At 35.0% G+C, this 144179-nt stretch overlaps 1 protein-coding gene and 1 long non-coding RNA gene across 14 annotated transcripts; one reads left to right on the top strand and one right to left on the bottom strand.

Moving 5' to 3' along the window:
• Window positions 1-6439: 6439 nt before the first annotated feature.
• On the bottom strand, window positions 6440-83868 carry TANK (TRAF family member associated NFKB activator). 13 transcript variants are annotated; one of them, XM_074215853.1, is made up of 10 exons: window positions 72561-72575; window positions 69809-69979; window positions 69434-69554; window positions 49627-49776; window positions 35869-35980; window positions 34196-34326; window positions 17882-17955; window positions 17109-17224; window positions 10943-11532; window positions 6441-7334 (listed from the first exon to the last, which is right to left on the bottom strand). In XM_074215853.1, exons 3-10 carry the CDS (start codon window positions 69437-69439, stop codon window positions 7155-7157), a joined length of 1359 nt encoding a protein of 452 aa, XP_074071954.1. In that variant the 5' UTR covers window positions 69440-69554; window positions 69809-69979; window positions 72561-72575; the 3' UTR covers window positions 6441-7154. The 13 variants fall into 13 exon arrangements, with proteins under 13 accessions (XP_074071965.1, XP_074071966.1, XP_074071960.1 ...); XM_074215864.1 differs by lacking the exon at window positions 72561-72575 and having other exon boundaries at window positions 6440-7334; window positions 49627-49747; window positions 69809-72520; XM_074215854.1 differs by lacking the exons at window positions 69809-69979; window positions 72561-72575 and adding an exon at window positions 83725-83868.
• Window positions 83869-101052: 17184 nt separating this feature from the next.
• Window positions 101053-121024, top strand: LOC141523473 (uncharacterized). Its single transcript, XR_012478496.1, has 3 exons — window positions 101053-101233; window positions 104496-104599; window positions 120677-121024. It is a non-coding gene; the product is annotated as an uncharacterized LOC141523473 (long non-coding RNA).
• Window positions 121025-144179: the final 23155 nt, after the last annotated feature.

A 144179-nucleotide genomic window follows, 5' to 3' on the forward strand; every position in this document is an offset into this window, starting at 1 on the left:
AGACACATATTTTAACAAGCCTTTCCCCCTTTTTACCATTTGAGCATTTACATTTTTTTCAAAGTACTGCAATTTTCCCCTTAAGTCTTAAGCTGGCACTGCACACTTTCAGCAAATGAGACAAACATCACTCTTTATATACCGAGAGAGAAATAATTGTAATTCAGTTGGTTCCAAATGCACAATCTTTTGCAAAAGAGCTTAGGCAGTCACTTTTAGAATGAATTAACCAATTCAATTCAGTCACCACAAAGCCTAAAGGAAATAGTTGTTTCTAGGACAGTGTTAGTTAAATACCAATTCTGATTGATTTCAGTTTGTGGCTTGTTCCCAGATTCATGAAATATACAAATGCCATAGGTATGTTTGAGTTTGCAAAATTTGTTATTAAGAGATATGCCCCAAGTGTAGCTTTCTTCAAAGTCCAAATTCTTTCTTTATAAGTGGTGTCAAAGTGATGTATATATTAAAAAATCTTGGAATATTATCTCAGAAGGAAGTAACAGCCCAATGAACCATATGTTCAGGGAACCTAACAGGTTTCCACTAGGGACTAAATTTCACTTCACCTTTTTGTCCTTATGTGCAAATAAAAACTCATCTGTAAATATGCCATTAAAACAACCATGCAAATTAGTAAAGTCCATAGGCCTGAAGGAAATTAGGTTAGACCCCAAAGAAACCAGGCTGTTGGAAGAACGAAATATGAATAAATATTAGATGGACATTAAACAACATTAGTATAGTACCTAGGCTTTTTCAAACACCACATTCTCAGATATATATCCATATATATTACTGATGAATAAAAGGCTGATGAAAATTATTCATGCCCCTGAAATCTAAGACTGACAGTTTCTGAATCCTCCTCTGGGCCTGGTACAAGGTTAAATTCTAAGCTTTAGGTAAATTGTTATTTTAATACACAGGAACAAGGGGATTTGTCAAATAACCCAGCTCATGCATGTACTTGCACAGTACACTCATACAAATACACACAATATTTAACAGAGCAAAGAAGGACAGGTCAATTAGTTTTTCTAAAATGCAACCCCCCCAAAAAAAGCCTGAAATTCTTATTAATATACACTTAGGTAAAAAATATTCCTGTGGAGACATCTCAAATTTAAAGATAATCATATTCTGTATTTTTTAGAAGATTTTACACATTTTTGCAGCCTTCTACTAGTTTTGTAATTCTCATGTATGTGTGTAAAATATGTAGATTATATTTAAATGTTAAGAATTCACTCATCCTGTAACTTTTCACCTATTAAAGATTTATTAATGTCAAGTTTCTCAGGCTAAATTTTATTGACATTGATTGAGATAGGTAAAGAGGTCAGCAGAAGAAAAATTGCTGTTTGTTTCTATGTTCAGGCTTGGCATGGGGTTGAAGGATAGTGTTGGGAAAGGGGAAAGGAGGGGAAAAGATAGTTTTGTTATGTTAATTTGGACACCTGCCTACCTAAATACCATCTGACTGTTTAATCTGAAATTGATTTGTTCAGGCTACGGGGTACTAAGAATAGATTTGTACAAGGAATTTGGAATGTCATTTTTTTGCTCTACAAACTTTATGGCCTGAACTTGTTCTGCTACTCAGTTCAGAAAATCCATTTAAGTCACAACAGAGCCAATAAATTATTTTCTTAACATAAAAACAGTTTATGTAAATTTACAACAATAAATAATATTTAAACATTAAAGGGAAAAGTGTATATAAGCAAAAGCTTTAGAGGCAGTAATGGGATAATAACTGAGAAACATTTGACAGCAAACAGCCCAGAGCTCTACTTCCTGCCTCACAAGAGGAACATGTAAAATTACTGAGGTGAAAGATGAGGACTTTTGGTTAAATTCCTTTTTGAAGGTTAGAAGATTTGAAGGTTTGGTAGTTGAAGGCCCCTGTCTTTGACCTGTATCTTTGGGGCTAGAGGAGGTAGAGAAACAGTCTGGCAGGGCAACTCTCCACATTCTTGAAGGTGTTTTATATTGTTTTCGGCAAAAGCTATTGAGCAAGTGAATGAATCTGGAAGGATGAAGGGACAACTGTACTTCTTTAAATTTCTTTTATTTCACAATTACATTATCATTGCCTATTTCTGTGGTTCAAACTGAACTGGTGAGATTGGGTCTTGAAAAACAAAATCTCTATAAAGCAACCCCTTAAGGCAATGCCCTGTTAGAAGATATAAAAGAGCCCTTGAGATTTTTCCCAGAGATGACCAAAAGGGGAGAGTGTGTGTGTGTTACTGGGAGGCTTTCTCAGGCTTGGGAATGTAGGGGGATAGACTGAGGATGTCTGGGTCCTGGAAGGAAGATATCTCTCATTCATCATATTACTTATATTTTTGGTTGTCCTATAGCTATTTCTGAAAGGTAGCTAGTACAATAAGTAGAGTATAGGGTCTTGTTTCAAAACACTACATAGGATCCATATTATGCTTCATCCCCACCCAACTCCTAAATATTCTCCCTACACCAAGATGAGAGACCACCAAAGTCTAAGTGTAGTGGATAGGGTGGAATCTTTTCATAAAGATTCAGAAGAGAGGCTAGGATTGCTCAGTAATGAATCTGAGGATGATGCCCTTTCTTGTAGAAACGACCACGGGACCAGTTCAGTTCTTGTCTTTCAAACACTTGCTTACCCTAATCCAAATTCTTTCATGAACCCATTCTACCCAACACATAGGAGGAAAAAAAAGAAACTTTAGCTTTTTTTTTCTCCAGGTTACCAAAGTCCTCCACCTGACCAATATCTTTTTCTCCCTTCATCCCCACCAAGAAAACCTCAGAACAAAATAAACAAAAACGAATGCAGGTTTTGCAAGGAGAAACAGTGAAGGAGCCCCCCCCCCCCTTTCAAATCCGCGGGGTCCGCTGGCGCCTTTCTCCTTCCAGGCTGTTTGTGAGCGGAACTCCGGCTCTAGGTGGCTGGGAGGCACAGCGGTGGTGCCAATATGTGGGGTGTGCTAGAAGAGTGTAACAGCGACTCTCTGTGTGTGTGTGTGTGTGTGTGTGTGTGTGTGTGTGTGTGTGTGTGCGCGCGCGCACGCGCGTGTATTTTGGCCAAGGAGATGGGGGATAGTGGTGCTTGGGATCGGCTTTGCCAGCCGCTGGAGGGAAGGATGGAGAAGGGGAGGGGAGATGGAGAAAGAAGAGGGTGACAGTGGGGAGGACGCGGGAAAGTAGGGAATACCGCAGGCGGAGAGAGGAGAGGGAGGGAGGGAGGGAGAGAGAGAGAAAAGAGGAGAGAGAGAGAGAGAGAGAGAGAGAGAGAGAGAGAGAGAGAGAGAAGAGAGACAGACAGACAAAGACAGAGAGACAGAAGGGGACAGAAAGAGACACAGAGAGACGGGCAGAGACAGGTAGAGAGATAGAGACAAAGACAGAGAGACGGGGAGAGAGAGACAGAGAGACAGAGAGAGAGAAGAGAGAGAGAGAGAGACAGAGGCAGACAGACACACACACAGAGACAGAAGGGGACAGAAAGAGACAGAGAGACAGAGACAGGCAGAGAGACAGAGACAAAGACAGAGAGGCGGGGGGAGAGAGAGACAGAGACAGAGAGACACACACAGAGACAGAGAAAGGCAGAGAGACAAAGAGACAGAGACAAGAGAGAGACGAGAGAGAGAGAGAGAGAGAGAGAGAGAGAGAGAGAGAGAGAGAGAACAGAGAGAGACAGAGACAGGCAGAGAGAGAAAAAGAGGAGGGAGGGAGGGAGAGAGAGAGATTGAAAAGAGGAGAGAGACAGAGAAACAGGCAGGGAGACAGAGAGACAGAAGCAGAAAGCAGAGAGAGAGAGAGAGAGAGAGAGAGAGAGAGAGAGAGAGAGAGAGAGAGAGAGAAGGGAGAGAGCGAGCGAGCGAGGAGAAGGAGGGAGCGCGGCAGGCAGGCGGAGGGAGGGCTGATTAGCATGCAGCAGCGCTCGCAAGCCCGGCTCCATTGTTTTAACACCTCCCCTCTCCTCCGCGCCAATCTGTCACCGTTCAGCAGGCGAACGCTGCTGCCTCAAATGCTGCTCTTCTCAAATGAGACGGATAATTAGTTGCCCCGCACGAATGCCGCACTCTTCTCACCCCTGATTGCTATCACCTTCTTGCTCCTGGCAGTTTTGACACCTCGTAATCAGCCTGCTGCTTTTCTCTTTTCTTTCCCGACTTCTGTTTCCCTCCCCCCTTTTCCTCCTTAGATTTTTTTCTTTATTATTTATTATTCTCTTAAATGCGATCCGAGCTCCCATGTGGTCGGAGCCTCGGCTGAGTTAACCTTCCCGTCTATATTTATTTATCTGTGTATGTATGGAGAATGCACAGAGGAGACAGAGAATGGGGCGCTGGGTGTGCAGTGCGCGGGGCGAGGCTGGGGCCGGGGCCGGGGCCGGGGCCGGGGGGGAAGAGCTTGCTTTGCCGGGGAGAACGCGCCTCCTCTGGCGCCCGGCAGAGTTGGGGGGGGGCAGCAGCGGAGGAGGGCCGGGGGAGACCTCAATTAAAGCTTTAGAGCTCCTCAGAAATCACCGAACTGGGGAGTCTCGGAATCTGTCAGCGCGCGGCCCGCTCCTCTAACGAGCGCTGACAGCCTAATTACCGCGGCTCCGAGCAGCTGGCGAGGCGGCGGCCGGGAGAAGGCGCCACGGGCCGCGCCCGGGCCCGCCGCCGGCCCTCTGCGCCCGGCCCGGCCCGGCCGGACTCGGGGTGGACCAAAGAGGGGCCGGACGGGGCGGGCAGCCGCGGAGACCACCGAGGCGGACCTGGCCTGGCCTGGCCTGGCCGGCTTTAGGCTTTCTTTTTTTTTCCTTTATAGACAGTCCTCACCTTGAAGGTTAAATAGAAGAAAAGAGGAGAGGCGTGGGGGTGGGAAACGCTCCCGAGCCCTCCCCGCCGCCCGCCCCCACCCCCGGGCGCTGAAGTCACCGCCCAGCCCGGCTGAGGGGGCGGGGGAGCCGGGCTCTGGTGTGAGAAAGCAGATGTCCCCGCTGGCAGCAGCCTCGGGCTCCGGGAGAGCTGCCGGGGGAGGGGCGCCTCGGAGGAGCCGCCTCCACGGCTCCGGCGTCCCGCGCCCGGCGCCGCGCGGGGGCGGCTGCCAGGCTCGGCGGGCCGAGGCCGCTGCTTACCTGGCGGGGCTGGGGGCGGCCGCGCGCGGCGTTGGCACGACGGAGGCACGACTCCGCGGGGGGCCTGCCCGGCCCGGGCTGCTCTTGCTGCTGCCGCCGCTGCCCCCGCCCCCTCCGCCCCAGGCCAGCGGGGGGCGGCACCCCGGGGGGGGGGCAGCGCCGCACTCGCAGGGCCCCACCACAAGAGTCTGTCCAAGGTGGCCCCGGGCCCGCTCCCCACTCCTGTACTGGAGGGCCGGACGGGCCAAGAAGGGGCGGCTGGGGCTCGGGGCCTACGGGATGGCCCCTAAAAGGGCAGATACTCTGATTTGGTTATTAAACCCTCCAAGTCTTGGCTCCTCTGAGGAAAAGGCAGGTATGTGTGTAGGGGCCGCCGGGCCTGAGGAGGGCCGTTCCCTCCTGGAGCCCTTCTGGACCAGGCGGCCCAGGAGCAGACACTTCAGATCGCCCTAGCTGGGAAGACAAGCTAGGAGAGCGGGCAGAGTCAGGGAAAGCGGGAAAGTGGCCCACAGTAACCGGCCCGGCCTTCTGCTCATTTCCTTTGGCAACGAAGGCTTTTAAATAAAACCCTTCTAATAAGCACCCCGAGCTGATGGAGGTGAGGCACCTCTCAGTAGGAAGGGGGGCTCTCTCTGTATCTCTCTCTCTCTCTCTCTCTCTCTCTCTCTCTCATTCTTTCACTCAGATGAGACTCTACTTCTATTCATAGCACCAGGCTGAGATTCCTCATAAGCAAAATCAAAGAATTAGAATATTTTCTTAAGATGTCACAAGGTAGCCAAAGAAACTCCCTATTCTTAAGTGATGCAAAACTATAGTTTCACTTCATAAAATGGGGGAAGTAACCTTAAAACAATAGAGGTGAGGGTAAGTTTTAAAAAGCCAATGTGGTAGAGAAGGCAAACTTAGGGGAAGTTTCATTTTAAAGTGCTGTATTGCAGTTTACCTTAAAAGTCTCAAAACCTTGGCCACTGGCATAGAATCAGGCTGCCAGATCCATATAGAGAGGATGCTTCAATTAGAATATGTAATATTCCCAATTAAAATACTGAAAGCTATGGCAGTCCTCTTTAGAATTAACCAAACTAAATTAAAATAGTTCAAGTTTTTTTAGCATGAATGCAACCTCTAAAATGTAAAGTAATAAACAGTAATAAAATGCAATGGATAACAATGGATCATACTTTTCCCAGAATCATCATTATCCTTTCAATGGATTAATGGAAAGGAAACAGTCTTGAGAACTTCAGGAATAAAACTAAAATCTTTCATTGCAAATAGTGTCTCCTAGAGTAGAAATAGAATATATACATTTTTCTTTAATATGGATCACAGTACAAGTAATAAATTTAATATTTAATAACACATTACTATCAAGTATATATGTATCATACAATTAAGACTATACAGATTATCAAAATAAAGTCAATTAAGTCATTACTTCTATTATATATATATAAAACAAATAATTGTCCAAGTACACCAAAGTAAAATTTTTACTATCAGTCAACAAATGTCTTAAAGTTGACTTTTTACTCTGGATTTTTATAATGCCTATTTTGTCTACTGTAGGTCTATCTGAAAAGGACATTCTATACAGCATAAACATTGTAGCTATTTTAACAAAAAAGAATCTTATAAATATCTGGCACTTTCAAACTGAAAATATCTACTAGTAATCCAAGCAATATGCTTAGATATTTGAGGTTACATTTAATTATTATTATTATACTGTTCTCCAAATTACACAGGTAATACTGACATTCAGTCAATATTTAAAAAAATCTCACTTTAAATATGAAAATGCTAAATTATAGGACTTTTTAAATGAGATGATCTTTTAAATGATAATAACAAGTTTAAAATTAGGTTTATAAAACAATTTAAACACCTAGAGCAATAAATTGTATTATAAACATCCATTCTAAAAACTTTATGTGAATATTTAAATTTACAATCAAGTATCTATAGGATTACAAACCAAAAATCATTGCATAAAATCCCACATCCATGTGTGTGTCTTCAAAATGTCTTAAGACTCTCCATTAAAGTGTGAATTAAGATGCCGAAGGAAATCCCCTGTGGATGTAATTGATGGTGGGAAAGCTGCTTGACAGAATTCACATACTTGAGGTATGTGCAGTTCTGAGTCTGTACTACTGTACTGTGCCAATAAGTCATTCTCTTGGTTAGGGTAAGGTTTCCAGAGGGGCTGTAAAGGGGGAGAAAAAAAAAAGCTTACTTTACTTATATTTAAAAATTAATCTGACGTTTTTGAATATTAAGCTATCCATATATTAAATTAGTATCATATAATTATTAAGCAAATTATTTGGGGATTAAAATAGATATAAGGATTAAATCTGAACCTATATTTTTCTTTTTAAAAATCAGTTAAATATTGACAAGAACATTTAAGAAATATATATTTATTTTCATCTTTACATATTTAAAAATATTCCAGATTCAATAATTATCCTTTTAAAAATACCCATATTTTTTGACTAAAGATGCTAATCTCTGATGTTTTGGCATTTTCTAGAAACTTCACATTTCATATTTGATTACTGAAACCTTAAGCTACATTTCTTTTAGTACTATTTGGATTAAATTGACATTTTTCTAGGTCATCAAAGGCAATTTGCAAATCAAATTTGTCTTTAATATAAATCAAATAGCAAATTTACAAAGAGTCTAAAAAAATCTTATCTAGCCTCCCTGCCCCCAAATCTCATTAGTCAATGGTTTTTCATTTTTTAATACAAAATATTTAAATCGTTCAACAAAGATTCATATGCAATATATAAAAGTAAATTCCTGCCACTCTTCACTTAGATTTGGTTTGCTTTTGTTTAATACAATGTTTCTCTATTTCCTTACTTATATACAAGCTTACGTGCTCTTTCACTTTTATTTGGTCAATAATAAAATTTAAAGCTTTTCTTTGATTCACTCTCTAATTGAAGACATGCAAGTAATAACATTTTCAAAATGACTATTTTGACCATAATCACACCCACAAATAACTGCACGGATCCTTTTTGCAGCTAGGAGGGCAAGAAATACTATACAGTGACTATTTTTGTAAAGGTAACAAAATTTCTCTATTTTCCTGAATGTGTCTTGGGTTTTCAACTTATTTTTTTTTCTTTTATCTCTGTCATTGGATGAGGCTTATTATTCCTAAATTCATGTACTTTGATGAGAGAATCTTGTGTTTTTCATCAAGCTGCTAGGATAGTTGATTTAAAGATCATTTATATGTTATTGTCAACCTTTGTTTAGAGTGTCAAAAGGCCTCAACTGATTTATAGTCACAGTTCTCTCACTCTGGTCAACAATCTATCCACATAATTATGTTCTATGTTATTAATTGATAATTTTATGTATGGCTGCATCCTCTTTGCTAACAATTCGTGTAAGTGACTGGAGTCTGTCTAGGAAGTGAGGTACACATTTCTAAGTTAATATGTAGCTATCTAGATCAAATATTTTTTTTAAATAAACTTTTCTGTGAGAAAAGTTGTTATAATTATGGGACAGACAAGTGAGAAACTTGGTTAATTCTATTTGACAAAATCTATATATTTTCAGTATTATGCAAGTTTAATTGAAAATAACTGGTTAAAACGTTTAAAAGTAAAATACGTGGATTTAGAAGGTTTATTTATACAAGTTTTGTGTGTATTCAGAGCTCTGAAAAAAAAATGATGGTCTTAGAAATGTCAGCAATATAGACGCTAAATGCCTAGAATGAAGACTCTCTTGCTTTTGAAGTTATGTTATTTATTAGTGCCTAGCACAATGTCTGGCACATAGTAGGCAATTAATAAATTGTTTGATTGACTTGTTAAAACAAGCTTGGACTTCCCCTTTCTCTCAAAGTGCCCATTTGGTGTGGTACTCTTAAGCCAGGGAAGTTACAAGTAGACTTCATCTTTCCATTAAACTCAGTTGGGAAGCTATATTTTTGACTCACTAGAAATAAGATAAAGAAAACAAATTCATCTACTGGAACAATATGTATAAATATTTGGTAGTCTGTTATACACAGTACTCAGTCAATACAAATGCCTATTTTGGATTACACTGTTTAGTGTAAAATGAACTTTTGAAAAGATTTTAAACAAATATCTCTTGGAATTCTACCTAAATAAAAAAGTATGATTTAAACAGGCCAGTATTATTTCCCTGTGTACAAATGCAATAGTTATTTTTAAGGTATATATATATATAATATATATATATGATAAAATATTACTTTATTCAAATATTCTAATGTGGCCCCCAAAAGAAAATAATTTCCTTACTTACTTTCCTGCCAAAATATCAATTATCTAACCTTATGCCCCATGTCTTGTGACAGCTCAACACCAATTCTCCTACATTTTTTTTTAAGCTGCATACTTCTCCATCAACTTGTAATCACATACCAGCTGTTTCACTTGCTGTAGTATAGAAAGCAAATGCACAATGCAGGGTGCCATCTACTGAAAAAATGAATGCACAGACTAACTAGTAAAAGAACAAGCAGATGAGATAATGGAGAAAAAGAGAAAAGTAACAAGGATTAGAATGGATGTACTTCACAGCTCCACAGGAAATCCACTAGTAATAAATGGAATTGTTTAATTTATTTCACTCAGTCACAACTAATACTGAGAATCTGATTTAAAATATGGTACAAGTGGAGAACTAAAGTGAGAGTGTAATTAGTATAAGTCAACTAAGTGCAATATTCTTGTATAAGTAAAATACATCACAACTTTCTGAATATTTTACATTACCATAATCTAATTTATATACTAATGTTAAAGTCCTGTAAAGCCAGGGGTTTATTCATTAGCCAAGCTTTTCTGAAAATAAATTTCTGGAGGCAGAAAACAGAAACTAGGCTCCATTTTACTAAACAAATGCCTGCATTCTAAAAGAGATTCACATCAATCTGTATTTTCATGAGCTTCTGTTTATTATTATTTTTGAAATTATAGATTGTCATAGCCTCCAGGCAGTTTTAGAATATTTTTTTTTAAAAAAAGAAACATTCTGTGACTGAACCTAAATTTGAAAGGGAGGGTGAAAAGGGTTTAAGTAGTATGTATGCAGGCTTTTTAAAATATTTAAATGAAACATGAGATTAAAATCTCAAACGTGCAGGGACTACTTAAAATGAATGAAAATACATAGTTAATGGTTAAGTCTGAATGTGAAGTGATGCTCCCTTACCACTCCTTAGTCTCTCATATCCCACAATGCTATAATGCCTAGCACTGTCTACCTGAGAGGTGGCATAACTAAAATATATAGATTTTTAGTATTATGATAAATATATGCAAGTATATAATGACTACATATATAAGACTTATAATTAATGAATGGGGTAAATATACTGAATTTTGTTTGTTTTAACTTTTTTAAAAATGCCATAAACTTTAATATCTAGAATTTTAGATTTGGGATTCTCAAGATCATTTGGTTTAAACCCCTCATTTTACAGATAAGGAAGGTTAGGCTCAAAAGTGCAGTGACATATCCAAGGTCATACCTGTTATTGAAACACAACCTAAACAGTACCTAATAATGTAATAATCACAATTTGGACTTTTAGATTATAACAAGTGATAGCTGCTACAGAGATTAATATATATACAAATGTAAAGATATGTGAGATATTTTTAAAATATTAATTATGTACCATTGTAGAAATAATTGTATTTATTTGCACCAAGTCTTATTTTTGGTTAATTACTCATTTAACAATAGAAAGTATGCCAGAATAGTATATGTCAAAACATACTGTAACACTAATAAAACAATTACCTGCTGGGGTCCTCGGACAGCTCTTCCTGGGGAATCAGGTGATGTAAACAGTGCCTCTGGGGAGTCTGGACCATGAAAGAACTTATTTACATATATGATATCATGGTCTCCAGCTGGCAAGCACGTTGCTTTATCCAGAGTTGTCTTCATACATGTATTGATAGGGTTTGACGGTTTTGTCTTGTCAGAAGTTGTAATGCTTTGCATCGCTGAAGTTAAGAGGTCAATTCTATTCTTTTCAAATCCAGTACCTTCTGATTTCCCAAAGTTCATCGAATTGTCCCTAAGTTCCCTGTCAAATTTATCCTGACCCACAGACTCAGTTCTGGCCAGACCCATACCTTGGGGTTTATCTGGGGTGCTATGTAAAAAAGTAGAGTCATTATCTGTAGGTGGAAACTTGACATTAAATTTGGAAAGTGATTCCAAAGAGTTGTCTTCTTCTCCTTGGCCCAGTCCTCTTGGTGTGACAGATGTGATGCATGAAGACCCTCGATTTATAACATCCTTAACTTGAGGTTTAAAAGGTTCTTCTGTTTGTTGTTCATCAGTTTTATCAGTACATTGTATTGGCATAGAGAACTCTATTTCTGCAGGGTGAAAATCATACTATCACAAAAGGATCATATTTATGTTCAGTTCATTTTTTAAAAAAATTTGTTTAGTCAAATAAGATCCTAAGCTCTCTCAATGTTTTAGTCATTTTTAAAGATGGTTGGACATGATTATGATTTTAATGTTTGTAGTTACTAATAATGTCATTACTCAGTCCAACTCAGTTCTGGAAAGTGAATTAAAAGGCAGTCCTTCATTTCTATTGAACAATTTTATCATTCCTTAAATTTTTCACCTATGTTTATTCAATAAACATTAATCAAACACCTACTATTTGCAGAAGCATTAGTCACAATTTTGTCCAGTTATGTTGCTTCACACAATTATAAAACACTTACCTGAATCACATTAAATTTTTTGTCAGAAAGCAAAGCAGCAACTATTAACATATTTACTAAAAAAAAAATCTGTTAGGAGAAAACACAAAAAGAGCACATATAGGTCAAAGAGCTATATTTACTAGATGGCCTATCTCCAGGTGTTAACTAAGTCACAAAGCATAGCACCCACAATTTCAATGGCAGTCAACTCTCAATTATTCACGTTAACTGATGGTTATACATACAGTAATAATCCAAAATAGATGTTTAAAATTTAGGATTGCTAATACTTCTTTTTTTAAATATTACATGGGAATATGGATATGTTCCATTTTGGAATTCACATGACAAAATAAAAAATTTGATCCTATGAAGACCTGACTTAGGGGGATTTAGGAAAGTTTCCAGTCTCCTTAATTATGCTTCAAAAATGTCAGACAACTTAAAATAAACTGCCCCATATATGAATTGTATTTATGACAATTTCCCTGAATTAAAGGAAGTAATTAAGTATATTTATTTAAATGGTCTCCGACTAAGATTCAGTTTCCACAATGGAATAAAACTACAGAAGATTCAGAAATGTGAACTATACTACTATTTAAAACTGTTTATGTTGATTGAGTTGAATCAGAAAGTAAGATTTAACATGGATAACAACACAGTTATTGTGGATTAACCTACAAGTTTCAAGATTTAAAAAAAATTAAAAATAAATCCAGTTATTTAGTCGAAAATATTGCCAAATATACTTAGAAAGCAGTATTTCATCTAAAAATACTTTAACAAACATTTGTTTAGTGTCTGCTGGGCACTCCATTAATACTGAGGGAAATACAAAATTCAGATCTTTAAATTTGGTAATAAAAGCTTCACTTATGTTACTTATTCCATCACGTCAGCTATCTTGAAGCCCGTTGAAAGCCTAAAAGGGGGTAACGTCTCTGAGTCAATAAAACAAGTGCCATAGTCTATGAACTAAATTTAATTAAAAAAATACAAAAAGAGTCTTTCAAACTCCCATTTTCTTTTATTATTTTAGGCAAAATTATTAACAAATTTGATCTTTCTGATTTCCAGGCTAAAGACAATTAAAATCAGAAATTTATAAGAGGGGCATGGGGAGGTTGATAGAAGCAGAAATCCTGATAGCATTAAAAAGTGTCAACTGAGAGAAAAGATAGCAAACTTTAAAAATCAGAAATAAGACTTCAAAGTCTTATATTTTTAGATAATTCCACACAGAGCCAAATAGTCCTATACATTTCAATGGACTTCTATGGAAATTACTTCATTACAAAGCATTATAGAATAAATGATATCCATAATTATGACACTACTTCTCCCTATGCCTCATTAAAAAAGAATTAAATTGTGTTGAATAGGCTTTAATATAGCAGAGGTATTATTCCTTTTAGATAGGCTTCCATAAAAAATAGTTAATATTAAAAAAATTGACACTTCAGGGGGTTTTGGAAATCTTGAGATTCCCACAAACATAGAATCCTCATTCCCTGAAAATCTTGGACAAATGAAGCTTTATGGTACTCTTGTTTTTATTCTCTTATGCCACCACAAAGTAGAGTTCACACTTGTACTTTTCAACCCACAGAAATTTCTATTTATAGATAGCTAGAAGATTAAATTTTAAAAGGAGGTATTTGGTTTGAAATTCCTCATTTCTTTCAAAAGCTCAGCAGTCATAGATCACTTCCTACAGGAAGTCATTCCTAATTCTAGTTCTTTCTCACACCTCAGATTATTATGCAAATATTTATTTTTTTTATAGTTTTCATTCTCCTAGCAGAATGTAAGTTCTGTAAGGGCATTTACATTTTTCCCTCTATAATACCTAGCATATCGCACATTTTGGTTAATATTTATTTGCTGGATCTGGTTGAAATTGATTTCATAATTTGAGGAATAAAAGCAAGCTTGGAAATTTCTTCAACAGTCTTCTTAATGACAAGAATTATGTCTTCTCTTTTGTTAGTAGAATGCACAGCATAGATATTCTATATGCTAGCTAATAGAGTCAAATTATTTTTGTCATATACTACATTTTTTTGCTTAACTTTTCAGAACTTTTAAGCTCCCACAGGCCACTAATCTTCAAGCATGTTAGCTTCTTTTCTGGCACTTGGATATGACAATGGCAAAGAATGGTAGCAAAATTGCCAAGTAGGGGAATCTAAGTTCAAATCCTTGTTCTTCCATTTAGGTCACTTGTGTGACATAACAAGTAATTTAACCATGCTGGAGCTTCAATTTCTTTATTGATCAAATGCAGAGGGTTAGACTAAATGACTTCCAATATATCTCTTCTGATTTTAAGTCCATGGGTATGAAAAGATGACTAAGGTCTGATGAATCAGAAGGAAGAAAATGTTGTCAAATGTCTTTTATAAAAACAGACTTCAGATGGGAAGAAATCACTAAAGGGAAATGTGCTGATTTTTACATGCAAAGCAGTATTACAGACCCATGTGGTCATCAGGGCAGGTGTGCTCTGAGTTTCTCCAGTCACCAGAGGATTACATTTTTTTTTTTTTGCTTAATTCCCTCTGTTAAAAGTGGGCAGAGGAATTTGCCAAGTAGTTCTTGGTTAGGAGACAAAGCTGAAAGATCTTCCATGAATAGCATAGCCTGAGTTATATGGTCTACATGAAAAAAATCATGTTTTCCAGAGTGGAATTTTAATTCAAGACATCAGTAGGGACAGCAAGAACTCCAAGCTAAGTAAAAGATAAGGAAACAAACTTGATCCATTCAGTCAGCAAAATTGCTTTCTGGTTCATTATCCTCTAAGATTGACTTTTGGAAAGCAAGAAAAAGAACAATGAGCAAATATTTTTGAACTTTAGAACAAACTTTGGGAAAAGGTGAAAGTTAAGGTTACTTCTAATTTTAGCTCCCTTTTATATCTAAAAAAGCAAAAATAAACCTTCAAAATTTACATGCCATTGAACCTTAGCTAGGCCTCTTTCCCTTCTCTTATAAAACTGGACCCTACTTTATTAAGGCAGATATCACTGTCATATTGACTTACATGTCCATGTTCCCTTAAATGACAACACACTTGGGGAAAAGAGAAAGGTGAAGTCCTGCAATAATGAAAAGGGGAGAGAACACAAATGGTTCTAGAGATAGCAAGGCAAAGTGGGCAGAGATTTAATTTTCTGGCTTAGGTCATAAGGTCCCAAGGTCATAAACTCCCAAGCTTGTGACCTCTTCTTCTGTTAGTGGACATGGTATTGGCAGGAAGTTCTGAGAATGGGTAACTTCATTACAGTTCTACAATTGGAATACCTGGCTCAAGTTCTCCCTATGCATGCAATTGCGCACATGTACACACATACACCCACACACAATGAGCTCTGGCACTCTGCTCATGAGCAAGTCACTTAATCTTTTAGCTCTCCAAGGAATTTCTAGTTATAGATGGGTTCGTGATCTGCATTGGTGGAGGGAGTTTCCACATTTGGAATTCTCCATCCTGAAGAAATCACAGGTGTGGAAACAAAAATTTAGCAATCTACAAATTATTCCTGGACAACTACTAATTTGACTGAAAATAACAAAATGTTAAAGTTTATATAGCATGACAATCAAGAAGTACTGGTAAAATTTTCATGTTAAGTATACTCTTTTTTGAGATTCTTTAGATAAAATGTACAATATTTCCAAGAGAAGTTTATGGAATGTAATATGTATGATTAGAAGGCTTGACTAGATAAATGTTAGATACCTATCTCAAAATTTCTAGAAGATTTCTTTTCACATAATCCATTAGTGTTAGGAGCATAATATTCAATACTTCAGTGTGTTGCTCACACTCTACAAACTCCCACTATAGTCTGTATGTAGCACAGCAGTTAATAAACAGCTAAAAAAAAAGTTTGTGGCTTATGGCAGTTAGTATACTGTAAGAAACTAACATTTAAAAAGCAGTTTTGTGGGCAAAAATAAAGTTAAACACTCAGAAATCCTAGTTGACAGAAGTATACTCAGATTTAGATTCAAGTAATTTTTAAGTGGTCAAAGTATTAAGCCACTGATAATGGTGTAAGATCTCTGTGTAACAGAATATTACACCTTTACAATGTTTTGATAGGATACTGATGCTTGGGAAAGAATGTGGATACGGGGTACCACATATTTGCAACTATTGAATTCTAAATGAATATATTTCTAGTTCAGAAGTACCTAGCACCATCACTAAACACAAAAAAGATTAACTCTCCAACATTATCTAATAAAGATTTAGCTAGATAAAATTGTTTTTGGAAATACCAACAATTATCAAACCTGCTTTTCTCATCAATACCACATCTACAACTTTGTTTTAGAAAATAAAATAATTAAAACTATTAAGTGAAGTCTTAGTTTGTAATCATTTAAATGATCAGGATATAAAATTTAGAATTGTCAAGTAAACTTAAATTATGTAATTTATTATATAAAAAATTGCAAGAGAACACTGCTTTAGTATTTTTCCAAAAGGAGATAAGATCACATCTTTTGGAATCATACTTTGAAATATTCAAATCTTAGAGGTAGAAGTAGCATTTAGCATACTAATTACTATCAAATTATCTTCCTTTGATCCCCTGTGGTTCTTCAGTACCACTTCTATTCCCTATACTTTGTTATAAGGACCAGTAGAGGAGACTTGAGAATTGAACTTTCAGAAGGGATGGGACTTTTTTGATCATATTGCAACAGCTATACAAAGTAGATGCTTTCTTTGAATTCTTTAATATTAAATAAATTCTTCTTTATCTCAGATCTTGAGCAGTAACTCAACAAATTTTTAGGGAGAAGTACAAAATTCATGTACTAGATATTTTTCCCATTTATTATATGATAGATGGAATTTCACTGCAGTTTAGTGGTCCATTTAAGTTAGTTATTTATACTATACCAAATACAGCAAATTGTAATTTAAGATGATAGTATACTTACATTTTTTAGTGACTAGCAAGCTTTCACTAAGTATGCAACTAAATTCTATGTATATACATAGTGTCTATCATATATAAGGAGATGGAATCAAAATAGTAAAATAAACCATTCTTGTAATAGTGCTTTGTAAATTTAGATTATCTAAATGAGAAACTACTTTATAGGGAAGGTTATTTGACTGGTAGACAGGAATATTTACATACAGTAAGAAAAAAAATTTCAAACCCTGAAACATTAATATTGTCATAAAATAAATTTAACCTTACCAGGTATAGATTCTTGAATGTTAAGTCTGTTTAAGTGGTCTCTTTGTGCCCTTGCTAACACACGTATTCTATGGAATTCTTCTTTCATTTCATAGAAATTCTTCTCTATTTCTTCCCTGGAAGTGCAATGTGTTGAATTTAATCTATTATTTGCTCTTTTATCACATCACATTTAACAAAACATTTCCAATATGTACTCCATGTTTTCATGTATCACAAAAATGACCAAGATCTTTTTTTAAAGTTAGTTAAAGAAATAGTGTCAAAGCAGGCATTTAATTAAAAGTTCTCATTTAAATTTAATTTCAGCTTTGCATTGAGACTGTAGACTGCCAATCTCTCTCTCTTACTTGTACAGAATATTAAAGTTGTTAGACCTATTCTTATCTGTCTGTTAGGGAAAGCCTAAATGCATATATATTTTTTCTTTCCCCAAAATTTTTGTAAAAGAATAAATTCATGTCCTTATTCAACATGTTAGCAAAATTAGTATTTTCATTTCCCACAGAATAGCACTGCTATACTATTTGCCAGGGGAATAGTTTAAGATGAGAAATTATTTTTAATCTCAGTTTGGGATTTCACTATCCCTGTCATATAAAACAAATAACCAAATCTTTTTCTGGGTCTTGGGTTTCTCATCTTTAAAAATAACAGGGTAATGATAGATGTTATAGAACTTATAAAGTTCTGCAACATTTTATTGCTCTATGATTCAATTTCCTGGAAACTATAAATACAAGGGGGTAAATATAAAAATAATGCAGAGGTACCTGTTATTGAATAAAGGAAAGTCAGGATTCCCTGGAGAATTTTCCTGTCTAGGTGAAGTGTCTGGTCTTTTTACCTTAAAGAAGACACAAGAGAATGGTGATTTCACTTTAACATACTTCTAATTTCTAATAAGAGGAAGCTCTATATTAACAATTTTAGCTAACTACTCTTTCCATGACTTTGATAATTCAAGGAGTCATTAAGCTTGAATTGTGACCCCTTATGGATCAAGATTCCAATTTTGATTGTCCAAGTTACTGAAATGAACTAGACATCTTGCCTAATGCTGGATGAAACATGTAAATCAATTCCTTAGAGTATTAAGTTACAACTTCTTTATTGAAGAATGCAGCTGTGAAAGGGGAGAGGGGAAAATCCACAAAACCAAGCAGCTGATTCTTAGCATTTAACAAGCATTTTAAAGATTTGTAAAAAATAGCCCCATTCTATTTAAACTACTTCCATACCAGTTCTTACCTTTCACTACCACCTTGTGGTTTATATTGGTATTACACAGACTTTGAACATGATTACTGAAATTTGAATATGTTCTCTAATGATCAATTAGTTGAAAACTTTTTCTATGAACTAGGACAATCGCATGCTGTAACATAGAAATCTGGGGTAGACAGTGTACGTTTAGTACTATTCAAATAAAATTTAATATACAAAGCCAATAATTATAAAAATCAAACATGTTTTCAAATGCACAACTAATACTTAAAGACCTCTTCGGCAGACTAATCATCATTTAGATACTTTATGGGTGTTATTAAGTAGGAAACTTTAATTCATTTTTTATCTTATTATCATATGTACACACACATATATAATTTTGCTTTTTGTTAAATATGATTTTTAAGATTCTTATTTCTTTCTAAAGGTAGGAATTGACTCAAGTTCCTCTTTCTTTAGTAACTTCCTTCAGTTTGTTTTAATTTACTGCTTCCATTTTCCAACTGTTCCTAAAATAACATAGGAATTGTTGAACATTTCTAAATGAGGAGGAAAATCATTATGCAAACGTTGTGGATAGGTTGAATTAAATCTTGGCAGCTTAAGTGATTTCAACTTTATATAGTACATTATCATCAACTGGAGGTGAAATAAAAACCATGTGCTCTTCAGTGCTGTCTGCCTGACACACATTTATCTTAGTAAAACATATTTATCGAGATTATCTGCTTATAGACAATTACTCAAAAGCTTCAGTTGAGTATATTAACAAAAAAAAGTCAGACTACAAAATATTTTCTTTTTATCTGTTTGCTTCTAACAGTGGAAGACATTGTTTTTCTTGGTTATATACAATGATCATCAAATAGATTTTAGGGTGAATTAGGAGAGAAAGTTTCTTGAATAGAAAGAACACAACCAAGTTTGCAAAGATTTTTATCTTGGAAATCAATTAAAGCCAAGTAATTTAGAAATTGTAGCTATCTTTAAAAGTAAGCTACAACAAATGAACTTTAATTGGAAATCCTAACAGGATTTCTTTAATTTTTAAATTGAGTAAACAGGGATCAGAAGAATGAATTATTAAGAAAAAAAGAAAGCATTTAGAAGTTTGGCACTATAAATAAAACAGAATAAATTGTTATAATTTCTCCCTTTGCTTTTAAAAATAGAACTATGTTATAAATAACTATGTTATTTCATTGTTAAAAAATATTATGTGGGTGGCTAAGTGGTGCAGTGAATAGAGCACCAGCGTTGGAGTCAGGAGTACCTGGGTTCAAATCCGACCTTAGACACTTAATAATTACCTAGCCGTGTGGCCCTGGGGCAAGCTGCCTTGAAAATATATATACATATATATATATATATGAAATACTATGCAAAAGAACCAAAAAACAGTAGTCTCTCAACTATTTTGAAATAATAGTCAAGATAATCACTGAAAGGGACAAATAAGATGTTCAAAATTTTTGGCCTTATTTTTGAAATACACTAGTTTTCTTTTACTTTTGAAGTTCAACAAATCTACACAATTTTGTCTGGTTATTTTAAGCTAAGCTAATGGGCACATTCAAGCAATTTAAAATTTCATGCAGAAAACTGCACAAAGACTTTGGGGCACCCTATATTTTCTAAATCTTTTCATTCTTGTTATATATCTAGCAGTGCATAATATGACTTTGAATTACTTCAGGAGGGTAATCAAAATTTGATTTGGGGGGCAGGAAGTTTATATGTTTGTTGGTGGATCAGGAGGGAAAATATGTCTTTGAAAGATGTTTCCTCAAGATAAATGAGTGAATGACAGGAAGGAATCCAAAATGTGTTAGAGAATGTAAGAAAAAAAAGTAGAAAGGAGGATGAAAATGATGAAAATCTATTCTACTCACCTTGGTCAATAATTTTACAAGGCTTTCCCATTAACTGGTTGTAACTAATGTGGGCATCCTTTTGGGAGTGACTATAGGAAAAAAGGTGAAATAAGAAAAATATTGTGCTATTACTATAGAATTGTTCTTTGTAAAGGTCCAAACAGGGTTATCTAATTTTTTTCTTTAAAATACTAAGCTTACTACTAGCAACAGTAACATTAATGTCCATTTCTAGGAACTAAGGTTTAATAAATAACAAGCAAAACACTGACCCTGTAAACACAAGGTCATTTCAGTTGGGATAGTACATTGACAATAGTGGTCATCTTGGGGCAGACAAAAAAGGATTCCGATGGATAACAAATGAGCTTTAAGGTTTTAAAAGACCAAGATGAAGAAGGAGACAATCTGGAGATGGTGTAAAGTAGAGGCTTAGAGAGGGGAGATAACATGCTGAATTCTGGCAATAGCCAGAGATCAGTTTGACTGGTGAGTGAATTGCATAAAAAAGAATTCATCTGAAAAAAAAGTACTGAAAGGTTTTACACAAAGAGTGTGTTGTGTGTGTGTGTGTGTGCGCGCGCGCATGTTAAAAATGGAATGGGAAAAACATAGAAAATAGCTGTGAAATGGTTACTCAATAGTGCTGGGTAGATGACAGAAAAATGGTGATAGACAAAATTAGAAATCTGGATTCCTTAATCAATTAGATTCTTGACATGTAAGGGTAAAAAGCAAGAAAAAGAACTAAGTTTGACTATATCCTTAACCAGCTTTAGATAGGATGAGACCAAAGACATTATGGTGCAGACAGAAAATGGAAAAGGTTGTATTGGGGCCAAAGTATGGAAAGGGCTGCCACATTGAAAAGAATAAAGTAGAAGAAAGCATGATTGGAAAAATTACAGAGAGTTTGATAAGAGTAAACATAAAGATGAAGCAAAGCAAAAGAGTAAAGAACAGAAGGCTGAATAAAAAAGTTACTAAGAAGCTATATTTAATCTATAGGAATTTCAGACCATATACAATCTGTAGGTCTCATTACAGGCTCCTTGCTATTCCTGAAAATCTAGCAAAGCAAGAGGAACACAAATCACAGGAGCAGTGCCTCAAAGCAGTGTGCTAGGCAAACCTACTGTCAGTGTGGGAACAGCTCCAGGACAAAATGGGATATCTCCCAGAGTTCTGAAGGAAGTGGCAAGAAAATAAACAATAAGGAAATAAAATTAAACACCCCAATTACTTCCAAGTTTACAGAGGGCTGATTTGACTTTAAAAAAAATGTCTTTATTAGTACAATGCTAAAATTAAAAATTAAAGTTACAAATGATTTTCTAAGCCTTCCACAGTTAATCAAATTTTAGTGTTTATCACTTTCTAGTCTGTGTTTGTAAGAACATTAGCTTTTGAATGCAATACTTTACAGCAAGGATTATTTGGTATGCATTTTCCTGGATTTGATTTTTTAAGACGCCTTTTCATACAAAATGAAATCTGGTAACTTATATACCCAATTTAACAGTAACATCTTGCTCTTTGGCAACAACTTCAATGAAATCACTTTGAGAAAAGATTTTTAATTCCCTTTAAGGTTATTTGGGTATGATTTCAATAGAGAATTCGATACAGTAGACAGTGACCCTTAGAGCTGCTAAAAGGGGTTGATCTGCACATAGAGGGAGTTTCTACAATAGTAATTCTTTAAACTGTTGAAATCTTAAGCCTTTCCTCCCCTGCCCCAAAACAAAATAAAGCAAAATATTAATAAGGATAGCCAGGAGCAAATTTGTGACTATATGCACACTAACTCCATAGGGGAGAAAGTCACAAAAGGGACAAAATTTATGGAACATACCAGTGAACATTAACTTTAAAATTTCCATTGTCTAAAATATTCCTCTCTACTACTGAAACTGAAAAAATGGTTATTTAAAACAAGATAAGAATTAGTGATCAATCCAAAGCTTGATATTTACTGGCTTCTTACTATTTGCTAAAATTCAAGCTGGAAATTTAACGATAACAAAATAACTTCTTTAGATCTTATTCATATTCTGTTGAAATTAGCTCAATGTTGACACCACCTGTATCTGAAAATTCAACCATAGGGCAACATTCAGAATTCTGACAATTTAAAAACAATATTTGTGAATAAATGGTGTATACAAGCTGTGCCTACTTCCTTATCATCTATTCAATATTGATATTCCTATGACCTGACTTTTTACTATATCACTACTGAAAATGTTGAGGGTTTTGCAAGGCAATTGGGGTTAAGTGACTTGCCCAAGGTCACACAGGTAATTATTAAGTGTCTGAGACTGAATTTGAACTCTGGTCCTCCTGATGCCAGGGCCAGTACTCTATTCACTGTGCCACCTAGCTGCCCCTGAAAATGTGCTCTTCATAAATAAATACAGCATTCTCTTTGACCTCTCCATCACACCTGACACTGCCCATCAATATCTCCTTGAAACACTTCTTTCTTGGCATCTATAACACACAAAAACATTCTGCTCTTCTTCCTTGATGAACATGTCTCTTTCTTTTGTACCATTGGTTATCAGAAAGAGAATAGGACTTGAAAACAGGAGAGAACCAGGATTTAATCCCACTTCCAACATTAACTTTATGTGTGACTAAGTGCACATAACTTAAGTTCTACAAGTTTCAGTTTTTTCATCATTAAAAATAGGATAATAATTCTTATCCCATTTCTCATGGGATTATTGTGAGCATCAAATGTGATACAAACACTTATTTGTTAACCTCAAATTGCTATGTAAATACCAGTAATATTATCAGTTTCACTCCTAATACATAGGCATTGTTCATGTTCTCTCTACATAATCTTCATCTGTCAGAGATTTTATTTATTATCACAACTTTAACTATCACTCCTATTATGTAGAAATCTCACAAATTCCTTTTTTCTTGAACTTCAGACTAGTCCCTTCCAACTAACTTGCTTGATATGATTTTACTTCAACTTCAAAAACGTCAAAACCAGAAGTCATGCCTCCTCCACGTTGGTTAATTAAATGTTACTAATATCATTCTTCCATTTGCCTAGACTTGAAACTGCTGACACCACCATAGTTTTCCCCCCTCAATTTGGTGGTGTTTCCTCCTGATACAACTCTAATTCAGGTTTTCATCCCTTTACCATTGTCTACTCATATCACCCTCCAACTGTTCTTTTTTTTTTTTTTTAAGGTGATCAGGGTCAAGTAACTTGCCCAGGGTCACATAGTTAGATTTGAGGTTATATTTGACCTCAGATTCTCCTGACTACAGGGCTGGTGATCTATCCACTGCACCACCTAGTGACCCTTCTCTTACTATTCTTGTCCAATCAGTATAGGTTATCATCCTGCACACAATCAGATTAAATTCTTCAAATATGGTATTCAAGATGTCACTCTTTCATGAAACCACTCCCATATCTCTACTGTCTTTTCAAGTTGCTTCATCAAGAGCTTATGATGTGCCTGGCACTAATATTAGCAGTTATCTAAAAACTAACTAAAAGACCAAATTCAAACAAGTAAGCCTAGGATTAGAGGTCTTCTAGAATGTTTCCAAAATAGGCTTTGTGATCAACCAATAAGATGTCAGAAATATGGGTTCCATTCTATTCTACCCTCCCAGTGATAATCCAACTAGGGGGCCTCCCTCTCTCCCTTCCTCCCTCCTTCCCTCCCTCTCTCTCCCCTCTTTGTCTTAAATTTAAATTTCATTTTTAAAAATTGTTAAACTGTTAAGCATTAATTTCTTCCCCTATTTTCTAATCCTCCACTGAAGAAAGAAAAATAGAAGTCCTGTAATAAATATGTATAGTGAAACAAAACAAATTCCCATATTTGTAATTTCCAGGAATGTATGTTTCATTTTGCATACTGAGTTCAACACCTCTCTCTCTTTCTCTCTCTCTCTTTCTCTCTCTCTCTCTCTCTCTCTCTCTCTCTCTCGGTAGGTAAATGGTCTGCATTATCAATAATAGAAGCAACCATATGATGAAGAAGACAATTCTGGGAGTAAGGATAAAATGCTTATGTAGCACCTCACATATGCTATGTGATACTGGGCAAGTCATTTAACCTTTGTCTGTCTCCATTTCCTCATCTGTAAAATGATCTTTCTAGCTACAAGAATGCACATGACCATTGTCTTTAGACACAGTCTATAGTATTCATCATCCCAGATAGGATTTTGACAACTTTTTGGGCTACTTTTCACTTAACTTAAAACAACCTCATTGAGCCTCATCTGCAGTTTTTCTAGTCAGGCAGCTAACTTTAGAAGATCTTGATACTTAATTAACTGTAAGAACATAGCATTATTTAAAACCTTAGAAGTTTCAACTGTGTATTAAACTTAAATATCATAATTTATTTATCATGTTACTGTTTTTCAGTTGTGTGTCTGTCTCTTCCAGACCTTCAAAGATCATTTGAGGTTTCTTTAGCAGAGATCTGGAATGGTTTAACATTTCCTCTTATAGCTCATTTTGCAGATGAAGAAACTGAGGCAAACAGGGTTATGTGACTTGCCCAGGATCACACAACTAGTACATGTCTAAGGTCAGATTTGTACTCAGGAAGATGTCTTCCTGAGAACTCCAGACCCCATACTCTATCCATTGCAACACCTAGCCCCATTATTTTACCATTGTACCACCCAGCTGTCCTAGTGTTTCACATTCATGCATGCATACATATATATACATACATACATACAAATATTACTTTGTATTCATATTCTTTTTTATTCATGTCAACAAGGCAAAAAAGCATATACTGAACAGTTACTCTGTTATAGTTCCTCTGACAGTACATTATTCCTTTCCACAAAGAATTTGCAATCTTCTTAGGAAGACAAAATTTTTAAGAAATGAAATGAATTCAAAATACTATACATGACAAATACTTTACTATCAATAATATGCACACAAGCTTTTAAAGTAAGATTTGGGTCATTTAGAAGTCCTATGGTCTTCCAAAAGTTTGTGTTTACTTAAGTATTCAATTATTCTACCTGTTATAACAGATTCTACCAGCTTCTGCTATGTGGAACTGAATTCCAAACAGCAATACTCTGATTTCCCTCTTGAATCTTTCATACAATAATTTACCAGTAGTCTCAGGTAAATAATGACCATGTGTTCTATATTTTGACTCTTCAGTTCTTTCAAAACTTTTATGTGGATACTATTCATTCCCCTTAATTTATCCACTTGATTTACTACATTCAAGAATATTCACTTCAAAAACCACTATTTTGATCAAGCACCTTCACTCTTCCTCTTTGGAAGACAGTTTAATTGTCAGTTAACAAGCATTTATTAAGTTTTACTCAGAATCAGGAACTATACTAACTACTGGGAATCCAAATAAAGATTTCAGGGGTTGCAATCTTCAGACTTTAAAAAAATGCACATGCCTGTCATTAAAAAAAACCCACCCCAGTATGCATATATTTATCTACTTATAAATCTTATATGTATACAATATACATGTTATACTGTACCAATAATTAGGTTATAAAACCTATGCCAAAAGAACCTTAGTTTAAAAGGATGAGGTAAAAGAAAATTTTTGATCCTAGAATTTATGAAGTTCCTGTTGTTATAGGAAGGTGACATGGACCTGTATTATGACATTTGTTTAAAGGATTGTATTGGGGAAGTACACATACTTTCAACAGTACATGTGAGTTATGGTGAGGGCCTAAACTAAAGTGGTGTCTGTGTAAGTAGAGAGAAGGGGAAAGGTCTAAGATATGTTGTGAATGTAGAAATGATGCCTTAGATAGTCAAAGATGATCGGGACTGGAAGGATATGGTATCTTCAGCAGACACAGAGAAATTCAGAAGAAAAAGAGGTTTAGGGAGAAAGATCATGAAGTGTGATCTTGTCACAATATACTTATGCTTGCTTGTTGTAGTGAAGCTCACTCAGTTCTGTCCAAAGTGAAAAATAAGGATGGGAGGATGGGGAGAGAGCTCTCACCCATTAGGCAGTACCCTGGACACTTCCTGTGGAAGGGCAGCCACTAGGTGATATGGGTACAGGACCTATGACTGCTATACTAGTGGGGTTGGGGGAAGTTCCAATGGTACCTGTGACTAGGTAACAGGTTATAACTCTGCTGATGGGATAAATATTCCTTCAAAATTCAGTCAATGGCTATCTCTCCTTTTCTATCCCTCCCCCCACTTCACTTAAAAAAACTAATACAACATGTTGACTTTAGGAAGAAAGCAGAGGGAGATTAAAAAAAGAGAAAAGATGTGAACTAAAGGGAAAACAAGAAATTTTTTTTATCTTTAAGATTATTGGTTTAAACTAAACAACCTGTAACTAACTCTAGCTGTAACTAACTCTAATGTTCAATGACTCTATAGGTATTCAAGAATGTACATGAAAATGAAATCTCTGCTATTTTAAATAGCACTATCTTCTTCCATAAGGAGAAAGTGGAATTAAGGCCACAAATTAGTGCTACCATATCAAATGCTGTTTAAAGAAAAATTACAAGGCAAAAGATTAAAAATAATATCAAGATGATACTAGAAGCAGATCCACAGTAGAAAAATGCTCCAAGTATAAAAGGGAATTGATTGAAAAGCAAAATCATCACAAAGTTTTCACTATATTAAAATAGTAATAGCTAACGTTTATATGGTGTTTTAAGGTTTGCAAAATGTTTTACATATATTATCTCATTTGATCCTCACCACCACCCTGGGAGATAGGGGCTACCCCTATTTTAGATGTGAGAAATCAGGGGATAAGAGAACGTAATCATGCCTGTTGCAAATATCTGAAATAGGATTTGAACTCTGGTTTTTCAGACCCAAAATAAATCCAACATTCTATCTACTTCACTACAGAATGAAGGGAACTGCTAGAATTAGAGCAACAAATTTAACCTTAGATACTGGGCAAGGTCAAGAGGACACAACAATGGGTCCAGATCTCACATGCAAAGCTGAAGTTTTGGATGTCCATTGTAGTGAGCTGTGTTCCTACTGATAGTGCCACTATTACTATAATGGACATTTGCAGACTGTCTAACTCTTTTCCTTTAGCAACTCAACTATATATTTGCATACAGATTCTTTCTATTTTTAGGATTTTAGTAAAAATAAATAGTAAAGTTTGAGCGGACAAAATGGATATAGAAGAAATTCAAGAAATTCTAGGCAAATCAAAAAAAAGGAAAATGCTATATTGTATTAATCTAATAAAAGCTTTTTTGAATGATGTTAAAGGTAGTAGAATATTTATTTAGTATCAGTTATTTCACTTCTTTATAGTATTCAAAAAATAACTTTGCTAATTTTCATTGGCTTTACCCATACTTATGAATCCTATTATCTTAGCCTCCACTATTCACTATCTTCTTTTTTTATATTTTGTTTCTTTCCAACTATATGTGATGGCAATTTTTGCCAATCAATTTTTTTTGAGTTTTGAGTTTTTTCCCTCCCTTTAATATAGGCTCTACTTTTATAACCATGCTAACATAGATACATATTGATCATGGTATATTCACTATCTTCTTTTATGATTACCCCAAATTATTGATTCTTAAATATTTTCCTGGATTGAATACAGTGGGCATGATTTGGGCTTCATTTTCCACAATGCCAGGGACAAGAGCACAATGCTAATGGGAAGAAACTATCTGGATTACATCTCTCAGAAAGCTCTATGTCCAGTGTCACAGTGTCAACAGATGTGTTTACCAGTAGTCTCAGGTAAATAATGACCATGTGTTCTATATTTTGACTCTTCAGTTCTTTCAAAACTTTTATGTGGATACTATTCATTCCCCTTAATTTATCCACTTGATTTACTACATTCAAGAACATTCACTTTAAAAACCACTATTTTGATCAAGTACCTTCACTCTTCCTCTTTGGAAGACAGTTTAATTGTCAGACTACAAGGCAGGGGGTTTAAAGAGCAGGGCTTCCAGGGCTGTAGGGGTCACCCTGAATCCTAAAGGCAAGCAGGAAGAGTGGGAGCTGAGAGAAAAACAGAAGGGGAGTATGGAAGGAATTGCAGCTGCATCCTGTAACTCCAGGGCAAAGCAAGAGGCTTGAGAGGTTCTCATCTGCCCCTAGGAGACTTCTGGGGGGAAAAACACGAAAAAACTCAAAACTTTAGAAGCCCTAAGTGTTTATTGTTCCATGGTGGGTTCTGAAGTGACTGTGTCCTCTTTCTATGCTTGCTGGGAATTCTCTGGTGAACAAGGATGAAATACTAACTCCCTTGGAGTTGTAGCAAATGGAATCCATTTGAATTATGAAGATAGATAATGATTTACCACTTCATTTTCTTTCCCTGCTGCTTTGTGTCTTAATTAAATGTTTTTGCTGTTGGATTTATGTGGGTTTTTTTGATAGCAATAGAGAATGAATTTGAAAAGGGATTTGAGCCATGAATCTCTAAGTCAGCTAGGTGGCAGAATGGAGTCAGAAAGGACTGAGTTTAAATCCAACCTAAGAAACTTTGTAGTTGTTTTGACAGTGAGCAAGCCACTTAACTTCTACCTATCTCATTTCTTCAGCTGTACAATGAAGAAAATAATAACATCTACCTAATCTACAGATCAAATGAGATACCTGTAAAGTTTTTTGCAAATCTTAAAGCATTATACAAATGCTGGCTGCTATTACTATTTTTATTTTAGTCTAAAAGAGTCTAGGAAAGTGAGTAATAAGATATGCCATACAAATATATTTAAGATATCCTATATAAACACAGGGTCTCATAAAAATGTCATCTTTAGGTCTATATGAACATACATACATACATATATATATATATATATGTGTGTGTGTGTATGTGTATATATATATATTTCACTTAGGTTCAAAGCATAAAAGCTGGTGTTAAATATAAATGGTTGAATTTATTCTGATATAAAGTATTTACTGTAATTCTTATTTTATTTTAGAGCTCATACTAGTTATTTTCATAGGATAGGCAAAAAGTTTTTTTTTTAAATGTGAATTCTACAATGCAGTTTGGGATATAGATTTAAATATAAGCAAGTATACCTAATATATGCACCCCACAAATGAAATGAAGGGGAAACAATCTAAATTATTTTATCATTATTAATGATTATTTATTAAGTTTCTACATTCATTTTTTGATGACTAGTACATATTCTCAGATTTGATGCTTTCTTACAGAGTTTACATTCCTAAATCTGTTTCTGAGATAGTGATCATTTTTGGAAAGCAAGTTCCAAACTGAGAGAAGATAACACCTAGAAGTTAGGGCTCTAGTAGGGTCTGGTTCTTCTCATTCAATAATCCTAATCTTTATGGAAAGTGAAGCAGTCATTCTTCCATGCCAGTCTTTTCACTAGTCTCTCAAATTCTAGCTCCTCACAAAGAAAAATTTTCTTGGGGGCAGCTAGGTAGTTCAGTGGATAGAGCACCAGCCTTGGAGTCAGGAGGACCTGAGTTCAAATTTGACCCTCAGACACTTAATAATTACCTAGCTGTGTGACCTTGGGCAAATCACTTAACTCCATTGCTTTGCAAAAAGCAAAAAGCAAAGAAACACTTTATAAAATACTAGGTTAGTTAAGAAAAATGTATAACCAAACTAGAACAAAATAGTGAAAGCTATGATTTCTGGACTAAGGCCTTTATCATGTCTTCAGTAATCTTAAGAGTGAGGTAAGGAATCCTTTATTTTGTATTTTTTCAAAGAACAGCATATGATGGGAGAAGCATTATTTTTCCTGCATTTCTTTAAGATTTCTTCTTCAGGCACCCCCAAGTATCCCATGATGACTTTGGCCCTCACCTATTCTACTCTCTAACCCTCATAAGCCAAGAGGACAAAGCTAAGTGCTCAAAATACTTCCTTTTACTTGCTAATTCAACTCCAATTCTTTGATGGAAAGATATTTCTCTAAAGTTAATCTAATATTTTTGTCTAGTTCTCACCTAGGTGAATAAATCAGTTTTTGGATTATCCAGTCAAATGCTGCTGTTTCCTTTTCCACCCTGTCCTTTGAGTCTTTCACTTCCCATCATAATCACCAGAGTATAAAAGGTAAAGAGAGAGAATCTGAAACCAAATTGATCTTGTTTTTTTGTTAGTGATTTTGGTGAAAGCTTTGGTTGGGAAGAAGGTTTGAGCTATTAACATTTTGTACAAGGATTATTTGGTATATCAAAGATACTCCTTTTTTTTTTCAAATTAGGAAAGAAGAATGGGAAGGAAGGTAAATTGGAAAAATTTTGTCTTTTCCTAAACTTTTTTCGTGGACATTCCTACTTATGGTTAGGATTTATAAAATATCTTTAATTTGGAAATCTACTTATAATTACCTTTCAATTAATATTATTCTCAGTCTGGGGGTGCTGGCATTGATTTTGAAGTCAAAGTTAAAAGAAAATATTATTATATAAACATAGTAAATAGTATTTAAATATATATATGTATGTATATATATATATATATATATATATATATAAAATAGGAGATTTCTACAACACTGTATATGTATCCTTTTAAATACTTACTCAAAGAAAAATAAACCAGTAAGTTTGCAGTGTAACATTAAAAAACTATATAAACCTGTTTTTCCTAATCAAGTTGAGCTAGTGAAGGTAACATAGAACATTTAGGGGGACTCCTCATTGAATGTATATCTTCTTTGGTTCTAAGTCAAATTCTCCTTTCCTCAAATGCTCCTTGACACCTCAAATTGGCTGAATATTTTCCCCTTACCTGAGGAGTTTCAATTGTCTTCAAAAAGATACTATAACTAAGGAAAGAAAGAGAATTTTGCCTATTGCTATCTAATAATAAATAATAGCACCTATAATTATTCAGATAACATAGGAATAGTTTTGCTATTGTTTAGTCATTCAGTCATATCCAATTCTATTTGACCCTGTGTGGGGCTTTCCTGGCAAAGATATTGAAATGGTTTGCCATTTCCTTCTCTAGTGGATTAAGGCAAATAGAGGTTAAGTTAACTGCCCAGAGTTATACAATTCTAGTGTCTGAGGCCACATTTAAATTCAGGTCTTCCTGACTCCACCACCTATGTGCCTCTGGGGAAAAAAATGTCCTTGGGTTTTCTTGGAGACCCTAGAGTGGTTTGCCATGTCCTTTTCCAGTTCATTTTCCAGATGAAGAACTGAGGCAAACAGAGTTGATGGACTTGCCCAGAGTCACACAGCTATTAAATGTCTGAAGTCAGATATGAACTCATGAAGTTATATCATCCAGACTCCAACCATGACATTCTATCCACTGTACCACCTATCTGCTATGGGGATGGTACTCTGTCTCAATATCTAATTTTCCCCCTTTATGTATTTAGTTAAGGAACAAATTTATGAAAGTGATATTCTACAGGTATCATCATAAGGTGAAAGAATCATTGCTGTTGAATTTTTTTATAAAAATTAATTTAATAAGAGCTGGAAGGGACTTCAGAAGCCATATAACCCAACCCTCTCATTTTAAAAATGAGAGTGAGATAAAGAGAAATTAGGTGATCTCTGCAGTCATACTTGGAAACCAAGTTCTATGAGTGCAGAAGCAGTATTCTTTCCTTAGTGTCACACCACTGCTCAATATTTTGCACTGATATTATTTCTAGTAGTTAGTTACTAGAGCTTTATTTGTAGCAGCTAGGTGGTACAGTGGACAGAGGATTGGGCCTACAATCAGGACTCAAATCCTTATTCCTGCATCAGTTACTTAATAACTCTTGTGACTGTGGATAAGCCACTTACACTACTTTCAGTTTGGTTTCTTCTCTGTAATATGGAAATAATAATACCATCTACCTTACAGAGTTGTTATGAAAATCAAATGAGATCATATTTGTAAAGTGTTTTGCAAATACTTCACTATTATTAATGGAAGAGAAACTAGGTGATATAGTGGATAGAGTGTCAGGCCTAATTAGGAAGACTAATCTTTCTGAATTCAAATTTGACCTCAGACATTTAACTAACTATTATAATGGCCCTGGGCAAGTCACTTAACAGTGTTTGCCTCAGTTTCCTCATCTATAAAATGAGCTGGAGAAGGAAATGGCAAATCAGTCCAGTATCTTTGCCAAGAAAACCTCAAATCCCCAAAAGAGTCATGAAGAATCAGACACAACTGAAAAAACAATTATTAAAGGAAACTTGTTGGGAAAGGGTTGCAATGAATGTTTTATTGGGGTGGGGGATCAGATTGAGAATACCAAGGGGTTCTTTCATCTTAAATTTTCTCTTATATAAATAAATAAATTATAAATGTGTATAGAAAATTTAAAACTTAAAATGGGATTTCTTCAAGGTAATTAGTATTTGTCACTAATCTAGTAAAATAATTTTCAAATTAACACTTCTGGATATAATGTACTTAGTTCACAGAAATGTAAAGACAATTGTACTCATGGTTTATATTTAGTAATAATTGAATAAATACAGTAATTAAAGGTCTTTGGGTTTTTTGGTTTTTGTTTTGGGGTTTGGGGTTTTGCAAGGCAATGGGGTTAAGTGATTTGTCCAAGGTCACAGAACTAAGTATGTATTAAGTGTCTGAGGCCAGATTTGAACTCAGGTCCCCCTGACTCCAGGACTGGTGCTCCTATCATTGTACCACCTAGCTGCCCCAGGAATTAAATTTTTAAAATTATTAACTTTTGTGGTTTATTAAAACTTAAATGTCAATATCTCTGATGCATTATGTCTTATCACAGAATTAATGAAAAAACTCATTATTCAATTATCTAAAATAACATTTATCCCTTAATCCTTTCCATCTATTTAGGCTCTGCTTCTACCATTTAAAGTTCTAAGTGACAGGGGCCTTATAAATTCATAAACAGTTTCTTTTAATAAGTTAATTCTTAAGTTATGGTTCTCTGCTGCCTCTCTAAATTCTCCCACTGGCTTTAACAAGAGAAAAATGGCATTTAGGCAAAAATTTAAGGAATTGCACCTTTACTTTCATTTCATTTAGAAGGGCAGTAGCTCAGAGATTCTTGTCTCAAGTGATAGTATTGGTGCTTATTTCTGGCTTCTTTATTTTTGATCATATTCAATCCATTCAATCCTTTTCTTATCCTCTGGACAAACCTAAGGAAAGTTTCTCCCCAAATCAGTCCAGAGGAAGATATTTCAAACTAGATGGATAGAATCATAGATATAACCTTTCCATTCTTTTAAAAAAAATTTTACATTGGCTTAACCTTAACTAAATGAAAATGAAACCTTTAATAAACAGATGGTGATTTTGTAACTAGTACCTTAATATGGGGAATTTGAAGATATGAAAAGATATGTTTAAGCTTATAAAAAATAATAAAATATATTTAATCTCAGGTTTGCTAAAACTATAACTAATTTACCTCTGAAAAATAATTAAAAATAAAAAAGTCAAGGCAATTGTAGGGAAAAAAAGCTAGAACAACTCTTTTTTTTAAACAGTGAAATGATCATTTGTAACATGCGAACATTTTGCTATCTGTTATTTAATCACATTAATCTGATCTTGACTCCATTTTTACCTTCTCTGATGTAGCTTCTAATATATACTCCTAGATAAATGATAGTGAGGAGACTAGTTGTGGGATATGAAATGTCAGCCCTAACAATAATAGTTTAGTTTGAAAGTTTTAGAAAAATAGAATGTAGTCTCCATAAGAACATACAAATAAGATGAAAATTCATGCACAAATCTTCTACTCAGTATTCTTGGTAGAGAATCGTGAAAAAATACACTGCCTTATACTTATTACACAGCTGTACTTGACTTTCAGCTTTTGCTGAAGCAATTTGGAGAATGAAAGAAATTCTAAATTGAGACATAAGGGTTTCTTTTGTTGTTTCTTTTTTTTAAGTGAACCATTCTAGAAGACTGTCAAACTTGACTTCTCTTGTAAGATTCCTGTTAGGAACCTGGAATTCCACATGAAGACAGGGAAGACTACCTTGGAATGTTTTTCTCTTGGTGTTCCTGATTTCACTTTGTCAGAAGGCTGATCAAAAGTTACATTAAGAGGCATATCATTTTTCCTTTTTTCATTCTCTTCCAGCAGAGGAACATAGCCATGGAAATTATCTGAAAAACAAAAATAGCCTCTCAGATTTTAGACTTGGGGGGAAAAAAGGGTAAAATCCCCAAACCAAAGAAATCAAAATAATTCTACTAAATTCTTTATAATTGTAAGAAATTTATAAAACATACTTAAATAAAATACATGTTGAAAATTCTTATTTTTATGGAAATAATTAAAATAACTTAGCCATGCTTAGACCCAGGTATGTAATTTAATCACTCAAAGACCCAGGTTTGTAGAGTCAACTCTATCCAACAAGCATTTGTTTACTATCTTAAAGACTACTATATGCAAAGCCTTCTGCTAGGTGCTAGGGAGTACAAAGACAAAATGAAGTCTAGTCTTTGCCCTCAGAAACTTATACTGGAGGGGAAGTGGAGAGAGTGGAATGATACATTTACACATAAAAGTAAAGGCAAGATAATTTGAAGATAGAGAACACTAACAACAAGGAGGATAAAAAAGGCCCTATGCCATAAAAAGTGGCTCCTGAGCTGAGAGTTGAACAAAGTTAAAGGAGAAAGCAGAGAAAGAGTGAATTTCTAGTATGAGGGACAGCTTGGGCTAAAGGCTCAGAGGCAGGAGATGAAATAATGAATTATGAATTTGGGGAACAGCAAAAAGACTGTCTGTCTGGCATAATAAATCCGATGTTAGGCCAGAATTAGATATGAAAGGCACATACACACATATATACATATGTATATGTATAACATATATTATATATAAAATACATATATACATATTTATTTAATATCTTTTACTTAATATATACATATAAAACCTATTAAAAATATATATACATTATATTAAGGATAATCATTTACTTTCAACTCATTTAGAAGGGCAGCAGCAAAGGTTCATGTCTTCATGTATACATATCTACATATGTGTGTCTTTATATCCACATATATATGCATAAACATGTGCTCTCAAATACACACAATTATACACACACACACACACACACACACACACACACACATTCACCCACAAATACACCTACATACCACAAACATATACAAGCACACTTAGGATTTATCTGCAAACAGATAAATTATTGAGAGGGTGTATTAAGGAAAAAGAAGGGAGATTGTGGAACATGGATGATGATTCACTAAGAAAGACTGGGAAATTCAGTTAAACAGGTAAAAGAAGATCAGTTTTCAAAATACAAAGAAGACAGAGAATATGATACATATGTATATCAGATTTAAATATATATATATTCACACACACACACACACATATCCAAATGTGTGTGTGTGTGTGTGTGTGTGTGTGTGTGTGTGTGTGTGTGTACACTTTTGAAAATTCCAGAGCACTAAGAGAGCGCAAGGGTAAAAATCTAATTTTTAGAGAACCCATGACATCTATGAGGGTTTCAAGTGTTTTTCCTTAAAAGTCAGTAATAAAAATGTAAAGATTTTGTACTAGTGAATAAAATTTCAAAACTTTGTAGCAAACTAGGAGAAAGAATCACAACTTCCATCTTTCTTTTCTCTAAAGAGCTCAAGAAAGATTAAAAAAAACAATTAACATACCTCTGCTGGAATTCACAAGAAGTAACTGTGATTTTAGCTTGTCAATAATACTTTGTTGAAGTGACAGCTGTTCCTGTTGTTCACGTATTCTCTGTTCATAGTTTTCAGTCTGCTGACATTAAAAAAAAGTTAGTCTGATATTTACTGACAGCTAAATAATATATATAGATATATAGATATAGATATATCATGGTTTAGATCAAATCAATTTTAATTGGTTATGGTCTACCTTCTTGAATTTTATTTTCCTAGCATTTTATTTAGTATATCTAGATAGCACTTGATTTCTGAGGAACATCTCTAAAATCATCACCCGTAACTGTGACTAAATTATTGCAAGTCACTCACATTTAAAAGAATGAAAATGTTTCAAATATGTTTAACCATAATGAGTTCAAAATATGGTTCCTTGATCCTTTAAAGTTGGTATTGAACAGTACGAAATACCTAGGTTCATTCTTTAGTGATAATAATCTACATACAAAGCCTTTACTTACTTCAAGGATCCTTGTTTTCATTAGTGTGAGAACACTTCATCAAATCAGATTTCCATCTTTCCCTTCCTTAGCAGATACTTTTTTGTGAGTTGCTAGCCATTCTTTTCCTCTCTCACCGCCCTGCCCAAACCCTTAGAATTTCATGGAACCAGATCCTTGATTTAGAACTGGAAGTTCATTCATTCATTCTTTCACTTACTCATCAAGCATTTATCAAGCACAAACTGCTTGTCAGGTACTGTGCTAGGCAATCTGATGATGGACCAAAAATGAAGAAATCTTTGTTTTCACAGAGCTTCTGTTCTTTTGTGGGGAAACAATATGCATGTAGAAAATTAAATATAAACTAGACACAAAGTAATTTGAGGAAAAGGAGAGGATTACATTAGTTTAATCACTATCCCAGTCCAAGAGAGCAGAAATGAGAAATGCCAAGTTCTGCTGATAGTTCCTAGAGAAGGGGTGTGGCATAAGGGGAGGAATGTGGGGCTAGAGTGGGCAATCAGAGGATCTGCACTCACACCTGCTTGGTCCTATCTAGTTCTAAATCTATCTTCCTCAATTTCCATCACCAAGGGTGTCATCTAGTTCAATCCCTAGTTCACCACTGAGGTCATCTAGTTCAATCTCTCTTAATTTTGTAGATGAGGAATGGAGAATCCAGGGTGGCAGGACCAGGCATTGAATTAACTCCAGATCCAACATACATTTTATTAACAGTACATATATTTATATCTTCTTCATCAGTTTTCTATTTACATCTTTCCTTCCATTTAAAGTCATGAATTATCAAATTAGAAATAATTTCTAATAATTTTCTAATAGTGTCCTTTAAATATGAGTTAATTTTGAAAAAACTATTATAATAAAAGCCCTTGTCTATTTACTTGGCACAAAATAAAAATATAGAGAAAGGTTTCAAATAGAAGAGTCACAATTTTTGGACCTATGGAAAAGCAATTTAACAAAGTACATATTGATTTTAACAGACTTATTTTCTAAAGGAATTGAAATTTCAAGAGAAAGTCAGAAAAGTCACTGCTAGTCTCTGCTGTTCTATTTACTTTATTTTTCATATGGTGTTTCTATAATATTCCCCCCTTTATTTTTACTTTAATTAAACATGTTGTCTTTTAATGGCAATAGAAAATTGAACAATATGTAGTTATTGCTTTTATTACAGGACAGATATTGAAATCTACCCCCCCCCAAATTGCATTAGTGTCATCAATTTTGAACAATATCTTAAAATCTAATTGGGAAAGTACCACTGGCAAACCCAAATTACATATTAACATGCTGCTGACTTTTGGTAAGAACACACACTATTGGGTGAAAATAATCTAATTCTAGAAGAAAAAAATCTTTATCTGTAAACAAAATATAAGTAAGATAGTGGAAGTGAAGAAACTGTTAGTGATGAGAATTAGCCACACAAGGTTCAAGTGGTCACCTGGGTTGTCAGTGAACTCCTGGTTTGCATTTTAGAACCTGGTTGAATGACAGAATATGACATCATCATGGAATCTGCTTCAACAGGAAAATTGTCACCATTGTGAATATGTACTTTTGACCACTGCCCATTCTAATTGTAATTAGAGGCAGTAAAAGTAACTTCTAATTAAGTTCTTACCTGAGTGAAGCTTTAATATTCTCAAAGACCCATTAGCCTGGGATTCTGTATATATTTATACTGATATGAATTTTATATTGGTGGCATATCACTTTAGGAATATAATCATAGATTGTGTCATACATCTTTATTTTCTTCAAAGTGCCTTGCATAGTGTCTTATATGTAGAAGGCATTGAATAAATATTTGTTAAATGCATGAAAGGGCACAAAAACATTAGAACAGTTTTCATTCTGGTGAATACTGGAATGAAATTCATGAGACAATTTGGTTTGTTCAACAGCTTGTATTCTCCAAGTCTAAACCTCAGAATGATCTAGTCAAACTCAAGGCCAAATTATTTAATGATACCTGGAGTCATATCACATTAGAACAGGTAGTGTGAGTTCTGAACTAGAGGAAAGAACTTGAAAGCCCTGAGGATATGTGGGGACACTGTCATCTAGGAAATCAGCAGCTTATATCTTCAACATCTTCAACATCTATTCCTGCTTAAAGAATAGAATGTTCCACATGGAATGTGCACCAGTTAGGATTAAGGTGGCAAAGTTTAATATGAAGAAAGACCTGGATTAAAATCCTGGATCTGCTATTCACTACCATTGAGGTCTCAACTTCTTTTGTACAATAAAGGACTGTCTAGATCATCTTAAGGAGTCTATACAATTCTAAATCTCTCTCTCTCTCTCTCTCTCTCTCTCTCTCTCTCTCTCACACACACACACACACACACACACACACACACACTTAACTTTATGAGAATAGGGATTGTTTCATATTTTGTATCTGTACCCCTAGCTCCTTCATGTAATTTCTGGCATATAGTATTCATTTCAATAAATGCTTTTTTATTGAATGATTCCTAATGTTTATAGTGGTTGAGTAATTTGTTAAAACAATCCTTTAGTTTAGTTAATAATAAAGGACAGGACAAGAGTCAAAATTTTTCAAATCTTGGCAAATTCTAAATCCACTACCTCTTGTTAAAACTTCTCATTGTCAACATCAGTCTACCAAAATAGGGAAAATAATCACTATCAATGTTAATTTTCTTTCATTAATCAAGCATAAAATTAAGCTTTTGTCAAATAATTTTAGTCTTCTGTCCTTTGATACAAAACACTCTTTAGGATGTCAGTATATAACAGCCAAATATAAATGAATTATGTTTGTATGGGGTATTTAAGTTAAAGAGGTTAGTGAGGGATATAAGATGAAGAATTTTACTATTTTATTCTGGGGGTCTGAATAAACATAAATAAAACTTGAAACAATGTTCTTCTTGCTATATTTTTAAAATGCAAAGGATCCATAACAGATGAAGTCAAAACATGCCAACATATATGGTTGAATGTAAAAGGCATTGAGTTAAATATCTATTAAATATATGAAAGGGTACAAAAACATTCAAGCAGTTTTCATTTTCAAAAGTAATCTGAGAAAAAAGTAAAAGTAAAGTCCATTTACTAAGAGGAAGCAGAAAAAAGTTAGCTCACAAGGTGATAGGTGAATGAAAATTAAGTTTGAGGAAATAAGGATTGAAATATAAATGATATTATTAAGTATTCTGAAGAAGAAAATGAGATGCTCAAGAGAAAGCAGGAAGATTCAGGGGAAAAAAAGAGCAAGATGACTGAAGACATGAATTTGGGAGGGGGAGAGGCCACAAAAATATATTACACCTAAATGGAAAATTATCAGTAGAAATTAGCTCTTCTGCTACATTTGGAAACAGTGAAACAGAAATGATCTGAAGGAAAACAACAAAGATTGTCATTTATATGAGTATGTCAATTATATGGATAAAAAAAACCAAAGCCTGAAAAATGTTACTCAGGTCATATAATTGTTGCACTGTCAGTACATATTTTTAAAATTGCAATCCCAGAGTAAGTATACTCCAGCAACTATCAAAGACCCCATGAAGCAGAAAAATCACTAAACCAAATTGAAAATGTACAACAGCAATGTCTTGTCAACACTTCTGTACAGAGCACAGACATGACAGCTAAAACAGACAGAAGAGAAGATGCTTTTGACAGCCAGGGTGTGTGAATGATTCTTTGAGTCAGATGGCAGCAACAAGTTACCAACTAGGAGATCTGCATGACAACTAACCATCCATCTGTATCAAACACCATCTGGCCAAGATGACTCCGGCTTCTGTGTGTTTGACACGCCTCCCAATGCTGAAGACTAGCAAAACAAGTGGTCCACCCACAGCTGAAGAAGTAAACAGGTATTACATAGTCCTGGTAGAAAATGGATCTGGGTGACTGAACAAACTGTGGCACAGCAGTGTGATAGAAAATTTTACTGCACCATTCAAAATGACAAGCTTGAGGAATATAAAGAAATATGGAAAGATATGAAATTATGCAAAAAGGAAGAAAACAGAAGTAGAAGAATAGCATATACATTTACTACGATTATAGAAAGTGGCAGAGTAAAAACTTTTGATGCATGCAGATGTAGAAGAGATCTGAAACAATAAGTTGCTGCTATTGGTTTGTTAAAGTAGCTTATAAAGCAAGTAATTCTTATGTGGTTATGAGTTTCCCTCTTTGTTTCTGTTTATATTATGTTTAAATTGTCAATAAAAATTGCTCTTTTTAAAGAGAGAATGGATTTGTATGAATTCTGCACTGAATACAAAGTTCAGGGGTTATTCTCAATGATCAAGGACAGTGGACATCTCAAATTCCATAATAAAGTATTCTACAGATATACTAAGTTTTCCTAAATGAAACAAAAATCATATTTTGATAATAACATCCACTTAACTTCATTAATCTCCAAGATTCTAGAATAGCACACTCCAAACTGCCACATAATTTTGGACACACAGCTGTACAAGCATTGATGAATACAAATAAAATTAAAATGATGACATGTTCTACAAATTAAAAATTTCCCTTATTAGGGACATTGAACCAGCTTTCATTTTTTATCCTCTCTAAAGTAAAAACTTTAAAAATTTATATTTTAAAATGTTCATGACAAAGATTAAAGCTCTTCAATATTACAAATGAAACCATATCATTGGTACAAGTCAAACGATTTCTTTCATCATTTCTCCATCTCCAAAAGTGATTTTTAAATTTCAGAATCCTTTAAATTATTAGAAAATTGGTCACTCATTAACAAAAGGAGCTGAATCTTCATCATAAGATTTGCTATAGATATCTACAATATAAAGCTCGATGGTTCATGAAGGAACATAATTAAACAGTAATTATCTTATTGCATAGCATGTTAGAGATATCAACTAATTAACTAACTGTCTTATCTTGACACTTCAGTGAGCTAAGCATCATGTTCAATTTTACAGATGAGCTAACTGAAGAAAAGAAAAATGGTAAGAGATCATCCAAACCAGAATTACCACTCTAGTGCTTCTGGCTATATGGGTCTATAGTAGATCATTATTTTCAGCTTCTTACTCCTCCTTCCCCAATCCTATTAATATATCAAAATTAGTTTTTCAGTCATCTGACTATTTGTGACCCCATTAGAGGTTCTCTTGGCAAAGATACTGAAATGGTTTGTGAAATCTTTTTCTAGACCATTTTTCAAAAGAGGAAACTGAGGCAAATGGAGTTAAGGGAGTTGCCCAGGATTACAAAGCTAGTTAAGAATCTGAGGCCTGATTTGAACTCAGGAAGATGAGTTTTACTGACTCCAGATGGATTCTCCATCTACTACACTCCAATATATCAAATAAGAATTTTAAATGCCTTCTATATGACATAAAAGAGGAAGTATTTTATAATAGATCATGAGCTGGGTTCAGAATTAGGAAAAATTATTTTCAAGTACTACCTCTGATAGTGACTGGCAGTGTGACCTGGTAACTCACTTAACCTCTCTCAATCTATCAGGCAACTACTTCTATACTACTAAATTGCAAAGCTGATGCTGTTTTTCCATTGGTAGAGATAATTTCTTCAGTGGGAGCTCCCCATACCAATACAATCACAAATCTGCTTTTAAAAAAGTGCCAGGTGCTGTGGATAAAATGCTAAAATTAAAAACGAAATAGTCTGTTCTAAAAAATTTATCAGAGGAGTGAACATCTATGTTTATACACACACACACACACACACACACACATATATGTATACACACAATAAGCATAAGGCACTTTTTTGGAGGGGGACACACTAGCATCTGAGGGAATCAAGGTTTCACGTAGAAAATAGCTCTTGAGCTGAACTCTGAGGTAAAATAAAGATTTGGAAAAGCAGAGGGAAGGAAAGAAAGTATTCTAAGCATGGGAGATAGGCATTCAAAGGCACGGGGATAAAAGATGGCATAATATTTTGGCTCTATTATAGAGAATGTGAAGGACAGTATACAGTTGGAAAAGGAGGCTGGAGTGAGGTTAAGAAGGGTTCATATTTGATTCTAGCAGTAACTAGGAATCACCAAAATTTTTTGAGCAGGGGAATAACAAAGTCAGCACTGTACTTTAGAAAACTCCCTTTGGAATTTGTATGGAAGACAGATAGGGGAATTGCATGAGAAAATACCTTAAAATTTGATCACAAACATTGATATCTTCATCTTACAAATCATTTGCTAATTCATTCTTGTTTCAATATAATTTACTTAGTTTCAATTGATTTCTTTTTTTAATTTAAGGCAATGGGGTTAAGCGACTTGCCCAAGGTCACACAGCCAGGCAATTATTATGTTTGAGGCCGGATTTGAACTTAGGTCTTCCTGACTCCAGGGCCAGTGCGCTATCCACTGTGCCACCTAGCTGCCCCCTTGCTTTGATTAATTTCAATATTTTCTTTTAATAATTTTACTATTCATATGGCATCAGCTATCATGTCAACTCTAGATTGCAAATACTATGAGTCTTCAACAAAAGTTGATGACTGCCACTGTACACATTCTGAATGTCCTCATTTTTCTTAGGCACCTCTCTCTTAGTGAAATCTGAGATCCAGAAAACTTTACTTTAAAGGGTCTAAAGGTTTAATCAAGGGTGTTCCATCAAAGAAATATGGATGTTCAAAACTTGGAGGAGTTAAATATGATTGAGGATTGAATAAATTAAATATGGCTGATTTAAGTTATGCTAGCAAATTAGATGATGGAACTTAGTTCTTTGGTTTTATCTTTATTGTAAGGAAGGTCAGTATCTCTCCTTAAATTGTCAAACCTTTCTTTTTCTTTTAAAATTAAACCTTTTTGCTTTATCAAACAATTTATGTTTTGGGTAGAAGTGAACCTCTAAAATGCTTACTGTATCCTTTAGAAACATTATTTGAGAATCTGAGGGGTTTTTCTATTTTGGGTCCCTGATTCCATTGTCAAAAAGACATAAAGAAAAGGTAGTATCCGAATTCTGATTTTCCCCAAATTAATGATCAAGATGGTGTGTGTGTGTGGGGGGGAGGCCCCAGAATTCTTATATTACATTATTGAACTCTGTTTACTATCTCCTCTTTTATCCTCTCAGAGGAAGAAGTGACCCTTCTTGCCAAGGCAAATTACTTTACAATCACATTCTATCCTTTCTTCTCCATCAAATTTCTCTCAGCCCCATTCCCTAGTCTTCAATTTTTCAATTTCTCCTTAACAGCTACTTCCCTGTTGCTAACAGATAAGTTTATGTTTCCCCCATCATTAAAAAAAATCTCACTTGATCTATCCACCATATCTTTTATTTTTCCTCCCATTCTCTGATTACCTACTTGAGAAAGTCATTTATACTTACTGCCTCTACTTTTTCTCCTTTTGCTTGCTCCTAAATCTGGCTTCTGTTATCATTCAAATGAAACTGCTCTCTCCAAAGCTACCAACCAACTTTTTAATGTCAAATCTGATGGCTAATTCTTAATCAGAATTCCCTACAGTCTTTGGCCCTCTTGATCACCATCTTCTGGATACTTTTGTCTCTAGGGTTTCATAACATTTCTCTCTCCTGGTTCTCCTCCTACCTTCCTGACACCAATTTTTCCTCCTCATTCTCCTTTGCATCTCTCTCTCTCTCTCTCTCTCTCTCTCTCTCTCTCTCTCTCTCCCACCCACAATAATTATTCCAAGGTGCTATCCTGGATTCTTTTCTCTTCTTCCTCTATACCCTCTTACTTGATCTTATCAGCTGCACAGATTCAGTTGTCTCAATGCTGATGATTCTCAGATCTACTTAAAGAACCTGATCTTTTTCCTGAACTATAGGTTTGTATTTCCAAATGTTTTGGGGGCTTCTTAAAAATGGATATCCCATAGATATTTTAAACTCAAAATGCCCAAAACAGAATCTGTTATCTTTTCACTCAAACCAACCCTTCTACCTTTCTTCTTTATTACTGTTGTCCATAAATTGGAAGTAATTTCAAAGGGAAGGCACTAGGATTGAGGACCAAGAGAATTTTAGATTTGATTCTGGAAGTACTTGGGTATTTTTTTTTTTGCCTGAGGTGATATGGTCAGACCTGCACTTTAGGCAGATTAGTTTTACAGCTGAATGGAAGATGAATTGAAGTAGGAGAGACTGGGAAAGGGGTGGGGGTAGAAGGAAGGGAGAGACAGAGATTGATTATTGCAACATTCCAGGCATGAGGTAAAGAGGGATTGCACCCTAGTGGTAGTAGTGTCAGAAGAAAGAAGAATATGAAATACATTAGGAAGGTAGAAATGGCAGGACATGACAAGTCACTGGATATGGAGAAGGATGAGAAATGAGAAATCAAGGGTGATACTAAGGCTGTGAGCTTGGGCAACTGGGAAGATAGAAGTACTCTCAAGAAGAATAATAGGGAAGTCTGGAAGATGATGAATTTAGTTTGGGATTTCAAATCCTATTTCCCATCCAATAAATCATGTTACAGGATAATAATTCAACCAAAAAAAAAAAAACTAGTGGAATCTTAGGATGTATTTTGAGAGGCAATGTGTTCAGAAAGAGGGAAACATTAATTGTGCTGTATTTTGTCCTAATCAGATCACATCTGAGGCATCATGTCCAAGTTTGGGCAATACATTTTAGGAAAGACATTGACAAGTTGAAGAATCTCCAGAGGAGTTAATGAAGGGTCTTAACAATCAAGCCATAAGATTGGTTAAAGGAACAAGAGTTTTGTTTTTTTTTTTTTTTATATCCTGAAGAGATCTGGGAGGGGACATACAATCATAGGACCACAGATTTAGAACTAAAAGGGACTCAAAGATCATGCAGTCCAATTCTTTCATTTTACAAATGAGGAAATTGAAGCCTGGAGAAGGTAAAGTGATTTGTCTGCTAAATTGTTCTTTTTAATTTGTGGTATCATCAAATGAAGTTCAGAATCAATCCTTTTGGCAATACTTTAGACAACTCTAAGCCTGGTTCAGTGAGGAGTATACTTACTCCTATTTTTATTAATTCATACTTACTGGTGCAACAAAATAAAGAACAGGGATCACAGTATCAAAGATTTAGAGCTGAAAAGGACTGCCTTATTATTTATTTTGATCTTTGATAAACACTAGTCCACCAAAATGACCTTCTAGCTTTTTTTAATTTAAAGATTTTATTTATTTTGAGTTTTACAATTTTTCCCCTAATCTTACTTCCCTCTCCCCCCCTCCTCAGAAGTCAATGTTTCCATCTTTTTTATACAGGATACTCCATCTTTCATGTTTGTGACTTTATAGAAGATATATCCCTTTATAGAAGCTATACACCTTACCCCTGCCTCTTAGAATTATGGCCTAATCCACTTTCTACAGGAGGCCTTTCCCTAATGTCTTCAAGTTGATAGTGTATCCCCTCCAGAATTAGTTTAGATTTATTTTATATTTATATATTCCTCCACCCCTACATTTATGTGTAAAGTTGCCTATGTCCAACAGAATATAAATTCTTTGAGGGTAAAGATTATTTCATTTTTAATTTGTATCCTCAGTTCTTAGCATAGTATTCATTATATAGTAGATATTTTAATAAATACTAGTTAACTGATTTAGTCCAACCTTTTTATTTGGCAAGGGATGAAAATGAGTTTCTCAGGTACATTCAGTGGACAGGACCATTTATTGAGAAGACTTTTCAACAAAATTGCACACAGATGTAGAAATCACTATTAGATAACAATCAATTATTATTAACAATTTACATTTATAAGGTTCCCTACATTTGCAAAGTGCTTTCCCTACCACAACTAGGTGTGATAGGTGTGGTACCTCCATTTGACAGAAAAGGAAACTAAAATTCAGGTTCTGGGGTTATTGTTATCAAATTTTTGGAGGTTAGATTGAACTTGGATCACCTGATTTAGATTTAGTTTAGTATACTTTTCACTACAATCACCTTACTTTCTGTAAGGTATTTCAGCATCACCTTTAGCATAGAGAGCCAACCCATGACTTTGTTCAATAACCAATAACTGAGGCAGATATTAGTGGGGATGCTTAACCTGGGCTCCATGGACTCCCAATGAATTATAATACACTTGTAAAAAAATTTTATTTAAGGCTATGGGGCTAAGTGACTTGCCCAACGTCAAACAGCTAGGTAATTATTAATCTGAGGCTGGATTTCAACTCAGGTCCTCTGGACTCCAGGGCCAGTGCTCTATCCACTGCACCACCTAGCTGCCCTTCCCAATGGGTTAAATAGATTTCAGTGGGTCTGTGAATTGTTTTTAAAAAAATATTTTGATAACTGTATTTCAATATATGCTTCTCCTGCAATTCTATAAATTGCATATGATACATTCAAAAATATTCTGAAAAGAGTTTCAAGGCATTCAGCTAACATCTAAAAGGGTCCAGTCACAAAAAAAGGCTAAGAATTGGTACATTAAATAAGCTTGTTTATGTTTCTTTCTTTCCTACTCAAACCTGAAGCAGAAGAAACTAGACCTAAGGACTATATCATTATAAACTTTTAAAAATTAAGTCTCAGAGACAGAAATAACTTTTCAAAGCAAGGAAAAAAAAGAAAACAGAATAATGTCCTCTGAATTTTTTTTCAAATTTATATAATTTTTTAAAAGAAACCACCTTTAAAAATGAGTATATCTCAAGAGAGGGATAAAAAGAACATGCTTAGAGCCTTTTTTTATCTCTCTCTAAGGATTTGCTCTCTAAGGGAAAAGCCTGAGTTATACCTTTCTTGTATTACTTAAAGTATCAATCATAATCCCTTATATATTGTAAAATCTTAATAATCTACATGAAGTGACTGACTACAAAAAGCATACTCTGATGTATGGCACTATTTTTAATGCAAAATACCTTTAAAACAGGTGTTCTTATTTACCACTAAACATAATTCAAAACAGAAAGTAGACGTTTTAAGTACCTACAAATTTGAGTTACTGTACATTCCCCTCTATCCTATCCGTTTTTGAAAAAAAAATTTTAAGGGGTTTTTTTTTTGCAAGGCAAATGGGGTTAAGTGGCTTGCCCAAGGCCACACAGCTAGGTAATTATTAAGTATCTGAGGCCGGACTTGAACTCAGGTACTCCTGACTCCAGGGCCGGTGCTCTATCCACTGTGCTACCTAGCTGCCCATATCCTAGCTGTTTCAAAAAAGATAATTGTAGTGAAAGAAATATTGACCTTACTTTTTCTCAGTCAACACTTTGTTTTTTGAAGTTTGATGAAAACTCAGTCATAATTATTTGGTAACTTCAATTCTATTATTGCTACAATAGACCTATATTGATTAAAATCAACATCTAAGGATAACAAAAAAGAGACCTTAAGCAATCTTTTCCTTTCATAACATAAAAACAAAAAATTCCATGGGAATGCCTTAAGACTGTGTATTATATAACAACATAAAACATGAAAAGCAATGATGGAAATGTTATTACATGAAAACGACTGAAAAGTAGTATGTAGAATAGAAATAACAACATTTTTATCCAAGTGTGTTAGCCAGTGTTTTTAATGTTAGGACTACAGGGTAATAAAAATAATGAATAATATTAAATTTACTTGTATTTTTCTTTATTACATATGTGAATATTTAATACTATCCCAACTTTCAGAGGAGAATCAGAAAAAATTTTTTGCAATTATTTTATCTTCCTTTTTTCCTTCTTTTGAAACAGCAACTACTGAGAGCAACTTATTTTTATTGTTAAAGGCTTATGAAACACAAATTACTTTTAAGATCACTTTGAGATGACAGGTAATGAAAATATTTCTATTTCAAATATGAGGAATTACATTCAAAGATGTTAAATGATTTATTGGTGGTCACATAAGTTATAAATGCTGGTTAGTATTCAAATAGTTTAAATAGAGTCTTTTAATACTAAAGTATATCATTGATGATACTGGAGGCATTTTTCAAGGTTGATAAGGGGATAAATTAAAGAAATAGAATCTAGTTGTTTACCACTGTCTAGAAGGGGAGGAATATTAAGAAAACAAACTTTTCTTCCCTGATCTAACTTTACCTTCTTTTCTCATTGTGTGTGTGTGTGTGTGTGTATGTATGAGAGAGAGAGAGAGAGAGAGAGAGAGAGATATTATTAGTACTCAAGATTTTCATCCTCAGGACCAAAATTGATTAAAATCCAAATTTAAAATATGAACTCTACATCGGCTTTAATCATTTAACAAATAATCTCCTCTCTTCTTTCTCTTAGAACCCACATTTTAGAACTCTAAATACATGATACCTAAGAATGAGGGAAATTGTTAAGAGACTGACAAAATGTTAGGAGATAGTAATTTTGTGACTGACTGTTCTTTTCTAAATGGGAATGAGTAATTTAAGATTATTAACTAGTGATAAGTAGCAGACTAGGATACCTGAATAACTCTCCATTAGGAGTGAAACTATCAGGAGAAAGGAATATTCATCAGAGCCTGAAGGAACAGTCTTGATCTAGTCCAATCCTTCACATGATAGAAAAACTGAGATCCAGGGAGGTGAGTTGGTCTTTGTTACCCCCCCCCAAAAAAAATTTTGTTAAAAAAGTTTAGGCTGGAACCCAGGTCTTCTAGCCCTATAGTTTAGAGCTCCTTCCATGGCAACACAATGCCTTTTTCGTAAAATGTGTTAAAGAATGTGATTTCTCAAACTCTTAATCAGAATACTTGAGAGAAACCAAAATACCTAAACTTCCATTAAGTATTCAAGAGTCCCCTTAAGCAGTTTACACTTATTATATTTGCATTGGGATAGGACTTGTTGGAAAGTAATTGTCTATCTTTCTATAAACAGTAGCTATAAAACAGATACATGTTATTTTAAGGTTTGTATGGTCTTTCTGCCAAGCAAACAACAATGTAAACAAATAAAAAAAAGTCTGTTAAGTGAGGCATTAATACTTTTTGCCTTTCTCTTTAAAAAAATATTGTTTTACATTTCATCTATGTTTGCATATATGTTAGAAACACATTTCCATTGCTAGATTTAAGAGATACAATACTTTAGGTTGTTTATAAACATATATCCCTTAAATAACCCACAAACTTTCCACAAGATTCAATTTTTTTAATAGACACTGCAAAAATATGTCAAATTTTATGTTTTGATTAATGTGCCTCTTTGATAGATCAAAAATCACTGTTCTTCCCAGTGATTTTCCCTTGTATCAAAAATTCAGTAGCAAATAGTGTATCATGATTTTCAAGAGGTAAGTTTCCAAACCAGCAACACATACCTTTTGTTGTAGTTCTTTTACAGCAGAATCTCTGTCCATGCATGCTTGACGGAAGGCTTCATAGGCTTTATTGAGCTGCTCTCCCATGTTTTTATCCATTCCTCTCTGTCCTGTAGCATCACTGAAAAGGATAGAGTCAATGACAGAGATCTGGAAAGGGGGAATCAAGAGAATTGCATCATTATTAAATAAATACAATTTTATTGTGCACTTTATAGCTCTCTCTAATAAGACTTATTGAGTATTCTGTATCATGTAGTAGTTATGATCTAGAAATCTGGCCAACAGTATTTGAGAAATCATACACTTCCATAATTTCATGATAATAGTCTTCACAAACGGACAAGAAACAAGGGACATTGGAATTCACTAAGATCTGACTTTTTAAAATGGTTAACTGACCAGGCTATCTGAACCTAAAGAATTGTGTTGGGCTATTTTATTCACATTACTCTACACAGTGCTTTCCAATAGGAGGGGGAAAAAAAGCACAACTGCAGTAGCAATGTGGGGAGGGGTATCTTTTACTAAACGGACAGTTACTTCCACTTACAAGGTGAATTCTTGCTACATTGAAATTGGAGCAAAATTAAATAGATAATAAATGTTTGTAGATGGAGTTCATACTGTTGTTATCTCAGAGCAATTAAAATGTGTGAAAATGCTCTTATTTTAGCACAAAACCTAGGGAGGGCTGTTGTCAGATAGTACATTAAAAGCACACACACACACACACACACACACACACACACACACACACCACATCCTTTCAGTCCTCTTCCCATACTAGCTCTCTAACCTCCCTGCTGCTTCTAAACTCCAGGTTATATGGTTGAAAGAGGTAATTTGTATTTTGTACAACCAGTTTGTATAATAGCTCCAGCTGCTTTCCTTCCCTTGGAGAGGCCCACCTAATGAGTCTGATTCTCCATTCCAACTGGGAAGGACACAGTGAGGGGGAAGGAGTCCTCTATTGGTTGTTCCTGTCATTGTAGAAGTCAAAAATTCCTTTACCTCCTTATAAACCTTCCATTATCCCAGGTTCTTATAGGGTACAAAATTTTCCATTTTCTCCCTAAAGTTAGTTCTTTATAATTATTTTCCTACTTGGAATATTTCAGTCCTAGGAAAGAAGTCATCTCATGGAACATTCCAGTCTTAGAGAAAAAAATCATCTCTTCAGGACATCAAAAGTGTCAAATAGGTGAATGATCAGCTATTCCATTATAGCAGTAAGATTAGTTAAGACTCGTCCCTCATTATGGTATCACTTCGACCCAAGTAATTGAAGGTCCTTTAATATCAAGTCATTTGTCCTGTTTATCTAATGATTCACAGAAGGCAGTTCTTTTTAACAAACTAAAACATTTAAGAATAATTGTCTTTAGCAATGTCAAGTTGGTGGAAGTGGCTTTGAAAACCTTAAAACATCTCTAGGCAGTTTTATGGCACAATGGATAATGTGCTGGGCCTGTAATCAGGAAAACCTGAGTTCTAATACTATTCAGTGTGTAACTGAGCAAAATCACTTACCAGCCTTAGCTTCCTCATCTGTAAAACAGAGATAATAGCAGCACCTACCTGTCAAGATGGCTCTGGGGATAAAGTGAGATAATATTTGTAAAGCATTCCGCAAACATTAAAATGCTATTTTTATCTATATGAACAAAATCTCGAACAAAATTTGTGATTATTCTAAAGAGCAGTTTCTACAGCATCTTATATAATAAAGCTCTTGAAGAGTGGTAAGTAGCATATGTGAAAAAACAAATAGCCACTGTTTAGTCTAAATATTACTGCATATATATGATGATACTGACTGAAATACTTGTTTCAAAGTTACAAATTATACCAAAAGATAAAATCCTCCCTTAAGCAAAGTTCACATTCAATATAGCATTCATAACACTGTACTAAAAACTGATAAATCATCCACAAGACTATTTTAGGGAGCCTCAGGATAGGCAGTTTTTGAACTTTATCATACAAATGCCACTTCAGGAAGAAAACATTGAACGATTTCTTCATGGTTGCATCCCATTTCCCCAAAGAGGTAAAAAATGTTGCAGAAACAAGCTTCAGGTCAATGCAACTTTGTAAATTCATACATTTAATTTCCATCTTACTCCAAGGAAAAGAACAGGGTGTTCTATCAGTGACACTGACCAAAAAAAAAGGAAACTGTCTGTAGGACACAGCTAATTAAACCGGACAGATTTCAAGTATTAACACCCTGAACTTTAAGGCCTCCAGCCCTTCAAAGATTTTTTTGTTTTATGTATTTGTTAAGTGTAAAATGAATCTCACAATTTAAGCCACATCTCTCCATTGCAGTTTGGCCCAGGAAGGTAAATGAACTCCGGGTCCCGGGCCCGGTGCGCACGAGGCCGCCCCGCAGCGCTCCGCCGGGCTGGGCCGGGCCGGGCCGGGCTCACTCCCTCTTCAGGCCCGGGCCGCGGCTCTAGGCAGCGGCTGGCTGTTCTCCTTCACCCACTCGCGGTCTGCAGTCCCGCCCTCCTCCCGGGCCAGGCCCCGGCGCTGCGCCTTCGGCTCTGGCCGGTTCTCCTCCGGGGGACGGAGGGCTGGGGTCGGCGGGCTCTGGCTCCCGGGCCCGGGGCTCCCGCCTGCCACAGGTGAGGCAGGGAGGGCGCCCACGGAAAGGCCCCGCCCAGCCCCCGGCCCGCTTCCTCTTCCCGGACGCCGGTCAGAGGCCCCCCACGTTGCAGCGCGGCCGCTCCGCGCAGGGCCAGCCCGGGATCCTGTTGCTCGCTTCTCTCCGCACGGTTCCCACGGCACTAAAACTGGTCTGTCAACTCCTCGGGCCAAGCCCGGCGGCCTTGTTCCACTCAGAGAGCCACGACCCACGGGCGCCCAGCACGGTTAGCATCGTTGAGGGGCATCTGCCTGGCTGATGAGGCTCCTTCATTGCAGTTTTATTTTTGAAACCGGAATGCCACAGTGCAGTCATTTCTGACCGAATATCTTTTCTCAGTGGAGCTCCTCTCCGGCCGAGACTCGAGCAGAGCCACACTGGACTTGACTTTCCTCACTCTAAGATGGGAGGGGGGTGAATCTACAGTAGACATCTCTAGGCCACTTTATGCCTCTAAATAGCAGGATGCTAGATTTGTGCCACAAATCACTGGCATGATTTAGAGCAGGAGAGGACCTCGGCGTTCACAATGCCCAACCCCCAAATTTTATGGAAGAGAAAAAACATAAGGTCCAGAGAAGGGAATCAGGGACTTGCCTAAAGTCACATTGTTGTCAGGGCCGGGATTTGAACTGCGATCCTTCAAGTCCAAATCTTGGAAGACTTCTATTGATTACATTACTCTGACTCCCCCCCCAATAAAGAATAAAATACAAAATAGAATTTTTTTTGCCACTTATTTGGCATGGATGTCACTGAAATCATGTCATATATATTAAGAAGATGATAGAATTAATGGAAAATTAATCCACCCCCCCCCCTTCTCCAGGGCCTGAAAAGATAATCTACCCTAATCCTTTTCATGTTTCAGATAAAAAAAACTCTGGGGTCTAAAAGGCAAACAAACTTTCACTACCCAATCTCATGCAAATCAGTTGGGAAACAACTAGATCCCTAATTTTCTTGATTACCAAAAGTCACTGCTCTATCACTGGATCCAAAGGAATAGAATTGGATTAAATTCCACAGGCCATCAAAGCACATTTTTTTAATTTAATGGAGACACAAATGTCAGAGAATTTCATATCAGACAACTAGCTCTGTGATCCTGACCAAGATACTAAACCTTTGTCTTGCACTTTTTCATCTATTAAATCAGAAAAATAGAATCTGCTTCATGGTTGTTATAAAGATAAGATCATTTTTGTAAGGATCTTTGTTAACCTTAAAGCACCATATAAATGCTAGCTATTATTGTACTATTATGGAAAGCCACTAGTAGCACCTTAATATGTTTAAAATTTTATTAGAGAAAGGCACCTTATAGATAATCTGGTAAAAGAAGGTATCTTTTACAGAAGAGAACTCAGCTCAATGAGGGGAAGTAACTTGTTGAAATTCACTCACATAATCAGTGGCAGAATTGGGAATTGAACCCAGGCCTCCTAACTGCCAGTGTTAGCAGTATTCTTTCTACTACACTACTCAAAATTATCTATTTAGAACAATGAATTTCAAGTGTCTAATTTTTACATGGAGGTTAAGTAGACAAGATCTAAAGAATATGACTAATTTCCTATTAGATAGCAACCATTTATTATATCCTGAATGAGTTTAAAAATATACTTGCCACGGGGTGGGGTGGAGTGGGGGAAAGACATTTAGAAAGGGATGTACTGGCCAAGTGTAATATTGGATATATGGCATCCTTCTTGATTTAGGAATGTCAAAATACTGGAAGTACAACAACTATGGTTGCAAAAGAAGTGATTAGATAATAAGATCAATAACTATGTCTGGAAAATGGCAGAAAAACAATTTAACATGGATTTCCAAGTGTAAATATAAAGTGCATTCTTGTTTTACAGATTGTAGAGGCATTATTCCCCATAACAATCATATAAAGATGAATAACTCATTTTCATTTCCTTTTGATTTGTTTTAGTTTCATATTCAAAAATAATTTGTCTTTTCCCAACTGAAAGGGAATACCCAAAATGGGTCCAAGAAGACACTGGGGGAATCCAGGGTGGGGTGAAGGGTCCAGAAGGATTTCCTTAGAAACATGCAAGCATAGATTTAAAACTTAAAAGGTGCTTTAAAGATCATTGCACTCACACACACACACAAACACGTATGAGAAGCTGATCCAGTTCTGTGGGTCAACCAGGGCTTAGAGGGTCTGATCTAAGATTAATGTGGGTTTGGACCAAAAGGTCTCTCACCTCTATAATCCTTTGACCTGGATCATCACACTTGTAACTGCCCCCATTTAATTCTTTGTTTTGGTCAAAGCGGAGGAATGAATGAATCCCTAACTTTCTCTTATTTGGAATTGTACAGAAATAAGCAGAGCCACTGGGATATCTTTCTCACAGCTTTCAGCATTTTACTGGATACAGCAATTTCTAACACTGGGTTCAAGTTACAATATATTTACTAAGTACCTGCTCTAAGCCATGAGAAGCATGAGATTTAGTCTGCTCTCTGGAAGCTTATAATTGGAAAGATGGCATACAGAGAAAGATGAAAAAAAAAACAAGAGAAAGTAGAATATCTTGGGTAGCTAGGTGAAATAGTGGATAAAGTCAGGAAAATGAGGTCAGCCTCAGACTCTTCCTAGCTGTGCTAACCCTGTTTGCCTCAGTTTCCTCATTTGTAAAATGGAGATATTAACACCTATCTCCTTGGGTGATTGTGAAGATCAGCTAAGATAATAATTGTAAAACCCTTAGTATAACACATAAAAGTCACTATATAAATGTTAGCTACTATTGTTGTTGTTATTGTTGAGAGCTTACAAAATGATAGCTACTAAAGGAGGAAGTGATAACACTGACTAAGCATATCAGGAATTTCCCTTCTGTTTCTAATACATCTGCTCAGGGGAATCTTTAACTCTGGAAAAATCCTCCCAAATCTTTCAGGAATAAATGCTAAAACATAAAAAAAGGAAACAATGGAGATTAAATAAAAACCCATCGCCTCACTAGCTACTGCCAAAGGATGTCTCTGCCTTTTATTTTTTTCAGAAATCATAAACCACACAAGGGACTAGTCTACTTATTGTTTCGAAGGCAGAAGAAAAGTGGTGCTGGAAAGAGTCTTTGTTTTTGTTTTGTTTTTTAATCCTGGGCCAAAAAGATCATGAACCCAATAATTAGGAACATGACTTAATTGTCAATTCAGTGAAATGGAAGGTTGATGAGTGGTAAGCATTTTGTAAACCTTTAAAGTACTTCTTATGGAAATGTGAATTATTCTCCTCAACCGGTTTTCCAAAGGCAGAGACCATATCTTATTTAATCTCTGCAGCTCTCCCCTCTGCCAGTGATAGTGAATGTAAACTGAACTGAATTAAAATAATTAGGAAAATAATACAACCAAGTTACTGGAGGTATAGTTGTGTTTTTTTTTTTCTTTCCAGAGACTAGATGCTAGGTTGGCTAAGGCTAATAGACTTTTCACTAGATTAGATGGGTTGGTATCTGTTCTTGGCTTAAGTACAATGTATAATTTCTGCCATCCTACAAAGCCCTTTGTAGCTTTAGCTAAATATGAAAGTTGAAATAGACTTATATGTACAGTTCTTGCATTGTACTGTTAAATTTTATTTCATGTCACTCCATATCACTTTAAAAAAACCAAACCCACCACAATGACTTGGCTAATAAGATTTATGATGATTAACTTTCAGGAAATAATTGTAAAGCTTTTAGTATAGTGCCTGGCATAGAAACATTAGCTATCATTATTTTTATAGTAATGATTTAAGGGTAAAGTACCTTCAAGTATCATCATTCCCCATTTTACAGATGATATACAGTGGAGGTAGAATGGATAAAATATGTCATTATGGCATGGTAAAAGAATATTAAATTTTGAGCCAGATGACCCAGAATTCAAATCTTGGCTCTGCTGCTTAGAACCAATGTGGAACTCTGAATGAGTCACATCCTTTTCTCTGGGGTAAATGACCTCAGTTTCTTCATAAGTAAATGAGGGGTTGGACTACATGACATTTAAAGCCTCCTCTAGCTAACTTGTGAAACTTTAATAGTGAAATTAAAGTAGCTGTTAATTTTGTCCCCTCACTTACAAGCTCATTCCTATCCCTGGCATCCTTGCAGTGTTTTTTTGTTTATGTTTTTGTGCTTTTTTTTTTACCTCTCAGAGGCAATACATACTAGAGGAGAAAAAGTCTTTTTTGTAAAGAGAGGCTGATGAGGGTGAGAGGAAGAAATAGGGATAGACAGAAATCAGGGAGATTTCCACAGAATGGATTTAAGTTACAGTTTAAAATTGCTGAGCAGTCATTTAGCCTCATGAATCTATCCAGCGATAAGTGGGAACCAGGAAAATTCTGCATAATTATGAAGATGTACTGTTTATGCTGATCCACTGGCACAGGACTGTGAAGTTGTTTCTTATAGTCCTGCTTTTAATTTCCCTGAGGACACCTATAGGCTGTTAGGAAAATGTTTGCAAGTTACAACTCGTTTCATTAAAAGTAATTGTGATGAGTCCAATGAGAGACTAAATGAGGTTTCTAAGACTTCCACAGCTCCATTTCCAGCAAAGATGTTTAATGTTTACTATTTTTAAGAAAAATTTAAAAATCAGATATAATTTTACTGTGATGCTGAATGAAGTTATTTAGACTGTTAAATATCTGAAATAATATGTATTCTTCTTTAGGTGGCCAATATCAGAGGCCATAAATGCTCTCCAATTCATATGACATCATTATCATATCAACAGGCTATGAAAATTCAAGCTGGGCTAGACACAGTTTTATTGTTCTTCTAGAAAGTAGCAATTATATTTTTTAACAATGGAGATTGTAGAGTTTCTTAAACTTAGAGATCCATCAAATTTTACTTAGACCCTAAAAAAGCAGGAAAACATATTATAAGGAAATGTGGCATTAGGAGTTCCCTGTATATCTTTAACCTATCCTTTAACCTATCCCTGAAGTATCAAAGTAATACTTGATGAGAGGAAGCTGCCAGAGTAGTTGGCTCAGAGACTTGAAGTCAGGAAAGTCATCAACAAGCATTTGTTGAGAGACAGTAGAAGGCACTGCGCTAAGCCCTGGGGACATAAAAATCAAACAGTTCTTATTTTCAGGGAAATCACAAATATAAGGGGGGAACAACATGCAAACAATTATGTACAAATGTGATATCATCACTTCAGTAGTGTCTGGGATTTTCTTTTGGCAAAGACACTGTATTGCTCTGCTGTTTTCTTCTCTAGCTCATTTTACATATGAGTGAGTTGTCCAGGGTCACAAAGCTAGTCAAGTGTCTAAGACTGGATTTGAACTTGGGTCTTCCTTACTCTAGGTCCAGCATCCCTCTATCCATTGATTGCATCATTGAGCTGCTCACAAACAAGACATATACAAGATAAATTGGAGATAATCTTAGAAGGCTCTAGGCTTAAGGAAGATTGGGACAGGATTCTTATAGAAGGTCAGTCTTGAGACTTAAGGAAGCCAGGGAAGCCAGGTGCCAGAGATGATAAGGGAGAGAATTCCAAACAGGAGGATAATAAGTGAAAAATCCCTAAAGAGTTAGGAGATGAAGTACTTGGTATGAGGAACAGCAAGGATGTCAATATTACTGGATCAGTCTAGAGTCTAGAGTAAGAAGACTGAAAAGGGAGGAAGGGACCAGGTTATAAAGGATTTTAAAAAGTAAAATAGGATTATATTTGAATATGGAGTTAATAGAATTTAAAAAAAACTTTTTGATTGATGATGATGATGATGATACAGCCACAACTGTACTTTAGTAAAATCAATTTGCCAGGACTAAATGAAGGATGAACTGGAGTGCAAACAAAACAACCCAGCAAACTATTGCAATATGATAAATTGATAAGGATCTATACCAGGTAACAACAGGGTCAGAGGAGAAAAGAAGATATATTTGAGATATAATCTTAAGATAAAAATGACAAGACTTGACAACTGATTACATATAAGGGGAATAGTGAGGAATCTAGTATGATAATTAAGATATGGAATCTAGCTGATTGGGAAATTAGGAAGCGGGGTTATGGGTAAAGATAATGAATTTAACTTTGAACATGCTGAGTTTAAGATGTCTATCAGACCTTTCCTTTGAAATGTCTATTGTGCAGTTGAAGATGAGACTAAAAGTCAGGGAAAAAGTTAAAGAGTTGGACAGAAAAGTATAAAAATTAACTGTCCAGTGAAAAGAAGATCAGAATTTGAATCCTGACTCACATACTTATAGTTGTGTTATCCAGGGAAAAGTCCCTTATCTTCTCTCAGCTTTCCTTATCTGTAAAATAGCATCTATTTTACCAGGTTGTTGTGATTAGAGATAATAGAGGTAAAGTAAAATCAAATAATCCATCAGTAAATATTAAGAGCTCTGCCAGGCACTGTGCTAAGCTTTATTTTGCAAACCTTAGAGTACTAGGCATATGTTAGCCATATTTTTAGGAAAGTTCTTTCTATATCACTAAAAATTCAAATCATCTAATATTTATTAAATGCCTTCTGCAAGAAGTGCTAGAAAGTAAGAAACTTTAGTTAAGATTGTCCTCACTGTAAAGAAATGTAGTACATATCTTAGTATTTATAATATACTATGTTTGCCAAATAATTCTACAAATATTTTATTTGAGGCAAAATTTTAATTTCAGTCTTACGGGTTCCCAAATTTAAAGCTCTATTAACTGTGCCACTTAGTTACCTCACTAAACTTCCCCGGTTCCTCATCTATAAAATGAAAGGGTTGAAGTAGGGGTTCTGTATGGTTTTTTTCTTGACATATAACTATGATACTATGGATTATAGTAAGGACTAATAAGTCCAAATGAAGTGAAAGTATGGTGCTGAAAATCTGTAAGATCTAGAGGAGGGCGTTTTAATTATAGGAGAAGACAAGATCAAAGGCATGCCCCAGAAGGATATTTTCTAGTACGAATTTCATAGGGGTGGCAAGTGGTCTACCTTGCTACTACCATGAGAAGTCAACTTGCCCTTAAAAAATTTCTTTTAGCCTCAAAATGTACTGTAACAAGAAGTAATATCTTGCATTGTTACTGAAGTAGTACAGAGAAGTTAAAAACCATGATATCCATTATATTGCCCAGAAAAAATAATTACTAAAAAAAAAAGCTATTTTCATATCTCAGCAGATGGCTCACAGTAATTATGCCTTGCTGATCTGGTTATAATGAATGATAACCAGTTCATCATCTTGTACAACAAATATTTGTCTTCAGTTTGTCTATGGAACACATTCATTCTCTTTAAGAAAAATGTTTTTGGTATACAATAGAGAGATAGGGTTAATACAATTTAATCTGTTTCTCAAAAAAATCAACATCCTCAATTCAACTTCCCAATCACCTCCATCCCACTTAGGACTTCTTTACAGCAAAACTAAAACATGAGGATTAGAAAGAGAACAGACTCAAAAATGCAACTTCCTTTGAAGATAAGAATCCAAAAGGGGCTTTCAGTGTTATCAGTAAGCCATCACCCTAGATTATAAAGGTATTATACTTCCTCCTCACATCTGTTGAAGAGAGTCCCTCTTCTTCAAAACTTAGCTCAAGCATCATCTTCTGCATGAAGCTTTTTTGGAGCTCCCCAACTGCAAGTGCTGTCCCTCCCAAATTACCTTTTATTTATCTACTCTATGCCAGTGAACACTGGACCGAGACCAGAAGAACTGAATTCAAGTCTGGTCTCAGACACTTGCTATGAATGTAAACCTGGCTAAGTCACTTAACACCTATCTGACTTGGTTTCTGTAAAATGGGAAAAATAATAAAGTCTACCTCTCAAGGTTGTTGTGAGAATGAAATGAGATAACAATTGTAAAGAATTTAACACAGTATTTGGCACATAAATTGTTAACTATTATTAAGTATGTTTATACTATGTTTTATATGCACTTACTGTCCTCTCCATTAAAATGTAACCTTGTAAGAAAGTACCATTTCATTCTTTGCACTTATATAAGCACAGTGGCTGGCACATAGTAGGTAATTAATAAATATTTGTCGACTGAACATTTTAATATTTTATATGACAAAGGTGATATTACAATGAATAATTAGATTATCACCTATGTATTTGTGAGTCTTGAAGGCTGGCTGGAGAAGAGAATTTGTCAGGGATGCAACCTTCCCCTGAAGAATGAGGCATACCACAGGAGACAGGATGCATCAGTTCCAGAGGACTAAGAAATTTCTATCCCTAGAGGGGAAAGGGTTGGTTCAGGCTTTCACAGTTTGACAGAAACAGTCTTTGGTAAAAGTCAGTTCTCTTACTCTAATTCTGTGCTCAGCTGTCACCTTTGTTTCTATTATCTGGTCAACCTTTTTCCCAGGGTAGAATTTTCTGTAAAGACAACCAGTTCAAGTACCCAAGTTAAAAACAATATTCATTATAAATGAACAAACTGGCATTCTTGCTTGTAAGTCTTGAGTGAATTCGGTTAGTGTGAACATATCACCTCTGGCAGAAAGAAAAGAGAGAGAGAGAGAGAGAGAGAGAGAGAGAGAGAGAGAGAGAGAGAGAGAGAGAGAGAGAGAGAGAGAATGAGAATGAATGATAGGAAAGAGTTGCAAAGCCAAGGGTCAGACCTTTAATTAGAACAACTCCAAAGAACAGATATCCAGTGAGGTTCAGTTTGAAAGAATAAGCTAGCCTTACTTCTTTACTATACTAGACAAGAAAACAAAATTAAGGAAGATCTAGGATAAGGGGCTACACTACAAGTGTTTGTGCCAAAGGAGAGTCTGGCAGGATTCTAGGTATTGGGTAATTGGTACTGGCAGTCCTTACCAAAAGTGAAAGTAGGTAAAATCTGTCATTCATGTCCTTTTAATCCAGTCCCTTTTCCTTTCCTCCTATTATCTCTGATCAGACCTCCCCTCTTCCAAACTTTTAGTGTTATGATTCAGTTGTTTCTAATATTCTGTAACTCCACTGGGGGTTTTCTTGACAAATATCCTAAAGTGATTTGCCATTTCCTTCTCCAGCTCATTTTACAGTTAAGAAAACTGAGGTAGATAGCCCAGAGTCTCACAGTTAGTAGATAGAGTTAAGTGTCTGAGGTCAGACTTGAACTCAGAAAGATGAGTCTTCCTGACTCCAGGTCCTGCACTCTATGTATATACCATCTATGATGTAGGGAGAAGTAGTATGGCAGTACTATGGCAGTATGCCTATCTAAAGCTTTTCAACACTTGTTGAGGTGATGGCTTTCAGTTTAAGATATCAACACAATGATGATTTGAATTACAATAAGGCTCTTTAAAGCCAGAAAATGCTAAGATTGTAGATAGAGATGTCAGTTCTGCTTAGGTTCTAATTGTGGAAGCTGTTCAGTGGAAGGAGGGCATCTGCCATCTCTTCTACCTTAAAACAATAACCATCATGTTTCCATTCTTAGTCCTTTAATGGAGTTACTACATAAAAGGTTACCCTTTTTGATCTAGGAACTTATTTCAGGAGGGTAGGAATTGTTTTTACTTTTCTTTGATTAACCTGCCTCTACCTTTAGGCCTTCCAAAGGAAGAAGGCTTTACCAGCTTAACTTACATCTCCAGAAGTGAGGTTCAATATCTGTCCCCAGTTTTTAGAGGAAAGATGTGTGAAATGGGTCCTGCCATCTGAGCCTGTGCCTCACACTTTGTGCTTAGCTGTCTCCTGTCTGATCTCCAGACTCCTCTGAAAGAAAAACGTCCCCTTCTACACACTGATGAACATCTCTGGCCATACCCTATACATCCAAGTGATTCTGAAACTCTGTAGGTCATCATCCAAACTCCATTCCCCAACCCTCTTCTCCCCCCACCCTGCCCCATTCCTTATTCCCATTTCTCTCAATCCTCTTACCCCCAAATACTAAGCAAATACTATACACCCCTTCCCTGTACCTTCTGAAATACTGGTTCCACAGACAGTAGGCATGTTTTTCATCCTGAATCTTTTCATTTCCCACTCCTTCCTTCCAGCTTCTAGAAATCACTGCTCTCCACATAGCCTCTGGGGTCACCCTTTCCAGCAACCACTGACTGAGGAGGGGGGCATGGAATACTCTGTGTTCCCCGCTGCCACTTTCAGATTCTCCTCCTACCTCAGTCACTTGTTAACTCCTCCCCATGTAATTCATTTCTATCACCCAATCAAAATCCTGGTCATATTATCTGCAGACCTCCCTTTCTTAATGAGTTTAGTACCTGGCTCACAATTGTTCTCTCTGGCACTCAGATTAGGGACTTCAGCAGACATTCTGACTCTCCCTCAAACACTCTACCCACTCACTTCCTCCACCTACTAACTTCCCATGATCTACTCCTCCACCCAACCTCAGACACACAAAAAAATGGTAACACTCTTGTTCTTACCACCCACAAATGTACTACCTCCATGCTCAAGGATTACAAAATACCCCTTTTGCCATACTACATTGGCTTTCCACCTTTCCTTCTGTCACCTCTTTTAAAGTCCTACTCTTCATCCACACCTAGTCCTTCATTTTTCTCTCAGACCTTTAACCCTGCAAAGCCACTTTCTCCTCTTTTCTTGAGTCCTACTCCACCCCCCATTATATCAACAATTTTGTTCTACTAACTCAATCTTTGATCACTCCCACCCTCTATAACTTTTGCTCCAATACATTACTTCTTTTCTTTCTTTCTTTCTTTCTTTCTTTTTTTTTTGTGGAGACAATCTGGATTAAATAATTTACTCAGAGTCACACAGTCAGTGTCTGAGGCCAAATCTTAACTCAGTCTTCCTGACTTCAGGGTTGGTGCTCTATCTACTGTGCCATCTTGCTGTTCCATACACCGTTGAAAGAAAGTAGAAAAAATCATGCAAACATTCTGACTGGGTCCAAGACAAATTTATGTTGTCCAGTATCAACTGGGCCTTCGTTGTTGTAAAGTGATCCTGCAACACCTACCTTATCAGCTCTCTCTGACTCTTCACAATGGCTCTTCTAAGCCTTTTCATCCCTCCTCAAACTGAGAACTTTGCCTTGCATTTTACAGAAAATATTTTATAGAAAACAAATCTTTCCATCCCTATCTTTTCCATCCCTATCTTTCACTCCCACTCCTCAATTTCTCCCTGTCTACTGGCTCCTTCTTTACTGTCTACAAATATGCCCATGTCTCCTTCATCCTCAAAAAACACTATATTGATGCTTGCATCCCCCACCCCCCAACAATCATCCTATATCTCTCTTCTGCCCTTTGTGATTAGAATCCTTGATATGGTCAGGTACAATAAGTGCTTCCACTTTCTCTTCTTAACCTCTTACAAGCTAGTTTTCAACTTCATCATTTCATTGAAACTGCCTTCTCCAAAGTTACCACTGATTTCTTAATTGCCAAATCCAATGGTCTGTTCTCAATCCTCATAATCATAAGCTGGCACTTAATAAGAGTCCACTGACTGATTGATTTACTGAATCTATTGAACATGTGCTTCTTTAAAACATTGGCTTTCAGGGGTTAAGACATTTTTTATAATACTATATATCATTGTATTAAGAGAATCTAAGTAACTGCCTTGCTCTAATATACAGTTTCTTAACAACACAAATTAACATGAAATTTAAACAAAAAAGGGAATATTAGAATTGGAAAAAATTTCATGTTCTCTCATCTACTCCCCTCATTTCACAGAGGAGAAAACTGAGACTCAGAGTGGTGAATCAACTTGTACAAAGTCTTGAAACATCAATCCAAATAGTCTCAAGAGTCTGTCATTTGGTTAATATAAAATACTCTTTAGAAATGCAGTTTGTAATCCATGGTTGGATGGAGGGAAATGGATGTACACTTACTGTGTTAGAGGCCTTCAATAAAGATACCATTAGAACACTATAAAAAAAATCCTTATTCTGACTACATCTTTTTTTGAACATACATCTTTGATAGCATCCTTTATCCTGTGTTCCCACTGACCATGTGTGCAACTTCATTACATTCTGGTTACTCCTTATTTTTAATTTTTCAGAGACTGTAGTGTTCTATGTCCTATGTATACTAAATATTGATAGAATATTGATATTAAAAAAAGATAGGTCTTTTTATCTTTTTTTCCAAGATAAATCTAGTATCATCAAAATAACTTTGCCGGCGGCTAGGTGGCGTAGTGGATAAAGCACCGGCTTTGGAGTCAGGAGTACCTGGGTTCAAATCCAGTCTCAGACACTTAATAATTACCTAGCCATGTGGCCTTGGGCAAGCCATTAACCCCATTTGCCTTGCAAAAGCCTAAAAAATAAAATAAAATAAAATAAAAATAACTTTGCAATATCTCAGGAAAAGGAATCCAATCTGATCTCTTTCTCTTGCTCAATTTTGGGTCTAACTCCCTGAATATTTGCAGTATCTTTTTTAAGATATCTCTAAAAATGGATGAGTTCTATAGATTATCTAGTTGCCTATGATGATCCAGATGATAGATAGTCCTCAGATTTTTTTTTTCATCTTTGGATAACTAGGCAAAACTATTTTGAATGACTACAGATTTTATTCAAGAGACTTTGTGGAGTTTCCAGAGCTTGATGTAATTAATTAGCATATTATCTACATAACACCTCACCAACTATATAAAATCTCACCAACTATAAAATAACTCAGACCCTGCACTGGATCTTCTTCTGACAATAAAGAGTACCTCCAATTAGACGATATCTCTCTGTTTTATGCTTCATCTAATCATATGATCAGAGAGTTATTTAACAAAGTAATATTACATAAGGAGTTTGTCTTTGGGGAATTAATCAGGACTTACTACTATATTTACTAACAACACATTTTAATAACATATTTTTACTAATAACACATTTGCAAGGTAGTGTGGGATAATGAATAAATGGCTTTGCAAATTCTCTAAAACTACAAATTATGGACAAGATGTTGATATGCATTTTTATAGGGAGTTTCAACCTTGGAAGTGCTTTATACCAATCAAATCTTTGTAGTAAATTTCTCTTAAAAATATCTAATTTCCAAAATATATAAAGAACTGATTCAAATGTGTAAGAATAAGAGCCATTTCCTAATTGATAAATGGTCCGAGGCTATGAATAGGCAATTTTCTAAGGAAGAAATTCAAGCTATCAATAATTACATGAAAAATATTCTGAATTACTAATACTTATAGAAATGAGAATTAAGTTCACTCTGAATTTCTACTTCATATTCATCATACTGACAAAGTTGATAAAAGAAAACTGGCAAATGTTAAAAGGTTATGGGAAAACAGGCACACTGATGTACTGTTGGAGAAGCTATGAATCGATCTAGCAATTCTGAGGAACTTTTTTGGAACTATGTCCCAAAGTCACTAAATTGTACATAATCTTTGACTAAGCCACACTACTGGTAGTCCTAGGTCTACAAAGAGATTTTTTAAAAAAGGAAGAACAGTAGGAAACACATAAAGGTCAAAAAACTATGGCATCTTTTTTTTATCTTTTTTTGGTGGTGGTAAAGAACTCCAAATTAATGGAGTACCCATCAACTAAGAAATGGCTAAACAAATTGTGGTAGATCAATATAATGGAATACTATTGTGCTGTAAGAAATTCTGGAAAGGGGTGGTTTCAGGAATCATTGGAAGATTTGTATGAATAGATACAGAGAGAAGTGAGCAGAACTAGGAGAACAATTTATACAAAAATAACACTGTGAAGACAGAGAACTATGAAAGACTTAAGAGTTCTGATCAATGCAATGACTATGATTTCAGAGTATTTATGATGAAGAATATTACCTAATACCTCCTAGTTCCTGGTTTTTTTTTTGGGGGGGGGTTCCCCAAGGCAATGGGGCTAAGTGACTTGCTAGGTAATTATTAAGTGTCTGAGTTTGGATTTGAATTCAGGTCCTCCTGACTCCAGGGTCCTATTCACTGTACCACCTAGGTGCCCCCTAATACCTCTTAATAAAGAAATGAAGGATAATATGATGAATGAGATATTTCTTTGGATATGATCAACATGGGAATTTGTTTTGATTATTAATATGTCACAAGATTTTTTTTTGCTTTTTTTTCCTCTGGGAGATTGAAGGAGAAAAAAATAGATTTTTATTATTTGAAACTAATTTTCCCTTTAAACCTTTTCTTAGGTATTAACTTATCATAAGGTAGGAAGGCAGTGTGGTGTTGGCTAGACTTGATCATAGATCCTGTCAACTAGGTCATCCTGACTTGAGGACAGATGATCTATCCACTGCACCACCTAGTTGCCCCCCACCCCAGAACAGTCAGTACTTGCAATGAGATGCAGATGAAAGTAAAATTGGGAATTTTACTGATTTGGAGTAGGTAGATTTTCTTCACTTTACTGACAGATTAGTTCACATATGAAATTATTTTTAAAGAGAGAAAGGATTAAAAAAATAGAGTATATGAGAGTAAGGTACAATCACAAATGTATTATTTTTCCATGGTTACTTTGTAAAAAAAAAAAAAAAGGTGCCTGTTCTTAATTCTTCCCTGGTATCTCTGAATAAGGAAACAGTATTATAATTTTATCATATATGCTTGAAATATATATTTACAAATAAAGGATTTCCCCCATGAAGGGATCATGCTTAATTTTTAAAATGAGTTTGAAATTATCTAAAATTAACAATATTCTTTTTAAGTTCTAATGAAGGCTCATTTTAGTAGCTGCTTATATTGTTTTGGAAAGAATCAGCATCCTGGCTTTTCTCTTTTATGTATCTGAAAACCAGACTGGTGGTCCAAGTAAGAAAGGGTTGCAGAGAACACCTGCTGTGTAGGTGGGTAAAGTCACTGTAAGCAGCAAGCTCCAAGAAACTAATGAGAGTATGAGGGCACATAAAACTACTAATTCCACCTGCTCCCATAAGAATACTTTCCTCTTAAATGCCACAACAAAGAATTTTGTCCCAAATAGTTGTAACTCTCTTTCCATATATAAGATACATATACATACATGTAACTCAATTACTTTTTCCATATATATACATACATACACATACTTACACACATATATTTGTACAAAGTAGTATTGAGTAATGTAGTATTTGATAAAAACAAAGATTGCAATTACTAGAATAAGAACTTGTTATTTGTTTAAAAAAAAACTGCTGGGAAAGATAAGAAATTTACAAGAAAAAGGGCTATTATCCAATTGATAAGTGGTCTAAGGACAAGAACAGATAGTTCTCCAGGGAAGAAATACAAGCTTTCTATAACCCTATGAAAAGATGTTCCAAATCATTACTAATTAGAAAAATGCAAATTAACAATCCTGAAATTCTACTTCACACCCAGAGAAGAAAAAAATGACAAAATTAAGGAAAACTGTAAATGTTGGAGAGATTGTGGGAAAAGAGACACATTGATACATTATTAGTGGACCTGAAAATGGACCTTTTCCATGTTGAAAGCAATCTGGAAATTATTTGCAAAAAAAATAAATTGTGGCCTTTGACCAAATTAGTAGTAGCTATACTACATTAAAAGACATTTGAAAAAGAGGAAAAGGATGTTGGGGGGGGGTGGAGAGAAGGGTTATGGACAGCTAGGTGGTAAAGTGGATGTAACACTGGAACTGAAATCAAGAAGGCCTGAGTTCAAATATGATCTCAGATACTTACTAGCTTTCTGATCCTGAACAAATCACTTAATCCAGTTTGCTTATTTCTTTATTCTGGAAAATGAGCTGGAGAAGGAAATGCCAAACTACTCTAGAATCTTTGCCAAGAAAGTACCAAATGGGGTCATGATGAGTTGGACACAAATGAATAACAACAACATATATAAGGGCACAACTCTTTCTATGGTGGCAAAAAGAAATTAGGAGGATGCCTAACCATTACTTGAATCAGTTGTTTTTATTTGAACACGATACAATATTTTTGTGCTGTAAGAAATAAGGACTGAGATAATTTCTGAAAGACATGGAAAGATTTAAATGAAATGCTACAGAGTGAATTGAGAGAATCATAAGAATAATTTATACCATAATATCAGTGATATAAAATGAACTATTTTAAGAACTTTTGTAAATTACTTGAGAATGAAATAAACAGAACTCTGAAGAGCTATGATCAATAGAATGGCCATTCGTTATACCAGAAGACTAATGATCAAACAAAACCATCTTTTACAGAGATGTAACAGATTTAGGGTACAGAATGAGACATAATGTTTTGTATACAGTCACTATGGGAAATGTTGTAAGAAATTTGTTTTTCTTTCTTTGGAGGTGGGGGAAATAGATTTCTATTAATTTTTTTTAAAAAGAGGTGTGTGTGTGTGTGTATGTAAAGGGGTGCTAGAGATGTGAAATATCGAAAGAAGTCACTTTATCAGCAGTTTTACTGTTTTTACATTAGAAAAGACTTTCTCGTGAAGTGAGAGTAATCTGTAGATGCATGTAATGTTAAAAACAAAAGATATCAATAAAACTTAGGAGAAAAGAGGAAGGTACAGAATAGGGTTGCCAGAATGTATCTGTGAAGATGTCACTGAAGTCTTTGGCATAGTCAAATGGTTCAGCATTAGAAACTGAAATGATTTTATCAGTGGATATGACATTAAGAAGGCATTACCATCTGCTTTGCCACTGCACCCTAAGGATCATGTGACTTTTCTATTTGCCTTGCAACAAAATTTTTTATTATGCTATCTCCTCTGTTAGACAGTGAGTTCCTTAAGAGGTATTGAGTTACTTTTCTTTCTTCCCAAAATGTTTGTTTTGTATATGGTAAATGCAAAATAAATAATTCACTCAGTCATAGTGCTTGACACATCACCTGTTGAGCAGCCACTACATCACACTGTTCCTAAAAGCTACTTCTCACTTTATAGAAGATTTTCTAAACCAAATAGTTCACCCTTTATCCTAGTGCCCACTGCTGGGCTAGAAATATGATTATTTTTTCCTATGGAACCAAACTTGCAAAATCAAAAATATCATCCCAATTTTAAGAACATCCTTTATGAGAAGCAAGTAAGTCAAATCTGCCCCAGGTCACTGGTAAAGAGCTTTTACAACTAACACTCCATATAACCACCTTCAAAAGGTATCTATGCAGGTAAAGTAGGGAGGGTCCTGAATTTAACAACCAATCCAGATAATAAAAACAACTCACTTTCATTTAGTGAACAAAGGACTTTCTTCACTATAGCCCTTAGAGGTAAGTGGTGTCTCAGTTTCCTCATTTGTAAAGTAAGTGACTTTTAAGGTCCCTTCCAGCTCTGATTCCTGCAAGTCTAAATTAGAAAACAAAAGCAGAAATAAGAGTTATTCCTAATAAACTCCCCATAGAAGAATGGGAACAAGTATAAATGTCAAGCTTGAGTAATAGGTTTTTTACTATACATTTCCATCTTTACATTAAATTGTGGTTAATGCATGTAATGAAAAGTAAAAAGCAAAATAAAAATGGGCTGCCAGGTGTTTCTCTTTTATAAGAGCATTGCCATTCAGTCATGTCAGCAGAAGTATATGTATTCTATTACTATACCATAAAGAAAACTGTCCAAATGGTCTGCTTAGCCCACAGCCAACTTCTGTTAGTTGATACTCAGTCATATGAGAGCTGTTCATTTTCTGTAATCAACATTTCTTTCTGACTTCTCTCTGATACATCCCATAATTCACTGGATATCAAATGCTGAATTACAGAGTCTGTTTCCTGTGATCATTTTCAAAGTGAGCAAAAATTGTAGGATTAATCATTTGTCAAGGTAAAAAAGAAGTTTTCTCACAAACGGTTCTGCTTCCCAAGAAATGTTTGCCCCCCAATACCCAAAGCAATGTACAACAGGTTTCTAATGTGACCTCCCTAAGGGTGGGCTTTTGTATTTCCAACTTTCAACACAATGACTAGCACTTTATTTATTTATAAATGTCAGTTGACTGGCTAATCAATCAATAAGCAAGTTCTTACCAAGCCTCTATTATATGCTGGGGAGGGAATAAGAGGCAAAACAGCAAACAATTACTGCCCTCAGGGAGATTTCATTCTTGAGAATGAAGAAATATTGTCCTGATTGAATGCTTTTTTCCTTCAATTCCCAGTCCTACCTTGGTGTTTCAAAATAACATCATGAGTTCAGTGCCATGGTGGCTGTAAGATAATGGCATGGCCTTTGTAGGGTGTTTTCTCTACCACACACTTTGAAAATCTATGGTAATTTACTATGGTAATTTACTGCTATGGTGGAAAGTCTTAGCAGTGATCTCAATGATAAAATTTCCCTTATAATATTGTAAAGCAAATGAAACTGGTACTTTTACTAGGAGTTTCATTCTTGGTTTCTTTTGGGTCCTACTATGTAGAGGCACAATTTTTGACATAAGCTATACTTATATAATATTGCTTACAAAAGAAAAGAAAAGACTATTAAGTGAAGAATCATCTTGTCTCTCCATAATATATTTAAGTCCTTTTCCTTTCATTCTCAAGAGAAATGAAAATGACCCAGACCCCTCACATTTTTCTTCCTATTAGTCCACTTCTGCTGTCCCATGAGAATTACTTCTTCACTAATTTGGATTTACTTAAATAAATTACATTCATGTTTTTGATAAATAATTTTTCTGCATCTTAATGAAAATTCTTTCTTGTCATTTCCCCCTTGAAATCTCTGATCTGTGCTGAGCAAGAGAACCATCTTATTCTTTCTCATTGTAAATTTTGTTTGGCACTTTATTACACCTCCTTCCTTACATGTGACATGCTGTCAAAAGCTTCTATGAGATAAAGGAAACTTTTAAGTAGCAATGTTTTTGTACTTTTTGTTAATTAAAATGTGCCATTATAGGAGCAGTTAATTTTTCTTCAACTTAATTATGTTCACAGATTTCTTTAACCCTTGGTTAGTATTATTACTTTTATTCTTTCAAATTCTTGGCTAATAGTAAATTTTATAGACCAAATCAGCAATATGATGGAACAATTAACACTAATGTATCAAGATTCTGATGGGTTTCCTTTTCAGAACTTGCCATCAATTCATTGATTCAACCTTTCATGAGTTTTTCTTTACCACATAAGTTGTGGTAACACCTCACAAGACCTGTGTGAAAGCCAAGGAAAGGCAATATGGTAGCAAGGCTATTCACAATATTTTAAAACTTATTAAGATTCAGAGTATATTAACTACATGTGTGCAAATTCCAATTCTGACAAATACTGGCTCTGTGATCACTTGTCACTTAACTTCTCCTGAGCTCTATGCCAGTGGCTTCAAACTCAAATAGAAGTAGGGGCCACTGATCCAATACATAAATGCCCTAGGGGCTAAATATATTTAGAAAATCACATATTAACATCATCTATGTCCCATTTGAATTGTTACTTATTTTGTTAAATATTTCTGAGTTACATTTTAATCCGGGTCCTTTGACATGGCCAAGTGAGCTGTGTATTTGACACCTCTACTCTGGATAACTCTTTTAAGATTAAGCTGTCTATGAGGTGCTAACCTGCGTTGTTGGAAAACTTCCTTAATCAGAGTTTCTTATCAGTGAATTCACAGGTCTTATGTCTGACTGTTAAACACAATACCTAGAAACTTGTGGTTTGGTCAATAATTTCCTGTAATTGTAAAATTATATTTAACGTTAAAGCATGGCTGGGGAGAATAAGCATTTAAGGTGTCTACTATGGGTCAGGTAATATGCTGAGCAAGTTTTACAAATGCTATCTCAATATCAATTGAGACAACCCTGGGAGCTAGGTACAGTTAATGAAAGCAGGCACTGAATCAATAAAACATACCCCCATTTCAACAAAATTTTGCTTTTTCCCTTAATAAATGATGGACCTCATTGCTCCAATAGGGCTTTCTTATGCCCATTGCCCAGCTGGAGAAACTGAGGAAGAGGTTAGTTAAGGAGAGGGACCTGCTTCTAGTTTAATTTAATTCTCTTTCCTACTGTGTGAGTGTGCTTATGTGTGAGAGACGGTGTGATTGTGAGAGGGAAAATATTGTGTTTGAGACAGGAGGGAGAGTATGAGAGTGAGAAACGGAGAGATGGTGAGTATGGTACGTGAATGAGGGGCAGTGAGGTGGCACAAAGTGTGAGATAATAAGGGATAGGATGTCTGTGATCCTGAGTGCCAGTGAGTGCAGGAGACAGTAAGAGTGTGCAAGGAACAAAGTGCGGAGAGACAGAGACTGTGTGCGTGTGCGTGTATAACCAGACAACTGGATGGTACACAGCCGCCCCCGCCCCCCCCCGCGGGCTGGGCCGCGCAGCGCACTCACGGTCCGGGGCTCGGCATCACCGGAAGCCGCTTTCGGTTCCAGGTCAGAGGGCAGCTCCCGGGAGCCGCGTCCTTAACCCCTTGTGCGCCCAGGGCGCCGCCTGGTGAGCCGGGCACCCCCGGAGGGCGCGTCCCGCCTGGTTCACGGACGCACCCCCGCAGCCTCCGCAGATGTGCGGGGACCCCCTGAGTCGGCGCCCCGACCGGCGCATTCTCCTCCTCAGGCTGGGGCCCGGGAGACTGGAGGGTGAGGCGCCCCCCGGCCCGGCCGCAGTCTGCCAAGCAGACAGGCCCCCCGTGCGGCGGGCAGCCGGCCCCCGCGGGCGCGCGGCCCGGGCGAAGGCCGGGCCAGGGGCGGCGCGGGCCGCCGGGGCCGCGGGGTGCTGTGCCGGCTGCCCCACGGTCTCCCCCGGGGCCAGCTGGGCCCGGGCACGCGCCCAAGGGCCGGCCTGACGCTGGATTCCAACTCCCGTCCTCCTGACTCCAAAGTCAGTGCTCTCTCCACTAAGCCATATTCAAACGATCAGGCCTATAAAATAGAGAAAAAGGGGCAGGGGACTAACCTCCTTCTATCACCTACGGAGGGTGCGGGACGCCGAGCATGCTCCAGGAGCCGGGGCCGGGCGGAAGGAAGACTGGGAGGAGTGGCGCCACTCCTGAGGCTTCCTCATCTGGACTACCTGGACTACTCACAGACCCCAGGATCATACCAGGGCTACTTGTGTGACAGTGTATATACAGCATCCAATCTAATACTTACGGTATAGCATAAATATACTACTTACTTATCATACCGTAACATTTAGATTACTTGTGTGGTAGTATAATATCTATACTACTTATATGTTATAGCAGAATATCTATATAAGACTTATGTTATAGTATAAATAGCTATACTAACATGTTATAGTATATCTGTACTACTTACATGTTATAGTGTATCTATACTACTTGTATGTAATAGTATTGTATCTGTAATACTTATGCTTATAGTATAAATATCTATGCCTCTTATATATTGTAATATAATATCTATAACACATATTATTTATTGTCAACCATAATTTTCTTAGGCTATAAATGAAATAAAAAGTTAGTTTTATCCATGAAATTTTACTCTCTGGGATCTTACCAAAATCATGGGTGAATGGTCTCATTAAAGATACAAAACAAGAGCTTCATGAGGAAACAATATTTATAGAAATTTCACAAAGGCTCCTAAGATTTTGACAGTTAACCAATCAGGTTATACATTAGTACATAAAGGTGTCATTGATTACTTTATGATTCTCTAACCCATCCATAAGTTCTTTGTTAGAATTGAAAGATCCAATTAGCACCAGAACTACCGTCTTCTCCTCTTCTCTGACTTGATATTTTATGTTGTTATCAGATCCATATCTGAATATATATACATATATGTATATAAAACTTTGGGATTTCTCCTTTTCCAAAATGTCATGGTTAAGAATTTATTCAGCCTCCTATAGAGATAGGCAAACAGTTTCCTGCCTTCTCAGGATGGTATTTAACTCTGATTGTTTACACAACTGTGAAAGCCTAAACATGCAGATGCAATTAGAGGAGTTCTAGGCTGTTTCACACAGATAGAGACTGCCTTCACATTTGCAACTGGAGAGACACAGAGCTTGAGGAGGGCAGAGGATAACATTCAGACTTGTAAATCTCTATTAGAGGATGATGAAACAATTTTTGATCAGAAATTAGAGTATCAGAGTTAGACAATGTTATAGTATCTTTACTATTTATATGCTATAGTATAACTATTCTACTATATCTTATACTACTTATCCCATAAAGTCATTGTGAGGAGGAAAAGCAAAGGAACAGATGAATGAAAAATTTTTTGGAAGCCATAATGAATGATTTTTGTTTTAATTTTTAGAGTTATAAGGTGAAGAAGAGCCACTCCCTTGAGGAAGATGGGTCTTATGCCTTTAACTCTAGGCTTCCTGAGCTACAGGTACTGTCTACCTTGTTCCCAACAAGGCCCATCTTCCCCCTTGCCCTGGATTTGCTTCAGGAAAGTAGAAAAACTACTGGGTTCTCTGATTTTCCTAAAGGCATTTGCTCTCTTCTCTGTGATTGCTAGAAGAAGCTCATCTTGTTAAACATACACATGCACAGAAGTGACTTGCCCTCTAAGAGACCAAAAATCTATTATGCTTCCAAAGAGATTACAAGGCACTAGCTGATTTTTAAAAGTCCCTTATTGTTCAAGTTATCACTAGGATAATACATTATGATCAAGTAGGGTTTATCCCAGGAATGCAGGGTTGGCTCAATATTAGGAAAACTGTTAGTATAATTAATTGTATCAATAATAAACCTATCAGGAAATCATATGATCATATCAACAGATGCTGAAAAAGCTTTTGACAAAATACAGCACCCATTCCTACTAAAAACACTAGAGAGTGTAGGAATAAATGGACTGTTTCTTAGAATAATAAATATCTAAATAAATAAATGGGAAAATAAATAAATAAAACCATCAACAAGCATTATATTCAATGGGGATAGGCTAGAGGCATTCCCAATAAGATCAGGGGTGAAACAATGATGCCCATTATCACCACTACTACTCAATAGTGTATTAGAAATGTTAGCTTCAGCAATAAGAGAAGAAAAAGAAATTGAAGGAAGTAGAATTGGGAAGGAAGAAACAAAACTCTCACTCTTTGCAGATGACATGATGGTCTACCTAGAGAATCCCAAAAAAATCATCCAAAAAACTACTGGAAACAATTAGCAACTTTATCATAGTCAAAGGATATAAAATAAACCCTCATAAATCCTCAACTTTTCTAAAAATGACTAGCAAGATACAGCAGGAAAAGCTAGAAAGAGAAATCCCATTCAAAGTAACCTCAGACAATATGAAATACCTGGGAGTCTATTTGCCTAGACAGACTTGGAAACTTTTTGAAAATGATTACAAAACTCTTCTCACACAAATAAAATCAGATTTAAATAACTGGGCAAACATCAACTGCTCATGGATAGGTTGAGCTAATATAATAAAAATGACAATTCTACCAAAACTAAACTACCTGTTTAGTGCCCTACCAATCAAAATTCCAAAAAATTAATGAACTAGAAAAAATTTTAAGTAAATTCATATGGAGAAATAAAAAGTCAAGAATTTCCAGGGATTCAATGAAAGTGCAAAAGAAGGTGATTTAGACCTACCAGATCTAAAATTATAAAGCATCAGTCATCAAAACTGTCTGGTATTGGCTAAGAAATAGAGTGCTGGACCAGTGGAATAGATTAACAGGAGATGAGTATAGTAATCTGCTGTTTGATAAACTCAAAGAGTTCAGCTATTGGGATAAAAACCTCTCTCTTCAAAAGACAAACTACTGAGAAAATTGGAAGTTAGCATCTAAGAAACTTAGATTAGACCAACACCTCACACACTATACCAAGATAAGATCCAAATGGATACAGGATTTAGATATTAAAAAAAAATTATTATAAACATACTAGAAGATCAAGGAGTAGTTTACCCGTCAGATCTATGGGATGGGAAGTTTATGACCAAGGAAGAAATGAAGAACGTCACTAAAAACAAACTAGATGATTTTGATTACATTAAATTAAAAAGCTTTTGCACAGACAAAACCACTATAAGCAAGATCAAAAGAAATGTAGTAAACTGGGAAACAATTTTTACAACTAGTATTTCTGACAAAGGACTCATTTCTAAAATATACAGAGAACTGAGTCAATTTTTAAAAAAAAATGAGCTATCCCCAATTGACAAATGGTCAAAGGATGTGTAAAGGCAATTTATAGCTGAGGAAATCAAAGCGTTCCAGTCATGAAAAATTGCTCTAAATCATTACTCATTAGAGAAATGCAAATTAAAGCATCTCTGAGGTACCATCTCACACTTCTCAGATTGGCCAATATGACCAGAAAGGATCACTGTTGGAAGGGATTTGGGAAATCTGGGACACTAATACATTGTTGGTGGAGCTATGAACTCATACAACCTTTCTGGAGAGCAGTTTGGAACTATGCCCAAAGGGCAACAAAAATACGCATACCCTTTGATCCAGCAATACTACTACTACTGGGTCTATACCCTGAAGAGATGATGAAAGACAGTAAAAACATCGCTTGTATAGAAATATTCATAGCAGCCTTGTTTGTGGTGGCAAAGAACTGGAAATAAAGTGAATGTCCTTTAAATGGGGAATGGCTTAACAAACTGTGGTATAGTATGTTATGGAACACTATTGTTCTATTAGAAACCAAGAGGTATGGGAATTCAGGGAAGCTTGGAGGGATTTGCATGAACTGATTCTGAGCAAGCAACATAGGGGGTGATGATCAACCTCGATGGACTTGCTCATTCCATCAGTACAACAATCAGGGACAATTTGGGGCTCTCTTTGATGGAGAATACCATCTGTATCCAGAGAAAGAATTGTTTAGGTTGAACAGAGCAAGGATTATTACCTTTAATTTAGAAAAAAAAATATCTTATTGTCTGATCTTGTTATCTCTTATATTTTTTGTTTCTTCCTTAAGGATATGATTTCTTTCTCATCACATTCAATTTGGATCATTGTATACCATGAAAACAATGTAAAGACTGGCAAATTGCCTTCTGTGGGGGGTGGGGGAGGGAAGTAAGATTAGGGGGAAAAATTATAAAACTCAAAATAAATCTTTAAAATGAAAAAAAAACCCAAACTAAAAGAAATCTCCTGTTGTTTTTCTGCCTTTCCAAATTCTGCTGATTGTTTTCCACAAAGTTTTGTTGATTCATTCATCCCCCACCCCAAATTCCTATTACATTTGTCGGTGTCACCCACATAAAACAGTTCTTTGTCTTAAAACTATTCATGTCTAAGTGCTTTATATCTCTCTTAATGAAATTATTGAAAGAGTGGGAAATGAAAAATTCTACTTTTTTCTTTCCCAAATTACCCAGCATAGTGTCTCTTGCATGGTACCCTTCATTTATATTTGTTCATTGATATCAAACCACTTTAAAAATATCATCTCATAGTGGCTTTTAGACACACTTTGAACTATAGAGCAGAAGACCATAGTGAAAAACACCAAGAAAAATGCAGTCATTTTACTGGAGGCCTCAGATTATGTAAATTTGGAATATATGGAACTATAATCAAGATTTTATTCCTTATAAAAAAACAGACAAGTTTTGAAGTACAGAGTACCATATATAGAGTATTGATTGAGCCTTTACTATCCACCAGACATTATGCTAAGCTCTAAGAATATTAAGCTTTTAAGACTTTTGGAACACTGTACAAGAAAAAGGAGAGAAAGAGGTTAAAGTGGGGGGATACAATACATAAAACAAAGCAGAAGAGTCTGTGGCTCAGGGAAGAAGGAGGTTTATGGTGGAGAGATCCTGAGACTCTAGAGCAGAGCTGAGTGAGGATTGAAGGAGTTAGCAAGACTGGCTTGTGTCCCTCTACAAAAGGAGTTTCCAGGGACCAAATGGGATTCAATTTAATAATCCTATGAAAAACTTCATTCACAAATTAGAGCAGAAAGATCAGGGAGAAAGGAGAGAAATCAGGGTGAGGAGGGTATTAAAAAAAAGGTTACTTCATAATGTCTAGAATTTGTCCAATAAAATGGAGTCCAAGGTGGAGGGGACCATTTCCTCATGAACTATTCTTTTTTAAAATCCTGCTCTTAAAGAGGCATCAAGATTTGAAAAGAAGTTTGGAAAGAGGAAAGTGGAAAGAGCAAACCAAAACTATTTGGAGTCAAGGACCTGAGTATCATATTCTGCACCTTGTCACATTTCTCATGTGGCATTGAATAAGATGCTCACCCTTTCTGAGTATGTTTCCTCAATTAGAAAATAATTAGGCTAAATGATCTTTAGTGTCTTTGTTGGATGTGCAGGCTAAAATATCAAGTTAAAAATACATAAGATTCTGATGACCCTGACATTCATATTCAGATGATCGTGCAATGTTAAGAGTTTCAAGAAGCTTTAGACATCCTCTACTGGCATTATAGAAGGTAGCTAGTTGGTACAATTCCTAGAGCAACAGAAGACCTGAGTTCAGATTCAGCCTTAAACACTTATTAGTTGTATGTCTAGGGGCAAGTCACTTAACCCTGTTGCCCCCGTTTTTCTCATCTGCAGAATGAGTTAGAAAAGGAAAAGGCAAACCACTCCATTACCTTTGAGAAGAAAATCTCAAGTATGGTCACAAAGGACTGAAACAGCAACCGGGATTATTAATATAGAGTCCATGAATTTTAAAAGAAAATATTTTGTTAACTATTTCAATAGAATTGGTTTCTATTCACATTTCATTTTGTGCATTTAATAAAAACATTATTCTTTGATCTATGGAGCTTTACCAGATTGTCAAAGGGATTCATGGCATACTAAAAGATTAAGAACCCTTGATCCAGCCTAAGTACTTCATTTCACAGATTATTCAACTGAGGCTAAGAGAAGTCTTATGATTTAAACTGGTTTAGGGGCAGAGCTAGGACCAGAATCCAGAGTATTGCCTTCCAGGCAATTCTTTCTGCTAGGTCTATTAGAAATTTTTCCAGAGTAGCAACTTTTTTTTTTAAATAAAAAGATATAAAGAAGGTCAAGCTATTGTCCAGGCAAAATTCAGCAAAATGATTGTATGTGTGTGTGTGTGTGTGTGTGTGTGTGTGTGTGTATGTAAGAAGGTGAGGTGATTGTCTGGGGTGGTATAAGAAAGAAAGGGCTAGGTTGTGAATAAAATAGGAAGCTTTGAAAAATTATGAGGGAGAGCCAAGAGATTACAGAAAGCATATGGGAGATAAATTCATCAACTTTTCATTTTGTCTAGTAGAGATGTATTTTTACCTCTGAAAATTATCTTGGCGCCACCTTTTATCTCCATATTAACGTAGGGCAAATACCTGAGTGGGTTAAGAGATTGACTAGTATTTAAATTGATATTATGTTCTTTTATAGTATGAAAAATATTTATATCTATATTTACAAGGATTAATATGACAGGAAACTATAACTGGGAGGGCTTACCAGAAAATTTAGCCTTTTCTTTGTTTACTGAATTTTTTGGAGTTTCCCTTTCTCAATTTAAGTACAATCCTAAAGTGAATTACTTCCTCCTAGTCAGAGATTGGGTCAAATCTTCACTCACAACTACTTACAACTGTGTGACATTTAACAAGTCCCTTAACCTCCCTGAGTTTGGGTTTCAGTTTCATCACGCGTTAAAGAGGCTTTTTGTTTCCAGAGCAATGTTCACTTATATTCTAATTTACTTTAAAGAGAACCAAATCCTTACTGGTTAGTACATTATGACAAAAAGTCTTAGGCAACAAATCTCCCTCTTTTACTGAGGAGGTCTGAAGAGACCTTAAGACAGTATTTTTGTTTATCTCTTCAGTTTGAAAAGCTTCAACCCACTTTGTTTGATGACTGTTTGGTCCTTGGACTAAGTTGGCCTCTCCCTGAAGTAACTTCCATCTCAGAGATTCTGTGATTCTGGTAAAGGGGTTGTCCTGACTCTTTTCCATAAAACATCTTTTCCCAATAAAATGAGGATAACCTTGCTAGAAGTTGCCTCCCATCTCCTTTTCAGCTATATAATAGACTCTCCCCTAATTCACTGTGACCCTGTATATTTACTAATGAAAAGACCATATACATTTTACACCCTTTTCTCCATTTCTTGCCTGGTTATTTGAGCTTTATCTGAGTCTCTCTCTCTCTTTCCCTCTGTCTCTGTCTCTGACTCTCTCCATATACATATATATGTATTTATAATATATAATATAACATATTATAATAATACATATAATATTTAAAACAAATTCTAAACATATTTAGTTAGATTAGATATTATATGTATGTATGTATATGTGTTTATATATATATTTATATACACACACAGTCTTAACCATAAATATTGAGAGCAATGTGCTTGACACTACATTGAGTTCTGATGATGATGAAAAAGATAAAATCAAAAAAGTTTCTACCCTTAAGAATTTACATTCTACTTGTAGAATATAAATTAAATAATAGCTTCTTCATAGCTCTATTATTGGATGATATATACAAATGGGTCACCCTGGGACAAAGCAAAGTTCATGGGCATGGTTATGCTGAAGTCAGTTCTAACTAGTTATAGAGCTGAGAGCTCATTGTTAATTAATTTTTCAATGAGCATTTACACCTCAGAAATCAGCAAACTGCTACAAACTAGGGCTTGATTCCTTGTTTTGGCTCTAGACCTAAGAAAGTGTTAACAATGCAGATTAAATTTAGAAGTGTGTTAAATTTATGGTTCCCTTTCCTTTCCCTTCCCCCACAGCTGCTTGTTAAACATTTACCAACATGCCTCTGTTCTTGGGTAATCTGTAGTCTTAAGTAATATCAGAGTAGTGGAAATTATTCTCAAACAAAATTTCCCCTTCCCCCTATGATGATGTAATATGTTATACAGGAGTTTTAAAAAATTACTTCTTACAATCAATTCCTTAAGGGTAAACTATTCTAAATCCAATCAAGCCCTTTAAAGAATGGAGTTTAAATCCTTCATGGGATTCGTCCTCACCATGACTAGGAACTGGGCTATAAGCTCATCATCTGGTAGCCAGTCTTTCAAAAGAATTACATATTTTTAAACAGGCTTCCTCAGAAAAAAAGGTTGTAACAGATAAAGATTCACCTTTTTCATAATTGATGTGAAATAGGATTGTATAACAAGTTCTTTCTTACTTAAACCAGACATTTTTGATGATCCACATTTGGAACTATATCTGCTTGCCACTACAATCTTATTCAGGTGAATGAGTAGAATTACTTTGCTTTCTGGAAATGATGTCAGACCTGTTAAAATAATACTTGGACTGATAATTTCTGAAGAAATTTACAAGACTAATAGATAATTTATTTGGTGATCTCAATATGAGTTTGGAGGCAAGAAGAAATCAGTTCACAAACATCTGCTGTAGATTCAGAATGGAAGGAATTATGAATGAAGCATTTGTTCTTACAGCCAAATTGTCATGTGTAAAATTTCATTAACAATATCATCTCAAGTGATGATTTTATATCTATTCTCTAGAAAAATGGCTTTTGTCATTATTTTGTAAGTAAAATAATATATTTGACTATTACTTTCATTGTAATTTCAGCTGAAATTTTAGCCTAATTTCATTTGTTCTTTAAATAGCACTGAACTAAGTTTTTTGGTCTTCTACATTCTTCTTCCTCCATCTCCTTAATTGAAACTACTTTGTTCTCTGGGAGTGTTTGTATAGGCCTTTTGTAGGTCCTAATGACTTTCTTTGTTGTTTTTTGAGGATTATTTATGGCTCTGTGTGTCTACATGCTTATGTATCTCTATATCCATATCTATAGCTATATCTATCTAAAAAAAGATACATATTTAAGTCAAGATACAGTAATACTTTGGTACATAGCTTCCTAAAGTGAAGACTCCTTTTATTATGCAAATGAGCACTGGTTACCTAGTTTGGATTTTTTTAGTGTTGGGGTTTTTTTATTATTTTTTTCCCTAAATTCAGATTTCTGACAAATGGAACAACTGTCCATGTATATTAAAATTCTCATTTTTCATTATTGTGAAACTTTGCACTTGAAAATACAAAATCAAAACAGCTTATTGGACAGCAATGAATATATTCAGCAAATGCTTCTTTAATGAATCATACAACTATGTATTGCTCATGATTAGCCATCAAAGTTTCAGATGAACTTGCTATAGCTGACACAGGAAAAATAGAACTCCTATTTGAGTGCCTTGCTTTTCTAAAGCTTTGTATCATTCTCCCTTCTTTTCATTAACCAACTCTGCCTTCCTATGATAAACATCAGACTATCCAATTTTATTTATCTACTGCCAAAGCAAGGACCCATCATACTCTCCAAGAGAAACATCTATTTTTTTGTGGAGTATTATTTACTAATTTCATCTTTACATTGTAGATAACTGTAGCATATAAATTGCACAATTAATCCAGTTCCTGCTAATCTTTCCCAGAAATATCTGGGGAAAATTTAATAATTCAAGAGGAAGATAAGGAATCATTAATTAAACCTTTTGGTCATTCATCATCAGCCAATCTATTTTGAGCTCTTAATGCATAGTAATATGGCACTATATTTAGTACATTACTAAGCAATAAAAATCAAAACTATTCATACTTTGAAGCTATATATCACTTAGAAAAGATAATATATCAGTAAGTCTGGTAATAATTAATCTGCTTTACATATATAATCACTTATATAAAATAATGAGGGGTACTTTTTATAAAAGGGTAAATATTTGTCCCAACCTCTTACTGTAGCCATGTCTTCAAACACTAGGTGGCCTGTATTTCATGCTTCATTTGTTTCCTGATCTATCCACTTGTCTCAGCTTTATTTCCAAGGTTCTAGTATAATCCATAGGATCAACATTTGATTACAAAGATAAAAAAAGTGAACTTTCCCAGTATTGGGCTAGTGTCCTACAATAAAGTGAATTAAAATAATCTAAGACGAACTAAAAAAGAGTTTAGCTGATTAGTGTGTTAATACTTCAGAGTAAAGTATGATTGACAAGCATATGGTTTCCCTAAAATGGAAAATATCTAAGCCAAGCTCACAATGGCATGGGAATTCTGTAGTTTAGAATTAATCCATCAAATTTCAGCAAAAAGAAAAGAAAAACTGCAAGCCATATTTTATTATCCCAAGAAGAAATAGTAAATCAACTACTGTACAAATTTTATGTGTATTTGGTCTTTTGTTCTAAAATATTTTATAATAAATTTTATCACTATAAAAGGCCTACATTCCAGAGTTGAGCTAAAGAGAAATAATTTTAAATAAAACCAGAAATTCACATAGTTTTACTCGTTGGAAAGCTAAAAAAAAGAACAATTTAAAAAAATAATAACATTATTTTTCATTTCTTCTTGAATTCCTTACAATAACCAAATTTCCTTTGTTGGCAAGGGAGTCTCTCAGACATGGAGGGATTATAGATTTAGGTCATACATTATACTTTTAACACAAGCTAGAGAGTAGTTAAAATAGATATGCTGTCATTTAATTTTATATACTAATTAATAATTGACAATCAACAGGCACAAAAGCTTTTCATTACCTTATTAGAAACCTCTTGATTATTTCTGAGTCATAGATTATTCTTCTTTAAATATTTAGGCAATTATGTAGTCTGAAAGCTTTGTCACCAGGTTTTCAAAATGCAGTCTACAGTGAAACGGTCCTGAGTCTAGCAAGTATCTTATCTGGGAACTTCCACTGAGAAATCCCCTAACTTAAAGACTTCCTTATTTGCAGCTACTAACAGCCAATCCCTGCAAAATATTGAAATGAACAAAGTCTACCAGAAGATATTTTGCAAACCACCCTGCCTGTAGCTCTAGCTAACTTCCTTCTACAATTCAAAGACATTTATTGTAAATAAAACTTATTGTTGTATTAAGGCATATCACAAAATTTCAAAAAAGTTGCAAATCAAAATATATTGAATGACATTTTTTAAATCTCCCCTCTCTTCATAAAACACTTTTAAAATCATTTCTAAATCATTATTTTCAGAAATAATTAATTTGAGAAGTAATGAATTCAGTCTTCAAGGTAGGACAGAAACTAGTTAGTAAACATTCAAATATTAGCAAAATTTGCCTTGAACTTTTATTCCTCCGTCCTTGATATGGAAAGTATGTCCAGAAGGACCCTAGTAAAGATTAATTTCCTAAGAAGCATTTAAAGGTCAGTTTGTCTCTTTTCTGGCATTGGAGATACTTGTCTACCCAGAAGATAAACTTTCTTATTTGTACCGCTTTGGGGACTTAGTTCTGACTTTGATATATCCTGAGAGAGAGAGTGAAATGACTTTGTCTTGCTCTTCTCCTGCTGGCACCATCTTAAGAATAACTGATTTATTTCCAGTTTCAGAGAATCTGGGCTATACCTTTGAATTCAACTACTCAAATGAGCTTTCTGATGTAGATGTTCCCTTCAGTTTTGCAGATCACTATGCAACTTATTCACCTCTTGCTCTTATTTTCTGTGAATTTGCCACAGGGGTTCACTCAACATGCTTTCCTTGCTTTCTACTGACTTTAAAACACCTATGCAGCATAGAGGTTGCCTTGTGGCTATTTTTCACTCTCACAGATCAGCTCATCTTCATTTTCAATTATAGATATTTTTGTATCCTTTATGCTAGTTTTTTGTAGTTGCACCTCACAACATTCAATGATACCAGGAGAATATTGTTATTAAAGATAAACCATTGTTTCTGGAGAAGTTTGGGGATCATAAAAAGAACTTTACAATTTCCCCAGTACAATTCTTGCTTTCCTCCTAATTCTGGGTCCAAATCATTTACCATATCTGTACAAAATTTTATATTTATAAATATATATACATACATATATACAGACATTCCCAAAGTCTTAGTGCCATTTAAGGCACTTTAAACTTAGACTTTTAGAGACACTTTAAATGGAATGTATACATAAAGACCAATATAAAGACATACATGAGCTGAAGCCCACTTTTCATTGCTCAGAGTTCAATGTTCAATTTTCAGTGTGAACTTACCTTAGAAATCAGTAAATACTACAAATCAGGATTTGAATTACCCATTGTTCAGACTTAAAAATGACAGTTGAAAATGCTAATAACACAGATCAAACTGAAAAGTGAGTCATGGGAACCTCTCCCTTGTATATATAAGAACCCATTGAAGGCTGTGGCATTCAAAAACAAATACAAAGCTATTAAAGCGCATATGTAAGGAATATAGGGGAAAGGAAATAACTCACAGTTCCTCTTTATTGTGAATCCTTTTCTTTCTTTGTAGAGGGATTCCCTCTAGGTAGATCTCTGCTGGTTTCTGAGTCCCAATGCCTTTCTGGAGTTCATATTTGACACTTTTCTCCATGACAATGGATAACAGTTCTTGAAGTTGTCACTCAGTTGTCATTATTCCGGTGACTAGGTCTTTCCACAGTCTTCTGTAGGTGCTTCCTCTGTAATCAGTCACTATTGCTCTAATGGACTCTTCTGCTGATTCTGATCATAGCTAGAACCTCTGATAGCTATGGAATAGAACCTCAGGATCTAGAAGGTCCTGCCTGGATAATTTAATCTTGGAATAGTCATTTGCAAAAACTCAGGTAGGACAAACTAAAGAAACAGGGGTTCTATATGTTTATGGACACCTAGTAAGTGGTTAGATGGGACACATGGCAGCCCCCCCCAAAGTTGGAAGTTCTTGTCACAAGGAAGAAAAAGAGAATGAGAGACTATAAGGTTATGCCTCCTGTATGAGAGATCAATTCCAACTCAGCACCTCCTGAGTCATTCATCCTTCCATGATTGGAAATAGACTCTCCCCAACTTTCCACATGGTTGTTTATGCTGGAACTAGAACGGAAATATCTGCACATGCTTCATGGACCTGGCTCTCATTGGCCAATCTTCTTATCACACATATAAGTTTATTATTCTTCATCTGCCTGTATAGGGATTGTTTTCTTTTCTATGCCCGTGGCAAGTACAATAACTTTTGTATTGTAGGTGCAAAATAAATGCTTGTTGACTGTGGAGGCTGTACTTGTTTGATGGCAATCCCACATACACACACACACACACACACACAGACACACACACACAGACACACACACACACACACACACAATAATAGACTTTTTTTTAAAGATTGTTCTTCTAATTACAAGTCATAATCTGAACATTAGGTATGTAATCATCATTTGCTTTTTCCTCCGAATGGTTAGACCAACCTTTTTCAGGTGTTATGTCTTTTAAGAAACTGAAATATTCTAGGAGGGCAGCTAGGTGACGCAATGTATAGAGCATGGTCTTGGAGTCTATAGGACAGGAGTTCAAATCCAACTTCAGGCACTTGCTCCTACTAGTTGTGTGACCCTGGGCAAGTCACTTAAACTGTGAACTGTGACCCATTTAGAATTTTCTTGGCAGAGATACTGGTGGGTTTGCCATTTACTTATCCAGCTCTTTTTACAGATGAGGAAATGGAGGCAAGCAGAGTTAAGGGACTTGAAGGGTAAGTAAGTGTCTCAGTTCAAATTTGAACTCAATTCTTCCTAGTGCTTCCCACCACAGCACCTAATTCCTTTTATTGTGTGCTAAGCACCTTGCATCAGGAGTACAGAAACAAGTAACACACTCAAGGAGCTTCCATTCTAATGGGGGAAGACAAAACAGTGAAAGGAAGCCAAAAAAATAGCAGGGCATGGTAGGGAAAGCTAGGAATATAACTTGAAAGGAAAAAAGATAGAGATGGCCTAGCATCTTTCTCAAATGGAGCTTCTCACAGAAATCTCAGTGGCTATAGAGAGGAAGAGAAGAGGGTCCTTCCGATGTGTGAATTCAGGACTTGAGCCAGCTTCTAGGAAGGGGAAGATTCTGGCCCATGGTTGTAAATACACACACACACACACACACACACACACACACACACATATATGTATATACATATCTTGTGAACAGATCTCTCAATTCCTTCGCAATTGTTTTGCATCCAGCATATATATTCCCTACAGCAAAATTCATCTGATTTTGCTGTCTATTCTAGTTATAGTGTTATTTTTACCTCCTCTATAAATGCATAAGGAGTCTGATTTCTTACAGCTGCAGTGTGGTTAAATTACCTTTTTTCCTCTCACTTGATACCCCCATCTCTTGTCTCCATTTCTGCACTGGAAGTCCTGCATGTCTGGAATGCTCTCCTCCTTTCCTGTTACCCCAGAGTTCCTCTCTTCTAAGATGTAGTTTAAACAGTGTCTTCTGCATGAAGCCAGTCCTTAGTCCCTTAAATGCTATGTTCTCTTTCCTAAACTCTATTTTGTCTAATTACTTTTATTTTATTTATTTACTTTATTTTTATACTGTGCCTATTTATATATGTCCTTCTTGACGCCTCTATTAGAATGTTGGTTGGTTCTTGTCCTTCATTATCAAAGAAGATCCAAGTGACATGTTGATGGCATTGCAAGTATCTTTCCTGTCTGATCCTGGCTTTGCCTGAAGCCTTGGCCTGTTTAAATTAGAATGTAAGTTTCTTTTGAATAGGGATTGTTTTCTTCTTTGTCCTTATATCCCCTTCATATTTCATATAGTAGGTGCCTCAATAAATGCTTGTTTGATTGATTGTGATGACCCTGCTGTCCCTGATGGTGAATAAAGCTCATTATAAAAATCTTTTCATTTTTCATTTGTTTGTTATCCTTTATCTATTTTCATCCTTCAATAAACTTAGAATGACTGCTTACTTGGATCTCTTGCCATATTTGCTTTATATGGGTTTTCCCTTCCATTTCTTTTCTTTTCTCTTTTATGAACCAACACCTATTGGATTTCCATAATATTTTCCCTAAGAATTTACAATTAACTTTATTTTGCTGCCCCATTTATCTGCTTGACAAGTAAGTTCAATGCTTTCCAATTGAGGTTTGGCTTTTTCCTTTTATAATTGATTTACATTTAGTTATACTTTTGGGGGGGGGTTGCAAGGCAGTGGGGTTAAGTGATTTGCCCAAGGCCATGTAGCTAGGTAATTATTAAGTGTCTGAGGTCAGATTTGAACTCAGGTACTCCTGACTCCAGGGCTTGTGCTCTATCCACTGTGACGCCCAGCCACCCTAGTTATACTTTTTTTGTGAAATTATTCTATTTCTCTAACCCTATTATCTTCATTATCTCATTTTCATTAGTATTTTGTTTAAATAGATCAAAATGGAATCATTTTATTTTTAGCTCATGAAATATATTTTTATTTTCTTTTATCTTTGACCTGTGGTTTTGGCATTTTGACTTCAATTGTACTTAAGAGTGAAAGATGGTTTCTAGCCTTTAATCTAGGAGACAATCTTTTAACTGGAGAAGTTACAATAAGTTACCAAGATAGGTTAATAAATATGCTAATATCCTAGAAAAAATATATTGTGAAATTTTATATTTAATTCCAGGTTACTTTAAAGAAACACACATTTTTAAATCAAGTATAAAGAAGTATATATGATTATACAAATATACATACACGCACACACACATATATATATATATATATTTACATATGTTCACAAAAGACATGTCCATATATATTTGCAGAGATACATATATATTTCTTTTCATGGACTCGTAGATCTAGAAAGAATCTTTACCATTTTTCACTCCAGTCTAATTTCTGAGATCTAAAAAGATAAAGTGACTCTGTTATGATCACACAGTTAAAACAAGAATTAGAGCCTAAGATCCTCAATTTCTACTAAAATAATCATCTTTCAAACTTTAAAGCTTGGGGTGGCTAGGTGGCACAGTGTATAAAGCACCGGCCCTGGAGTCAGGAGTACCTGGGTTTAAATCCGGTCTCAGACACTTAGCTGTGTGGCCTTGGGCAGGCCACTTAACCCCATTTGCCTTGCAAAAAACCTAAAAGCAACAACAACAACAAAAAACAACTTTAAAAGCCCTATGTGAATGTGAATTATCATTACCAAGTACAGCCAGTGTTCCTTCTATAGCTCTCATAGTTAAGTATTGCCACTTTGTGACTTTGTCAGTTACAAAATAAAATAGTACATAAAGCACTGTGAAATGTTAAATTGATTTACAATAGAATATATATATATATTAACTTTTACCTGAGATATAGTGAGTGAGCCATGTTTTGTTTTAGGCCTACTTCTGGATGCTAATTTTACAAATGCTTCTCATGAAAAATTAGGGCACAAAACTTAATAATTTTTCTTTATTTGTTTGGTTTTTTGGTGGGGAGGGGTTGTAAGGCAATAGGATTAAATGATTTGCCCAAGATCACATAGCTAGGTATGTGAGACTAGATTTGAACTCAGGTCTGTCTGACTCCAGGGTCTGTGCTCTATAGACACTGTACCACCTAGCTGCCCCCCAAATTTTTCTTTATGGTATAGAAAATATAGCAAGCAGTTAATCAAAATTCTCCATAACAAAGTAGGAAAGAAATTATTTTTGCTTGGATCTATATATTTTATTGAAGTAAGGGTTTTTTTTTTTTAAAAAAAATCTCATTATGTCCAAGAGAATGAAATAAATCTTATTCCTTCTTTCATTCTCCAAGAAGCATTGGTAATCAGTTTAGACAATGATTTTAATACATGTTATCATTTTCACATATCATATTTCCCCATGAATAAAATGCACTTTAATTTTGGGTTCTGAAATTTGAAAAAATGTATTACATAAAGTCATTGAACTCATTTTATTTATCATCAAATTCATACAACTCCTCATCACTATCAAAACTCCCATCCATTAGTTCATCCTCATCTGTATTTGATGATGAATCCCTCCCTTAGGAGAGGCTCTGATCACTCTCCTGCCTGTGCTCTGTTCTGTGGTTGACCATAAGCTCTCCCTGGGCAAGTCTGGTGCATGGACTATGCTTAGTCCATTCTACTTCATGAACCTGAAGCAGCAGTTGTCTCCGCTGAAATCATTCACTTCTTTTTCATCAGCAATTCTTCTGGCCTCATGCTGAACCATCTTTGTGGACACAGGAATTCCACTTTCCCTTTGCTCTTCAATCCATCTCTTCAATTCCCTCTCTAAGGCCATTTGGCTGACTTGCCTCTCACGGCCTTCTTTTGCTGGGGTGTTTTCAGGAGGGTTTCTTCATTTAGTAGCCAGTCTCATATTGTTTTCTCAGCTGGAGGAGGACCAAACTGATGTTCAGCAGCATGATTTCCATTCAGTTTTGCAAACTGGGTCTCTTTGAACTTGAATTCAGCACTAGATGAAATCTTTTCTGAGTCATTTTTAAAAAAATTTTTGCAAGGCAATGGGGTTAAGTGGCTTGTCCAAGGCCAGACAGCTAGGTAATTATTAAATGTCTGAGGCCAGATTTGAACTTAGGTAATCCTGACTCCAGGGCTAGTGCTCTATCCACTGCACCATCTAGCTGCCCCTTTTCTGAGTCATTTCTGGGCAGAATGTGGCAAAATATAACCCAATATACTGGTAAAAAATGCAAAATAATGAGCTCAAAGACAACAAACATGAAAAAGCGGGAAATGCAAGTAAAAAAAAAATATACAACCACTGTATAAGATGCTCCTAGTTTTTTAGACCACAAATTTTTAGAAAAAGAGTGCATCTTATACATAGGGAACTATAGTAGTTTAACCTTGCAGATGGGTTTTGAAAATGATTAGATTTATACTGCCTTTGATTTTTGCTCTTTTTCTTACATAATTACATCAAAAACCAGTAAAACAGTTTTGTAGTGCCTGAGACCTTCCTCGAGTTTAAGATCAAAATGTTTCTAAGGACCATTGACTGGGGATGGGGAAGAAAGAAGTCTCTCTTGCCAATCTTCTCTTTAAGGGGTTAGAATTTAAATTTATAACATTGTTTATAGATTCCTAGAGGATACACTTTCCCATAGCTATCATCTTTGCTTTCCCCCCCTTATATCTTTCTTCTCTCCCATTTTTAAAAAAGAAGTGATTAGTCATTAATAATACAATATGAATTTAAGTCAAAAACCTTACCTCTCTCAAACTTAGCTTAAATTTTATTGGAATGAAACACTTTTTTGTCCCCTGTTAAGATAATTTCAGTTCTCAGGGCATAGGTGAGTACAGATTTTCAGAAAACAATCTAGTTTTCTTATTCCTAAAACCATGTCATCTAAGTTAGCTAGAAAGATCACATGAATGAATCTATGTGTCTCCCTCTGAACCCCTGAAAATCAAGTTTTAATCAAAAGGGAAAAAAGTATATAGAATTTATTTTAGACCATCTGTCTGATTTTCACTTGACCTAGTCTGATTTCCTTTGGATTCTGGGCAAGTGGGTTAATGCTTGTTTTCTTAGCTTTATTAGTAAAATTTTTCTTAATAACCCAATGTTTGCCCTTAAAGCTACATATTTTCATTTTTCTGAGAATAGAAGGATAATTTTTATTCTTGCTATTAGTTAGATGAACCTAGATTTAGTTTTCCTTGGCATCTTTCCTGAAAATTACAGACTCTAAAATTCTTTAGAAAATAACACTTCAGATATAAATACCTGAAGTACCAAGACTGTAAGAGGCTGATTCTTTTTGAGAAGAGAAAATTCAAATAGAACTTTAGATTTTCTACGATTTTGGACCTGTCATCATAGAACTTTGTTTTGTTAAAGAAAATATTCAGAATAGAGCTAAAAGTATGTGTCGGGTGGGTATTAAAATGACTCCTCTCCCTTCATTTTCTCTTTCAATTCAACTGAACAAATTCTTGTTAATTGCCTATGATAGGTCAGGCACTAGAATTATAGCAAGAAGAAAAAAATAATTCCTGCTCTCAAGGAGCTGACTTTTTACTGTATAATGCAGAGTTTCAACTAACTATAGCCAGAAAATAGAAAAGGTCTTATTAGGAAGTACATAAATTGAGTGCTTTGACCTCTATAAGGTGGAAGTGTATACCAAATGTGAAGGACCACCTGGGCGACTACTTGGAATCAGAAGATGGAATGTCAACTAGTAGAACGGTTTGACTGGGATGGAGAGAGTAGGAAGGAGTAGAATGAAATACCTTTGACAAAGCAGATGGAAGTCAGATTGTGAAGGGATTTTAATATATTTTAAATTCTAGACTAAGAAGTTTGTGTGCTATCCTAGAGGACTTGGAAGCACTTCAGCTTGCTGAATAGCCAAGATGACACAATTCAGGTCTCTGTTTTAGACTTTGGCAATTGTTTGGAGAATAGATTGGAGAGGAGAGAGACAGATCGAAGGCAGGAAGATCAATTAGGAGGTGACAGTCCAAGTGAAAGGTTATGAGAGCCTGAATCTGGGCAAGTGTGCAAGGGGTGAAAGGGGCAAATAGGCTAGATATTATGAAGGTAAGAGGAACAAGTCTTGGCAACTGATTGAGTATGGAGCCTGAGGAAATACAAAGATTCAAGAAATCTTCTTAATCCTTTATCACCTCCTCTATTGTGGTGCTTCTCCAACTAGATCTTTTATGCCTCAACCCTTACCTGTTGGGTCATATTCTTCCAGGCCCTTTTACTACTTTAGCTGTGTCAATGAGTTAGAACCAACTAAAAGAATAACAGGAGGGGAGGAAAGAGAGGGGGGGAAAAGGAAGACTACTCTTGTTAGAAAGTTGAAAGAAGAGGTGGCTAGGTGGCACAGTGAATAAAGCACTGGCCCTGGAGTCAGGAGTACCTGAGTTCAAATGTGGCCTCAAACACTTAATAATTACCTAGCTGTGTGGCCTTAGGGCAAGCCACTTAACTCCATTTGCCTTGCAAAAACCAAAAAAGAAAAATGTAGAAAGAATAGAATTTAAAATGGAGGCACTGTTATCTTCTCACAAGTTTGGCCTTGTACCTTATTCTGTGCTATTATTTAAAGAAGGATGACAATGCACATTTTGTTGCCTTCAGATTTATTCATCTTTCAATTTCTCCTTTTTCTCATTTATAATGTATAAAGTTGCAACACTCATAAAAACTGTTCATGATATTTTTCTTGAGGGTACAAGGTGAACTATCTAATTCCTTATAAAACCTTTCAAAGGTGAAAAAATTTCATCAGAAGCTCGTTGCAGATTGCTGCTATAGAAAGGTTACATTTTAGGCATTATATATTTTACTTTCTTTTTTAGTGCTTAAGGTAGCTATACATTTAGTTTATTGCCAAATAACCCTTTCACTTTGATCTATGTTCTGGAAATTCCTTCTGCCTTTTAACATTGATGAGAGACACTAACCAAAAAAATGAGTTTGGAAGACATATTCTTTCTGAATTCTGAGATCCAACAAAGTGGTTTGTATCTCAAATGAAGGGAAATAGAAATGATCTGGCTCCACAATTTTTATGTGGTTGAAAACAAATCTGCATTAGTTGGTAGATATTTATTTCAGCACAATAAGTTCTTGAAACTCAAAATGCTGTGAGAGGCAATTGTTTCCTGTCTCTAGATAGAAAGAAAAAACGGCACCACAATTTAGTACTAGCACATTTTCTAATATTAGCAGGATTAATAAAGTGATCATATAATTTTCTAGGAATGAGAAACAAAATTAGCTTTACTTCTCACCTTTGAGAGATAATGAAAGCAAAATAGAGAGATCTAAGAGAAGAGAGATATTGAGGAAAGGGGAGAAAATTATTTGGAGGAAACAATTCATTCTTAATCTAGGCTTTGAAATAAATTCTTTTCTGGGATTTGAGATCATTTAACATTTCTGATACATTTATTTTAATGGAAACTGCTCAGCTTAGCTCCAGGGGAGTTTTTCAGACAAACTTGCTTATAATTTTTAAGAGAATTATTGAAGCTTGCTTGATCACTTTTTAAGAGATACCAAAAAGGTCCAACTCAAGAATAAGATAAGATTCAGTAGACTTAAAGAACAGAACACTTGAGGAACTTTTGTCATAGGTCCCAAGCTAAATCATAAGTTGCTGCTTATGGGAGCGAGTGAATTCAGGTAAGATCAAATGAGTATATATGTATGTAAAAAACTGTGTTGGGGCACAGGGGATGGATAGGTTTTGCAGATTAGATGTGTAATAAAGAACTGTCCATAATGACTATGTATGAATATTATTTTATTATTCCCTTTTCTTTAGGTAGAGGTTTCAAACCATTACTGAACCATAAAAGAAAATCTTAGTTCTGACTTTCCCTTTTGGCCTGTCATTTAATCAGTCAAAGAACAAATATTTTTGCCAAATTTTGGTGACATATAGAGCATGGTATTAGTGAATTTTCAGGACCTTAAGAGAGTGGATGCTCCCTCTGGCTGGTTAATAATTATAATAATTAATTTTTATATAATAATTAAAGATTTGCAAAGAACTTAATGGATTTTATCTTCATAGCAATGAGGGAGAGGTATAGGTGCTATATTGCTCCAATTTTACAGATGAGGAAACCAAGGCAGATTAAGGTTAAGCAATTTGCCTGTCTCATAGCTAAGAAGTATCTGAGGCAGAAGTCAAACTTTTTTGTTTTCTTCAAGACCAGCAATCTACCCATTGTGACAAGAGCAGGATATTGGGGATATATCTCCTGTATAGTCACTATTTTTACTTTTGACACAATCCTCCTGAGAGAGCAAAAGCAGTTTTATGGAGGATATTGTCAGATTTCTGAGAACTTACTTCTTCCTGGATTCATATCGTTTATACGTTTCTCATGAATTGTTTGGGAGAATGGGTATTATATAATAATCTTCCCTATATCAAAAGTTCTGAAATCCTTCGGATACCAGCTACCAACTCTGTCTGTTTTCCTCTGTAGAGTGCTTTCTGCAGAATGGCAACTAGTAATAATAATAATAATAGGAAGAAGGAAAGAAGAAGAAAACAAGGAAAAGGAGGAGATGAAGATGAAGAAGAAGAAGGAGGGGGAGGAAGAAGAGGAGAAAAGAAGAAGATCATCTAAATTTGAATCTGTAGAATCTCTGTTCTATAAAATGGTATCAACTATTCTGGTCCATGATCTTTATCTCAGAGATCATAAAGATAAATTGGGTTATAGATAGCAATCATTTAGAACTTGTCAAGTAACAGCTCTAGGGAAAATATGGTCAATTTAATTCTCTTCTTAGAATCTTAGAATTGAGAGAGGCTTTAGAGATTATTATCTGTCCAATTCCTGATTTGTATTTAGAGGAACTAAATTCAAATTTAATCTCTGCCATATATTATCTGTGTGATCTTGAGGAAATCACTGTTAACTCTTCCAAGACTCATTTTCCTTTTCTGTAAAATAAGGGGCTTGGACTGGAGGAACTTTGAAATTCCTTCAAAGATCTAAATCTATGATCCTGTAAAATGTAGGAATACATTCTTTCTTGCACTAGAGCTGAAGGTGAAGTCAGAACAGTAAGACATACATTAATTGCTCAACAAATACTGATCACCTGTGGATAAGTGTGATAGAATGGAAAGAACAATTTTATGTTAAGAAGGCTCTCAGTTTGAAGCCTGCCTTTGATATTTAACTGATTGTATAGTCTTGAACAAATTATTTTATTTCACCAAACTTTATCTTTTTCTTCATATTGTGATATCCTGAATGATGGCTCCTAGGAGGGATGTGTTTCTAACAACCTGTTTCCCTACCCTATCCCCTTTGAAGATGGAGGTTCCCCAAGAGCTTCAGATCTTAGAGGTTGGGAGGGCAGGGAGTTAGAGTTTATAGCCTCTGATTTCTCCACCTGGGTTAAACATACACAATAGATATTTTATGAATACTTGTTTTTACTACCAATCTAAACTCTTGAGTAAATGACTTTGGTAGCCTGCAACTCCCTTTCTAAAGCTGGATTTTTCCTCTGAGGCTCTATTTTGCTAACAGGCACATGGTTTCCAGAAAAAAAAAATCATTTACTCATACTTTTAGCATTAGAAGAAACTTTTGTAATCATTTCATAATCTGAGATCTAAGAACTTCCATCAGGTCTGTAGATAGATTTCAGGGCATCCATGAACATAAATGGGAAAATTTATATCTTCATTTACATCTGAAGTTTAAATTATGAATGTAGGCAATAAAAGGGGCCTATAGGTTTCACCAGAATGCCAAAGGGTCCATAACACAAAAAAGTTTAGAATCTCTTAATTAGTCCAACCTTTCAGTTTTTCAGATGAGGAAACTGAGACTCAGATGTGTTAAGTAACTTGGCTAAGGTTATGTAATTAGTAAATGGCAGCACTAGAATTAGAATTTAGGATTCATAGCTCTGTGTTCTTTCAACAACACTTGTTAGCCTCTTCTAAATTACATCCAAACTGGACTGTTTAGAGTTTTCATTTTATTTATTTATTTATTTATTTATTTGTTTGTTTGTTTGTTTATTTATTTGTTTATTTATGTATGTATTATCTCTTTCTTTTACTTAAAGCAATGGGATTAAGTGACTTGTGCAAGGGCACACAGCTAGGTAATTATTAAGTGACTGAGGTCGAATTTGAACTCAGGTCCTCCTGACTCCATGGCCAGTACTGTATCCATTGCACCACCTAGCTGCCCATCGGTTTGGCATTCTTTAAAAATACCTTACAATTTCTTGTTTCTATCTTCATCTTATGTTGTAGCCTGGGTACTGACAAACATTTCCTCAAGAAACTAACCCACCAAGAAGTAAGAATAAAATTTCTTCCAGAACAGAGGGTAAATTGTCCTTAGGAAAAATCATAACTCTCTTCCTCACTGGTCCCTCCTTGATGGCTGAACATTTTTCTCTCTTTTCTGGCAATTGCAGAGATAACCCTGGATAACTACTGTTAGGAAGATGCTTATTCTTTAGGTTTCAATACGCAGAATTCCATAGAACAGAAATGGTCTCCAAATGAAGCAGACTTTCTTTGCTTAAGGTTTAAAAAAAATGACAAATGTTATATGTGATTCGGTGGAAACAGATTTCTTATTGGCTAAATCTAGCTTTCCCAAGCCTTGATAACCTCATGCCAAGATGGTGGATTGGAGCAGCATCCAGCTGAACTCTCCCAACATTGCCTCCAAACAACTTTAAAATAACATTCAAATCAAATTTTGGAGCAGGAAATTCAATAAAAGGTCTGGGTGAGACATTTTTCTGACTTTAAAAAAAACTCAAGAAGTTGGTAGAAGTCTGTGGTACTAGACTGGAGGTCTGTCCTGATCCCACATATATAGCAGCAATAGTGGCTGTAGAAGCAGCTTTGGGAACTCTCAGCCAGAGATCTTCAGGGGATCAGATAAATGGTCAGAAAGGGATTACATTGCACTTTTTGTTGACATTGGGCATAGCTAGCACTGATTGACAACTCTATTGTCTATATAAAGTTCTGGGTTGCAATTCCATGGTGGAGAGAAGTACGGGAATTGGTCACAAGACACTAAGAGTCCTGATTACAATACCAAAGCAAAGAGGAGTGCTAGTACTTTCAGGTGTAGGGGACCAGGTACCCTTCCTGGGTAAAGACCAGAGAATAGTGATTATGCCTCTCCCTGATACTTCCTGGGATTACCAAATACTTATGGACTCTCAGAACCAGCTCTGAAAACAGCAATACAAAAAAATGCCTGAAGCTTGACACACATGTGGGTGAGGAGAGCACAACCTTAACATAAAGTTCAAAGTAAAAAGATAGGCTGGAAAAATGAAAACAAACAAAAATACTACTATGGTGGCAGAAAAGACCAAGATATAAACTCAGAAGAAAATAGTGTGAAAAAAGTTACAATAAAGTCTCTGAGAAAAATGTCAATTGGATCTGAATCCAACAAAAATTCCTAGAAGAGTTAAAGAGATTCGAGTGGTAGAGGAAAAATTGGGAAAAAGAAATGAGAACAATGCCAGAAATGATGAAAAGAGAATAACAGTTTGACAGAAGAGGTACAAAAATCTCACTAAAGAAGATAATTTCTTAAAAATTAGGATTGGTAGGGGGTGGAGCCAAGATAATGAAGTAAAGGCTGGGACTCCCATGAACTTTCCTCCATAGCACTTTAAATATCTTTTAAGTGATGCCTCTAACCAAATTCTAGAATTGCAGAAATCACAAAAAGACTGAGTGAAACAATTTTCCAGCCCAAGACAACTTGGAAGATCTGCAGGAAGGGTCTGTTTCATTGGTGTTAAAAAGGGCCTACAGTGTAGTTCAGGTTCTGCCAGAATGAACCAGCTCAAACTATCCAGGAACAGTCCGTGGGGCACCTGAGACCCTGGGGGTGCCTGGGTCCATGGCAACTGGGGAGATTGCCAGACCTCTTGGCCCAGGGATTGCCAAAGACACTTGGAGGGTCAGCAGGAATACTCTGCCATACCAGAGTGAATACAGATCCAGTGCAGCACAGGCTTCAGTGCACACCTGGCCCCCAGGGACCAGAGGCAGACTTGGGGAGCCTGTTGCCAGGGAGTCAACTGGCTGTTGCTTCCAGAGTACTCAGTCCATGGATGGTAAGGGGGTTGGAGAGAGATTGCAGAAGTCTCTTTGCTATCTCTGAGTCAGGACTCTGTTACATTGTCCATACCCAGACACTGGTCACAGTCAGAGGCCCTCATCTCAGGAAAAGGAGCAGAAGCATAGCAGAGCTTATTGCCTGCAATGGATAATAACCCTTTCAGGGCAGAAAGGAGTTTTTGTGGTCACTCACAGAGCAGAGCACAGGCTAGGAGAGTAATAATAGTGTCATAAAACCTTGGCAGAATTGGGAACTTGCAGGTAGTGGTGGGGTGTCTCTGAAAACAGCTGCAAAACCCCTCAATAACTTGGGACAGTGCATCTTCCACCCTGGAAGCAGAGCTCTTAACTTAACAAAGAGTTAAAATCAAGTCATACGTTGGGGAAATGAGCAAAGAACAAAAGAAAAAACCTCCAATTACAGACAATTATTTTGGTCCTATGGAGGATCAAAATACACACTCAGAACATAACAAAGTCAAAGCTTCTGAATCCAAATCCTCCAAGAAAAGTATGAATTGGTCTCAGGTTTTGAAAGAACTCAAAGAAGATTTTGAAAATCAAGTATGGGAGGTAGAGGAAAAATTGGGAAGGGAAATGAGAGCGATGTGGGAAAATCATGAAAACCAAGTCAACAGCTTGGTGATAGAGATACAAAAAATGCTGAAGAAAATAACGTCTTGAAAACCAGTTTGAGTAAAATGGAAAAAGCAGTCCAAAAGACTTAAAAAGCAGGACTGGCCAGATGGAAAAAGAGATATAAAAGTTCTCTGAAGAAAATAATTCCTTCAAATGTAGAGTGGAGCTTATGGAAGCTGATGACTTTGTGAGAAATCAAGAAACAATAAAACAAAAACAAAACAATGAAAAATTAGAAAATGTGAAATATCTCACTGGAAAAACAACTCATCTGGAAAACAGATCCAGAAGATATAATGTAAAAATTATTGGATTACCTGCAAGTCATGACCAAAAAGAAGGGCCCTATTAATCATTTTTCAATAAATTTTCCTTGATATCCTATTCACCTGATATCCTAGAAGCAAAGGGTAAAATAGAAATTGAAAGAATCTACCAATCACCTCCTGAGAGTCCAAAATGGAAACTGCCAGGATATTATAGCTAAATTTCAGAGCTCCCAAATCAAGGAGAAAATATTACAAGCAACCAGAAAGAAATAATTCAAATATCATGGATATGTGTCAGGATAACACAAGATTTAGAAGCTTCTACAATGAGGGATTGTAGGACTTTGAATATAATATTCCAGAAAGTAAAAGAGCTTGGATTATATCTAAGAATCAATTACCTAGAAAAACTGAAAATATTCTTTCTGGGGAAATCAATGAAATAGGGGACTCTCAAACTTTATTGATAAAACAACTAGAGTTGAACAGAAAGGTTGATCTTCAAATACAAGACTTAGGTAAACAGAAAGGGTAAATTATGAGGGACATAATGATGTTGAACTGCTTGTATTCCTGTTTGGGAAGATGATACTGATAACTCATATGAACCTTATTTATTAGGGCAGTGTGAAGGAGTATATATAGACCAGACATAGAAAGAAATTAAATTTGAAGGTATACTATATTAAAAAGACAAAACTGATGGAGAAGAAAGAAATGTACTGGGAGAAAGGAGAGGTAGAATGAAGTGAGTTACTTTACATAAAAGAAGCACGAAAAAGCTTTTACAGTGGAGTGGAAGGGTAGAAAGAAAAGGGGAATGAGTGAGCCTTACTCTCATTGGAAGTGGCTCAAAAAGGGAATTACATACACACTCAATTGAGCATAAAAATGTATCTTATCCTAGAGGAAAATAGGAGAGGAAAGGGATGGGAGAAAGGGAACAGGGGAGGGAAGGGAAGGTGTAGGTGATAGAAGAGAGGGAAGATCATGGGAAAAGGTAATCAGATGCAGCACATCTTTGAGGAGAGACAAGGTGAAAGAAGTGAGAGAATAGGGGGTGGGGGGAGTAGACTGGAGGGAAATATAACTTGGAATAGCAACTGTGGGAAAAATTAGAATTTGGCAAGTGAAAGCTAATGACATGAGATATCAAGAAACAATAAAATTAAGTCAAAAGAATGAAAAAATAGAAGAAAAATATGAAATATCTCATTGAAAAAACAACTGACTTGGAAAATAAATTAAGGAAATATAATTTAAGAATTATTAAACTATCTGAAAGCCATGATTTAAAGAAGAGTCTAGACACCATATTTCAATCAATTATCAAGGAAAATCATCCCAGGATAAAATCTTGGACATTAAAAGAATTCACCATTCACCTCCTGAAAGAGATTTCTCAAGTGAAGTTGCCAGAAGAATTAGGATCACATTCTAGAACTCCCAAGCCAAAGAGAAAATATTGTAAACTACTAAAAACAATCCAGAATTGTGATGTCACAGTTAGGTTCACCCAAGATTTAGTGCCTTCCACATTAAAGGAGTAGAGAACTTCTGATATGATATTCTAGAGGGCAGTGGAGCAAGTATTACAACCAAGACTATCCTACCCATCAGAACAGTGTAATCCTTCAGAGGAAAAAGTGATATTTAATTAAATATAGGAATTTTGAGTATTAGTGATGAAAAAATTAGAGATGAATAAAAAATTTGACATTAAAATAAAGACTCAAGAGAAGCATCAAATGGTAAGCATGAAAGAATAATCATAAGGATTCCATAGTTAGACTGTTTATACTCCTATCTGGGAAGATGATTTGTGTAATTTCTAAGAACTTCATAAATAAAATGAGTCTGCATAGAGGCATGGACATGAGTTGATTATGTTGGAATGATCTTTAGAAAAAATCAAGAAGAAAGATAAATGTAATGGGAGAAAAAAGAAAGGACAAGAAGAATAGGGGAAATTTTCTCACATAAAAGAGGTGTGCAAGGATGAACTTTTAAAAATGGAAGGAACTAGTTCAAAGAAAGAATGTATACATATACACAAACATTTCTATACATATTAGTGTTCAGAAATGTACCTTACCCAATAGGAAAATGAGAAGGGAAGCAGATAAGATAAAGGGGGAGGATAATAAAAGGGAAGGCAGATTAAGGGAGACAGTAGTTAGAAGCAATATAGACTTTTAAGGAGGGAGAGGATAAAAAGAGAAACAGAAGAAAATACAATGGAAGGAAATACAATTAATGATCATAACTGATAATATAAATTGGATGAGTTCATCCATAAACAGAAGCAGATAGCAGAATGGATTAGAAATCTGAATTCAACAATATGTGGTCTACAGGAGGCCCTTGACACACATAAGAAACACAGAGTTAAATTAAATGGCTGGAACAGAATCTACTATGTTTCAGGTGAAGTAGAAAAAAGAACAGTAATAGCAATCATTATCTTAGGCAAAGCAAAAGCAAAAATAGGCTTAATTAAAAAACATGATCAGAAAAACTAATATGTTAAAAAGTACCAAAGACAACGAAATAAAAATTTTACAACAATTTTTCTCTAATAAAGACCTCATTTCTCAAATATATACTGAATATAGAACTGAAACAAATTTATTAAGATAAGAACTACTTCCCAATTGAAATGGTCAAATGATACTAAGTTTTCAGAAGAAAAATCAAAGTTATCTATAGTAATATGAAAAATGGTCTAAATCACTATTGATTAGAAAAATGCAATTTAAAACAATTCTGAAGTCTACCTCACACCTATCAGAAATGATAAAAGCTGGAGGGTATGAAGGAAAAATAAATACACTAATGAATTGTTAGCGGAATAGAGAATTAGTTCATCATTCTGGAGAGCGACTTATAACTAGGCCTAAAGAACTATAAAACTGTCTATACTCTTTGATCTAACAATAGCTCTACTATGTCTATATTCAAAAAAGACCAAAGAAAAAGGAAAAAGACACACACACACACACACACACACACACACACACACACACACACACACATATATATATATACATATATATATGTAAAATTTGAAATTGAAGGGATGCTTATCAGTTAGGTAATAACTGAATAAGTTATGGCACATGATTTGATGGAATACTATTATGCTACAAGAAATGATGAGGTTGGTTTCAGAAAAACATGGCAAGACCTATATGAGCTTTTGCAAAATGAAATGAGAAGAACCCAGAGATCACTGTGTATAATTATAGCATTGTTGTAATGATGATCAATTATGAAAGACTTTGCTACTCAGATCAATACAATGATCCAAGACATTTTATTTTTTAATTAATTTTTATTTTTTTAAAATATTTTTATTTACTTATTTTTCTAACAACATGTAATGATACTTTTCACCAATCTTTTTTTATATTTCATCACTCTATAGAGTTTTACATTTCACTCCTTCCCTTCCCTCTCTGTCCTCCCTGACAGAAAGCAATCTAATATAGACTCTACATGTGTACTTATGCTAAACATTAATGATGTTGTGAAAGAAGAATCAAATTCAAATGATCCAAGACATTTTTAAAGTACTTGTGATGAAAAAAATACTGTCCACCTCCAGAAAGAGAACAGATATACTCTGAATGTAAATTAAAATATTTTTCTCACTTTATTTTTCTTTATTTTTTTTAATTAAAACTATCCATTATGGAAAATTGCTTGCCTTCTCAGTGAGCTAGGGAGAGAGTGGGAGGAAGAGAGAATTTGGAACTCAAAATTTAAAAAGAAAAATGTTTAAAATAAGTAAATAATAAATTATTATTTTTAATAAAGAAAAAAGGATAATTGCTGCTATATTCTCAGGACTACTTGTGTATAAAAAACTCTGCATCTCAAAAATTGTATATTGTTCACTAGCCTCTGACCTTTCCTCACCTTGTCCCACTACTGGATGGTTAACTGTTACTTTTATTTATTTTCCCTCTCTTCTATTTCCATGTCTTCTACTACCTTTTGGGTCTACTTCTTTTAGCCATTCCCCTTCCCAATGCAATATCAATTCTAAAGTCAACTGCTAAAATTACCCATCCTCATATCTATATTGAGAACATATTTAGAAGTTAGATAGTTCATCTCAACAAAAACATTTAAGGTCTAATCCATTATCCAACTCAATGAAAGGATTTCAGAAGAAATTTTTGTGTAGAAATTTGTGTTTAGAAATTTTTAATTTTTGTTTTTTTTCCTAGCATGTTTTACTGAATCCCTTTAAAGAAAGAGATACTGTATGATTATTAACTTTATCTTAGTTTCAAGAAAATATGACAAAAATTAATGCTTTGAGCAAAGAAAACACAATAAGCCATCATAAAGTCAGAAATAAAACCTAGATCTGCCAATCTATTTTCTATTTCTTTGCTAATGGACTTTAGTAACTGTAAAGTATCATTGGTTTATTATGTTACATTTATTATTACAAATTGCAGTGACCACTGTTTGGTCCCTTAAAAATGTTGTATTATTATCTAGTTTTTATATCAGTTTCTTCCTAGTATGTTCCTGTCCCCCCCAGTGAACCCTACTTTGTAACAAAGAGAAGCAAAAGAACCAGCCAGCACAGACACTTGTGTCTGACAGAGAATGCAGCATTCTGTACCTAGTCTTCCCCATCTCTCTATGGAGAGGGAGCAACTGTGCTTCAGCATCTGTTTTTGCTCATTTGCATTTGTTCTTTGGAATACCATGAATATCCTTGGATAACTTTTTTGTTAGGGCATAACTCTTGGCCTTATGTATTTGTGTCAATTTCCTTGGAATTTTGGGTTACAGACTATGGGTAAGGTCTGAATCAGATTTCACTGACATATATACAGTATCTTCTCTTAACTTGTACTTTTATTCAGTTGCCAAGAGCAAAAGGTGTCAAACTCAAAACAGAAACAGGGAATACTAAATCATTCATCAACATCATTTGTATTTTGTTTTATTTTTTATTTATTTTGCTGATTTTTTTTTCTTCCATTTTAGTGTTCTGCTGGAAGAGTTGTGGGCTTCATTCATTCCCCAGCTAATATATTTGGGACCTCTAGCCTAATAAATACTGAGATAAGATTTGCCAACATTTGCCAAAAGTAAGTATAAGAGTTAAGACTTGAACCCAAGTCTCCTAACCTCAATTTTTTTCTATGCTGTGCTGCTAAATTTGATATAAAGATATTTCCTCCATTCAAGTTTCTTATATTCAAGGTATATTTATTTCATTTGAGTAAGATCTTTTAAATTTTATGGAATCAAAAAGGATACATTTGATCTTATATTTTTATATTTGATAGTTATTTCTATCCCTGCTTGGTTAATATTTTTCCTTAGAGTTCTGAAAGGGATCTTTTTTTCATGAAGTGACTTTTTTATGTTTAGGTCCTATTTTCATTTTGAACTTAATATAAGCTGCTATTTGAAATTGAGTTACTCCCAAGCTTTCAGGACAGTGGAAAAACTACTTGGATCAAATAATTTGGTCCTTTCAATTTGTAAATTCAAGATCTATAACTCCTTTTAAATCATCAATTCTCAAACATATTTTATGTTATAGCCTAACTAAATTCTCTTCCTTGTGAGTAACTTTACCCATCTTTAGCCTTTATTCCCTTCTCAAGTCAAACTTGTTTCTTGAGTTATCAAATACTAACATATAAGCCTTCTTTGGGCACATTCGATTGTGAACAACTGTGTTGGAATTTGCTTGTTGCTTACAGCTCCAGCAAATCTACTTTAAAATTTTTAGGTTCTTTGAGGTTTATTTGAAGCAGGTTCAAAATGAAAATCTGTTTCTCTAGAATTTGAGCATTTTACTGCTTTTTTCTGTCTCATTTGATTGCAACCAAGACATCAGGCTCATTGGCAATTGTTTATCTTGGCAGAAAGTCAAACCATCTCTTTAGATCTTCTGACTACTTTGGTTTCAGAAACTAATGTTTTGAAAAGAATTTTCCTCAGACTTTAGAGTTTTTTCATCATGAAATTGGTCCTTCTATAAGTAGTGGGAATTACAAATTTTCTCTCCTCATTCTATTGTAACTGTTTAGTTCCTTGTTTGACACATATCGATATGATTTACCCGTAGATAATTTGAATAATCCAAACCACACTGTCCAGGTCAAATGTTTCCCTTTTAGCAGAATGTTTCTCTTGTTATGAAAGGCCTAGGTACAATTTGGGGAATTTCTTATTTTTTTTTAACTGTCATCACTCTGAAGTTTCTTGTCTTCCATTTGTTATTTCTACCTCTTCTATGTAGTTCAAATGCTAAAATAATGAAAAATTTATATTCAGATTAAATAGCATACAAAGGCATTATATCAGTACACATAAGCAATTATAATAGTTGCAAGTTAGCTATCTTTCACCAAAACCTATTTAGTCATAGTCACATTTATTGCCACAGTTAGGATTCTAGCCTGTACTAGGGTACAGGAATACATTTTAGTCAATGGGGAAATGGGAAGAAAGAGGAAAAAAGTAAGAGGAGAAGTTAGAGACATGGTAAGTAAAGGAAGGATTAGTATAAGAGAATAGAATGGAACGAGAAATATACTATTATCATTACCTTGATTGTGAATGAAATGAACTCACTCATAAAATGAATTAGAAAGCAGAATCTAGCAATATGTTGCTTACAAGAAAGACCTGAATTATAAAGATTCATACAGAGTTAAAATGAGGGACTGGAACAAAATCAAGGAAAATCAATAAACACAAAGATAATAAAAAATATTCTTCAATCTGTACTCTGAGCTCATCAGTTTTCTCTCTGGAGATAGCATTGTTCATCACAAATTCTTTGGAATTATCTAGATCATTATATTGATCAGAGTAGCCAAGTCTTTTACAGTTGATCATCATTTAAATATTGCTATTAGGGGCGACTAGGTGGCGCAGTGGATAGAGCACTGATCCTGGAGTCAGGAGTACCTGAGCTCAAATCCGGCCTCAGACTCTTAATAATTACCTAGCTGTGTGGCCTTGGGCAAGCCACTTAACCCCATTTGCCTTGCAAAAACTAAAAAACTAAACAAACAAACAAACAAGCAAACATATAATGAATGAATGAATGAATAAATAAATAGATGGATAGATAAATAAATAAATAAATGTTGATATTACTTTGTACAGTGTTCTCCTAGTTCTGCTTGCTTCACTTTGCATCAGTTCATATTAATCTTTCCAGATTTTTCTGAAACCGTCTTATTTGTCATTTGTTAATACGTAATAATATTTCATCACAATTATATACCACAATTTTTTCAGATATTTACTACCTGATGGATATCACCTCAATTTCCAATTCTTCACAAAAAGAGCTACAATAAATATTTTTGTACATGTACTTTCTTTCCCCTTTTCTTCGATCTCTTTGAGATACATGTCTGATGGCTCAAAGAATATACACAGTTTTCTAGTCCTTTGAGCATAGTTCCAAATTTCTCAATGTGATTGGATCAGTTCACAACCCTACCAACAGTGCCTTGATGTATACATACATATATATATATATATATATATGTATATAATCTGATAGATGTGAAGTGATATCTCAGAGTTATTTTAATTTGCGTTTGTACCCTTTTCAGACTTAGATAAACTTAACCAAAAAAAAAATCAAGAAAAAAGTTAAGGGGAAGAAGATATTTCTTTTTCAAGGCAGTGGGGTTAAGTGACTGTGGGTTAAGTGACTTGTCCAAGGACACACAGCTAGGTAATTATTAAGTGTCTGAGGCCAGATTTGAACTCAGATACTCCTGACTTCAGGGTCAGTGCTCTATCCATTGTGCCACCTAGCTACCTCCAAAAGGTAATTATTTTTTATTTTTTATTTTTCTTTAGGATTTTGCAAGGCAGACGGGGTTAAGTGACTTGCCCAAGGCCACACAGCTAGGTAATTATTAAGTGTCTGAGGTCGGATTTGAGCTCAGGTACTCCTGACTCCAGGGCCAGTGCTCTATCCACTGTGCCACCTAGCCACCCCAGAAGGTAATTTTTTAAAAGTTAGATATGTTCTCATCTATGAATGGAATAAGATAGAAGTGTGTGTCTTTCTTAGTGTTGTATGACACTTAAACTGATCATGTATTAGTACATAAAAATTTGACAAGCAGATGTGAAAAGAACTTTTCTATATCTATCTTTATTGGCCACAGTGAAATTAAAAATATTTTCTATAAAGTCAATGAAATAGGATTAAAAATTAATTGGAGCATTGGTGCTAAGATGGCAGAGTAGCAAGAGGCAGTACAATGAGTTTCCCCCTCAAAATTCTTCCAAACAGACCTGGAAAACCCAGCATACCAGATATAAAAACAATCCAAGAAAAAAGTCATAGTGAGTCATTTTTCTAGCCCTGATTGGTATAGGGAGACAAATAAGAAAACCTTGCTGCCACTGAGGATGAGGTCTGGTCAGGACCTCATGGAGCACTCAGAGATTGTGTACCTGAACAAGAAGGCATCTCAGACCCATACTAACGGACACTCTACACAAGGTATGTTGACAAGTTTACTGATGGCTTTGTTGATCAATGCAATTCTGATCACTGATCCAGCGCAGCCTGAGCAGGAGAGCTTGCACTCTGATGGCCTAGCCTTGGATCATCTTTCCATCATAATAAGACCTCAGAATAAGACTTTAGGCCTAATAAGAGGCCTGTTTAACTGAAATTCCGTATTTTGTATTTTCTTTTAAAATATATTGACAAATGTTGTCAAAGTGAGGTCTGAGTGAAAGTACCATCTCTTTCTGGTGATAGAAACATGGCTGAAGTCTTCAGAGTGCTACTGTATCTAAACATATGTTGATGTTAATGAGAATAATTTAATTATCTTTATATAGTCAAAATTACTAATTTATTTGACATGTGTTAAGATACAAAATGAGAATACAAATATTTTTAGACATTATGTGGCCAGGAGAAGATTTGCAAAGAGATTATAAATACTGTTGATGTTAAAAACAAGTCAGAATGCCTACTAGTCTTATTAGATTAATTTTTTTTCATTGAGAGACTGTGGTGCTAAAGGAACAAGCATTTTTAAGGTTCTATAATATGTAAGGCACTGTGCTAAGCACTTTGCAAATATTTCATTTGATCCTCATAACAACCCTGTGAGGTAGGAAAATGAGGCAAAGGTTAAGTGACTTCTTCCAGATCACACAATTAATGTCTCTCTGAGACAGAATTTGAATTCAGATTTTATGTATTTATATATAAATTTGAACTCAGGTCTTTCTGACTACAGGCCCAGTGCTCTATTATACCACCTAGCTACTTATATATGTATATATATATATATATATATATATATATATATATATATATATATGTATATGTGCACATATATAAATACATTAAATATATTCTTTTGCTTAATTGATATTTTATAAATAATAAGATATTCATATTGAAATCATAGAAGTTAATTAGAATTTTATTTTTGTTGATGTATTTTATTTTTCTGTGAAAACTATTATTATAATTTCCAGTTGCAAATATAAAATAATCTCACCAAAAAAACCAAACCCAACAACAACTATTTTTAGGTTTACTCCAACTTATAACTGGTTTGACTGGTCAAATTACAAACTAATTTGCCTGCTTTTTTCCTAATACATTGCCTAGTGCATCCAAGTAATTGAGCCACTTATGTGTGAAGATAACAGCAAAAGAGAAATAGTTTTATATTCTAATGTCCTATCAATACCCTTTTGAGGGAGAGCAAATGGCACCAGTAATCACCTTAACCTATAAACTTCCCCTTCAAGGAAAGGTTGTACAGTTCAAGAGAAAAGCCCTAAATTTGAAGTCAGAGAACCTGAGTTCAGAATCTAGCTCAGTCAGTTACTACCACCTGTCTGAGAGACATTGGGAGCTTTAGTTCTCTCATCTGTTAAATGAGGGCATTGTAACAGATAACCTTTTGTGCTGCCTTCCAGCTCCAAATCTATGTTCTTAAGATACAGACTTTCACTTAGCAATCTAACTCAGACTTCTTGTTTGAGTTTGATCTGAATTCAAGTCTAACTTCAGACATGTAATAGTTGTGTGACTCTGGTCAAGTTACTTACTACTATTTGTTTCAGTGAGGATAAAATGAGATCATATTTGTAAAGCACTTAACACCACATCTGGTACATAGTTGAAGCTATATAAATGCTTATTCCCTTCCTCTTCTCTTCTTGTGTTTCTGACTACATACCTGTTACCTCTGCTTCAGTTTATAATTTTTATGTTTCTAATCCCAGTTTGATATCCTGATTCCAATTCCTGAGTGATCCCTTATTTAATATTTTAGTTTTGATATCCTTGACCCTAGACAAAGGTCAATGCTACCTAGCCATAGTGACTATGCAGGAAGGACTGAGCCTGAAATATTTCTCCTCCTGAAATATTTTCATCTTTCAAAGGACCTCCTATAGCTCTTAGACAATCAGAGTATTCAAGAGCCAATCAATGCACAACTTACTTCCCAAACCCTTTCCTATGATTTTTATCAGCACTGACAATTTTAAAAGCATAGAGTAAACCATATTTTTGCACTGTGTCAAAAGTCAATAACATAATTTCTTACAAATGATGGAAGAATAAGATTCTTTACAGACTTTTAAAAAACCTCTATTTTAGTTGCTGAATACAGGTTTATAAAGTCAATTTTAGCAATTTAAAACTGGATGTGTCAACCTAATGGAAAGCTACCTATCCAAATGCTGGAATGACTAGTGGAAAAGCTTTAAAGTTCCATTTGTCTGCAGCCTAGCATTACTATAACAGACAGAAAAGGAGGTAAAATACTTATTCAGAGATGTTAGAAAATGCATTTTTTATGTTTTTCTGTTAGATCATTATATTTGTTGGTTAATTGATGCTTGTCCTTCATTATTAAAGAAGTCAAAATGACATCACTATATTAGAAATGAGTTGCATTGTGTTGGACTGTGGCTGATCAGATCATTATAAGCTTGTAATGCTCTACCACAGATCTGGCACAAATTGTCCACATGAAGACCTGGGGTGGTTACTCTAAACTTAAGTATTTCATATTTCCTTTGAACTGCTTCAATTCTGCCTTGCTCATAAAGCACCAGCACCCTCTTGATCAAACTGGACAGCCCTGTGCCAGTGTCTTCCATGCTGCAAGATTTATTCCAAAGTTCTTAAGACTTCCAGAATATCCCTATATTGTTTCTTCTGACCCCTTTGTGAGTATTGGCACTGTGTGAGTATTCCATAAAAACAGTCTTTTTTTTTGGCAGTCATATACTGGTCATTTGAACCACGTGACCAGCCCATTGTAGTTGTGTTTTCTGTATTAATGTCTGAATACTTGGCAGTTAGATTGAGAAAGGACCTCAGTATCTGACATCTTATCCTTCCAGGTGATTTTCAGAATTTTTCTAAGACAATTTACAATATATTTGTACAAATCCAATCCAATTCAAAAAGATTTTAGATAGCATGATAAAAACTAGGCATAGACTCACATCTCACACTCTATACCAAAATAAGATCAAAAAGGGTACAGGATTTAGACATAAAGGGTGATACCAGTTAAGAGATAAAGAAACACTTTGTCAGATCTTTGGAAAAGGGAGGAAATTTATGACCAAACAAGAAGTAGAGAGCATTATAAATAGTAAAATGGATGATTTTGACTCTATTAAATTAAAAATGTTTTGTACATCTAAAACCAATGCAGCCAAGATTAGAAGGAAAACAAAAGGCTGGGAAACAATTTTCATAGCTAGTATTTCTGATAATGGTCTCATTTCCAAAGTATATAGAGAACAGAATTAGGGTTATGAGGCTACAATTCATTCCCCAATTGATAAATGGTGAAAGTATATGAACAGGCAGTTTTCAGATGAAGAAATTAAAACTATATATAATCACATGAAAAAGGCTCCAAATCATTTTTGATTAGAAAAATGCAAATTAAAACAACTATGAGGTACCACCTCACGCCTATCAAATTGGCTAAGATGACAAAAAAAGGAAAATGATCAATGTTGGAGAGGATATAAGAAAATTAGGACATTAGTGCATTGTTGGTGGGGTTGTGAACTGATCCAGTCATTCTGCAGAGCAGTCTGGAATTATGCTGAAAAAAACCAATAAAACTGATCTACCCATTGACCAGTAATAACAACACTAGGCCATAGACAAAAGAAATCATGAAAAATGGGAAAAGTTCCATGTTCAAAAATATTTATAGCAGATCTTTTTGTAGTGGCAAAGAATTGGAAATTGAGGTCTACTCATCAATTGAGGAATGTCTGAATAAATTATGGTACACGAATACTATGGAGTACTATTGTTCTATAAGAAACCATGAATGGTCAGACTTTAGAGAAGATGCTGAGCAAATGGAGCAGAAGCAGGAGAACACTGTATACCTTAATAACAACACTGTAAGATGATCAGCTATGATGGATTCAGCTTTTCTCAGCAGTTCAGAGATCTATGACAACTTTGGGAGACCTCTTATGGACAACACCATCCAAATCCAGGAGAAAAAGCAACAGAAACAAAACCACAGAATCTGAATTGTATTCTGTATATTGTTCACTTTTTTAAACCTTTTTTTTTCTTTTCTGTTTCATGATTTTCTTTCCTTTCCCTTAGCCTTAATTCCTCTTATACAAAAGGACCAATATTTATGTTAAACAGATATGTACATGTACAATTTGGGGGGGGATAGGAGGAAAGGGAAGATGGTAGAAAAATGTATAACTTATAAATATGCAAGTAGATGAATGTTGAAAAACTCCAAAAGCATGTAATTGGAAAAAATAAAATAAACATATTTTTGTTTTAATAAAAAATATTTAGAATTTAAAGACAAAATGAAAAGTATACTGTCTTTAAAAAAGTTTAATTTTATTATAACTATGCAACAATAATTAGATGTATATGGATATATGGCTATATATGCATATACATACACATGTATATGTAGACACACACACACATATATATATATATATATATATATATATATATACATATATATAAAATCATTTGAGGAGAGAGATAAGACTAATAATTAACAGAATCAAGAAAATTTTACCAATAATGATGGCACATGAATTAAGTAGCCATTCTGCAATTGATTTGTTTAGCATAGTGCAAGGCACTTCATAGATGTTTATTGATTGATTAAAGAAAATCCTCACAAATTCCATTTTTTACTATAATAATAAAAATATATGTTTTAAAAATCTGTTGTAAATATATTTTTGCAAATTGATCTTTCCTCTCTTTGGGATATATATTTTTAAGGAATTATTGTCTTTAGTAAGATTTTGTGCCTTTTCTAGTTGGCCAATTCTTTTTTTAAGGAGTTTTTTTAAAGTGAATTTATGCATCTCTTTTCCCAGTTGGCCTATTCTTCCAAGAATTACTTTTTTCAGTGAACATGTTTTGCTTCTTTTGCCATTAGACCAAATCTGCTTTTAAAAAAAAGTGTCATATCCTTCTGTATATTTTTGTGACTTTTATTATGCTATTAATCTTCTTTTCATAGTTTTCTCCCACTACTCATTTTGTCATTTTTCCTCTACCACTCTTATCCTTTTCTTTAACTCTACAGGAATTCTTGTTGGCTTTGGATCCAATTAGTATTTTTCATTAAAGGTTTGTTTGGAGCTGTTTTCATGTTGTTGTATTCATCTGAGTTTATGTCTTGATCTTCCCTGCCTCCACAATAACTTTTTTATGATCAAATTATTTTTGTTATTATTTTTCATATATTATATTTATATATTTTATATTATATAATATATATTCTATATTTATATAATATATTTTATATGTTTATATATTTTATATAATATATTTGTATATTATATTATTATATTAATCTATTTTTTGTTATTATTTTTTCCAGCCTGAATATTTTTTTTACTTTATCTTTATGTTAAAATTGGGCTCTACTCTCCTAAGGGTGGGGAAGCACCAAACCAAGCTTCAAACTTTTTTGTTCTGCTGTTTTCAAAACTAGTCCTGGAATCTGAAAGTTTTTGATGCTCTCAGGTGTTGCAATTCAGGTAGAGGTATAGTTACTGTTCTCATGGACTATATTCTGATATTTATCCAACAAGGGTCTCTGGTCCCCTGTTGCTAAAAGTGCTAGAACTCTTTTTGCCTTGGACCTTTGACCAGGAGCCCTGCTCTCTTGTGAATTTATGACTACTAGCACTCCTTTCTATTCTGAAATTGCAACTCAGAATTGCTAATGTGCAATTAAGTTGGCAATCAGAGCCAGTTATACCTAATATACTAATATACTAATACCTGACAAAAGGTTCCCTCTTCTTTCTATTACAAGTTTTATGATCTATTTATTGTCTGGAGACTGAGAACCTTTAGAGCTTCTGCTTCTACTATTGCACCAGCTATTGCTGCTATCACATATGAGGGCTCTGGATAGTCTTCCACTGTGGTGCCACAAATTTCTCCTGTTATTCTTTTAATTTTTCTTAGGCTGAAAAAATTTCTCACCTCAACCTTTGCTGGCTTTGCTGCTCTAAAATTTGACTTGAGGAATTATTTTAAAGTTCTTTGGAGGAGAATGATGAGAGAATGCAGTTAGGTTGTCTCTAATCTGTCATTAGATCTGTTTCCTAACTTGAATTTCTTTTCTTGGAAATATCTAGATATACCCTTTGGTCAGTTATCTTTTGAGGAATGACTATTGTTATTGTATTTGAATTAGTTTTCTTGTATATCTTTGATAGCCCATCAGAGAATTTTGCTGAAAAGATTTTTTCCCCTCAGTTAATTGCTTTCCTTCTGATTCCAACTATTTTACTTTTGTTTGCATAACTACCTTCCAATTTCAGGTTAATAAAAACCATCAATTTTAAATGCGGTCACTTCTTTAGCCTATGTGAGTCAACAACTCTTCCCATATCCAAGTTGTGAAAGATAACTCTTTTCATGCTCTTCTAAATTGTTTATAATATAATTTTTTATCCTTAGAGCAAGTATATATTTTGAAATTAGTGCACAAACTGTTGATTCAAATACAATTTCTCCCAGACCAGTTTCTAATTTTTCCAGCAATTTTTCTTGAGTAGTTAAGCAGTATTATTTTTATGTTTATTTATTTTGAATTTTACAATTTTCCCCCTAATCTTGCTTCCCTCCCCCCCCACCCCCCACAGGAGGCAGTCTTTGTCCTTAACATTGTTTCCATGGTATACACTAATCTAAGTTGAATGTGATGAGAGAGAAATCATATTCTTAAGGAAGAAAAATAAAGTATAAGCGATAGCAAAAATTACGTAATAAGATAACAATTTTTTTTTAAATTAAAGGTAATAGTCTTTGGTCTTTGTTCAAACTCCACAATTCTTTATACATTACTAAAATATTCTCGTTTAAGAGTAAACATAATACCCCTCCCCCCCAAAATATAGACCTTTATGAGAAATAAAGTAAAAGAGAAAAAAATGTTTCAGTCTGTGTTCTGATACCATCAACTCTGTGTCAGATGGATCACATTCTTTATCATAAGTCCATCACAAAAGTTACTTCCATATTTTTCCACAGTTGCTGTTGCTGATTATAATTCCCTCCATTCATTCCTCCCCAGTATCATATATTATATTTTCTCTCTACTTTCACTCTGTCCCTCTTCTAAAATGTGCTGTAGGGTAGCTGGGTGGCACAACAGACAGAGCACTGGCCCTGGGGTCAAGAGGCCCCCAAGCCCATATACCACCCCAAAGACTCAAAAACACCCTGCTCCATGGTCCTGGACAGGCCACCCAATCCCAGCACCTTGCAAAAAAGTAAAACAAATAATGTGTTATATCTGACTATTCTCTCCTATGATCTACCCTCTCCTCTCTCACCCACATACCCCCCTTTCCCCCTGTCCCCTTCTCTCCTTCTTACTCTAGATGGCTATACCCTATTGAGTGTGTGTATGCTATTTCCTCTCTGAGCCATTTCTGATGAGAATGAAGATTCCCTCATTCCCCCTTTGCCTTTCCTCCCCCTTCTATATCATTGCAAAAAAACCTTTTATATGAAATATCTTAGCCTATTCCACCTCTCCTTTCTCTTACTCCTAGTACATTTCCCTTTTAGCCATTGACTCCATTTTTACAATGTATTATATCTTCAAATTCAGCTCTCTCCTGTGCTTCATCTATAAAAGCTCCTTCTACCTGCTCTATTAAATGAGAAGGCTCATGTGAATATTATCAGTATCATTTTTCTATGCAGGAATAAATACAGTTCATCATCATTAAGTCCCTCATAATTTACCTTTCTCCTCCACTATCTATTCTCCACCTGAATCTTTTATTTGAAGGTTAAACTTTCTGTTCAGCTCTGGTCGTTTCAACAGGAACATTTGAATTCCTCTGTTTCACTGTAAGTCCATCTTTTCCCCAGGAAGAGGATGTTCAGTTTTGCTGAGTAGTTGATTCTTGGTTGCATTCCAAACTCTTTTACCTTCTGGAATATTATATTCCAAGCCCTATGAGCACTTCCTTAATGTAGCTGCTGCTAAGTCCTGTGTGATCCTGACTGCATCTCCACGATATTTGAATTGTGTCTTTCTGACTGCTTGTAATATTTTCTTTTTGACTTGGGAATTCTGGAACTTGGCTATAATATTTCTGGGTTTTTTTTTTTGTTGTTGTTGTTGATCTCTTTCCAGATATTTTGCCCTTTGCTTCTAGGATATCAAGGTAGTTTTCCTTTAGGAATTCTTTAAAAATGAGGTCAAGGCTCTTTTCCTGATCATGACTTTCAGGTATCTCAACAATTTTAAAATTATCTTTCCTGAATCTATTTTCCAGATCAGTTGTTTTTTCAATGAGATGTTTCACATTTTCTTCTAATTTTTCATTCTTTTGGTGTTGAAGTATTGTGTCTTGATTTCTCATAAAGTCATCAGCTTCCTTTATCTCCATTCTATATCTAAAGGATTTGTTTTCCTCAGAGAGCTTTCTTATCTCCTTTTCCATCTGGCCATTTCTGCTTTTTAAAGCATTCTTCTCAACTTTTTTTTTAACTGTTTTATCCACTTGTCCTAAGCTGGTTTTTAACATGTTATTTTCTTCAGCATTTTTTGGATCTCCTTGACTAAGCTGATGGCTTCATTTTCATGTTTTTCTTACATCTCTCTCATTTCTTTTCCCAATTTTTCCTCTATCTCCCTTACTTGATTTTCAAAATCGTTTTTGAGCTCTATCATAGCCTGAGCCCAACTTCCATTTTTCAGAGTCTTTAGTTGCAGAAGCTTGTACTTTCTCATCTTCATATTGAGTATTTTGATCCTCCTTGGGATCATAGACAAAGTATTTGTCAGTGGTCCAGTTCCTCTTTTTTTCCCCCTCTGCTTACTCATTTCCCCAGCCTATGCCTAGTTTTGGAGTGCTTTCTGAGCTTTTGAGTATTATTGGGACACCTCCCCCCCACAAGTATCTCAGTGTGTAAGACTCTAATTGCTCTCCTGGTCTGTGAATGACTACAAGCACACCTCTCTGACACGGGGCTGGGAGGGGACCCTGTTCTACGGGGGGACCTAGACTTCAATCAGGATCTGAATGTGGTCAAAGCCCTAGAGTCCTGTTCCAGGGACAGAGGACAGACCTTGGACGTCTCCCTCTACTCCCCTACCTTTTGTGGGCTGTGCACCTAGTGCACAGCTGCCCAAAGGCTCCTGCTTTCTGGTTCCTGCTTTCTGGCTCCTGCTTCTGTTTCCTGGATCTGGGCTGCCTCAGCCACCTGCTGAGTGCTGTAACCGCCCTAAGGACCTGGACTTCACACTTGCTCTGACAGAAGCCATCCCACTGATCCTCCAAGTTGTGCCCAGTACTCCCTGGGGTGCAGGTCAGGAAACTGCTTCTGCTGCTGGGAGCCATGACTCCCAGGTGCCCTGGGGCTGTTCCCAGGAGGTTGAAGTTTCTTCACTCTGGCAGGAGCCTCCCCTCTAACCGCATAGAACAAAGTTTTCCACTAGTTTCCAGGTTGCCTTTGGCTGGAGAATTGACTCATTGACTGTGGGTTCAGCTCTCAAAAATTTAGAGTCATAATTTGTTAATTTTTGAAATATTTTGGAGAGAGCACCTAGGAGAAGCTTTTCTCTTGCTGCTGTCTTGACTCCACCCCTCATTAAGTAGCATTTTAATTATTTTAGTTGAATCACTAGGGTTCTCTAACAGTCATAACATTTTAAAAAACTAATAATATTATTTCTTCTCTTCCCATTTTATTCATATATTTTATTTTTTTGTCTTATTGGTGTAACTGGAATTGCATTAAATTACAGAGGTGACATTGTATATCTTTGCTATATTATATAGTTCAACTTATTGAAAAAGTTTCTACTGTTTTTCCATTAAATTGATGCTAGTTCTTAGTTTTAAGCATTAATCATATTAAAGGAAGATTTATTTATTACTATGCTTTTTATCTTTTTAGAATACTAGTTATATTTTGTGGAAAACTTTTTGGTATCTATTAATATTTTATTATTTTTAATATGGCCTGTTATATTTATATTTTCTTAATATTGAATCATCCATATATATGGTATAATTAATTGTTTTTATTCTATATAATGTTTTGTCACAACCTCTTTTTTAATATTTTCTTCAATATTTTTCATTAATAACCTGGCTTTATTGATTTTGGGTATTTTTGTTTTGACTTCTCTCATTCCCCAGATTAATAATTTTCTTTTCTCCTCATTAGTAAAGATTTCCCATTTTTCATTTTTTATAATGGTGATTTAGTCTTACTTTTTAAAAAATCAACTGATAGCTTGTTTCCTTTATTAATTAAAAAAAACAAATCTTAGTTTTTATTGATCAATTCAAAAATTTTATTGTTTTCAATTTTATTTCATCTTTGATTTTCATGATTTCTATTTTTTAGTTTAGTTATGGTTTTTTGATTTATTACTTTTCTTGGTAGTTGCTAATGTTTGAGCTGCACACCAGTTCCTTATTTTATTATTTCTCCCTTTTGTTGATGAAAGTTTTAAGAGACTCAAAATTCTGTCACTGGACTGTTTTGACTGCAACCCAAGAGTTTTGACATATTATTCGTTGTTATCTTTTCCATCTGTTATATTGATAATTTACTCTTTGATCTAATAATTTTTATGATGGAATTATTTAGTTTCCATATATATTTACTTCCTTCCTTCAAAGATGCTTTACTCTGTATAATTTTTATTGCATTATAGTCAGTAAGGAAAGTCTTTAATATTTCCTTTTCTCCCTGGTATTTATTTGTGGGGTTTTTATACGCAAACATGTGGTTAATTTTTGTAAAGATGACATGTGTTATTGAAAAATATATTTATTCATTTATATTCCCCTACTATCACTAGAGATCTGTCATATCTAGAATTTCTAAAATTCTATTTAGATATTTAACATTATTATTGTTGTTATTGTTATTATCATTATTATTATTGGTTATATTTCTCTAAATCTGAAAGATGCACATTGATACCCCCAAGTATTATAGTTTGACTACCCTATTTCTTCCTGTAATTCAACAAATATTTTCCTTCAAGATCTTAGTTACTATGCCACTTGTTGCAAATATATTTTGATATCATTTCATTGTTTTTAGTACCTTGGACCATAATGTTGCTTCCTTATTTATTTCTAATAATTTCTATTTTCGTAGTTGCTTTATCTGAGATGTTGATTGCCACCTTTGTGTTCACCTGAAGCATAATCAATTCTATAGTTTCCCTCATTTTAACTCTATGTGAATCTTTCTGTTTTTAGTGTGTTTCTTATAAACACCATATGGTTAGATTCTGCTTCCTAATTCATTCTATTTCCTTCCATATTGTTGAGTTAATTTCACTTATCTTCACTACTATTATTGTTAATTATGCTTCTATCATATTACCCTTACATTTTTCTTATGAAAAATAACATGGTTCCTGCCCATAAGGTGATTACAATCTAGTAAGAGAGATAAGACACATACATAAATGAATATAATATAAGATAGATTGTAATTAGAGTGACAGCAAAGGAAAGATTTGTATAAATTCTAGAAGGAAATCCAGAGAAGAGATTGCAATCATTTGAAGGAACTGGCAAGGCTTCATGGCCTAAGCTCTTTGAGAAAAAAGAATAGATTTCAGCAGAGAGAAATATAGGACATGGCATTTCCCTCACCAACATCAAGATTTCGGGTGGTTTGTTCTTGTCCTTTGTCATCAAAGAAGACCAAAATGATATCACTATGTTTGAGACCAATTACAGTGTGTCAGACTGTGGCTGATCAGACCAATACAAACTCAGAATGGTCTACATCTGATCAGACACAAATTCTGCCTTCCTCATAGAGCACAGCACTCTCTATGAGAGTAATAATCCAAAGTGCTTTTATGATGCCCTGAAAACTATTTATGGACCAAAGACCTATGATACATCTCAACTACTCAAGCTATACAATAATTCTCACAAAGTAGTAATCGCCAAAACTATTTGGCATTGTTTTTTTAAAAAAAAAGTGAAAAAATTATCCATAGAACAGATCAGGTACCCAAGAACCAGAAGCAATTGAGCATGGCAGAACACCACTCAACTACTCAGTGCTAATGGATGCACTTTGATTAACAGTAGGGACTTGATCCTAGAGACTTGGCTGAACATTTCCATAGAGTTCTTAACAGACATCATCAATCAATACATCAGTCATCGACCTCAAGTTGAAGTCAATCAGTCCCTAGCTAAAGTTCCAACTGAAGAAGAGGTTTTGAAATACCATTAGGCTCCTTTCAAGTGACAAAGTAGCTAGATCTTGGGTAACCAATTCTACTGAGCTGGGTAAATGAATATTAGATGATAGGAAGATTACTCAAATGAGGCCAGGGATACACCCAAAATTAAGATAGGTAAAAGACTTAATTCAAGAAACTAAAGCATTGAAAACATTTTGTTTAATAACCATTTAGGCCCTGAGAAACCAAATGACTTGCCCATGATTTATATTGCTAGTAACTTGTGGAACCAGAAATTAAACACAACTGAGTTAGGTTTTTTTATTACATTGCTGTTTCCCTCTAATATCAGTAGTGATATAGTATTTGCAAGGAATTTATAGAAACAATAACAATGTAATGTCAATAAATTTGTTCATGTTATTACTTTGTTATTACCAGCTGAACATCATGTAATGTCAACAAGAAGAAAAGCTTCCTGATCAATAAGAGTGAATACAGAAGATATGGGGATCATTTATTTATTTCTTCATCAGGAATCATTCCTACTTGAAAGTTAAGGGATTAGCTTTCATCTAACCTCTGAGTCACAGTTTTGCATCTTTAAAAGGGATAAAATAACATTTGCATTACCTATTTCATAGAATGGTTGTGAGAATCAAATGGAACAAAATATGTAAAATGCTTTATTATCTATAAAGCACTAGGTGGATATAAGCTATTTTTATTATTATTGTTATGCTGAGATCAAAGGTAAGTTGCCTTATTAGCACCTTATATTGTGTTAGGTTTGTGGTGAACAACCTACTAAGAGAAATATTCCTTAGTGGGTCAGAGAGTTAATAAATTTTCAATTCTAATAACACTTGTAAATGAGAAATCAATACTTGTACAAAGGGTTTAGGATGAGAAAGGCAATGTTTTTCTATAAGACAACTAAATAAAGATCATAGACACATAACTGCCACAGACTTAGCTTTCCATACAAAGCCTGGTTAACAGTAAAAGATATAGATAAGCAACCAGATGAAAAATGTAAGCTGCTTGAGACCTTCCTGGTTCCTTGACCTTGGAATCCCCTATCTCCACCTTTAGGTTAGACTTTTTTCTGTTGGCTAAGGAGAGAGGAACAGAGAGAAATAGAGAAAGAGAAAGTCAGTTTGCAGGGAAGGTATAGGATGCTTGCTTATTATTATCCTAGAACTGTTCTTTACCCTGAAGGGAGCTTTGTAATATCTAAGGTTACTAATATAAATTAAAAAAAAATAGCCATGCTAGGGGTGACTAGGTGGTGCAGTAGATAGAGAACCCGCCCTGGAGTCAGGAGTACCTGAGTTCAAATCCATTCCCAGATACTTAATAATTACCTTGCTGTGTGCCCTTGGACAAGTCACTTAACCCCCACTGCCTTGCAAAAAAAAAATCTAAAAAAAAATAGCCATACTAGAATTGTACTTGAGACTGATTATGTGCTATTAGACTGATATAGGCTTAGTATAGGATTGCCTTAGTTAGAATGAGAATATAGTATATATTTGTTTAGGTGTGTTCATGTGTGTATGTGTATGTTCATGAGACCTATACTAACACAATTAACAGAGCCTATTCCAATTCAAAATAGCATTATTTTCTTTATATCTGATACTATCAAAAAATACAGATAAAATACTGATACATGTTGTCTAATAATGTAATTAGATGGGCTTTTGTGGAGTCTCTTTATCTTGCAAGAGACATTTTTGCTTCAATGGAATTCACTAGATAAATATAAAACAATGGAATTCACTGGATAAACAAAAAAAAAAGTCTGGAGACTTTTAAGTAAAAATTGAACCATATTCCTTCCCTGAAATGTACACCTGACTTAAATGGGAGAGGACTCCTTCCTTTTCTTTTACTTCTTCCTTTTCTTCTTCAGTTCTCCCTGTAGCAGTTCAGATAAGGTTGTAGATCTGAGTTCTTATAGTATGTTTTTTGTGGACTGTTCACTAAACCAAGTAAAAAATTTTTGTAAAGGCATTTGCTGGGACAAAGAAAAGATGAAAGCATCCATTTTTTTTTACCAGATAAACTCAATATCTAACAATTACTATAATTACTATGCAAAAATAGCAAAGTGAGGAAAATGTTTGAGGAAGAACATTCCGTTTTGAAATGACTTTCCTTTATGAAAAGGAAGGTATGACCAAATTTTAATTAATCTAAGGGTTAACCAGGATTTTCTATTTTTCCTGAAAATCTAAAAAATATAAATATTCAGACCATGAAAAGTGGACCAAATAGCTCAGTATTTTCTCCTCAGTGAGAGAAATGATTATTAATAACTAAAGATTTTTCCCTATTTTCAAGACCTCAGGCTATGAACATTGAATTAACCTTATTCAATCTGACCCCAGCCAACCTTACAAGGAATCCCTAGCCTTAGGTGAATTTCACTCAATCAAACTTGAGTGGAGACAGCTTTTTTTGTCTAAATTGTGTGGAGACAGACCTTTGTCTAAATTGTCCAAGACTGGGGGTGGTCTGTGTATACAGATAGCCTCTCTATCTAAGGATGACATTATGTCCCTCTCCACCTGTCATCATATTATTCATTCTCTCATTATTTATTAACCAATCAGTTGATTGCCACCCTTATATGTCAAAAGGACATATAAGCCATGAACCCATGCCATGATGGTCTTTGGTTTAAGAGAAAGGGCCAAGTGATCTTCCTTTTATTAAAAAAGCTGACATTATTAATAAAATTATTAAGTTTCCCAGAAATTATGCCTTCCAAACCTTTTTTAATCACCACATCTGCCAAAACAGAGGTTTCACATAATGATCTATAGAAGAGATTTGCTCCAATTAGCAAACCAGTCCTCCAAAACCAATTGTTAAAATTCCAAAGGAAGCATTTATACCTCAGAAATCCATAAAAGTGATAAAAACAAAACTGATTTGTTGGGTTTTTTTTGATTGTCTAGACTTAAGAAAATCATGGGGGGCCTGGCTAGGTGTCGCAGTGGATAGACACCAGCCCTGGAGTCAGGAGTACCTGAGTTCAAATCCACTTCAGACCCTTAATAATTACTTAGCTGTATGGCCTTGAGTAAGCCACTTAACCACATTGCCTTGCAAAAACCTAAAAAAAATCATGGAGAATATGTTAATAAAACATATTAGACTAATAAGGGTATTATGCTATATTTCCTCTTACCCTCCCTCTTGAATTTGCTTTTAAACCTTTCCCAGCACACTCCTGGTGTATAATCTGCCAGAGACAGAGAGTCCAACTGAACCTTCAATAGACTATGGAGATCTAGACAGGGAACACAATGTATATCAGAAAGGAAAATGATTAACAAGCCTTCTGTATGGTCTAAGGATTCTTTTGCTTCACCTTGGAAGTGAATAGTTGGAAATCAAATGAAAATTCAAGTCAAAGAGATTCTAGGATAGTAAAAGTGAACAATCTAAATGCACAACAAAAAAGGGAAGGCAAACTTACCAATTAAGTCATCCATTTCAACAAATATTTATTTCTTAGACTGAAAGAATTGAAGTTGAAATGACCCTGAGAAACTATCTAGTCCAACCCTTTTGTTTTTGTAAATGAGGCCTAAGAAAATTAAGCCCAATATCATAACAGGTAGTGATTCTCTGATTTTCATATTAGTGCTATTTCATATTCCTCCTACAATTCTGGCTTTTATAGTATAGTGATTCAGATCAGTAGACTGGTTATTCATGAGCAGAAATTTTCAATCCAAGGTTCTACTACAGACTTGGAATATGCTGTCCAATGTTTAATAATTAGCTTTCCTTAAAAATATATGAGAGACACCTTTTGAGTTTAATCTTCATTATTAACATTTTTTCCTCTACATTTTTATTTCTAGACAACAAAACAATTCAAGTCCTGTTTTCTGATTTCTGAGCTGTATATGCTCATGCTGAAAATTTAACAATCAGCTCTTGAGAGTTAGTTCTGACTTTAGCACACTCCTGGGTTAAGACAACTTTTTTTTTTTTAAAGGGAAATGCTGCAAGTATCATGCTAGTAGTGAGTATAACTTTTAATTCAGTAGTTAGCAAACTCTTTCTTTTCCTTTGACATTACTTAGTAAGAGGGAGAAGTTAAGGTATGAAGCCATGAACTAGAAAGTGATAAAAATGAACAGAACTTAATGAATTCCTTTAGAAATGCAGGTCAGGGGAGGCTAGGTGGCATAGTGGATAAAGCACTGGCCCTGGAGTCAGGAGTACCTGGGTTCAAATCTGGTCTCAGACACTTAATAATTACCTAGTTGTGTGGTCTTGGGCAAGCCAATTAACCCCGTTTGCCTTGCAAAAACCTAAAAAAAAAAAGAAAAGAAATGCAGGTCAAAGACTATGCCAAAAAATAAGCATTAATTTTTAAAATAACAAACCATTCATATTAAATAAATATAGGGAGTTTGGAAATTTAATAATTAAGTTTGGTTTTTTTATATTTGTATATTATTTTACAATACAATTTAGATTTATTACCTCATTTGAGTGTCACATTTTTGTGAGTTTGGTAGGATAAATGTCAATATTCTGATTCTATTGATGGAACAGATTGCTTACTATCTATATATAAGCTCATTGGTTCATTGTTTTATTTAAAATAACAATATTTCTACATTTATCTGTCTGTCTATCAATCTATCTCTTAGATTTTTGTAGTTCTAATCATCCTTTCCTAAAGATACCAATGAATAAAAACATAGTACACATAAAGAATCACTACTTTTTTTTAAAAAAACACATTTTAGAGAGTCTATCATCTGAAAGTCCAAAGTGTTAAAGTATTCCTTTTCTTTTAATTTTCAAAACCTCTCCACGAAAAGGTTGGATCAGTATTTCTATAGTGCCTCCTTCATTCCAGGCACTGTATATCATTTCATCTGATCCTCACAATCTTGGGAAGCAAGTGATAATATCCATTCCAATGTTATCAGTGCCTCTGTTTGAGGTAGACAGAGGATAAGTGACTTACCAAAAGTTATATTGCTAATGACTGATGCTGAATTTGAATTCAAGTTTTTCTGATTTTAGGCCCAGCACCCTATCTAATATGCTATCTAGATGATGAAATAAGTAGGGAGTATGCAAGCATTATAATTCCTACTTTTATAAACACAGGAAATGATCCATAAAGACCTAAGTGATTTTTCTTTGGTATGTAGCAACTAACTAGTACTTCTTACATACTATTTTTGTCCTTTTCTCCTTATCCTTGATACCCCAAGAGGATGCAGTTTTTAATCTTTATAAGGAAGCAGAATAAATAATCTCTACTTGAGAGATAAACAAGAAAGGTACAAATGATAATAAAGGTCTTATAAACAATGAACTTAAGCTGTATTTGCTTATTTTTTCCTTATCCCTTTTCTTCTTTGGTCCTTTAGTTCTCTGATCTTACATTACTCAAAAGGAGGGACATGGGAAAATGGAAAGAATAGAAAGGGAAGAAGAGGAGGAGAGATTAGGGAAATACTTGGACAGACAGAAAGAAATCAGAAGATATAGAGAAGGAAAACCTTTGTTTATAAGATTTCAATCTCCATGAAAGCAGCAGAGCATAATGAAAAGAACTTTGCATTTAAAGGCAATGGGAATAGGTCTGAGTCAGTTTTTTACCTGCAAGTATCTGATTGTGAAAAAGTGACAACTTTTCTTAACCTTGTTTTCTTCACCTTTGAGTTGGAGTTACAAATACTTGTCCTATCTATCTTATGAAGGGTTATGGAGAAGAGTGAGATATGTCAATAAGTCAACAAGCATTTACTTTACTATATGATGAAGTAGTGTGCATGATATGTAGGAAGTTCTTGTTAAATATGCATTGAATAAGTGTGTGAATGAATGAAAGTAAAAGGAATGGGTGAGAGGGAAGAGGAAGACATCCCTGGGATTTTGAGGACCTGATAATACAGTCAAGGAATAATATAACTTTAGGACTGGCATAGCATAAGTGCCTATAGATATATAGACAGAGTGTTTATAATTAGAGCTTATTATGTAGCAAGTATTAGAGCTAAGTGCTAATGATTAAAATACAATCAAGCAAGATAGTCCCTTCCCTCTAGTTATTCATATTCCAATGGGTGAAGATTACATATCAGGGGATATGGAAACTAGAGGGAGAAGGAGTGGAAGGATATGCAAAGAGACATGCCTAGAACAGGGGAAAAGCCATTTTGTAGCCTGAACTCCAGCAAAATACACAAAAGCTGATCTATCAGAGTAGAGGGACCCTAGAGTAGAATCCTGGTTAAGGGGTTGGGGGATACAATGGTCTGATTGGTGGGGAATAGCTGGGATAATAAATGCTTGTTGATTCACTGACATACATATAGCAGATATAGCTTGTGAACTAGATAGAATACTTTGGAGTGGGTAGATTTAAAGAGAATCATTTAGGGAAGGTGAAATAAATAGTAGAGAGGAAATCACAAAACTGAAAAGTTTGTGACTTGGTCACTTAGGAAATAAACCTCTCATATATAATTGTATACATATATATATATGTATATATACATATATATATTTATATATTCTTATTTTTGTTCAAATGATGTTTTTATACATTACTAAAACATTCTTGTTTAAGGGTAAACATAATACCCCCTCCCCCCCAAAAAAATATAGACTCGGTTTTTTGTTCCTAAGATTTATTCTTTAAACAATGCCTCGAGCCGGGTTTCATGGACCTCAAGGACAATTTCAACAGCAAATGACTTAGCTTGCAATGTCAATTTTATACTCCACTGAACTCTTACACCATAGAAAACTACAAAAATGACAATAAAACACTTTCAGAGTGTGTGAATTCCCTCACATACTCAATTCAGCAAGGAAAATATGGTCTGTCTTGACTCTCACTGCTGTCATGTTTAAATTGTCCTTCTAAGCATATATTTAAAACACATTGTCATAGCAATGTTACCAAACAGTGTGCAAGTCAATGTATCTGAGACTATACAATGATTGACGTTTTCAAAGTCAAACAGGGAGACAGGGAAGCTTCTTACTCCTGCTGCTGTTCCCAGCTCCCAGTGCTGATACAGCTTCTGACAGTGTCGAGAGATGTGTAATGTTGGTTCACAACCAGAAGCTCCAAAGTCAGGAGGTAACCTCTCTTCCTGAAGACTGGGGCACCACTTAGCAGTTTGTGCCTCGCTGAGTGGGAGAAGATTGATGGAGAGGCCAGTGATATCACTAACATTTTCAAACAGTTGCTCTTTTTTTTCTTTTGCATCAGAAACTTCATTCATTGTCTTCCTTACAGATTATTTGGTTATGACAGACACTATGATGATTGGATTTCATAAAGGCAGGAGGACCACCAGGTTGGCAATGGGGGAATAATTGCCTTGGCCTAATGCCCCACCAAGTCCCTAAATGTATAGGGGAAATGCACTTTGATTTGATTTCTCTGATTTGATTTGATTCCTTTTGAAGTTTGAACTCTGTTGCTTTGGGGAAATTGTAATTCAACCTAATGCAAATAAAATTAGATTTACAGACAATAGAAAAGTACAAAGTTACCTGAGCAGAGTATAAGCCTACACAACAGCCACCCTCCAACAATAATTTAATTTCTGGATAACACTTCTATGCCAATTATCTTATCAACATGTTTATAAAACAGCTTTCAATTTCTCTGTTCCCTTATATTGGTTTTACCTTGAGGTTCCTGACACTTGATTATTACTATAATACTAGAGCAAAATTTAAAGAGTAATTATTCATTAATCTCATCTCAGTTTTTCTCCCTTTTTCCTAATTAAGCTTCCCATGGTTCACAAACCCTGAGAAAATGGCAAGGTTAGCTTTTAAAGAGAGATGCTCAGTTTTTCACTAAAAAGTCCTGTTAATCTGCCTGGACTTCCCAAATGATGTTACAGAGATTTCATATTCTGTAGCAGGAGAAAGAAGAGAACAACGTGATCAATGAAATGAAGGCTTTTGCATAATTAGGGGAAAAAAACACCACCCTTTGCCTGGCACAACTTCAATCTTCTTTCCACCAGCTGCTAAGTCATTTTCATATCCCTCGCTGCTTCCTCCAAGTGAAAACACACCTGTTCTCCCAGCTCTGTACCCATTTTCTGTTGGCTTCTTGTGAGTAAGAGATCCAAGTGTATTTTGACTTGTATCTGAGAGCTGAATAATCATCTGTTTATTCTGGGATGACAATGACATTGCTTGGGAGAAGTATTCAGGGGAGTTACAATCAACCTCAGAGTCTCTTTCGTCTGGCTGTGAACATGGTTTCTTATTCAAACTATCTGTAAAGTTTTTCTTTTCTCCTCTTGTGGACCTGATCCATGGACAAACTCCTATGATGTTATTATCCCTTTGTCTAGTCATGTGTTATAACATAAATAATTTTTGATATCTGGTGGCCAATCTGGAAGCAATCTTTTTGGTGTTAGTTGAGAGAAATATGGTCTTGGAGTCAGGGGGATCTGTGTTCCAATTCAGCCTCATTAGATGCGTGATCATGAATAAGTGACATAATTTCTCTAATCACCAGTTTCTTCAGAGTTAAAATGGATATAATAATCCCTAGAGGGTTTATTTTGACTGTCTTGTAATAGATGACAAAATTACACAATCACACATTTAGAATTGAAAGTGACCTCAGAGATTATCTAGTCCTACCTCATTATTTTATAGATGAGAAACCTGGGATCCTGAGAGGTAAATGACATATGTGAAGACACACAGGTTGAAAATGGCAGAGCCAGAATTCAAACTAAGTTCCTCTGACTCCAAATCTATCACTTTTAATGTTGCAAAAATTTGTCTAATTCAATTGAAATGATGTGTATCTAAAGTACTAAGCAAAATTTAAAGCACTCTGTAAATATTAATTATTGCTATTATTAGTTTACTGCGTTATATGGGCTATCTGTGAAACCCCTGAATAGGAGTGAAGCTAGAGGTGCAAATGATGGCACCTGAATTAATAACAGGTAGGGTGATTGCATTAAATGAATGATACTTATAAGTGCTAATCATATAGGAGAGAGTATACAAGCAACATTAAGGGAGAGATCTTGAGCTTAAGAGAACCAGAAAATGCCTCAGTCATTGTATGGTAATATTATCAAAGATTTTTTCCTTCACAAAATCTTCTTTCAATATTTCATAATGTTTCCAAAGTGGCACTGGGTCTCAAGGGTGTAAACATAAGCCATGAGAATCTCTACCAAATTGAAAGGTTTCAGGTTATGGTCCCAATGACATTGCATATGCTGTCCCAGGCCATTACTCTTGTACTTACTGTGGTCTCTTCTCTCTCCTATTTCAATCACTTGATGAAGTAGGGTTCACATTATGCAATCTTCTATAATATCACTGTATACTATCTTCTTCACTTAAGCGCCTTTCCCCTTTGCTGATACAACCAAACCCCACCTTTGCTAAACCCTAAATTTGCATTACTCCCACCATCTACTTTTGCTCCTATCTATACTCTGCTAAATGGAGCTCAGGAAAGTCATGACATTATTCTGACTATGTCCATTACACATTTATTGTCACAGATTCTCAACTGAGCCCTCATCACAGCAAAGTAATCCTTTTACACAAACCTGATTGCTTCTCTCTCCCATTCATCACAGATTAACTCTCATAACACTCTTCATTCTAGCCCTTCTTCTAAGGAATTCATTTCATCACTCTACAAAAAAATGGAGGCCATTTACTGAGAGAACCCACTTCTATACTCTTTATCTTACATCACTCAGATATTCACTCCATTATCTCCTCTTTCAACTGTCTCACTTGAAGAGGTAGGCCCTTTTAAGTCAAGCTAAACCCTGCTACATGTATCCTTGATTCCATCTATCTTCTTCATCATATTATTTACTCTATCTACTTACTGCTCCCTGCTTCTTTGAAAACATTTATATTTCCTATTATTAAAAAAAACACAAAAAATCTTTATTGACCTTCTCAGCTCTGCTCCCCATCTCACCTTTGAGAAAACTGTAAACTTACTGCCTCCATTTCTTCATTCATTTCTGCAATTTGGTCTTTCATTTCATCAATAAATTGAAACTATTCTCTCCAAAATCACCCACAATCTCTGAATTTCCAAATCTAATTATCTTTTAACAATCCTCCTCTTTGACCTCATTATATATCCTTTGGCATTGCTGACCACCCTTTCCTTCCTGTTATTCTCTTCTTTTTTGGTTTATAGAACATTGCTCTTGCTTATTTATTCACTTTATTTCCTAATCAGTCTTTGACTTATTTTTTTTCATTGTCATGCCCACTAATTTTGTGTTCACTAAGGCTATGTTGTCTTCTGGTTCCTCTTCTCTTTCTTATAGTATCTCAATTATTATTACTTTGAAGATGATGCCTCAATCTATTTTTTCTAGCCCTAAACTCTTCTCTTAGCTTCAGTTTTGCTTTTTTAACTGTCTTTTGGAAGTTTCAAATTGAATATCCTGTTGGTATCTCACATTCAATGTGTTCAAAACAGAACTCATTATCACCCCACCATTCCACCAAGCCTTCCTTTCTTTCTCTTCTAAATTTCTCTAAAATTTTAGTTGAATCACTAAGTCTCCAGTCACACAGACTCACAATCTTAGTGTCTTTATAGATGCCTCTTTTCCATTCACTCCATATATCCAACCTATTGTCAAGTCTTACAATATTTTTTATATTTTATATATACAATAACCTTTACAATATCTTTTGAATATATCCCCTTTTCTTCACTTAAAAAACCCAAACTAGTGAAGGTCTTCATCACTTATGCCTGTACTATTATTAAAGTCTTCTGATTGTTCTCCATGCCTCAAGTCTCTTCCCCTTTCCAGTCTATCCTCCATTAAGCTGCCACAATGGGTGTCCTAAAGCACTTTGACCATGCAATTCTTCTAGCTGATACAGTTCAGTGACTCCCTATTATATCCAAGATCAAATATAAAAATCCTTTGTTTGGTATTCACAATCTAGCTGCTTCCTACCTTTTCAGTCTTTTTATACTTTAGTCTTCTCGAAGTCCTACATGATTTAGTGACACTGGCCTTTTTTGCTGTTTTGTATACGTGAGATTCCATCTCCTTGACTATCCCTTTTTCACTGATTTTTTTCTCTTTTCCTGGAAAGCTCTCTCTTGTCACCTCTACCTCTTGACTCTCTTTAAGATTCAGGTCAATTCTACCTTTTTCAGAAGACTTTTCCAAATTTTTTTCTCAATCTTTCCCTCTGAGATTGACTTCCATTTATACTGTATGCATCTTTAATGTGCATAATTCTTTGTATATCTCCTGGACACATAAAAATATGAGCTACTTGAAAGCAAAGACTGTGTATTTGCCTTCTTTTTCATTCCTAGTACTTAGTATAGGATCTGGCTTATAGTAAGCATTTAATAAATGTTTATTGGTTGACTAATTGACCAATTGTCCAAGTACCAATCTCATCAAACATGAAAAAATTTATCCTTGTTATGCTGGATTCTTTGACCATGGCAACCCATTGTCAGAAATAGTTGAAGAAAATCATTGACTCCAAGCCCCTGTACTATATTTTGGCATCACAGTCAGATAGAAGATTCAATGGGGTACCATTCCTATAAGCCTATACTACACTGATTCTAGCTCTTACCTTTCTTTAACCTGAGACTTTTAGAGTTTGAGTGATTAATTTACTCTGTTTTTTAGGGGTTGCCATTAAATGGCAACTCTTTTAGTTTATAAAGGTTCCTAAGATCGTATCCTTTGGAGAATTTATCTCCATTGTCTTGAGTTTGGAGAGAGAGAGAGAGAGAGAGAGAGAGAGAGAGAGAGAGAGTTCTATGCATTCCTCCCATCTGGTTAGTCCCGCATGCTTCTTAATTAGTAAAATGCCATCCTGCCTGATTCCCTCTTGCCAGCAAGTCACTCAGCTACGAAATCACTTCCTCACCTCCATCATATATTTTAGCATTTTAAAACAGGGAAACTGTAACATAGCACATTCTTTTCTCTAACAGGAAAAAGTGAAATCAGCTACAGCAATGCTAATTAAGCAGAGTTTAACATTAGCTTTAATTTAAAGCAGCTCTCATGAGACTTCTGAGCATGTACCCAGAGTGTCATAAAATATGAAACCACACTCTCTCTCAATTAGCATCCATTTATTTGGGAACAACAAAAAAGCAGCAACAAACAGGCACGACGTGTTCCAGGCTCTCTCTTGCATTCTGCCCAGCAACAGTGAGCTCCTCAGATATTTGCCTTGCCAGCAGCATTTCTGTCTCAGGCCTAGGGAATAACAATTCAGGTAAAAGTGTCTTGACATTTCCCTTCCTCTAAATTTCAAGTTTTTTTTTTCTTTAAACATAAAGCTGCTTCAGCACAGTGAATTGGCTGTCAAGGCATACTTACAGTGAAAAATGCAATTGTTTTGGCTAGGACATAAATGTTTTTCTGAGGAAGTTAAAGAAATAAGTCTGGTTAGCAGCACAAAACCAGGAAATAGATATTGCTTGTTTTTACTCCCTTAACTTTATTACTCCCTTTACTATTCTCCCCTCTTCTTTCTACCTTTATATAACACTTCTACTTTCTCAGAACCCAGGTCCCACTTCTAGGCATCATCATATGCTCTAAACTTTTCCTGACTCATTCTCCCATAAAGAAAATATATCTGCTCTTGGTTTTATGTTAGGGGAATTAGTTAATGATAAACTCATTTATGATAAGTTGTTAACTTGGATGATGGTGATTTTGTAGATTTCCTATTTCTAAATAATGTTTGCATTTTAATGGGGTCGCTGGTGCCTTCATCCCAAGGATGGGCATATGGTAGGCATTTCAGGAGTAGAGACAGGTTGGTGGGGGAAAGATGTTGCTTTTGGGTGCCCCCCAAAGTATATCACGCAGGTGATTCTGTCCATGTGTAGCAATGGCCTTGTTGGTAAGCACCCACCATGTTTTCAGAAGAAGCCAGATTATAAACTCTGAACTGCCAGCATCAAATCATCTCTTAGAAAATGCAACCCAAGCACAGATGCCTTCTGGTGTGCTTGTTATGTAGGTTAGAGCTATAATTTTAATAAATAATAAACAAGAGAGGTGGGAGGGGGGAAAATTCAGGGAAATAACAATAATTCATCTGAGTTTTCTAGGTCCCATCTGTTGCTTAGTCCATCCTCTGAGAAAATGCATGGAGTCCTAATAATAGTACTTTGAATTTAAATAACACCTTTTCTTCACTGAGCTTTAACATCAATTTGTCTTTACTTATAGTATCCTACTGAGGAAAATATTATTATTTTGTTATTATTTACTCATAATTTATAATCAGGAAAACTAAGATAGAGAGGTTAAAGAGTTGCCCAAGGCAAGTAAATGGTGACAATAGAATTACTCTTTTCCCACCCTGAAACTAGGAATAATAATAATAATAATAATAATAATAATAATAATAATAATAATAATAATCTACATTTTTATAGCTTAGATCTAGATGTAGAGGAGGATCAGCAAGGTGACTTAAAAAGGTGCATAGGGAGATTGTGTCTTGGAAAATGTCACATAAGAAGGAAATATCAAAAGCAAGATATGAACCCATTACCTTCACCAAGAGCCAGGGCTCTCAGTACATAAAACATAATTCCCAGAATTACAAGGGAAAGCAATTACATTGAAATACAGTTATCAAAATTTTAGACTTCATGAGCCCAAGGTTAAAAAAATCCTTCATAGGACAATGCTATTTTTTCTTAAGTTATCATAAGTACAGTCCAGATTGTAAGTTCTATATGGTCAAGGCCTATGTCTTTTACTTATTTTGGAACCCCCTCAGCTAGAATAATATTGGACATAGGAATTCAACTTCATATTGAGAATTGATTGATCAACTTTAAAGGCCACTTTAGAGTTTGAAAATTCTCCTTTTATCAAATTGACTGTGTTCTGATATATAAAGTGGTCATGCTTTCCACAGCTGTCCTTTTAGATGACATCAGGAAGAGATACTATTATTAGAATGTATTTGGGGGGAAAAGCAGCAGTAAATCTGGTCAGTGATAAATATTTAATGAAATGCTGCCAGCCTTATTAGACACATCTTCAGCAGGCTTTCTCAGTGTCTGGAATAGTGTACCATCTTCCACAGAGAGAAAAATCCTTCTTTTAAGGCGATAATAGACACAGCCTTAGGCAATACCACAATGCTTACCAAGAATAATGCTTCACATAGGAACGTTAATGTAATTTTTAATATCAAAGCAAGGGTTTTGTACTTCAACAAATAAAATAGTCCCATTTGTGGTAGAATGGCCATGCTTTAGGTACCTGATTTCATTGTAAAGGACAACCCCTCCCTCCATGATGAACTATCTTTGGCAAAACATGCAATCATTTTGTGGCCCAACTTCTAGTTGGTGAGTTCCTCCATATTTAGTTAGATTGCTACAATTTGTAATGAGTCTTTTCTGGCTTCTATATTCAAAGTACTTCCACTTAGGTAAGGCCTGTCAGATATACTCTACTGTTATATCTTCCATGAACCCAGGGTTATTTCTATATTATGATGAAATATCTAAGTAGTAACTTCAGTGGATTATAGTACAATCTGCTGTTTTATTTATTTATTGGCTAGAATTCTTGGATGTGTTCCATTTTTGAAACCCTGAGGAATAATTTTTGCATTTAGTAAGTTGAAAAAAAAACAAAAACAAAAACGAAATCACATAAGAAAACCATTGTTGGTATAATGACTTTTCAGATATGTGTTGCTGAATACCCATAGGATTCACAAACTCTAAGATAGACAGAAACCTTATCCTTTTTTCAAAAAAATAGAAGAATATAAGTTTTGCTGCAATGTCGTAGAGAGGGAGAATGAGTATCTCATTCATCCAGACCCTATAGAAATCCAGGGTTATTATTATTATGTTATGATGAGGCATCTAAATAGCAAGTTCAGTGAAAAATGGTACAATCTACTGTTTTACCTATTGATTGTCTGGATTTCTTGGATGTGCTCAGTTTTAAAACCCAATAGGAATATTTTTGCATTTAATAAATTGAAAGAACAAAAATGAAAAGTCTCAAGATTCAACAAGTTCTAAAGACAAACCAAAACTGTTCTTTATTCATTTAGAATAATACCAACCTCTGTATAAAACATGAACTTCAGTTCTGGCAATAAAACTATTTATCAGTTAATCTAGGATTATATTTATATTTTTCAAAACAAAAGAATCCAAAGTGGGGAAAGTTGAGAAATAATACTTTTGATGACAACTCATAGCATTTTCCCCACAACAGTGGGGATCTAGGTAGTTCAAATATCTCCAGTTTTAGAGATTGAAAAAAACCCCCAAATACTGAGGATTTGAGAGACGAAATGATTTGGTCACAGTTATAGAGACAATAATTGAGACAGAATTTGAACCCAGGCCACTTGATTACAGTCTACAGTTCTAATCTTAATACTAATTAATCAATAAATATTTATTAAGCACCTACTATATGCCACAGATTGTGCCAAGCACATACACTATTGCAGTTGTGTTTGTTTGTATTTTGGGAATCAAATAACAAAACTTGCTTTTGATACTGTCCCAATGAAAATAGTGATGGTCTTAGACTGAGAGGAGATCTAACATGAAACTAACCATGGGAAGACCTCCTTAAGCCTTGACATCCTCATCTATAATAAAACAGTTTCAAATAGCTGCCTTTCCAGTTTCATAGGGTTATTGTGAAGGTCAAATGGGATAATGTATGCAAAATAGATAGGCAGCTTAAAAGTTGGTCTAAATCATTGGTCTAAATTATTTCTTCTTTGCTTTGGGACTAACTCTTGGCCTCTGAGGATAACAGTGTAGCAATGAGTTAAGAGCTCTTCATACTTGATAAAATAACAGGCAATTTTATTGAGCAATCTAGATACAATTCAAAGCATACCATTGGCTACTTACTTTTAAAATTATTTTATTTAAATTATTAAATATTTTCTGATCATATGTAAAATTTTTAACAATAGTTTTTTAAAGTTTTTGAATTCCAGTTTCTCTCCCTCCCTTCTGGGCTTCTACTGTCTTTGAGAAGGCAAGAAAATTGATATCAATTTATTTATGTGAAGTCATGTAAAATACTTTTACATATTAGCTATGTTGTGAAAGGAAACAAAATAAAACATTAAAAGCAGAATTTAAAAGTATACTTCAAACTGTATTCAGAGTTTTTTAAGTAGTCATTTTTTATGATTGGTTTTTGGAATTGTCTTGAATCAGAGCAGCTAAGTCTTTTACAATTGTTCAACCTTATAGTATTGCTGTTACTGTGTACAATGTTTTTCTGATTCTGCTCGCTTCACTTTCCATGAGTTTATATAAATTTTCCCAGGTTTTTCTGAAACCATCCTAGTATTCCATCACAATCATATCACACCCTATTCAGACATTCCCCAATTGATTTCCCCTTCATTTCTAATTTTTTGCCATCACAAAAAAGAGTTGCTATAAATAATTTTGTACAAATAGGTCATTTTCCATTTTTTAAAATCTCTTTTGGATACAAACCTAGTAATGGTATTGCTGGGTCCAAGGATCTGTAGAGATTTGTAGCCCTTTGGCCATAGTTCCAAATTGTTCTTCAGAATTGTTGGACAAGTTCACAACTCCACCAACAATCATTGGTGTTCCAATTTTTCTACATTTTCTACAGCATTTATCATTTTCCTTTTTTATGTTAGCCAATCTGAGAGATATGAGATGGTATTTCAGAGTTCATCTAATTTGCATTTCTTTAATCAATACTGAGTTAGAACATTTTTCATGTGACTATTGATAACTTTGATTTCTTCTTCTGAAAATTGCCCTTCAGGCAACTTCTACAATAATACCACAATATTCACAAAAATAGTTCCTGCAAAGTGAACCTAAATAAAAATTTTATTGATTGAATGATGTCTCTTCTATATGGACTTGGAGAACTTGACTCTAAATCCTATTATAAAGTTCAGAATCTAGTTAAAGTGCCCATTAATCTATCTGTTTATAGTTTGGGGTTTTATTATTTTTAGTTTTTTTAAAGTGGGGATGCACTGACGTTCCCTTCATAGATAAATATAAGTATAGGAATGCAGGAAAATTGAAGTAGATGTATTTGTTGATGGATTTGATTTTAACTTCACTGTACTTTAAAGCTCTACTTTATTTATCTAAGAATATCATGACAAAGATAATAAAGAAAAGATAATAAAAAGTCCCTGCCTTCAAGAAATGCAGTTTGCTAAGAATTCCAAATAGCATTATAAATAAAATTGTCCCATGAGTTAAAGTATATGTATGCAGTCAGATCATATACATGTATATATATAAAATTTTAGTTTCAATAATTTTATCACAGAAAGTATCATGTTATGAGTTTATTTTCCTTGTTTCTTTCTCACCAAGGATTTGTTGGATTTATCACACTATTTATGATTTTAGGAAGAACGCTTTATGTATATAAGATGTTTCTTTATCTAGAACCATATTAGAATTCTGCAAGATGAGTTGAATTTGGAAGGCTCAGAGAGCATTTTGCCCAGATATCAGATTTATGGTTGGAAGTTTATTTGGGTAGCAATAACTGCAGTTCATATGTTTATAGTATTATATAATTTACAAAGTACTTTTTTTGATCCAGTTAGTTTAAGTATTGTTATTCTCATTTTACAGATGGGAAAACTGGAGCCCCATCTTCTAAAGGAGGCTTATCTTGATCCCTGCTCTCCCTCCCCACTTATTAGCCTTCTTTCCCTCTTGGAATTAGAGAATCTTTGTATATGTTTGGTTTTTATATACTTGCGGATATGTTCTATGTTATAGGCAGCTGAATAGTAATGTGTCCAAAACATGGGACCATGGACTTGAATAAGAATCCTACTTCAGACGTCAACTAACTAGGTGACCATAGACAAGTTGCCACCTCTACCTCAATTTCCTCATCTGTAAAATATTTATAATAATAGCACTTAACTCTCAGAGTTATTGTGAGGATCAAATGAGTTAACTTATAAAATACTTTGTAAACCTTGAAGCACTATAGAAATGTTGACTTTATTATTATTATTATTATTATTAAATGATTTTAGTTGAATATAGACTTTGAGTTTGGGGGCTATTTTTTAATTCTTAGTGCCTCACACATAGTAAATATTTACTAAATATTTAATTGTATTGAATAGAGGCTAAGAAATGTTAAGTGATTTGCTCAACTTCATATGGAAAATTAGTGACTAAATCAGCATTAAACTTGACACCAAATACACTGTTATTATTATCCTAGGTTTCTTTTCTCTGAAATAGAACATGGAACAGCTAGATGGTCCAGTGGATAGAGTACTGGCCCTGGAGTCAGGGGGACCTGAGTTCAAATTTGGCCTCAGACATTTAATAATTACCTAGCTGTACCCTGGGCAAGTCATTTAACCCCATTGCCTTGCAAAATAAATAAATTAATTAATAAAGTAGAACAGGTTATAGAGGAAAGAACAAAAAATTTTAGAGTTAGAGGATCTGGGTTCAAATCCCCATCTCTGCTACTTATTACTTGTATGACTTCAAGCAAGTCACTTAATCCATGGGGGGGGGGGGCATCAGTTTTCTTATTCATAAAATGGAGATAGGTAAATTAGATAATATCTATGTCTTGAATGTTAATGACATTACCTGGTGCCTAAAGGCATCATTAAGCATATATGGAAACTGAGTGTACATGGACCAAGTCTGGGAAACCATTCAGTTGTATTTTGTATAATCTTCTTAAAGTCCATTTCTATTTCTTAACAGTCTGGTCAATGTTTCCTTTGCAATGGAAAAATATTTGGTTTATTCTGTGTCTCGTTTCTTATAGCTTAGGATTTTATTTGCAGCAGCTAATTCTTTTACTAATTTTATTATTAAGAAGAAACCTTAGGACCCATTTCGACTCCAGATATTGGTTGTGCTAAGTTGCAAGTTGTAAGTTGCTCACCTTTATTCTCCCTATCCACATTTCCTTAAGTTTATCTCCAAATCACTTATACATGAACTAGGACATAAAAACCTAATGATCAAAAGCAGAAAGGCAGAAATAATGAATACATCTTTCTCAGATCACAATGCAATAAAAGTCATATGCAATATTGGGCCAAGGAGATATAGGCCCAGAACCAATTGGAAACTAAATAACCTCATTTTAAAGAATGAGTGGATCAAAAAACAAATTACAGAAAAAAATTAATCATTTCATCCTAGATAATGAGAATTATGAAACAACATACCAAAACCCATGGGATTCACTCAAAGCAGCTGTCAGGGGATATAGGCAAATAAAAATTAGAGAAATAACAAATTAAAAATCCCTAATTAAATACCAAATTAGAAATTCTGAAACTTAAAGGAGAAATTAATAAAAGCAAAAGCAAAAAAACTATTGAATTAATAAATAAAACCAAAAGTTGGTTTTATGAAAAAAAAACAATAAAATTGATAAACCTCTGGTTAATTTGATTAAAAAAAGAAAGAAGAAAAACTAAATTGCTAGTATTATAAATGAAAAAAGGTGAACTCACCACCAATGAGGAGGAAATTGAAGTAATAATTTGAAATTATTTTGCCCAACTCTATGCCAATAAATTTGACAATCTAGGTGAAATGGATGAATATTTACAAAAATATAAGTTGCCCAGGTTAAATGAAGAGATTAAATACCTAAACAACGCTATCTTAGAAAAAGAAATTCAACAAGCCATCACTGAACTCCCTAAGAAAAAATCTCCAGGGCCTGATGGATTTACAAGTGAATTCTACCAAACATTTAAGGAACAATTGGTTCCAATTCTATATAAACTCTTTTGAAAAATAGGGGAAGATGGAACTCTGCCTAACTTTCTATGAAACCAATATGGTGCTGATACCTAAACCAGGAGTTAAAACAGAGAAAGAAAATTATGCAAAAAATCTTAAATTAAATCTTAGCAAAACGATTACAACATGTTAAGACTGGGATAATACATTATGATCAAGTAGGATTTATCCCAGGAATGCAGGGTTGGTTCAATATTAGGAAAACTGTCAGCATAATTAATTATATCAATAACAAACCTATCAGAAATTATATGATCATATCACCAGATGCTGAAAAAGCTTTTGACAAAAGACAGCACCCATTCCTATTAAAAACACTAGAGAGAGTGTAGGAATAAATGGACTCTTCCTTAGAATAATTAGTAGTATCTATCTGAAACCATCAACAAGCATTATATTCAATGGGGAGAGGCTAGAGGCATTCCCAATAAGATCAGGGGTGAAACAAGGGTGCCCATTATCACCACTACTATTCAACATTGTATTAGAAATGTTACCTTCAGCAATTAGAAAAGAAAAAGAAATTGAAGGAATTAGAATTGGTAAGGAAGAGACAAAACTCTCACTCTTTGCAGATGACATGATGATCTACCTAGAGAATCCTAAGAAATCATCCAAAAAACTACTGGAAACAATTAGCAATTTTAGCAAAGTTGCAAGATATAAAATAAACCCTCATAAATCCTCAACTTTTATATGTATGTATGTATATATGTGTGTGTGTGTGTGTGTGTGTGTGTGTGTGTGTGTGTGTGTCTAGTCTAGCGAGATACAACAGGAAGAGCTAGAAAGAGAAATCCCCATTCAAAGTAACTTTGGACAATATAAAATACCTGGGAGTCTAATTTGCTAAGGCAGACTCAGAAACTTTTTGAAAACAATTTTAAAACACTTCTCATACAAATTAAATCAGATTTAAAACTGGGCAAATATCAAGTGCTTATGGATAGGTAGAGCTAATATAATAAAAATGACAATTCTACCAAAACTAAACTACCTGTTTAGTGCCCTACCAATCAAAATTCCAAAAAATTACTTTAATTAGTTAGAAAAAGTTGTAAGTAAATTCATATGGAGAAATAAAAAAGTCAAGAATTTCCAGGGAGTTAATGAAAAAAAAGAAGGGGGGTTTAGCCCTACCCAATCTCAAATTATATTATAAAACATCAGTCATCAAAACTGTCTGGTATTGGCTAAGAAACAGAATGGTGGACCGGTGGAATAGACTTAGGTGCAACAGCAGGAAACAATTATAGTAATCTGCTGTTTGACAAATCTGAAGAGTCCAGCTATTGGGATGAAAACTCTCTCTTTGATAAAAACTACTGGGAAAATTGGAAATTAGTATGGAAGAAACTTAGATTACACCAACATCTCATACCCTATACTAAGATAAGCTCTAAATGGATATAGGATTTAGACATAAAAACAATACTATAAGCAAATTAGAAGATCAAGAACTAGTTTTGCCTGTCAGATCTATGGAAGCAGTTTATGACTAAGGAAGAGAGGGAGAACATCACCAAAAAAAAAACTAGATGATTTCAATTACATTAAATTAAAAAGCTTTTGCACAGACAAAACCACTGTAACCAAGATCAAAAGAAATGTAGTAAACTGGGAAACAATCTTTACAACTAATGTTTCTGATAAAGGACTCATTTCTAAAATATACAGAGAACTGAGTCATATTTTAAAAAAAAGCCATTCCCCAGGTGACAAATGGTCAAAGGATATGCAAAGGCAATTTACAGATGAGATCAGAGTAATCAATAGTCATATGTAAAACTGCTCTAAATCATCACTTATTAGAGAAATGCAAATTAAAGCTTCTCTGAGGTACCACCTCATACCTCTCAGACTGGCCAATTTGACCAGAAAGGATAACAGTCATTGTTGGAAGGGTTGTTGGAAACCTGGGACACTATTATATTGTTGGTGGAGCTGTGAACTCATCCAACCTTTCTGGAGAGAAATTTGGAACTACACCCAAAGGGCAACAAAAATGTGCATACCCTTTGATCCAGCAATACCACTGTTGGGTCTATACCCTGAAGAGATGATGGAAAAGGGTAAAAATGTCACTTGTACAAAAATATTCATAGTGGCCCTGTTTGTGGTGGCAAAGAATTGGAAATCAAGTAAATGTCCTTCAATTGGGGAATGGCTTAACAAACTGTGATATATGTATGTATGTCATGGGACACTATTGTTCTATTAGAAATCAGGAGGGATGGGAATTCAGGGAAGCCTGGAGGGATTTTCATGAACTGATGCTGAGTGAGATGAACAGAACCAGGAAAATACTGTATACCCTAACAGCAACATGGGGGTGATGGTCAACCTTGATGGACTCGCTCATTTCATCAGTGCAAAAATCAGGGACAATTTTGGGTTGTCTGCAATGGAGAATACCATCTGTATCCAGATAAAGAACTGTGGAGTTTGAACAAAGTTCGACTATTCCCTTTAATTTAGAAAAAAAACCCAGATATCTTATTGTCTGATCATGTAATCTCTTATACTTTATGTTTCTTCCTTAAGGATATGATTTCTCTCTCATCACACTAAATTTGGATCAATGTACAACATGAAAACAAAGTAAAGACTGACAGATTGCTTTCTAGGAGGGTGGGCGGAGGGAAGCAAGATGGGGGGGGATTGTAAAACTCAAAATAAATAAAATCTTTAAAAAATTTTTAAAAAGTTTATCTCCAAATGTGACAGAATTAAGGGGTGGTTCTAGTTGATAATAAAAATGTTGAACGCATGCTAATTTACTATTTCAGAAACCTTAAGGGTTATGAAACAATTTTTTCTTGGTTGCTAACGTATTATAAATGTATTAAAAAGAGCATTGATATAGGTAACAGGAAAACTGATCACCCTTGGTTCTGATCATGCTCTTGGTTCTTCAGTGAAATATTTAACTTTGGGCAAATCACAAAAAACATAATGAGGTCAAACTTGAAGAAACTTTAGGGATAATCCCAATCATATATTCTCAAAGACTAGTCTGAGGTTTCTAGGGATGTCTATTTTCATATTTATGTGAAAACATTTTAATTCCTTTTTTTGGGGGGGTTATTATATATATTTTTTTAGGGGTTTTTTTTTGCAAGGCAAATGGGGTTAAGTGGCTTGCCCAAGGCCACACAGCTGGTAATTACTAAATGACTGAGACTGGATTTGAACCCAGGTACTCCTGACTCCAGGGCCAGTACTTTTCCACTGCGCCACCTAGCTGCCCCAAACATTTTAATTTCTAATACAATATTAATGGATACAACCCAAATAAAAAGTTTTTTTGGGAAGTCTTCAGTGATTTTTAAGAATATAAATGGATCCTGATACCAAAAAGTTTGAGAATCAGTGATGTAACCTTAATTTAATTTTATTGATTTAATTGATATTTTTATTTTTCCAATTACATGTTATGAAAGTTTTTCAACCTTCTTCCACATGCATATATATATATGTATATATATATTTAAGTTATATAATTTCTATCCACCTTCCCTTCCCACCCCTCTCCCCTCAGAGGGGATGAATATTGTACATACACATTTGTGTTTAATATGTTTACAGATTAGTCATTTTTGATATAAGGAATTAGGATTAAGGGAAAAGAAAGAAAATCATAAGATAGGAAAGAAATAAATAAGAAAAATTTTAAAAAAGTGAATGTAGTGTTCATTCAGATTCTGTAGGGTTTTTTTAGTTTAGTTTTGTTTTGTTTTGCTTTTCCTCTGGATGGGGATAGTATTGTCCATAACCAATCTCTTAGGGTTGTCCTAATGAACTACTGAAAGGAGCTGCATCCATCAAGGGTGATCAGCTCCCAATGTTATTAATGTGTACATTGCTATCTTGGTTTTTTTTTTAGAAGAGAAAATTTAGTCATAGAAGGAAAAGTCTTTGTCCTATATCACACAGAGAATAAGTGACAAATTAATCAATTAGATTCAGGTCATGGAACCACATAATCTCAAAATGGAGCTCTGGGGCATCTAGTTTAACTAGGGTTGAACAAGAATCTTTTCTATGACATACCTAAGAAGT

The sequence above is a fragment of the Macrotis lagotis genome, chromosome 1 (assembly GCF_037893015.1).
Source record: "Macrotis lagotis isolate mMagLag1 chromosome 1, bilby.v1.9.chrom.fasta, whole genome shotgun sequence".
NCBI lineage: Eukaryota > Metazoa > Chordata > Mammalia > Peramelemorphia > Peramelidae > Macrotis > Macrotis lagotis.

What these genes read in the sequence shown, in the direction of transcription:
- TANK (XM_074215854.1), bottom strand. An exon ending in CATTCAAGAATCTATACCTG is followed by an intron (nt 11,533 to 17,108) that starts GTAAGGTTAAAT and finishes TTCACCCTGCAG; the next exon opens with AAATAGAGTTCTCTATGCCA. An exon ending in CTGTCCGAGGACCCCAGCAG is followed by an intron (nt 7,335 to 10,942) that starts GTAATTGTTTTA and finishes CCCCCTTTACAG; the next exon opens with CCCCTCTGGAAACCTTACCC.